At 39.1% G+C, this 128,004-nt stretch overlaps 10 protein-coding genes across 12 annotated transcripts; 5 read left to right on the forward strand and 5 right to left on the reverse strand.

Moving 5' to 3' along the window:
- The first annotated feature begins 300 nt into the window (after positions 1-300).
- LOC145472101 (uncharacterized) lies at positions 301-13,613 on the forward strand. The gene is made up of 12 exons (XM_081454920.1): positions 301-531; positions 1,558-1,734; positions 2,562-2,741; positions 3,082-3,186; positions 3,633-3,815; positions 8,687-8,709; positions 9,056-9,206; positions 9,326-9,496; positions 10,455-10,625; positions 11,083-11,277; positions 12,049-12,216; positions 12,661-13,613. The coding sequence occupies exons 1-12, from the start codon at positions 390-392 to the stop codon at positions 12,693-12,695; spliced, it is 1,701 nt and encodes a 566-aa protein (XP_081311046.1). The 5' UTR covers positions 301-389; the 3' UTR covers positions 12,696-13,613.
- A 746-nt stretch (positions 13,614-14,359) lies between these two features.
- LOC145478893 (uncharacterized) lies at positions 14,360-23,650 on the forward strand. Its single transcript, XM_081457084.1, has 2 exons — positions 14,360-18,184; positions 20,138-23,650. Exons 1-2 carry the CDS (start codon positions 17,972-17,974, stop codon positions 20,435-20,437), a joined length of 513 nt encoding a protein of 170 aa, XP_081313210.1. The 5' UTR covers positions 14,360-17,971; the 3' UTR covers positions 20,438-23,650.
- LOC145478880 (uncharacterized) lies at positions 21,483-31,618 on the reverse strand. The gene is made up of 6 exons (XM_081457068.1): positions 30,150-31,618; positions 28,078-28,316; positions 26,861-27,136; positions 25,861-25,992; positions 23,662-24,034; positions 21,483-22,365 (listed from the first exon to the last, which is right to left on the reverse strand). Exons 1-5 carry the CDS (start codon positions 30,406-30,408, stop codon positions 23,834-23,836), a joined length of 1,107 nt encoding a protein of 368 aa, XP_081313194.1. The 5' UTR covers positions 30,409-31,618; the 3' UTR covers positions 21,483-22,365; positions 23,662-23,833.
- A 2,246-nt stretch (positions 31,619-33,864) lies between these two features.
- Positions 33,865-43,167, reverse strand: LOC145478907 (cytochrome P450 4C1-like). Of its 2 annotated transcripts, none has more exons than XM_081457097.1 (6): positions 42,906-43,167; positions 41,165-41,403; positions 38,218-38,493; positions 37,520-37,651; positions 35,675-36,047; positions 33,865-35,098 (listed from the first exon to the last, which is right to left on the reverse strand). In XM_081457097.1, the coding sequence occupies exons 1-6, from the start codon at positions 43,162-43,164 to the stop codon at positions 34,869-34,871; spliced, it is 1,509 nt and encodes a 502-aa protein (XP_081313223.1). In that variant the 5' UTR covers positions 43,165-43,167; the 3' UTR covers positions 33,865-34,868. The 2 variants fall into 2 exon arrangements, with proteins under 2 accessions (XP_081313223.1, XP_081313224.1); XM_081457098.1 differs by having other exon boundaries at positions 41,165-41,423; positions 42,906-42,930.
- Positions 43,168-43,573: 406 nt separating this feature from the next.
- Positions 43,574-52,017, forward strand: LOC145478908 (uncharacterized). Its single transcript, XM_081457099.1, has 5 exons — positions 43,574-43,795; positions 47,573-47,814; positions 48,182-48,475; positions 50,021-50,525; positions 51,298-52,017. Exons 1-5 carry the CDS (start codon positions 43,576-43,578, stop codon positions 51,525-51,527), a joined length of 1,491 nt encoding a protein of 496 aa, XP_081313225.1. The 5' UTR covers positions 43,574-43,575; the 3' UTR covers positions 51,528-52,017.
- A 75-nt stretch (positions 52,018-52,092) lies between these two features.
- On the forward strand, positions 52,093-63,155 carry LOC145478906 (uncharacterized). Of its 2 annotated transcripts, XM_081457096.1 has the most exons (5): positions 52,093-53,445; positions 60,013-60,254; positions 60,604-60,897; positions 61,555-62,059; positions 62,914-63,155. In XM_081457096.1, exons 1-5 carry the CDS (start codon positions 53,226-53,228, stop codon positions 63,132-63,134), a joined length of 1,482 nt encoding a protein of 493 aa, XP_081313222.1. In that variant the 5' UTR covers positions 52,093-53,225; the 3' UTR covers positions 63,135-63,155. The 2 variants fall into 2 exon arrangements, with proteins under 2 accessions (XP_081313222.1, XP_081313221.1); XM_081457095.1 differs by lacking the exon at positions 52,093-53,445 and having other exon boundaries at positions 57,060-60,254.
- Positions 63,156-74,202: 11,047 nt separating this feature from the next.
- Positions 74,203-74,952, reverse strand: LOC145472117 (uncharacterized). Its single transcript, XM_081454922.1, has one exon. It carries the CDS (start codon positions 74,950-74,952, stop codon positions 74,203-74,205), a length of 750 nt encoding a protein of 249 aa, XP_081311048.1.
- A 984-nt stretch (positions 74,953-75,936) lies between these two features.
- On the forward strand, positions 75,937-97,416 carry LOC145478910 (uncharacterized). The gene is made up of 22 exons (XM_081457100.1): positions 75,937-76,427; positions 80,447-80,512; positions 80,940-81,071; positions 81,324-81,368; positions 83,418-83,509; positions 84,546-84,806; positions 85,238-85,316; positions 85,960-86,062; positions 86,491-86,573; positions 86,663-86,761; positions 86,941-87,013; positions 87,163-87,280; positions 87,883-87,945; positions 88,149-88,200; positions 88,583-88,654; positions 89,330-89,361; positions 89,764-89,845; positions 90,178-90,300; positions 91,068-91,166; positions 91,497-91,588; positions 91,845-91,952; positions 92,743-97,416. The coding sequence occupies exons 1-22, from the start codon at positions 76,326-76,328 to the stop codon at positions 92,867-92,869; spliced, it is 2,103 nt and encodes a 700-aa protein (XP_081313226.1). The 5' UTR covers positions 75,937-76,325; the 3' UTR covers positions 92,870-97,416.
- A 915-nt stretch (positions 97,417-98,331) lies between these two features.
- Positions 98,332-107,189, reverse strand: LOC145478911 (gamma-aminobutyric acid receptor subunit beta-3-like). The gene is made up of 10 exons (XM_081457101.1): positions 107,116-107,189; positions 106,219-106,287; positions 105,606-105,692; positions 104,872-105,020; positions 104,476-104,543; positions 102,268-102,488; positions 101,317-101,399; positions 100,890-101,027; positions 100,168-100,580; positions 98,332-99,417 (listed from the first exon to the last, which is right to left on the reverse strand). Exons 1-10 carry the CDS (start codon positions 107,187-107,189, stop codon positions 99,040-99,042), a joined length of 1,680 nt encoding a protein of 559 aa, XP_081313227.1. The 3' UTR covers positions 98,332-99,039.
- A 14,914-nt stretch (positions 107,190-122,103) lies between these two features.
- Positions 122,104-124,292, reverse strand: LOC145472132 (uncharacterized). Its single transcript, XM_081454925.1, has 4 exons — positions 124,278-124,292; positions 123,907-123,987; positions 122,785-123,127; positions 122,104-122,507 (listed from the first exon to the last, which is right to left on the reverse strand). Exons 1-4 carry the CDS (start codon positions 124,290-124,292, stop codon positions 122,104-122,106), a joined length of 843 nt encoding a protein of 280 aa, XP_081311051.1.
- Between the last annotated feature and the right edge of the window lie 3,712 nt (positions 124,293-128,004).

Consider the following 128,004-nt stretch of genomic DNA (forward strand, 5'->3'; position numbering starts at 1 on the left):
ACATGCATACCCTAAGGTTACTTGGTCTCAAATGAGACGGCTGAAAACTAAACCTGGTATATCACGCATGCCAGCCTTATGGTACCAGTAAGAGTTATTGTTCATGAAGTAAAAGAAACATATTTTCAGTTGTCGGTTTTCGACGTAAAAAGTGCCAAATATCACGTTGCATGATCGATTTGTTCGGTTCATATGCGTGAAAAACAAGCGGCAACGGATGTCACAAGTGCATGTTTCCTGCATTGGTTGACATAGTGTCAGTTTCAGACAGCCAGATGTCTATAAAACCGGTCTGACAGGTTTAGTCACTGCGGGATAAAATTAAGAAGGTACATCGAATCTAACTTTTAGTTCGGTGTTTGGAATTGGACAGAGCAAGAACCTTTGTCATGAAGAGCCTTTGGCTGATTTTGTTAGTTATAGCTGTCGTATTGGTCGTCACAGCGGAGTCTAGAAAAGACCGCAAGCCTGGGAAAAAGGCTGGAGTGGGAAAAGGTAAAGGAGGCCGCAACAACAAGCCAAATAAGAAAGGTGAGCATTATGTTTACTTAATCTGCAGAAACTAGTTACAGTGTAAAATTTCTACTGAAATTTCAAACGATAAACAATCATCACCATTAGAAAGAAATACTCGTAAGCTTTTAATTGAATTTGCAACATAATAGGATTCTCCCATGAGTCGTTACTCGAACGTGTGTTGCGTCGCAGTTTATCATTCTCTGACAAAAATTTTGCGAACTTGATTTTATTCCGATCTGTTATTGAATTTGTTGAATATCATATCATAGTTGCATGGACTTCACCTCATCCGCTGCATGCTTACTTTTTTATCTGGCTTACTTTTGTCATATTTTAGCCCAAAGAACGTAAATCTCTCTTACGAACGTGCTGGTTACAGGTCGGGGATTACCTGTTTCTTGGCCTTCATGTGTAACTGCGCGTTCGCGAATGAAGCTAGCCGGTGTTCGAGTATCGACAAAACAATTTTCTTTTGTTGGGTAACATCAGCAACAAATATTTATTAGGGTTCCTAACTTCCATTGACAACCTATAACTGTATAGATAACCCGAGTATCAGGTTCTCAGGTATATCTGTATGTTTCTTTCGGAAAAACCTGATCATCAGGCTACCGGAAAGATGGCGTATGAGCACTGAGCTAGAAAAAAATTATATGAAAGAGGTTAGCATGTAAAGGTTCTTGAAAAGATTCTCAGTCCGTGTAACGTCTTCATGTGTCAGGTTCATAGACTTCATATTTCTGTTCTTTGAAGAAGAATATTTTTGTGAGGTACATTTGAAGGTTTATGTACGCGAAGAGTTAATCCTTTGTCAAAGCACGCAGTCAATACTATTTAGTCTTCTTAAATTATTTATTGAGACAATTTCCCGGGTCAAAATGATCCGCAAGGTTTTCCATGCTTGCCTAGAAATGTTAAATGTTTTTATAGTGCAGATAAGGTGGTGATAAAGATTGCTCAGATTTCTCTTAGGAATGAGTGGATTTACATGTAAAAAAAAATATTTGTGTGTATGTTTGGCATATTATCTTCCACCAGAATGCCCTGTTAATTGCAGTAATTGTGGGCTGGCTGGAAGGTGCGTCGAGTGCGATGATGGATTCGTCAAAATAACTCTCCCTAAAAAACGATCGAAAGAAATCTGTGTACCATGCAGTCAACAGCTATCCAACAAAAGAAAGGGCCTGGACCGAGACACCTCTAAATGCCCGACTGGTGAGTGAGAACAGCAAGCGTTTGTCATCAATTCACTGTCTGATGGCTGATGGTCAAGTTATAAATTCCTCTTACTGCTTTCCAGTCATTTCTTGTCATTGAATTAGGGAGAATTGGAATACAATCTTCCCTTTGTTATCGTGACCTGATCACGCGTGGATCACGGACCATTTCCATTCCGATCAGAGGGACAAAGGACTAAAATTTGTGATGACAAGGAATTACGTACTGTAAGATTACCCAGATGCTTTATTGACAGCTAGCTGTCATCTTATCTCGGTGCCCAAATTAGACCTTTAAATCGTGGCACGCTTCATACGTACTAAAGCACAGGCCCCCAAGCGACCATAGCCTTCCGTAATAGCAGTCACGGCAAAATTATCGGACTTTGTATGGGAATATTTAAGATCGGTTTTAGGAGGTAGAAATACTAGATAGGTCTTGATTAAAATGCCTTGTCTTACTTCCACACTATGTTGCATGTTGTCTGTTATCTTTATCTGCTGTTTTGAAGCGATATTAGCCCGCGGGTTTACCGAGTTATCGCTTCCAAGGTTTCAAACTCTTAAGAGAAAAAACTTGGTCCGCCTGTGGTCAAAGGTGCATATCAGGATCAAAACATAAAGAAGAGAGCAAACACGTTTTCAGCGGTACCGATAGTACATAGCAGGCCTTCCACTACGAGAAAACAAAAACGCATCATATAAAGGCAGGGCTAAATACGCAACAATCATGATAAGCAATTTTAACTAGATGAAAAAAAAAAATTAAAAAATAAATAAATTAAATTAAAGAAATAAACGTTTCCTTGACTGGTTTGGTTTCAGAGCCTACAACGTCAGCCAAGCCTACCTGTCCCACAGACTGCTCCAGCTGTCAGGATGGTATCTGTCTTGTTTGTGACAGCGGATTTGCGTTAGTTTCTCGGCGTAAAAATAACACAATTTGCATTCCTTGTGGTTCAGGAAGGAACGGTAAAAAGGTGGATAAATCACAATGTGGCTCAGGTAATAGTAATTATTTACAAAGCCAAAACATTTTATTAAGGTTTCCATCAATGGAAAAGTCAAACTCAAGATAATGCTCCAGTAACATGATTTCTCTCCTTATGAATTAGGTTTTCAAAGATTTATTTCGCTGTAGTTATTTTCTAGTTTGCAAGAGTCACCGATGACGACCTCTTCCTGGCTGTAAATAAAAATATTTGAGCCAAGAATTCTCTTTTTTCCCTGGCTGACCTAGCTATAAATTTTGTTTTGCAACCTACCGCAATAATTGATTATAATTATGGGTCATAAATTTGCGAGAGCCTATTTTGTTTAAGGATTTCTTGTTGTCCCGTTTCAGACACTTGTGGAAAAGGCTGTCTAAAATGTACCAATGGCAGTTGCAGTGCGTGTAAAGATGGCTTTGAATTGAATCAAGAAAAGAGCAAGTGCAAAAAGAAGAAAGGTAAGTTCTATTACAAGGTACGATTTTAGAAGACCTAACTTAGAGCATTAACACTGTAGTCACCCACTATTCTGAATAATGGCAGAACTTCTGTTGAAAGATCTTGGTAATTCTAAGCTCACGGATGGTATAGCCTGCGAAAGCAAGGTATGCTTCGGTGGCTTCCCTGAGTGACACAGAAATCGGTGAGTGCATGATCATTTGCAGAGCGGCTAGTCTACAGGAAATCCAAAGGTCACCAGTTTTTCCAGAGGTGGTCCATGGCTCTCCTTGTGAAAGCAAGTTAAAGGTATAGATGATCTGGTCAGTCATGTCGAGCCAAATTGTGGTTGTCGTTTTCTCTGTGCTTTCTTAATCCATGCGATATTTCTTGGACACTATCGACTCCACTAGTGGGCGTGTCTTTGCATGCTTTCCTTACCTGTTGACTGCTTTAATATTCTCAGATTGTGCACGCGGCTGTCTTAACTGCACATCAGGGATTTGTTCCAGGTGCAAAGAAGGCCTCACTCTTAACCGGAAATCGAAAAAATGCGTTAAGCTATGTTCAGCAGCAGACCCTGATGTTAAAACTCGGCCAGGCTGTGAAGGAAAATCCAAGGGAAAAGAAGGAAAAAAGAAACGAAAAGGCAAGTTCTGTAAACTTAATCACTGGTTAGATAATTGCATGTTTGCCGGGATTCGACCAGCCTCGTCAAACAACTTGAAAGAATAAACTAAGCAGTGTCCTAACTTGTATGTTGTTTTCTTTTTGATTAACAGGGGGCAAAAGAAAATCAAACCGTAAGCCGACATCTTACCCAGAACAACCACAGTAACTGAACACAGCACAGGAACAACAAATTACCAACTGACAAACCTTCGCAGCTGAATAACCTGCCAAAGCCACGATCACGCAAAGCCAAGTACTTCGCATACTGTATTTGGCTGTAATCATGTACATACATTGTCTCCTCCGCAGCCGTTTTTTGGGATGTCACGCAACGCTCCCCCCAAAGAAACGGCTGCTCACATCCGAACCACATTCTTTTCCTTTTGTGTTTGTGGTTTGTTTGCGCTCCGTTGAACAGACCAATCACATAATAGCAAAGTGTGAATGACGTAAGCTTTCGCGCGGAAAGGTCTGCGGTGCGAACACGCGAGGGATTTCTGGCTTTTGTTTCACGCCGCACGTCGCCAAAAATAGGCGGTGTTCGCAGGTTACGATCATGACGGACGAAAAAAATTGTAAATGAAAGTCCTAAGTACAAGTGCTTCATGTGCTCATCGCTATGTTCAGCTATAAATGAGACAATATATATTTTCTCGAAATGTCAAATTGTAAGCGTCAATCAAGGGCCAAACGCTTCCTACAGATTGTAATCAGGCCGGAAAGAGCGGCATTCAGAACTCGATGTCAACAAATCGAACGAAGCTACTTGATTTCCTGGTTCCTTTATTAAGTTAAAATAGATATCTCCCTTCTCGACAGTAGTTTTTTGAGTTGAAAGCTTCTAATAATTAACTTGAACTTTGAAGAGTCTTCAGCTACATAGAAAGCTCGTTCATGCGTCGCCGGTATTTTTCGGCGTCCCTAAACAAAAGCCGGAAATCTGTATGTTTATTTGTGACATATCCCACGACGGGATACAAAGATAAAAAACATTCCTTGGTTGGACAAGTTTCAAAGGGCGAATTTGGCGCGAAAACGTTCTTGAAAATGGAATGGAAGCGGTGATTGGCTAATTTCGTGAAAGGAATGTTGTTCGGATGTGAGCAGCCGTTTCTTTGGGGGGAGCGTTGCGTGACATCCCAAAACACGGCTGCGGAGGAGACTAGTACATACAAAGCTGATATTGGCCAATAGTAATTTTTTCCCATGCTATCATGGCAGAGTTTAGTGCATTTTTGGTCAAAACCATTCTAAAAGTCCCTTCCCGCTCGCAGACGAAATTCTCCTAGGAAACCAAGAAGGAGATATTGATTGAATTGTTGAAGGGAGAACAAGTTAAAAATAGTTTTTAGCGCGTTTTCCAAAACGCGATTGACAGAATTGAAAACGTCAGCTGGACTTTTTAAATTCGACATCTGAATCTTGAGCATGGATAAAGCGTTTGAGCACTCTTATAGCTTCGATAAATTTTGACTTTAGGTTTCAATCAATGTAAAAGGTTGTTATGTTTTGTGTTGACTTTCCAAAGTCAAACTCATTAAACTTACAATAGCTACCTCGTTTTTACCAACATTAGCACTTGCCTTTCTGATCCATGAAACAAAATCAGGAGAGAAATGAAAAGGACTCGAAAGGTTATGGTGATGATTATATAATTCAGAGAAACCCTAGTTTATATTTTAATCCAGGAAATAAGAATTTGTTGTACGAGACGGATAGTAAGACTAGGTAGAAACCGTTATACCGCTAGCTAGTAAATTACTTTGAAGATCATAGCGCAAATAGATTTACAATTAGGTTCACATATTTTGCAATAAAGCTGTGCAGTTATTCCAGTCTGTTCATGTTTTGGCAAGTCTGAATATTCTGAGTGTATAAGGGAAACCTTTATTGTCCAATCACTCTGTGGTGAAACGAAAACAAACTAATTCTAACCTCAGTACAAGTAAGAAAACACCAGTCGTAGAGGAGAGGGCATCTCGTTTATTGATCAGACATAAATGCCGGGAGGAGGGCTTAATCCCTTTGGCTACAAAGGTATGTGCGGCCCCAAAGGGTAGGGTTTTTCAGTCGTTTTGGTCATAAATAGGGTATCCATTTTGGCCACTTTGGTCATAAATAGGGAATGGTTTTTGCACTCTAGCACTGAACTGGGTATGTTTTTCTTTAGAAGAAGCTACTTTTTCAGGTCATAATTAGGGTAAGGGTTTTGGAAAGTAGGCCGCACACCCCCACCCATTTTTCTGGGAGTACACCTCCGGGCATAAAAGGCCTTAGCATACTTTATTATAACAAACATAGACGGCCCTGGAATAGTTATTAATACAACAAATGTACTAAACAAAACACGGACATTTCACTAAACAAAACTTCCAGAATGAAGAGATCAAAAACGAAGATGCCGTCGAGTGGCAACTCCTAACGGACAAACTCCTTAAATATTCACTTCTTAAAATGATTACGTAGCGTGCATACCAACGAATCTATATGCCGACACACAACTATCTTATAATAACAACGTGAAAAAAATTATTTATCATGGCTGGGCGCTGAGTGACCATAAATGTATCCAAAGGTGAAAAGTCATCAACTTATTCTTAGATATCATATCCACAGAGGACGCACACCAATACAATACCATTTCCTAGCTCTACAAAGGCCTACAGGGTAACGTAAGTTTAACCCAATTCTCTAAACTAACTAGGAAGATCCTTGAATGGCCATCAATAACGAAATGGGCGTAAAACAGGGGAGAGAGGGAGGGAAAGAGAGCAAGAAAAGAAGGAGAGAGGACTTCTTCATCGTGTTTTTCGCCTCCCCTAACCATTCCCGTTGACGCCTGCAACGTAGGCTATGGCGAAATGAAATTATCATTGTGATATGGAATTTCCAAAACCCCACTGAACTAGTCCTTGCAACGTGTCACTTTGTAGTGTTCATTTTTGAGGCCCGGGAGACAGGGCTAAGGGAAAGAAAACGAAAGGTGCGAGCCCACTCTACATTTTCAAACTGCTTACCTATCTATATTAGTGCATGATTTTCGACCGCCTATGTGGTTCTTCACCTTTTTCACCTCTACAGCACTATAAGTATTTCCACGTTGCGTTGGAAGAAAAAATAGCGCGTTCTTGGAGTCAGAACAAAACGCCAACTTATTGCCCTTCTACTAATTAATGTACAGGCCGAGGTTTCCTTTTTTTGCCAGTGACTACAAACCACATATCAAGTACTTCTGTGTTGGCGTTTTTACTGATGATTCAATAACAATTCACGCAGGGCACTTCCTACAGGTTTTCCCACGTGCTTTCCGGTTCCATGATGGAACTACTTATCCATTGGCTAGTAAAAGCGCTACTCGTGATGTCTTACTAAGAAACTCAGTAACATCTGCCACGAGCAACAATGATGATGCAGTTTTATTGATCAGCTAATAGGTTTACTGATTACTCCTAAGTATGTCCAGGGAAGAAGTGATTGGGATCCAAGGTCTAAGGATTCTAATGAGTTAACTGTTGGCAGTATTCCTTATCGTTTTCCTCCTTTAATTCTTTCCCCGTGAAGAGCCTGCTTGCAGGGTAGTTCTGCTCGTTTGTGAAGAATTAAGTTCTGTGTTTCGCATATTAAAACAGGTACGTCAGCAATTCGAAACACCACGCTGTATTGTTTGTAGTTTCTGGTTTGGCTAGTTGTGTGCCCGGGGGAGCAGATTCCCCAACGTTTTTGGAGGGGGTGTGCGGCACATTTCTTACGCGCTACACACAAATTACTTGAGAACTTGAAACATGTAACCTATTTCAGACCAAATTCTGTGATCTCACACACCCTATTTCAGACCTGAGCCAAAAATCGATACCCCATTTCAGACCTCTGAAATTAGTGATGACTGCAGCTAACCAGAAATGGCTTCCATTTGCGTAAAATTTGAGAAGGGCTACAAATATGCAAATGTCGAAGCGCTAAAAAGTTAGTTCCTTGTAAACAAAATACCCAGTGCCAAGCTAGTGTGGAAAACATACCCCATGTCAGAGCAAAATGGTCAAAATCTATACCCTTTTTCAGACCAAAACCGCTCTAAAACCAGGCTTCAAGGCCACATATATCTATATAGCCCATATATACGGGAGTAGCCCCGGAATTTTGTGCCCTTTCATTGTTATTATCTCTGCCGGTGTACCAACTAACAGCTTATGCTTTATCGGAATTTCACTCGGGACACTTTTGTCAAAGCTTTTTTTGCATAGCAACACCGAAAACCGGCTGCGTAACAGGATTAGTCCCGAAGTATTGCACGATGATAGAACTAATCTGTTTAACAGCCGGGTCAGAGGGTGTAAAACACGCCTCCGTATCACGCCTGCACCACGTTTTGTAAATTAAGTGTATCAAAAATAGCTGAAAATAACATTAACAAAAATTCCTTCGGTTGATGAATCCTTTCATGGTCAAAGATTTGAAGAGTTTGATCGGCTGTAGCTCACACGTAAAAAGCATTTCGATCACTGGGGCTTAGAATTCCAATGATTGTACTCAGAGCAACAGGTAATATGCTTTTAATGAACAGTTTTTTAGGGAATCTCCTGGGGGTCTAGGAACGGCGCGTGCTGAAAAACGATATGCGATGACTCATTATTTTCCTATGTACGTGGAAAACAACTGTTGACGGACTCGTGACGACCTGTGTAACCTGTATTTTGATCTATTTTCGCTCAATCTGAAAGGAAAACAAAAACTTGTCTGACGCGAATGATTTAATCCGTAAGAGACAAACTGAGGCGACCAGCAAACATTACAACAACTTTATCCGTGCCACTATTTATTTTGCTGTCTTTCGTTTTGCATTGTCTCAAGGTGAAGCAAAAGAATTAGAAGAAGTATGTGCGCAGGCTATTTATTTCATCTCAAAAATCCCTTCCTTCCTGTGGTAGGAATTACATCGGAATGTAACAAAGAAACGTGCCAACATTTTCGAGTCTGAACGATCTAGCATAACATCAGCCAAGATCAGTTTTCAACAGTGCTCCACGTTCCCACGTTATGAGGCTTAAATAACGGATGTAACACGCGTTTGGGTCTGATATGATACAGTGAAAAAGGCAATTAATCGTATAACACCTACGTATCCCATTGTTTCTAGACAATTCTACAGGATATGACGATCTCAAGTAACAGTCATAAAAGAAATGATATAAAAAGGACGCTCGTACTTACGCAATTTAGTCTTGGAAGATCTTCGAAGGCAACACTATGAAAAGCGTCGTGATAGCTTTGTTGTTGGTCGCCATCTTGCTGTTCGTTGCAGCTGAAGCGAAAAAGCGAGGAGGTAAAGGAAAACCCGGAGGTCGGAGACCATGGCAAAAGAATGTCAAGGGTGAGTTTTGTAGCAGTGTTTAGAATCGCCAATCTGTTTTATTCGCAAGTCTTGCGGGGGTTTGAAGCTTTTACTTCATATAAATTATTCAAGAAAGCGATTTTTCTCGTTACGTTTAGAATGCCCAAGAAATTGTTCAGACTGTGAAGAAGGGATTTGCCGAGAGTGTGATGACGATTTTGCGCTGAAAACGTTCAGCTCTCGTCGTTTTAATAAAACCGTCTGCTTGCCTTGTGGACGGCGACTAAAGATGAAGTATCCTGCCCTTTTTCTTCAACAATGCGTCACTGGTAAGTATCAATCATCTTACATTAAGTGTGAAATTCTGATGGTCAATAATCAAGGCTGATCAATCGTCAAAACTCCCCAGAGTCACCAAAGGGTTGAAGTCCTCTTTCGTCTATCACGGACTCGCCTGCCACATATCACGTGTTCCATGCATCGAGACCAACAAATTGCACTCCCACCCCCCTGATGTAAAATTACAGTGCTTCGAGAGAAAGCTAAATCAAGCGGCAACCTGAGCCGGATTTCATGTGGGTCCTCTATCCTGGTCGAGTTAGAATTTGGAGTGTTAGTTTTTGTGGAGGCAGGAAATCCGAGAACCCAGAATTAAACCCTCGGAACAAGGCGAGAACCAACAACAAATTCATTCACTATTCAAATATGGCACTGGGCCGGAATCGAACCCGGGCCACACATATCAACTTATGTGACTGCATGGCTACCTCGTTACAACCCCACGGTACCCGTCCCACACCAGGCTGCAAAACACTCCTCCACCAGTCCTCGTCCCCTCTTTACCCCGCGGGCGGGGGAGGGGGCGGCACTGCCATATATGGGTTATATAGGTGCCGTTGTGAAGGGTATCGTTTTCAAGCAGTTTCCTCTAGGATAGGGTATACAAATCAGAGCGTTTGGGTCTAGAATAGGGTATCATTTTTCACAAAACTGACTGGTTGGTTGAAGATTTTATCTAGACTAAGGAACCCAGGAATTGCCACTCAAAAATATAAAAAAATCAAATCGGCAAGTTTAAATTTACGCAAATCAGCCTCAACAGTGTCGATAGATGGGAGGATTTGGGGAGTTTACTCTAGTATAGGTTAGCAAAATTCAGCTGAACTAGCTATAGTATAGGCTAAGGGTTCCATGGTCCCAGTGGCACATCCCTACCCAGAAATTCCCAAAGTACCCCCCCGGCTCTTTACCCGCTGCTCACTTTCTTTTAATTACGGTTCTCTTTAGAGTGTTCCAAAAACTGTTCGTCCTGCGGCGACAACGGAAGCTGTGAAAAATGCGATGATGGTTTCTTCAAAGTTCAAACTCGACTTCTACAAAGAACGATATGTGTTCCTTGCAGTGGGAAAATGAAAAAGAAGTGGCCGGAAGTTTACAAGACAGAGTGCAGACTAGATGGTAACAATCTATATATGTTTTGCTGCTTTTGTAATGAGCGGTTTTAAAACAACTTAGGACAAGATCTTGAATGCTTTACCTTCGCCTATCGGAGGCAGCGAAGCTTGGCTGCGCGGTTTTCTCAAGGTTAACGCTTTTAAGCCTTCCATCTGATGGCTCGCATAGAAAAGATAATCACATCACGCGAGTTTCTTTATTAATATAATAAAATAGATAACTTAATGAAATAATGAAATAATATCTATCTTGTTTAGAACATCCAGTGTTCCACAGTGTTATGACCCCGGTTCAACTGTAGAAAATGTCGCTTGAAAGAATTCAGTGTTATTTATCATCAGTCATTTAAATTAATATATCTGATTGAAATTTTAATCCGCCCAGACCAAGTTTTTTCACGTGAGTGGAAAGAGAACTGTCTCAGAACTGTATAAGAGCTTGTGTTCATGTCTTGTTGCAGCTTGTGGTCGAAACTGTACCAACTGTTCTATGGATGGCGTCTGCACCGAGTGTGAAGGAGATCTGAAGCTTTTTGCACCATCCGGCAGTCACTTCACCAAGTGTATAAAAAAATGTCCCCTATTTCATAAGCTCGAGAAGGGGTCGTCACCAGCAAGATGCGAGGTCAAGCAAGGAAAAAAACCCGCGAAAACCGGTAAGTACTGCTCTGATTCAACGCGGTAAGAAACTTGGGTAAATCAATATTGGGTCATCAAAGTTGTCGCGATGATATTAAATTATGCGCCAGCGATGCAGACGACTTATGACATTTTAAATTGCACTTTGGGCTTTGTTACAATGTGAACTGAACTGGAATACCTGCAAAAGATATTCAACGAAGCAGATTCGCACTAAAAGCAACCAACGCCAGGAGACTTAAAAAAGCTTTCCACAGGGGTCCACTGAAAAGTGTCTTAATATACCTTGCCCGGGTTTTTCGAAACACTGTACAGCGGATAGCGGAGTTTGTTTTGTTAACACTTTAGCAATCCTTTAACAAATTGACGTCAGTTTTTCATGCATCTGTCCTGTTATTGATCGTGAATTCAGTCACTGATAACATTGTCAAATCGCAGACTACTTTGTCAATGTTATGACGAAATTCAATGTTAATAAAAGGACAGACGCATTAAAAACTGACGTCAATTTGTTTTTTTACGATAACAAATTGTCAAATTGTCCGCTCTCGCTCGTTGACGCATCACATAAATTATACATTCACGTGTCCAACCGCTTATTGACAATGGAAATTAGCCAATGAGCGCGCGAGAATTTTTGCAGTTATCGTAAAATGTCCACTGGACCGCGATTTATCCGGTGCATTGCGTTATCCAGCCTTCGAACAACCGGGGCCTGGAATGTAAGTGGGTAGGCCAGTTTTGATTCTTGTTCAATGTTTTAATTTCAGCTCTTTCTTATCTTGCAGAATGTCAAAAAATGTGCGCTGAATGCACCGAAACAGGCGTTTGTATAAAATGCAAGGAGGGCCTAGTTCTAGTAAAACTGGGGAACCTCTCAGCCTGCAAGAACAGATGCCCATTTCCGTTAAAAAACGCCAAAATCTGTGAGAAGCGCAGTAGAAAATTGCGAAAAGGTCAGTTCTGTACTTAAAGTTTGTAATGCTTAACAAACTGCTGTTCATTACCCTAATACTGTTTAACTGTCACATGCAAGTGTGGGAACCCTCTGTATTTTTTCTTACAAGATGGCATAATTAAGGGGAAAAGGATTAGAAAGGAAGGAAAAGGCCACTGTTCCTTTCTTCTGTCCATCACTCCTGAGAGTGTTTGTGGGATGCTCAGTTCAAATGGGTAACCCAGCCTAGCCACTTTCTGGGTGAGTCTGTGACTATAGTTTCAAACAGGCGATCCCAAACTGGGCCAAATCCTTCAAGGAAATTTTCAAAGAAACCGATATTATCTTCATGGAATTGCACCGTTTGACGGATTACTAACGTGCTCTCTGTTGTGATATTAATTGTTAATTGATTTTTGTGATAACTTCAATTTACACTGTTCTTCTTCTTTTTAATCAACAGGAGGAAAGATGAATGTGTCCGCTGATCTGCCCTAAATGAAGAAGTTTTGGAAAGGGCTGTAACTGAAGATAGCACTTAATATAGGAAATCGTTTTTGGTGTATTTCGTCTCGTATTTCAGTGTTTCTTTATTATTATTATTATTATTATTATTATTATTATTATTAATATTATTATTATTATTATCATCATAATCATCATCATCATCATCATCATCATCTCTCATCTTTTTTTTATTTTCTTTTAGTCATTGATTCAGCCGGTTTAGAAATCAATTTTTCGTTAGAGTTGTGCTGATATTTTGTGCCTGGTAATACAAGTGCCTAAAATGCAGAAATAAGGAAATCAGTTAATGCTAAATCGATTCCGTGACTGCAATTGCAGTATAGTTAATTTAGAACAAGAGAGAAAAGAGAGAAGGACCGATGACTGTCTATTGTACTCTAAAGAAAACAAAAACGAATAATGGGGTCTTTGGCATATATTCTAGTAATACCATTAAGGTTAAACGGGCTCAGTCACGGTATTTTGAATTATTTTGGCCATGTACAAAATTACCTTTCAATGGTAGGAAACCTGAAAATAACAGTTTAATAAGATAGAAAAACACCAGAGAGATAATAATAAACCATAAAGGAACAATGATGGCTAAGGATGGAGAAGATTAAAAAATTGAGGCTAAACTTTTCAATATGTGCAAACCGTGACTGAGCCCCTTTAAGCCTCCAGCGGGCTTTTCAAAAAGCAAATTACAAGGGATACGTACTTTCTTGTTACTTCTAAATTTCAATCATTTATAGCGCTCTGTCAGCCAGATGAGCAAAGCTTATATATGAAAAAATAAACATTAAAATAAAAAAAAATGGGTGACCTGTCTTACACATATGTTGACTTGTGTTTGTTTAATGGTATGTGGATGTGTAAATCTTTTCAATAAATATTCTTAGACCTGAATTGTTTCATTGATGGTGGTATAAGATATTATTCTTAGACCTGAATTGTTTCATTAATGGTGATATAAGATATTATTCTTAGACCTGAATTGTTTCATTGATGGTGGTATAAGATATATACCTGGTATAAGTCCGAGTCTGAAAATTGGACATTGACAAAAAATGTACCAGTACCTACCAAATGATTAACACAGTGTTTTGAATAAGCCTTTTGAATAAGCTTGCTTACAACACAAGAAGTAATAACACCTCCAGTGATCTCTGTTGTTGCACAGTATTATTGTTCCTTGAAATTTCAACTTCAACTTCTTTATTATTGCACACTATTCAGAGTTAATTTACATCAGTATTATAAAATAAATAGAAAAAAAGAAATATTCGTTACATATGGCTATGGAGAGAATAAAAAAAATATGTGCAATATTCGTTACATATGGGTAGGGAGAGAATCAAAAAAAAAAAAATACATGCATTTAAAAAGAGAGAAGTCATTGTTTTCAAGCTGGTTACCACCATGTTAACAGGGGTTTAACTCGCTTAGGGCTGGCCACTGGGCAAATTGACCAGCTGTGAGGATGATTTTGCCTTCCTGGTTTGACCATGTAGACGAAAGTTTTCCTTATAAAGAAGTTCAGTTCAAAAAGTTTTGCCTGCCTGTTAAATCCAACTGTCCAATTTACATAGCTACAAATGACTACGAGTGAAAAGTCCATTCAGTTTGGATAAAGGTGTCACTTGTGACAAAAGGAACCAATAGCAATTTTGCGATGATGTGCTTTTGCGAGAGTCTTCGACAGACAAAGATCTCATGAGTTCATTCAAACTCAACTGGACTTTCGTAATGATTTAATTTTTAAAAAGAATGCCAAAACACCCACTGCGTTTATTGGGCAATCTGTGACGTTCCAGTTTAATCTGCTCATCAGCTTGAGTCCATGGAACATTTAATTTAGCCTGTGAAACTTGTAGACGCGCAGTAACTGCGAGAGGAACACTAAATATCGACGAGATACTTTCTGTAACAAAAGGGCGTGACAGATAAAGATTGCGTGATGAGTTCCCCCCATCAGCCATTGCAACTTATATACAGATCCTTTGAAGGAATCAAAATGCCAGCTCCTAAATTGAAAGGTTGCATCATCCTTCCACCGTTCGAATCTCATTTAGGTCCTATGCCCCTTCACTATCCAGCATCACAGCACCCTGGAGAAGAGGAATGCGTGACAGTTTTGTTGGGGGTAAATGCAGACTTGACACAACATCACCACGAAACGTCCCCTGAACGAGGTGAAAGATATAAAAATGAACAGTACTGAATCACTTGTAATGCATCCGTGATCACGTGCAGAGACGGGCAGTTCGGAATAGATTCATAAGATCTTTGGAAAATGCATATGCAAACCTCGGCACTTGGCACACAAGCATTAATCTAAGAACTAGCTAGAACTAGGGTCTCGACCTTGGCGAAATCCTTAAATTCATGTCTACTCGCCATAGCGCCTGAAAAACGATCCAATAGTTCGTCAAAGTTTAGTTCCAAAATTCTGAAACTTCCGATGTTCCAATAGTTAGAATTGCAACTTGCAAGGCATGAGGAGATGGACAAAATGGACATGATGACTGATGGAATTGCCTAATGCACTCCCTAATGCGGCTATCACTGTGGAAATACCATTCTGTGAACTTTCAGAAGATTCCTTCACGCCATTCGCTGAAGTCATAAGATTTTAACGGGATTCTTCTCTTCGAATAAACGAGGCCTGGTGTGATCGCTGTTCAGCACCCGATTAGGCGTTCGCTCCAGTGTTGTTTTGATGTCTTTAAGCGGCTGTCTTGTACAGATTATAGTGACGATCCACAATGTAACGAATAGGAAAAACAAAACGGCAGAGATATCAATCGCTGTGGCTAAATCGAGACCAGACATGATTCGTAAATTTCGCATACCGTAAGTTTACTGTACACACTCACAATAGGAGCGGTTGCAAAGTCGTTTCTTGATTACGTGACTTGATTAACCAATGTTGAATTATGGCAAACTGAGTTTTTGTTCGATATCTTTTCAGTCTTATTTTATTTTCATGCAGAAACGTGGGAAAAATGATAACACCTTTTTCATAAAAAAAAATTTAACGTTACATTTAAGAGTAATTTCGGGGAAAAACTATCAGCAAATATTGACATCAACATCAGCGAGGAAATGAGACTTGTCACGTACATAAATATTGCTATGTCATGTCAGCGGGTCAGTGATCAGGCCTTGAGCGCTTCGAATGTAGCCCTATGTGCTATATTTTACTAGTGAAATAAGCTGATGATCGTTATCCCGACCTAAGCTGCAGTATATGGACTGAATTTTTTCCAATTAAGATGGAATTCTGCCATGGAGGAACAAGAACAACCGAGATCTCTGCGAAGGAAATTAATGCGCAACAGTTTATTCATTTTCATTGGCTTTATTTTCATCATCGTGTGTTTCGTTTTCCTGGGAATCGCGCAACAACAACAACATGTAACTGAGGAGTACTGTGGGGATTGCCATGGATCGAATAAACCAAGAGTGTTTCGACTTCTCGCCGCGATATGTTTCGTATTTGGGTTTACTCTGATGACCGTGTTCTGGTGGCATGTGAAAGCCATAAGAAGTGCTTATGTACTGCGCCAAAGACGCTTGGAATTGGAAAGATTGATAGGGAACAACAATCACCACAGAGTTAGGAGAGCATATACAGTGTCACTTGGATTGAGAAATAGTGGTTGATATGGTATGGTTGACATCTGCCCCACTTCAAACTTGCCAATTCAAGACATTACTAGTTCGTGTAGTCTGTCAATCCGTGTGCATGGCCAGAGGAATTTTCAAACAAGGTTTCTGTGTGATATGTCTGAAATGATTTTTGAGTACTTCAGATAAAACGTTCCCGTCGGATCAGGCTTGGGTAAATGGTATTTTAGCTTATTTGGAGGATTGTTACATAAGCGCGAGCGTTGGAGGCTCTGACCTAAACCGTACTAGACCCTAATCTTTATATTCGAGGACGTCGCGCGAAAATCTTCTGATGTATAGATTTTTCAAACCTTTTCTGCAGTCATGATAATGTCATGAGCTTCTTGTGTGAGGAAGAACGCTAAATCAACGAAAATTTGACGCAATGATAGTCAAACACTTCCTTGGGAAGAGAGTGGACCCTGGGAACGAATCTGACAACAAGCAAAAGTGCTCATCGAGCGGAATGGAAAATGTTTTGATTGATTAGTTAAAAAAGGGCGAGATACTCGCAGATATAGATGGTCACTTTTTCCACCCTGAAGACCCCTGTCACCGACGATCATGCCCTCCTTCCCTCAATCAATGAGTTCTTATTTATGCCTCTTTCCGAAAAATATAAAACAAATTAACGCCCAACCTCATCCCCCGGGCGCATTTCCCTTCAATTTTGAAGGGAAAACCCGACCTCTCCCCCGCCCCTCCCCTTTTCAAGAAAATTAGGGCTTAAAAATTTCAAGTTCATCTTGTCAACATGTGTCTTGATTCGTAGGCCTTGCTGCCAGCCTTACGATCAATTCGCTCATTTAATTTACCTTTCAAGTGACCTGCATGGTGCAGGTGCATTTCGAAACAAGAGATCCGGCAACAACCAAGCGATGGTCAGCTGCTTTTCAAGTTTTACCTCGGTTATAATTACAGTCAAATAAAGAAGGTAAATCGCCCATTTTCAGAATTTCAAAAAGTAATTATTAACCACAACATGCTTTTAAATTAAAAGACTACTGCAAAGGACAACAGCAGCTTATACATTTAGGGGAAACAGGTGGAGGGGGGACTGGGGCCGGCGGAAGTATGTAGCTTACTTCTGCACCACACTCCAGGCCTTGGACTTCGAAGAACCTAGCCTGGATTATAGCATGCTAACCTGAGAAATTTTGAATTAATTTATTTTGTGTTCGTACAACTCGTGATAAAATAAAATCTTGACCTTACGGATCGCTAAAAATATACGGTACGGGCTGCTCACGCGAGCACGCGCGAATCTCGCGCGATTATCATGTTCACCGCCGGTCAAGCGAGAAATGAAATAAACACGTTTAAGATTTCACTCCGACACGCCAGACAGGCTTTTGATTATTACCACATTCTCGTGCTTTCCATAATTTGCCATCGCCTTTTGTGTGCTAAAGTTATCATTTTCTAGCGACCAGTTTTCAAGCTAACTGAATGGGATCGTTCCGATGATTTCCTAAAATACTTCTACAGACGATCAAAACATCTTTCGTGGATGTATGGAAATTCATGATCAGTGTAAATTATCAACGAGAAGCGATCGACCGCAGAAGTAGCGTGGACATTTCATCTTCAAAATGATTTTGGCGGATGACGCACTGGCCATCTATATTTCTGCCGGCTTGGCTGGATTTCTTGTAGTTTTGTGGTGCTGCGCTGTGATCGTATGTAAAGGGCCGTGCCGATCGTTTGGTGAACCAGTGAAATCGCCATTTGACATGTACATGGATCCAGCCTCGAGAAACACGGCTTTACGAAACAAGTACGATGTGTACCAGTATCATCTAATGGTGAGTCACGAATCTTGGTTATTTCCTCGCTTAATCATTACACCTTAAACATATACGACTTTTCAGCAAAGCACGTTCACCCACGGTCATATCAAAAAAAAAATTAGCCTGTGTCACAGCCGCCTCGTGTGATGTACATTTCACGCTAATAGACTCTCTGTCGATCTGATAACATTTCGCATTTTTCGTTCAACGTGTTATTTTAGACGGTATTTTCAGACAAGAAAATGCAAATTTTTGGTGATCAAGAGAAGGCGCTGTCAAATTTTTCCGCAAGAAACTCTGAAAGCAATAATCACAAAACGTTACCAAAAGAGGAAGAAAGACGTTTGAAAATGCAACCGTTAAAGTGTATATTATATCTAAGATGTTCCCGGAAACCGTTTACGTTTTTACAGACCATTCAGTTTATATTGCAACACAAGCGTAACATCGCTCGAAAGATTGTTGCCATTTGAATGCAAATTAGCTATATAGGGAGCAGAAGGGCTTGTCAACTGTTTGCTCAATGCAGTGGAGTTCAATAAGAAATGCCTTTAAAAAAAGCCAAGTTGATCCTGATTTTAGAAGTTACGTTCTTAATTTTGGAGCATTTTGTTACGTCTGTAAAAAGTCAACTCATAATATTATAATTAATAACTATATTTAAGATTGGCGTTTTTACTCCAAAAAACAATAAAACCTGAAGATTCATAAAATTCTAGCCTGTGAACACAGACGGATTTCCGGCTATCATGTTAGCAGGTTATAAATGGAAATCAGTATATCATCTCGTTTTCTTGCGTGATAATCATACATCTGGTCTGGGTGTCATAATGTAAATTTACTTGGAATACATGTTTACATTTTGTTACTCATGCAATGTTTTTCGCCGCTGATTAGCCCAGACCCCACCTTTTCACCCAATTTCCATCGATTTTCAAGAAACGGTATGTTTAATGTTCCCATTTTCGAACATTTTCAGTAATCGAACTACACTATATGTATGTCTGATCTCTGGACCCTTTGATCAGTTTTGCTTTCTATTTATGGAAAGAACACGTAAACAAGTAATGCTGTTTTACACGATAATTAGTAGGCTTTATGATAGAAACATGTAGATCCGTGAAGTGAAATGTATACAGACGCAATATTATAATATGACTCCTATTTCATGGGTCTCATGACATATGGGAAACACAGAAACAGTCTGCTTATTCTTTTTCTCTAACGACAGCGGGCCGGCGACATTAATATTGGGTCATAAAGCCCTACAAGTGCTGTGGCTTGAAAACCAAACAAACAAACAAACAAACAAACAATAAAACAAATAAACAATCAAACCCTAATTGGGTTATTAACTGTAATTCAGTCCCAGCGGGAGAGAAATCCTAGTGACTGATGTTCTTGAAATACCTTTGACACACACACATGGCAGATCAGAGTTTAAAGTTAAGAAATCCTTCACATCTCCGTGATTCTCGGTTATCCAACCAGGTGCATTTTCTGTTCGTCTGTGTTGTGGCATGGGGATTGCATGGGGAGTATCACGTGAGGAATTGTTATTCATTTATTTCTATCAAGATGTTTGGTCACGATCCTTTTCATACGTAATAGATGGGCAGGGAGGGAGGGAGGGGGGCATGTGATAATGTCTGACTTCTGCTTGGCTCAGGCGACAAGCGTACACTTTTTACAACGAAAATAAATTCGCCTTCGTCACGCAATGCGAGTGAGATGAAAAAGATGTTGGGACATGTTTAGTCTAGCGGCAGTCTGTGGTTTCCTCGGGAAGTCAGGGAATATAAGGGAGACACTTTAAACTTAAAAGGGATTGGGACGAGACGAGGGCGCGGCACCCACCTTTGGTCCATACCACTCTCCACGTAATTACTCGTTGGACCCTAAGAGAAAAGATCGGCTGCCAGCAGTCTATATTTAGCCAACTGTATGCCATGTCACTTTTCTCTTCAGACACCAAGAACACCAATTGAACGCCACAAAGTACAGGTGCCCACACCGCCGACAGCGCCAAGTGTACCAGCCACTCCATTCGACTTCGGAGCTGTGTTGAGAATGCAAGCCGAGGAGAGAGCACGATCTCAAGGAAGAGATCGTCTTGCTGAAGATCCTCTTTTAAAGAAAGAACAAGGAGATTCTTCAAGCGATACAACGAACGACGTGGAACCCAGGAGAGTGAACAGGATTACGGTGGATATAGAAAGCAGAGACGAACAAACTGACCAACCTCTAATACAAGACAGTAGTGTGTAGACATTAACACTGATCATCTAGGAGGGCATGACGCCGGCGACTGACCGTTGTAGGAGATTTTTTTGTTAGATGCTTGCAGTCAAGTATTAAAATTTGCGCCGGCAATGAAACTGAAATGAAAGGCAAAGTTTCGCGAGGAAAAGCAAGAGAGAGCAGACTGCTCAGTTTAAAATTGAATAATTTGGACGTGTTTCAACACTGAAAACGACCATTTGTTTCACAAACCTTTCGCTTCCCACTGTAGATGAATAAAACAAGGACTGAAAATTACCTAACACCAGCTAACAGCCTTTTGGATTCCTCAAGTTAATAAGAACTTTCATTCATACTGTGTACAAAGTAATAGGGTCAAAACTAGAATCACCATAACACTTTAGTATATGTTCCGTACTGCTTATTCAACCCCAGAACCTAGTCATAATAAAATACCGAGTGGAGACCAAAAGTTTATGTATTTGGTTGTATTTGGTTTGGAAAACGTGGACGGTGATGCAACAACTCTAGCCTTAATAAAACGCTAAGCATCAATGGTGTATTGCGAATGACTTAAACCCCTTGCAAAGTTCAGTAACACGTTGAAACAAGTTTCCACACACCGAGACATACAAAACGCGCTCTTTAACCAGGCAGGCGTTGACACGGTGACCAAAAGAACTATTAAAACAAGCCAGCAGTACAAACAAGGTGCAAAAGAGTTAGCATGTCAAAAGGTTGTCCACTTTGTTTCAGTGTATCTTAAGCCATACCTTTCCCCTCAAAAAAGTACAATGGGACAACGTTTATTTGGGGTGCCTTGCTCTCAAGCCAAACTTTGGAAAGATCTTAAAAACCTTGAGACAAACTCAACTATGGGTGTAGTGTATGCAAACATTGAAGATATCGGCGAAACACGGAAGAATCTTTTGGAAGGGGGATTTGAGGGAGAACGGCTAACTGGGCGGAAATCTAAATATATCACCTTCTTTCCACTCCGTTCTCAAGAGGAAAACCCTGGGCTTTCTTTACCCACAATGGTGTTGAGGGTGTTGGGCCAAACATGCAAGATATAGAATCCTAGCCCTTTAATACTAATACAATGTGTGACATGCTCGAAAAGATGCCTGGTCTGTCACTATATATAAGTGAGCTAAAACGTCTCAAGTCTATACTCTAAATTTACTGCACACTCTTTTCGCGAGAAACATTCAAGAAACTGAGTGATTTCAAACAGGTACGCTCCTCGTGTTTTTTAGCGGGAGCGCCTGGTTTATCGAAACATGCAATTAAGGCCTGCAGCAGTGGGTGCATTCGTTTGACATCCATTTATTGGTGGAACGGATTGTGAACCACGGGTTGGCGTTGCGTAGTTTTTAAAATTGGAATTTGCAATCGGCACACTTACGTCGCACACATTACGAGTAAGTCATATGTTATTCCGAGTTGAATTGTCGCGTTTCGTTAGGTTCGTGCTGCTGAAAGAATAATACGTGGCTTTTCTATCCTCGACGTGCCGATAGGTGACACTCGTGAACCATACTTTGAGTGTCAAGAGAGAAGTGAACCACACCCGTCCGAGGAAGTCGTAAATGTTTCAAATCCTGTTTTGTGATGTTTCGTCAACATAACCCGAACCTAGACCTTTCCGGACTGACAGCCTGTTTCGAAGTGTGCACGTCTCTGGTATAGTGTAAATACGGAGCCTGTCTAGCTATGAGCTCTTCAGTTATCAGGATCTGCGAGTCTTATAAGCAGTTCAAGTCCCTTTGGGCGGGCAGTAAGCAATGGAACTGCTTTAACTGTACACCCAGGAACCTCGCTGAAAGAGAAGGTCTTCAACAAATTTGCCAACATCACTTTCATTTCCATCTTAGCAAACTTATTACCGATACACATGCGCGGGCCAACCCCAAATGGAAAGTAGGAGTAAGGCTGTACACTTGATCGGCCATCTACAAAATGATGAGAAAGTAAAATAATTATTAGTTTTCGTGTTTGGAATGCATCTACATATCTAGGATCCATTGCGCATCGTTGGTCTCTGTTTCTGTTTAGTCTCCTGCCATATTACTCCCCTACCTCCAGATAACGGCTACCTCTCCACAAAGGCCACTTTCCACTGTCCGCAACTCAGGTAAGCAAGCAATTTATCAAACTCTACTGATGCCCACGTAAGTCTCTCTTAAGGCACCCTCGAACACTGTCTAATCAAGAAGTCTGTTTGGAACGGTATTATAAATCTGTAAGAGTTAGGCAAGTTCATGTGTCCTTAGAAACACTCCCTCCTACTTATAATACTTCATGACCTACAAGTAATTTCTGTAAATAGCTCCATTCATCCATACAACATACAACACACCTTCACTGGAACAAGCGCTGAAGTGTTCTAGCTCATCTCTATCCGGGGGGAGACTCCCATACAAAAAGGACGGCGGTGCTCGTTGGAAATTTTGAAAAGAACCCCTAAGAGGTGCCAAGATCCTGTTTTGTGGGCGTGGCTTGAAATTTTTGTCTCCGCTACGAAGTACCAATTCTTACATAAGACATTTTATTATATGGAGAAGAGTGTTTTACTGGGAACTAAACCACTCGTAGATTCCATACGCCACTTCATCCGGGACCCGAGTGGCGTATTTTCCGTATGTCACCTTTGTGAGTGTCGTATCGTTCAATGAAGTCACGATTCCCGCCTTTTGCTTTTGTTGAATTGGTTTCTCCATATAATAAAAAGAACATTACACGTTGGCTCGAAGATATGGATTTTATGTTCTCGTGGCAAGAACAATAACGATATTGTTCTTGCCACTCGAACATAAAATTCATATCTTCGAGCCACCGTGTAATATCCTCTATATCTCCTGTCATATTGTTTTCGGCTCAATACCCAAAAGGTTACCACAAAAGTTCCTGCTGAGGACCTTTTGAGGCTAAAAACCCTAAGAGGTAGCAAACCCGCTTTTTAACCCCTAAAAGGTATAATGAGCACCCCCATCTTTTTATATCAGAGTCCCCTCCGGATCTCTACGCCCTCGTTCAAATCTCTTATTATAAAAATGTATTAGACCATCGTACCATCCACATATAACCTAATCTAACTTGCTAGCTTTGTAATGAGGCGGTCTAATGTTATACGCCTATAAGTCTTGTTTATCTTCTTACATGTTTTCCTTTTTCTTTCACTTCACTGAGGCAAAAATGTGTACGTGTGGAAAAAGTAACCAAGCTTGCAAACTTACAAAAACTAATACCTTTCTCGTTGAATCTTTCAGGATAAAATTCATCAGGATTTTGCCAATGTTGAGACATATGCTGCAATGAATCGATGGGCAATAAAATATCTGCCCCCTTAGGGATAAGATATCCCCCAACAATTTCATCAGAGATCGGAATACGACCAGTAAGGTGGGCAGGGGGGTGGAGTCACAGAGATTCCTTGATGACATTTTCAAGGTACTTGAGCTCTTCGACTGTATCCCATGTCAACTCATCACCTTCACAGAGCACTGTGTTTATTTCAGCTCTCACTTTTTCCTGGATGAGGGGATTCTTTGCCAGTTCGTAGAGAGTCCAGGCAAGAGCCACACTAGTGGTCTCGTGGCCAGCCACCATGAAAGTAAACACCTAAAAGAAATAAGTCATGATTTAACCACATGCCTGCTACCTCCTGGACAACCATCATGGGCATCACATCAACAAAATGAGTAGTGATGCCTAGCAGAGGTCAAAAGTGTGTAAAGAAGAAAGTAAAGAAAGAAGGAAACTTAGAACTCTTTTTTCATTTCTAATTTGTGTCTTGGTTGGAATTAAGTCTCAATTCCAACCAACACACAAAGAAACAAGAAAGAGTTATAAGTTTCTTTCTTTCTTTACTTTCTTCTTTGTACACTTTTGACCTCTGATAAGCATCACTACTCATTTTGTTGATGTAATGCCCATAACGGTTGCATGTCCAGGAAGCAGCAGGCATATTCAGCAGGCATATTCTAAGACTTCTTAGAATTTAGGTGCTGTCAACTGAAAATGCACACAAGATCACCAGAAATTGAATGTGAAAACTTTTTTTTAAAGTGTATATGACACAAATTTTTTTTTAAAGTATTTTCCTTCCTTGATATATGTAATAAACGAATAATGTTTTGAAAATGCAAAAAAAAAAAAAAAAAAATGATTTGGATGACTTTTTTGTGGCCAAAATACAGCCAATTTCCCTGTAAAAGTGTCCCAAGAAACTGGGGAGGAGAATTGTGTTTGTGACGTCACAGTGTTTGATAACATTGCTGCTGCGGGAAGCCACCTTGTCATTTCTCTTGCACACGGCTTCAAATGTGCTAGTGATTTGCTAGCTAGTAACGCTAATTTTTGACCCAGGCCACTCTGTTTAATTTGGTGATGTTGAGCGACTTGTTTGTCTGTAAAAACACAATGATGTCACAAACGTAAATCATGTGACATTTTGGCCTGTGTGATCTCTGGGACAATTTCAACATGAAAGTAGCGTGTATTTTGAACGAAAAAAAGGGTTTCAAAATAGTCTCACGATCTAAAAACTTTACAACCGTTTTTCTAACATTATTAACAACCAGAATCAGCGGGAAAAAAATTATGTCATATACACTTTAAAGGTTTTTAGCAAAAGCATTTCTTGGGCAACAAGCCTGGAACACCCCTGGAGGTGGGCCAGCTGGCCAGGACTACATGTACAATGCATAAAAAAGCTGACTTTTCCCTGAGCAGTATACTGCTGGTAAATTTCAGACCAACCTTACAAAAAGCTTGAGGTCACCTGAGGTGGACTAGGAAGGAAATAGAACTAATCTTTCAATATAGATTGTATATACATTAATTTAGATGTAATTACAGTGGAGCCCCATTAATCTGGCTGTATTAATGGGTGGCAGTATTAGAGAGCTTCTTTAAATATAAAGAAAATAACTCACTGAGCTTTAATGTTTGGGCCAGAATAAAGCAGCCGTAATAACAAGGTGGCCATATTAATGAGGTGGCTGCAAACTAGGCTGAGCTCCACTGTATGTCAAATAACTCGAGATCCCACTTTGATTGGTTCTCACTTATTATCTATTGGAGGACAGAGGTATTGATGATATCATTAACAAGTTTCCTTACTGTATAAAACAAGTAGATTCCATGTTGTCATGTGCCCATTCACAGAAGGCGTGAAAATGTGGTAAGAATATTAGTGACATACCCATGAACCTTAAATGGTTTGTGTGCCACTTTTTTGTTCTTTTCATATTTTGACATCGTCTTTGTTCTAATATAAATTATATTACAACAACAGATGCACACCAGCATATAATCTATTTGTTAAATAGTCACTTAACATTATGGAAACTTTGTAGATGATACATGCACATGTAAGCTCTGCAAGTAAGGGTGACATTAGCCAGGATTCTGAGTCATTTATGTAAACTTACAAAATACATTACCTGAGCTCGTAATTCCTCATCTTCCATTTTTGTGCCTGTTTCCTCATCATACATGTCCATCAGGAAATCAAGAAGATCTTTCTTTTCTTTAACAATCCCAGTTTTCCTCTCTTTACGACGCTCTTGGATCACCTTAGGAAGAAATAATAATTAATAATGATAAAAATAACATTATAATTATGTATTCATAATAATCATGATAATTATGAATGTACATCTCCATGTACATTCTGGTGATTTAAACTCTTGGAAGCATGTTTGCTTGAGTAAGCAAAATTCAATCAGATCAAAATAACTTTAAAAGCAAATTCAAATGGGGAAAAAAGAACAGCATGATTAACTGAGGCAACATATGTGCATGACATATCAGTCATAGTAAACATGTGCTAAATGTCAAATATCTAAAAAAATATCAGAGTTTTCCATTATCACAAAGTCACTTTGCAAAACAATAATTTTGATCATCAGTGAGCTATCTGCTAGCTGTTATATTTGTGTTTAATTAGTTGGAACGTCTTACAATTAAATACTTGAATACTATTTTTGTGTTTACTTAGTTTGTGATCATTTGATTTTTTCTTTTGTTTTTCTTCTCTTTTATTTCAAAGTTTGTTTACACAATACTATTAACTAGTAGAGTTTTGTTATCTGCTGATTTGTTTTTGTTTTCCTAGTATTCAGTAATGTAATTTACTGTTGGTAGCTTTCTTGGAATTTGTAAACAAGCTTAATATTTGGTTTACAAAAGATGTAACATTCAATAGTTCCAGTTCTGTACAGACAACTGATGAAGGTCTTCAGGTTTTATAACTTTTATTTTCCAGCTCCAGAAGTTGTGTAACCATTGGGCCTTTTATACCTCTTCTTTACATACATGTAATTATATAATTATAAATATATTGTATACAATTGAATGTTAATTACTTCCCACGGTAAACCTTCTGCCAGAACTCAAATTTCAAGTGTATGCATCATGATGAAAACTGATTGTTTTACTTACTTCAAGCACTGTGTTGTCTGCTATTTCTCTAGCTTCTTTGATTCTTCTTGTCTCAGCAATTGGCAGTAACTCAAAAAAAGGAATCAAGCCCTTGCATACCATATATCTGAAACTCATTCCGCCAATAACAGCATTAACTGCTTCAGAGACTTTACTCTCTCCCGCCAGCACAGTGTTAAAGTTGCAACCAAATGCACATTGACCAATAACGTCTAGGGTTAGGTGCGATAAGTCATCGTGAACTGCAACAGGATCTTCAAGCTTGCTTGACCACAACTGTGGAGTAAGAGAAACCATAAAAATCAAAATTGCTTACAATGATTGCACATGTAAGGCTCAAATGGCTAAAGGTCAAATTCATCCATAGCTGGCCGCAACAATTTGTCATGCTGGAAAAGAGTATAATATCCGACTGCTGTTACATTGCACTTTTTCCATCCTCTAATAAATATTTCTATTATAAAAACAAATTAACTGGGAGCTACATCTAAAACCAAAACCCAGATTAGAGGGTTGAAGATGATGCCAACCTGTTCCAAGTGGAAATTTATTATCCCAAAGAAATAGCTGAAATGTACATTATATGCATGTATACAATGAAGTCCCACAAATATCAAAAACAAAATTCATTAACGTAGGCATTAATACGGTTGAGAACTATCATATTTAATTAACAAAGAATTGAATTTTTCTCCATGATATTCAACATTTTTTTATGATTTGCATGCGTACAATGAAGACAAACAAAATCTCATAAAAAGGGATAGGACGGTTTTGGGTTAACCAAGACTGTAGATCTGAACAAAAAGCACCAATTAAGTATTGCTTGGTGTTAGCTATCTTGATCTAGTAATGTAAATTAAGTCATTTCACTAATACAAGTGACAGCACAAACTATCCACAGCTTTGCAGGTGTATTAATTGTTTCATCAGTTATGCCACCACTTTCTTACTGTAATTTTGTTACTACTACAGTAATTACTTAATTCACTGACTGTATAGGCTAAACCAGCTGCTTTCTGGGAAGCCCACACTTCTTTCTTCTTGGGAATTCGAAGGACCTTAGGGGACTGAACCTGAGCACGCGACGGAAATCCAGCCTGAACACTGTGTACCTAGATAAGTTCTTTAGTCTTATTCAGCAGTCTCAGTTAATTTGAAACAGGACTATTATTCATTAACTGCTTTTTCAAAATTAACTTACATGTATAAATTACCTTAACAAGATTTTCAACATTCTCTTGAAAGATTCTTGAAAATCCTTTTAAGTTCTTTGTAGTAAATGCAGGACCAACCATCCTTTTCTGACGAGCATGTGCTTTACCATTTGATGAAAACAAACCATTGCCAATACTTGGAATCTGTTGTTTAACAAAGTCTGGTCTGTGAAATTTGTGTCCATTGACTGCCACATATCTGATTAACTCAGGGTCTGTCAGACATACTGTGTAACCACCTGCAAAAATAACAAGCAATAATTATTGCATGACTCAATCTTAAATTGTTTCCCTCGCCCAAAATTATATTAATTAAGTCAATACTGTCAAATTCAAGCTCATGCAAAACCTGGCAAAATGACAGGCAGTGATCAGCCATGATCAACTTAATATGTAGTCACTTTGTGTCGACAATGATTAAATGGATATGGCATACTCAGACCTCCCCCCTAATGGAGCCTCAACTTCCACTGTGTCCCAAGTATTGTTTATATAGCATTGTATTTTGAATTTCACAGGGGTTGACTCAATCTTGATTCATTTCTAGCTTCCTCACAGTTTAGTGGTAACTTGTTCAAATCTCCTTAACTCCTCATTCCTAGTGTTCTCCAAAAGTGTCAGCGTCCAGCGTTTTCACCGGTTACTCGCATTTCAAGTGCCGGCTACTTTTGTTAAACAAAATCAAAGAAAATGATTCAAGAATCTGCTTCTGCAAGACAATTTCAAGTGTAGCTTGAATTTGTGCTTAAAATGTCAAGTTAAAAAAGGCGAACATGTTATTATTTCTGAAGGAAACGATAAACAGTTATAGCTATCTAGTGTTATAGACAGATAAGAATGTAAAACGTTCTTGTAGTTGCTCAAAGACAGACATGTAGCATTGTTAAAAGTGCATTGGCCGAAAGCTGTCAATGTAGATTTCAACTTTTGCCGAGATTCTGTTTCGATTCTGTCTGCTGAAACTGATCAAAAATGACACATCTTTTCTTGTCTCTGAGTTCCCCCCAAAATGCATCAGATCGCATCTCCAGCCACATAATTTTTGACAATTTTCCAGGGGAGGGGCATGCCCCCATACCCCCCTAGAAGCTTGTGTCACTTTGCAAAGGCTGGCTACTTTAAATTTTTAGCTGACTACTTTAAAATTTGTGGAGTACACTGCATTCCCCATACACATTCCCCCTAAGCGGGGATTCAACTTGTATTTAGAACATAGTCCAGTACAGTGTGCAGTGGCAGATCCTGAGACGGGATCCACACGAACAGACAATGTAATAGGTGTGGTGTATCCGTGAGACTGTCGCAGATAACATTACTGGAATAATCGTATAGATCCATAACAAAATTCTCGATCATGATTGGTTCTCTGTGGGCCTATTTGTCACGTACAGTACAAGCGTGCCATCACTTGGATGCCCAATTACAGGTACCCAATTACAAGTTTATGTAATTGGATACCTATGCCATTTGCACATCAATTACTTACAGTTTAACGGCTTCCTTATTAATTTTTCCTACAGATTTTAAAACTTATGGAAAGCGCTTCTGACTTTTTTTTTTGCCCAACAGAAGCACTCAAAAAACTATGCTTAATTTCAAAATTTGTTTTAGATATAGTTAATTAGTAACTGGACCTTGTGTCGTACAATTTAGGGAGAAGTTTTGTTCATAAGGGCTCTCTTGATCCAAGCCTACCCATTCCCCCAGGCATTGGACAGGCATTTGAGTAAAGCAGGCTTTTACAAAGTAAGACTCAATTGTCAAATGCCCCACCCCCGGGCAGCCCTTTGTGAGCAAATGCCCCATGGTGGGGACCAACAACTGGTCAAATGCCCGTCCAATGTCCGAGGAGGGGCGGGGGTGGGCACTTAACAGAGCCATAATTTCTCCTCGCGCTGTGCGCTCGATTGTGAAGTTACTCGCCCGATTACTCCCTGAATTGTACTCTACTTGGTCCAATTACCCAGGAATTACCATATGTAAGCTGAAAGCTAGAGACCCGGGTAATTTGATCACAATTAAATAATCACGAAATTGAAACATTCTTCTGACGATGAAACTCTTCTTCTCACCTATTCCAGTCCTCAATCCTGGATGATAAACAAACATCGGTGAATACTGCTCACTCCACGAGCGTAACAATTCAAGAACATCCCCACGAAGAAAAGTGAAGAGATGGCCGACCAGAGGCCATTTGCCAGGTGGGCTGGGAATCTTCTGCAGCGGAGACAACTTTTCTTCTATGAATTTATACACCAACCACAGAATGACACATGCCAAAAACGACAGGAAAATGAACTTTGCATTGAAAATCTTGGAAAGAACGTCCATAATGAAAATGCTGAATCGTGATGCCGAAGGATTGCACGTCAGGGCACTGGGTTAGATAGGCCAGGATAATGTACTTACTAGGGTAGGGTAGGGCTAGACCAAATTTGCCGCTTGACGGCAGGTTTCTTTCACAGGTCACAGGTCACAGGTCACAGGTCACAGGTCACAGGTCACAATCAAAACACTCAGTAAATTTCGCGATGTAGCAATTTCTGAGATTCCCGAGAGGTTTATCGATGTTTCCATGCAACAAACCCTAACTAAAAATGTTTTATTCTATAATTTTAATGAAAAAATTTCTAGGGGTGGTATATGTACGAAATGGGTTGAAATGTAGCTTTCAGAGATGTAGCGTTAATATATTTTATCGTAATAAGATAATTCATTATGATAGTAAATTGAACTGTTTTATTTCTACATTTTTTTTGAAATCTTTACAACGAGTGTGTACTAAACAGAAACAAGAAGGTTCCCTATACCTACTCTGAAAACAATTTCACGCATTGTAATCGGCCTTTTCACGCATCACAAAAAATTCGAAAACAGCTTCACGTTAACAGAAAAAAAATCACTTTTCACGTAAAAATGCAAAGGCTAAATCATGTGTTACATAAAAATACAAATTCTATCCACGTTTCGCAAAACATACAGAACCCTGCATTTTGATGCATCGAAATGCTGTGTGCATGTGTGACACATCGTGACAGACTAGATTCTAGGTCCTCCTGGTTCACTGTCGCTGTGGTTAGTTCTCAGTCGCGTGGAATGGGCAGGTTTTACATCTAGTTTGGTGTAGTTTACGAGCTTTAATGACGATAAAATCTCCAAAAAAAGTGAATTATTCCCGCAAAAGTCATTGGTTCACAGATCACGCGTAAGTAAATGCATAATTCACGGAGCAGTGTAAGCCTCTTTCGTTTTCATATTATATTGAAAGGCTACAAACAATTTATATTTTCAACAGAAATAAGTCATAGCTTTCTTTGGATCAATTTTTTTTTATTTCAGTGCTACAACTGATTTCCCCTACGCGTTTTTTCGCACTTGGGACGCACTTGTATGCATCTGTTTTATGACGTTTTGGCGTATTTTTTGGTGACCTGTGACCTGTGACCTGTGACCTGTGAAAGAAACCTGCCGGCCGCTTGACAGGAAATCATAACGTGATGTGTGCTTTGCTATTTTCCAAACACGAGAAGTGTGATTTACCAATTAGATTTCCGTGATAAGTGAACGTTCTTTGAACTAGAAGGATATCATTCTTTTAAAGTAAATAGTAAATAGAGTAAAAAAAGACCAATAAATCGTGGCAGACACGACACCATTTTCTAGTCTTCTTCGCCCTTTTCTTGACCTCGGATGCCTTTGGGTCTTTATGGATCTTCCTGATATTATAGGTCCAAACAATTGTGACGCAAAAGGAATAAGTCAATTGAAAATGGTTATTTTTGTCCATTTCGTCGACCGATCATTTTTGGCAGTGCATCAACCCATATCCGAATCCGGTTATGGCATGAAAGATCTGAAAGAATGTCGACCTAAACGGCTGAAACAATAAGAGACGCTAGAGTTTGCTGTCATTTTATGGCGCTCGAGAAGACAGCCGTGTAAGTAGTGAGAGACTACATAAGTTTGTGTACTACTTAACGAAGGTCGTTGTATCATTCACAGGTCTACATGTACATAAAATCGTTGCCGTATAGAAAGGGATTTGCAGAGTTAAAGCTTTGACACAAATATTGCCTGTATATCACAACATGGCAAAGGTGGCGTATACGACTTCCGGCTTAATTCGCAAACAAGATCTCTGCCAACCGTAGCCTGTGAACAGGCTCCCGATTGTGTCATAGGGGAAAGAAAAAAAGCAGGTGGGAGGAGATAGCCGAGAGGGGTCTGGAAAGGGAAAAATCCCACCCCGGTAGGCTCGCTTCGCTCGCCCTATTTTATTTTTTTTCGTCAGGAGTCTGTTCACAGAAGGTGCCAAATCTCTCAGATTATCCAGGAGCCTCCTGGATACAGACTGAATCTCCTAGTCTTCCGTACGGGTCACCTCTTTATTTTGGCCAATAATTGTCATTTTCGGGGGTGAATGTTTGAAATATTTGCCGATGCACTTCTGTGGTTAAATCGGCAGAGTTCTGCTTTTAACGACGTTATTATATATTAGGGTCGAGAAAGTAAAATTGGCAATGTACTTACTTCTTTTTATGTGACACGTGATTGGTGAAAAAAATTCTCCGTGATGCGTGAATTAATTAAAAATTCAGCGTGATGTGTGATTGGTACCCCCCCCCCCCCGCCCCTTGTCACCCTCTTTCAATATCGGTTGCAGCTATAAATTAAAACTAATTTCGCCGGATTTTATCCAATGCTAGGACCAACTACGGGAAATTTAATATTCGTTTTAACGGTGTTTAACTCTGGAATTTTACTAAACAGAAGAAAATCTTAAATCCAAGCGTCGCACTTGCTTCAAAAATCTCGTCAAAAGAATATTGTTTTCCAGCTCAGGCTAAGTATTCTTATTTTTCTACCAATTTTAGGCTGAAAATGTTCCTCTGAATCATCTTAGATACAGGAATACAAAGTGGACAGTATGCCGACACAATGTCGATTGTCCGTTTCAAACTCTCAGCCTCGGATTTATTATTAAAATATTCTTAACATTTCGCAAATTTCGGCCTTGATATTCTTACAAAACGTATTAAATGATAAGAATAATATTAATTGAAACATCCAAAATGATCATTTCCTATTTCGAACTGTGTAAATGACCGGCAGCCAGTTTCTATTTTGCTATGGTTCGTGCCGTGACAAGAATCAAAGTTCTTTAAAAATTCTAATTCTAATTTACATCGTTGAGAAATATTCCAAAGCCCGACGGTTCTGTTCCTGTTTTTGGTCATGTGTGGAGTTTTCTGCGTGAGAGAAACCAATTGAAGTTGATGCAGTAAAGCACGGTCCAATCTGGCCTGCGTGGCAGGCGTTTAAAGGGGAAGGAAGGGGGGGGGGGGGGTTTGGGTAGGAATGCGATCGCACCGCGCCCTTCTCGTTTTCCCCTCTCCCTCCCCCGTTGAATGCCTCCTACGCAGGTTAAGTCCAATGTTCTGTTACAATCGTGTGTTTAGGTGTTTTAATTTGCGAGCCGGCCGAGCCTGAGACACTTTTAAACCTTTCAAATTGCGGGACCGAGACTGCAAAGTGTTGTAAACGCAAGCGCGAGACTTTCTATAAACCATGGGACTGGCTTCTCCTTGTTTTGTTGTCATTTGCAGTTTTGAGAATGTCGAAATCACTGGTTACAAATGAGTCATGGCAAGTTGTTTTTGCAGGATATAAAATGCTAAATTAGTCTCCTTTTTCTTTCTGTTGAAGGAATAATAAGTGGCTTTTCCATCCTCGACATGCGGAGAGGTAATACTCTTTAGCCACACAACAACAACAACAACAACAACAACAACAACAACAACCACAATCCTTCATTTACACACGATTTCTTTTAAAGCAACAGGTTTACCTGGATACAGCGTTCCAAAGGAGAGCGTCCCACTAACGTACTTATCGAGTTTTTCATATTGTACGAACAAAATCGCCGAGTTACGATCTTGATACCTCTAAGGTGATACTTTGTGCTCTAGTATGTGACCATGTTCCAAAGCAGTGCCCGAGTCCTTACACTAACTACGTTACAGAAAAACTTAATTTGGGTCAGTTTGTAAATGTGAAAAACTGATTCACATCTTGCGATTTGCAGCACTACATCTGATGGTGTATCCCTATGGAGCTTAAATATCAGTCTCCCTGCTCTGCGATGTAAGACTTATAAAGATTTTATGTGATCCATGTCATTACAGCTTCCCCAGGTAAGAATGCCGTACGTCACGGATGGGAGAATAATTTTGCAGTACAGATCGGGGACCACAGTTTTACCGAGAAATAAACTCTTTTTCAACACATTCAGTGTCAAGGCAAAGTTTTTTCCTCATTCTGTAATATGTCTACTCCAAGTGAGTTTATTATCTATGTTAACTCCTAATAACCTGGTATGGTACACCCAGTTCATTGTCTCTCCGCCGATGGTTATTATAGATTGGCGCCCAATAAAGAAACCTCTATATATGGAATAACATAGCATCCGCATTTCGTGGAGCGAGGTGTCAGGGAGTTAGACGTGCACTAATTATTTAACTCCTCGAGTGCTCCGTTAAGCGAAAGGCACGCCTCATCTACAGTTTAGCCGGTACAGTATATACTTTGAGTGCCAGGAGAGAGCTGAACCACCAACAAGGAAGTCATAAATGTTTTGACACCCGTTATGTGATATTCGGTCAACATAACCCGAAACTCGTCCTTTTTGGACAGACAGCCCGTTTTGATGCATGTATTTGTGTACGTATCTGGTATAGAGCTATGGTATAGAGCTATCATGGTATATATATCTGGTATGACTAATGAATTCTTTAATTAACAGGACCAGCAGGTCTTATAAGCAGTTGAAGTCCTTCTGGCTGGACAGTAAGCAATGGAACTGCTTTAACTGTACACCCAGGAACTTCGCTGAAAGAGAAGGTCTTCAACAAAGTTGCCAACATCACTTTCATTTCCATCGTAGCAAACTTGTTACCGATACACATGCGCGGGCCAGCCCCAAATGGAAAGTATGAGTAGGGCTGTACACTTGATCGGCCATCTACAAAAATTAATGATGAGAAAGTAAAATTAGTTTTTTAAGTTGTCTAGACATTGTTAACGTTTAAGATGTTAAAGGCGTCTGGTATAAAAACGAGACGCATTTAAGTACACAGCCTAACAAAAAAAAAAAAATTCATAAACAGGGTAGGAAATATCGCAGATTTTGGTCATAAATAGGGTAAGGGTTTTGGGAAGCGGGCCGCACACCCCCACCCAATTTTTCTGGGAGTATCCCCCCAGGGTTCAGACGCTCTTAAAAGAAGACGTTAAAGTAGACTGATGTTAAAAGCGTCTTCCTTATTTTCCGTTTTTATACTAAACGTTAAAGTCGTCTCGAGACAGCTTTAACGTCCGAGACGACATTAACGTCCCCAGCATAAAAACGGCCATTGTAATGAGGGAAGCCTCACAGTTTCTACCTAGGCCCCTTGCCACTTGCTCGAATGCATTTTTTTAAACATGAATACATTTTTTTTTTCTTAAATGTGTGACAAAAAAATGAGTAGCAAATGCATCAGCATTGCCTTTTGATAACAACAATCAGCAAGCAAACTAACAAATTATAACTAAATACCTTTTTCATTGAATCTTTCAGGCTCAAATTCATCTGGATTTGACCAATGTTGAGAAACATGCTGCAATGAATCAATGGGCAATATAATAATTGCCCCCTTAGGGATAAGATATCCCCCAACAACTTCATCAGAGATCGGAATACGACCAGTAAGGTGGGCAGGGGGGTGGAGTCGCAGAGATTCCTTGATGACATTTTCAAGGTACTTGAGCTCTTCGACTGTATCCCATGTCAACTCATCACCTTCAAAGAGCACTGTGTTTATTTCAGCTCTCACTTTTTCCTGGATGAGGGGATTCTTTGCCAGTTCGTAGAGAGTCCAGGCAAGAGCCACACTAGTGGTCTCGTGGCCAGCCAACATGAAAGTAAACACCTAAAAGATATCAGTCATGATAATTAACCATATGCCTGCTGCTTCCTGGACAACCATATTACTCAAACAGATGCAAGTGACCTCACCACGAATTGGGAAATTCCAGTTATGTGGTACATGCCCTCAAAACACATCATTTCCTCAATATTTAATTAACCCTGTTTTCAATTTGACTCACAGAAAAATCACTTTTACTACTCAAAAGAGGCCGTGATAACATAGCCATACCAGGTTATCAATGACTCGATATTGCTGGATAACAGGACACTGCACTTAGACACAGCTTCTGAGTGACTAAATTTTAAAATTTGAATACAATAACCAGAGAAAAATCACCATATGATTATAATATAGGGGATAACGGATGGGTGCACATAGATATGGAATACCCTTTGAGTGTTCAACAAGTTCAACAAGTGTTCAAGTTGAACACTTGAAGAGATATTCCATATCTACAAGCAACCATGTATGATTTTGTTTACTATGTATTAGACATACTGATAAGACGTTTTTGATGATTTTCTAAAGATTTCTGAACAACTTTCCAAAGATTTCCAAAGATTCTCCAAAAATTGTCCAAAGGCCACACAAATGTTTCCGAAAAATTTCCAAACTTTTCCAAAGATTAGCGAAGATTTCCAAAGATAACTGAAGATTTCTGAAGATTTTCGAGGAAGATCCAATCTGAAGATATTTCGATCATATATCAACAAATTTAAGCACAGTTTAAGGGTAAAACATGATATCAGTGATGAAGTAATCAATATCTTCACTAGTGAGGATATGGAAAATATGCCACCCGAATCCCGGATGTGGTTTTGTATGAATTTTGCAGGTGGTGTATTTTCCAGTTAAACACTCGTGTCGATGTAATAAAATGATATACATCATCAGATGTGGATTGAGGTCTAGAGGTCCAGGCACATAACACTAGCTCGGTAACTGCCTTAACAGTGCTAATTCTTTTCAGCCAGAAGCACAAACCCATCCATTATTATACATTAAATAATAGAGAGCTTAAGCACAGACGTTTTTGAGCCATGGATGTCAACCAGAAGTCGAAACTTCTCCCCTTTGATGCCTATTACTCAGATCCCTTTTTGTTGAAAATGTCAAGTTGTAAATGCTAAAATGAGAGCTTTGTAACTCATTGGTCGGGCATGAAAATGTGCTTAAAAAGCAAGAGCATAAACTTCCGGTTGTGGTCCGTGGCTCAAAATGTCTTTGCTTTAAAGCTGTCTAATCAGTATTGGCAAACTGTTACAATTTAGCTAAGGACAAGCAGTGTACTGCTCAGTCAGGGTACCCTGCAATGGTTTAGCAAGGAAATACATGTACATGTAGTACCACAGGCTCCTTCAATTTTATAGAAACTGGGATAGATAAGCCAAGCGAAGGATTATACTGGCCTGCAGAGTTCAGACTTCACTGAGCTTGAGACAAGAGGGCTTTTAACTAACAGAATACATTACCTGGGCTCTTAATTCCTCATCTTCCATTTTTGTGCCTGTTTCCTCATCACACATGTCCATCAGGAGATCAAGAAGATCTTTCTTTTCTTTAACAATCCCAGTTTTCCTCTCTTTACGACGCTCTTGGATTACCTTTGAAAGAAATTATATGACTTTCAACATCCATGTACATGGATATGCTCTGGACCAACATGATTTTTATTACAGTTTGACATGTATTAATGCATGCATTTTCACACTGGACAAACAGTTAATGATGTAAGAGTTATATTGTTTCCCCCTGTAAGCCCTCTGATGATAATTTTATTGTAAGGCAATATTAATTTTATTTCTTAAAGAAATATAAGAATTTTTAATTGTGCTGTAATGAAAATATAGATTAGTATTACATAATTGTACGAATACAAGCGCAATTGATGATTTACACTACAAGTAATGGTTGAAAATTCTCTCAAAATGGCATGAGCCTTTATGCGAGTGCAATTTGAAAGAATTTTAAAATATCACAAGTGATGTAAATCCTTAATTGCTCAAGCTTTCATACAATTACTCATTTATTATATGACTGAGAAAACTGCGAATTCACGCACATTAATTTGCACTGCAGTGCAAATTGAGAATTAATGCTAAAGTGGCCTGCTCTCAGCCAATCACAATGAAGCAATTTTTTCAGTCATATAATAAAGTGTGTTGCTTACTTGTAGCACTGTGTTGTCTGCTATTTCTCTAGCTTCTTTGATTCTTCTTGTCTCACTAATTGGCAGCAACTCAAAAAATGGAATCACTGACTTTAACATTACATATCTGACACTCATTCCGCCAGTGACAACACTGACTGCTTCAGAGACTTTACTCTCTCCTGCCAGCACAGTGTTAAAGTTGTAACCAAATGCAGCTTGACCAATGACGTCTAGGGTTAGGTGTGTCAAGTCATCATGAACTGGAACAGGATCTTGAACCTTGCTTGACCACAGCTGCAATGTAAGAGCAAATTAACGATTAACCAACGATTAACTCCTTATGACAGTGAGTGTGTTCTCAATATACTCTTTCTTGTTGTTTAAATTATTACCCGTAATTAGCTTATTATATACAATGATCATAAGTTTTATCTACATGTGTAGTTGTCTCAGTCTAACTAGCACTTTAATTTGTTTGCTTTAGCTGTTCTATTATATTGTTGTTCAAAAACAGCGAAATGTTGATTTCATGAGGACGTGTAAGCTCAAAGATGCTGATTTCACTTCAAAAACAGCAAAATGTTGACTTCACAAGAACGCGTAAGTTCAAAGATGACTTGATTTCACTCCAAACGCAGCGAAATGTGGAAATGAGAATGCGTAGGCTCAAAGATGTTGATTTCACTTCTCAAAAACACTAACGCGTGACCACAGGGATTCTTATTTCACTTAAGGTTACCGTATACCTTCAGGGCTGTCTCACGTCCAAGCGATGTAGCGCGTCCGGTTTAAGCTGTAGATACCTAAACCCCTATATCAAATTAAAGCTTATAGAGCTGGCTATCAAACCATACCAAAAATTTTGAAATAAAATGAAGTGCCGATTTTTTCACGGCCACTAAATGCGAGCGTCCTAATCACCTTTTGGAAGCTACAAGTCAAAGCGAATTTTGTTTTTCGCCAATTTATTTTTTCCCTCGGTTTCAGGACAAAAAGCGCTAAAAAAGCGTGTCTGCGTTTTGCCATATTCAATTGCAGTAAAAAGGTACAGAACATTTTCAAAATAGGATTTAAAAAGTGTGAAGTGATCGTACAAAAATTGCGCTCGGAGAAAAAATATTTCGAAATAAACAATTCGCAGACACGTTTTTGGTTTTTATATGTTAATCTAGCTACTGTCCAAATTTGAGGGCAATCAAACAAATCCCCTTTGAGTTGTAACTCTTTAAAGTGTCTGCTTCAAGCGAAAAAATTTATTCGAGAAAACAGCGCTAAGAAAAATCTCTTGCTTCGCAAACAAACTCCGCCCACAAACGCCTTCAACTGGGTTCTCAGATCACTGAGCCAATCAGCACTTGGAAAATTTACTACTATTAACTCGCGGTGAAATTTACGCGTGAATCTCGAAAAAACCCTTGTGTTTCGCAATGCGCTCAAGGCGGAGAGATAATTTTTCTGTAGCTCGGTTTTTCTTGAAGCTGGTCTGGCAAAATGGGGAAGACGAAAAAGGATACGAACGCTAGAGTGGCTGGGCGACGAGAACAAACTGAACAAAAGAAAGCGCGGCGGAGCAAATGTGCATGGATAATATTCCAATGGATCTCAATGAGTTGGGCGATTCATCGGTATCGGACTCAACAAAAGAGTCAATGTACACGTCGCTGTTATAGCTGTCGAGTTCCCAAACTTTTACAGAATCTTTCTCTACTCTTGACTCGATCTTTTTGCCCGCTTGATACGATAGCTATAGCTTCATCCGTGAGGCCAACTTTCGCTTCTTCACTCATTGATGTGTTTTCATTCGTTCTTCGCCTTTTCGAACTGGTAAACAGAGTTTTCCGTGGTCCATGTTTACTTATAACTTAATAGAATTACATCTAATACGAAAAATGCTTGGATCTGAGTAGCCAACCAATTCGTGGTATCCATATATTCCCGCGAAAGTAGTCTCGGTTGATTGCGTACACGTTATAGGGCTGTCAATCAAGAGGGAACTTTTACTTCCGGCCGTAACGTAAAACCTCCATTTCTCCGCCAATATTGAGTTTTTTTCAATTTTGTTTTCAGAAATTAGAGATTGCTCTTCGACCATTACTTTGAACCAAAAATCCAAATTTGAAGAAAATTGCCGATCTGAAGGTATACTGTAACCTTAAAGTAAACAGTTATATGTTGATTTCACGTCAACGGGAAAGCTCGGAGATGTTGATTTCACTGTAAGAAAATACACATACATGTTGATTTCACATCAAACGGCGACCTCAAAGATGCTTTTCTTTAAATGAAATGAACATCTCTGTGGTCACGCATTCTCATGAGAATGCATGACCACAGAGATGCTCATTTCACTTAAAGAAGCCAGTCAAATGTTGGCACACAAAAACTGAGAGAGGTTGATTTCACTTAAAAAAAACACATGTTGATTTCATGTCAACGGCCGACCTCAAAGACACTTTTTTCACCGAAGAAACAGTTAAATGTTGATTTCACAAGATTGCATGACTACAGAGATGCTCATTTGACTTATGAAAGAGCGAAATGTTGATTTCTCAAGGCTATCAAGGTGTCGGTTCTGTCCCCTGATCCCATAAGTTCGCAACACTACAAATAATACCGATTTGAAATAAAATTGCTGTTATAATCGATCACTACTTGTTGACCATTATCAGTTAGGTACTCCATGTCAAACAACTTGAGTCGTACTGCAAGTTGTTGGTCTTTGTTTATGTTTAGTTACTGGTTTATTGCATGATAAATTTCAATTGTGCTAAGTCTTCATATGCTTAACAGCAAGCATTTTATAAAATAAAAATGTTGCATCCCCTACAAAACAGGTGTCATATTCACCCCAACCCCCTCCCCCCCCCCAAAAAAAAAAGGTCACCTCTCTATGATGACCACTTTTCTATGTCCATGTGTGTTAAGGTGATCGTTGTGGAAAGGTTCGACTGTATAATAAAATTACCTTTACTAGATTTTCAACATTCTCTTTAAAGATTTCTGAAAATCCCTTTAAGTTCTTTGTGGCAAATGCAGGACCAATCATCCTTTTCTGACGAGCATGTGCTTTACCATTTGATGAAAACAAACCATTGCCAATACTTGGAATCTGTTGTTTAACAAAGTCTGGCCTGTGAAATTTGTGTCCATTGACTGCCACATATCTGATTAACTCAGGGTCTGTCAAACACACTCTATAACCACCTGCAAAAATAACAAACATTCTTTGGAAAAAATATGTAAGATATTAGGAAGTCTACATAATTTGAAAATCATTTCTCAAACTCATTAATAATTCATCAAGTTTAAACAAAGGAAATCATGACCGTGACGGTGTTTGGATATCTGATCTTAATTAGCATTGATTTTTACGATTTTAATTCTCCGTTTTCTCCTTAGTTTTAGTCTCGATTGAGAAGATATATCAAACACTCGACAGTGTTTGACCACATTTCCAAACACCTCGAAGTTCGTCAAAAATACTCCGCTGCACGTCGTATTTTCAACTCTCTTCTCGGAGTTTGGAAATGTGGTCAAACACGGTCTTTCGTGTTTGATATATTACGTCAAGGCTCAATCAGCAAGCCTTAAATGGATTATTATTAGTACACAGTAGTGCATGAGCACAAACTCCAAAACAAAGCCAGGTCCAGATTTCTTCAAGCCATGGCAGCTGGCATCACTTGTAATAAGTGTCATAATTATGCTCTAATGAGGCAAGACACTTGACTCTTAAGTGCCTCTAGCTTGTTAGGTTCGTATTAAACATTGACTATTGCTCTCATTCTTATTAACTGCAAGATTATGGACCTAATGCCTGTGGCTCAGTCCATAAACCTGCAGTGAAAAAGAACGTGACCAAATGCAATGTTTCTCCAATACAGACCTTACACTACAGTGCAATAACATACTGTATTATTAACATATAATTCTTTCGAAAAACACACATGCAAAGAACAAAGAAGAACGGTGTTGACTTTTGATGGCTAGCTTAACCATGATTTAGAGGCAACTTGTCCAAATCCCACTAACTCCCCCACCCTCCTCATAGTGTCAAATATCTACCACTAAGATCAAATTCTCCTTCCCACAGGACTGCCAGGATGGGGGGTGGGGGGCTGTTTGCTATTAAGTCCGTTTTCAAATGTCTCTTCTGAGTGACGAAGTAGCAATGGCAGATATCCTGAAGCGGGATGCACAGAAGCAGAGGTTTCCTATTCCAATCTATGCATGCATGTGGTAGCCTGTGTACAGCCGCCCCTCCCCTCAAAAAACTCCGGGAGAGAGACGACTGTGCAGCGGCGTCGTCCATGATCGTGTTTCATAAATTAAAATTAGTGTCAAACTGTGGGGTTGACAGGTTCATGGCATTTGTGCATTTGCCTTTCACTTTCGATTTTCGATTTCTCGACCTTTCTATGTGTCGCACGTGTTCCCGAAGAGCACTTTACGCCGCTTTGTTAGAGAGTGGAGCCGTTTGACTGTGCTTTAGTATTTTTTCTTAAAAGGTCATGGGTCTCCATGATTTCCGCTGTTATCTGCATGTCGCTTCGGACACCGAATCGATTATCGGCTTTCATCGATTGGGCACGGGGTGAGAGTGATATTGGCAGTAACTCAAACAGCTTAATTAGATCACGAAAGATCACGAAAGGTTAATAAATCATTTTAAAAAATTCTTCTGACGATGAAACTCTTCTACTCACCTAATCCTACTCCAAATCCCGGATGATAAGCAAACATCGGTGAATACTGCTCACTCCAAGAGCGTAACAGCTCAAGAGAATCACCACGAAGAAAAGTGAACAGGTGGCCGATCAGAGGCCATTTGCCAGGTGGGCTGGGAATCTTCTGCAGCGGAGACAACTTTTCTTCTATGAATTTATACACCAACCACAGAATGACACATACTAAAAACGACAAGAAAATGAACTTTGCATTGAAAATCTTGAAAAGAACGTCCATAATGACCCCTGAGGAGCTCAAAATGCTGAATCAGGCCGAAGGGTTGTACGTCAGGGCACTGGGTAAGATAGGACAGTTGAGGTACTTACTAGGGTGGAGCTAGTAAAAAATTATCTACACAATTAAATCGGTCTTAACATAAGTCTACAAATTAAAACTAATTTCGATATCCTGAACTTCTTAATAGGGTTGAAAATGCACAAGACCTCATGACTTTAGTTTCAATTAAGTTTTTTTTTTAACTCATATCCTAATAATAAAATGGAAACCTCACCCCACCCCCAAGAAAGAAAAAGGTGCCTTGTCATGGCGGCCGGGTGGACTAAGTGTGCGTGACTGTTTTCTTCGCTAAGAAGAAATCAAATATTCACAGGGTTTGTGTGTTTCTAAAATCTAGGTTAAAAATACAAAATGATCATATTTATTCTAACGATTCCCATTTTGCTATGGTTCATGTACACGTTCTTGAAAGACGAATTTACATCGCCGTTGAGAAAAATTCCAAGGCCCGATGGTTCTGTTCCTGTCTTTGGTCATTTGTGGACATTTCTTCGTGAGAAAAACCATTTGAAATTGGTGCAGGACTGGAGTGAAAAGTACGGTCCAATCTTCCGGTACAGTCGTGGTTTTGGTAGGTGGAACACAAGTTTATGCATTGCGTTTTGCTAACTGTTAAAAGCTCTCAAAGTGTGCCGTACCCACGCACAAGTTACACGTAAGCTTTGATTTCCTTTAGTTCGCAAATATTAGCTATTACATGTTCTAGGTAGACGTTTTTGTAAGCTTATGTATGTTGATATAACTTTACCTCTATTGAAATAACAAATGACCATTCAAAATTCACATTGCAGCTATTTAAAGCGTGATCTGAAATGTTTAAAGAAGCTTTCCTGTAGAAATTAAATGGACTAGTTATCATTTTTGTGACAAAGTTATTCTTAGTTCAAAAAACAGGAGTCAAACACGTAATGTAAGGGTTAAAAGAGGCAGTATGACCATTTTGCAGTAAAATCTGAAGAGTTTTAACTCTCATGCTTGAAGAACGAGGGCATTATTTTGATAATCTCTGGTTGAGTTAAAACGGGATGGTATTCACTGTACTGATGAATATCATTTAGCATTACCTGTCTACCAGAGTGGAGCAAGCCCCTTTCCCCTCTTTGTTTTTTACATACTTTGATTTGTGATGGTCTAATATTTACTGGTCATCATGCTGTGTTCTTGCTCATGTCTCTGCTGTCTCTGCTTTAATAAATGCCTTCAAGCCAGACCTTAGAACAGTCGAAGGGAATTTACTACCAAATTGGAAATGAAACTGGATGTCCAGCCTATTAGTTCTGTAAGCCACACCCAGTCCTGTACGCTCTCCAAGAAGCTCTAGAGGCTGAATACTGTCAATTAAAAGCCAATTATTTTTGAAAAAGGTTGAATTTAGTGAGTGGGCAACTCCAGAGGTTGATGTACCTAAGTCAGACAGCATCACAAGATCTTGTGGATATACAGTCACTGGGCTGTCATCATCAATCTGCAGCTCGATGTCCCTCAGTATCCAATCCCTCTGCATCAGGATGTCTTTATCAAACTGCAAGGTGGACATAGATTCACTAAGTCTGATCTGACAAGCACCTATCAGCAGCTTCCCTTGGACCCAGACAGCCAAACATTTGTCACCATTAATACTCACTGAGGACTTAACTGCTACAAGAGACTACCTAAGTTTGGTGATTGCTTTGTCACCTGCTATATTCCAGCATACCAAAATTGGACATCACTCTTCAAGGTCTAGACCACGTGGAAAGCATCCAGGTTGATATCCTTATCACAGGCAGAGATGCTCATTAAATGTAAGTTCATACAGAAATCTATGATACATGGGTAGTGTTATTTCTGCTGATGGAACCTCCCCCACAGAGGAGAAGGTGGAGGCCATCAACTTAAGCGCCATGCCCTGAGAAATCCACTTGGTTAAGAGACTTTGGAAAGATCAATTACCATTCAATTCATTCACAATCTAAGCTCTATTCTCCAACCACTTAATCAACTCCTGCAGAACAACTAGGAATTTAAGTGGTCCCCCCAGTGCGGGCAAGCCTTCACAAAAGCCAAGGACTCACTCTCATCTTCCCTCATGGTAGTCCACTATGATCCAAGCCTTCCAGTCATCCTTGAAACTGACACAAGTCAGTTACCAGCATTGGAGCCATCATCCTGCACCGCTTCTGTAACAGTAATGAAAGATCCATAGCTAATTATGCTTCCAGGTCGTTAAACTCATCCGAGAAAAACTACAGTCACATTGTGAAAGAGGGTCTTATCATCATTTTGTGAATCACTAAATACTACATTGCATCTTCTTGGGCAAAAGTTCATGCTCCAAAGTGGCCACAAACTTCCACAAGACTCCACCACTCCAGTTGTGGCAGCAGCTAGACTACAGTACTGGTTCCTCCTTCTATCCTTGTACCACTACAAAATTGTCAAGTCAAGTCAAGTCGCCTCCTGAAGTAGCCAGCTCAGATGTCTTGTTTTGGATCCTTCTCCAGTACAAGAAAGATGGAAGCATTAAAGAGGAGATATTCTTGAAATCTTCCTGGTCAGTCAACAGCTGAACTGACACCCTGTCTCTGTCACAGAGATTGCCAAGGGAACTTCCAGGAACCCTACATTTGCACAGGCACTATTACTCACCCTCGATGGTTGGCCTTTCCACTTCTGTAATGATCCTCAACTCAAGCTATTCTACACTAGCAAGATCAAGCTTTTCATGTAGCAAGACTGCCTCATGTGAGGTTTGCATACTGCCAATCCTGAAAATACTTCATGAAGCCCATCCTGGTATGGCTCGTTTGAAAGCTATGGCATGCAGTCATGTCTGGTTGTCAGGAATTGACAGTGACATTGAGAATACCGTGCGTGGATCCCAGGAATGCCTCAAAACCAGAGAGGAATTCCCCAGCCTTGCACTGCTCCCCACCACTCCATGGTGACACTTACAATCCAACACTTGACAATCCAACCACTACCTTCTCATAGTCAACATCAACTCCAAGTGGCCAGAAGTCATTGGTCCAATGAAGATCAAGATAACAACCACAGAAGTAAACTGCAATGCTTTGCACAGTTTCTTTGCAAGATACAGCCTCCCAGCCCAAATAGTGACAACAGACCACCTTTCCAGTCTCTTGAGTATAAAGAAATCTGCAGCAAAACAGCATTCATAGAATATTGGTGCCCCCCTCCATCCATCACCTGATGGTTTAGCAGAAAGGTTTGTCCAGACCTTTTCATATGCCTCTGAGTCTTCTTTAATCTTTAATCTTTGATACAAATTCCAAATTACATTACACTGAACAAGTCAATCCAATGATCCTGCCAGCACTCTGCAACAGAAGATTACTAGATTTCTCCTATCTTACAGAAGTACACCACATGCCACTACAGGGATGTCACTTGCCCCGTTCTTCCCTGGAAGAGAACTTCATGCGCGTCTCTCTCTGACATGACCTGATCTTGCTAGTCGTGTGGCTTCTCAGCAAGGCAAAATTAAGTCTAATGATAACAAGGATGCCAAGTTCCAAGATGGAGTTGTCTGGCAAACCCTGGACCATGTTCATCTGAACATGTTCTAGTTCACGAACCGTTACAGCAGAGACAGCAACCACTGATGGAGATCCTCTAGATTCTCCTGGAGCAGCAAACAGTTCCATTCCAGATGATTGTGGACCAAAAGAACCACCCCCTACCACTACCCCTTCTAGTCTTGAATTGTACTGCTGAATTGTAGTGCGGTTCAAAACCACCTCAGAGGTTGATTGAAATAATCTGAGCTAACATTCTTTTGCAGCATTGGACATTGTTGTAGGACATCAAACATAACTGAAAGACACTGATTATTTCCTGTATTATTTTTATTACTAGATACATGTACATTAGAGTTGCAGGTGCATCACCTTGTTTGATTAGTTTTGTTGCATGACAGTACATCTTCTGCGGGCAGGTTTTATAGTGTAAGAGTGATTGCTATCAGTTTGTGAGCCCACTGTGTCAGTGGCTACTTGTATGAAACATGTGCTCAGTACAGTTGAGTGTGACCCCGCATCTTGTGTTGAGTTTTTCATTCCCTTCTTTCCCTAGGAGAACATAACAAAGTACTGGTCACCAGCAAATTGTTGGGGTAACCTGACTAAATGCTGGGGAGTAACCTGCAGTTGACTAACATTCCATCTAGCCTAGATTCTAGGCAATTCTCTAAGCCACTTGATGCCACAGAAACCACAGATAAGCCAGCTGGGCTCAAAGGCTTTATTTGTTACTTGCTGCCCTCACCATCAAGTCTAGATAGTATTTGTATGGAGACATGATAGAGTGTTCATAAATTTTTAAATGCCCTAATTATGACCTTTTTTAGGTGAAAAAAGAGTCTTCTTGTCAGGTCCTGATCTGATCAAACATGTTGCTGTAACAAATTCGAAGAACTATGTTCGCACTGAATTTGTACGGACTTTTATACCCAGCATTGGTAATGGCGTATTCTCCTCCAATGGAAAGGAACATGCTCGTCAACGTAAAATGATCAATCCTGCATTTAATTACAATAATTTGACTGGGATGGTAGATGACTTTAAAGAAGTTACAAGCAATCTTGTGAAGGTGAGCTATAAGTATTATACAGTAATTGTTTATATTTTTAAATACTCATGATATTTCTTCAGTTAACTAATAACTACATGTAATTATTTATATGGCATGATATACACTACAGTAGCTGATGCACACCACTTGAGCATGTCATTGTGCAGCAAATTTAAAGCTTGGCTACTCAGTGAAAGTTCTGATTCCCTCAATGTTTTGGTTGCACAAATCAATGGCCTTTTGGATTTATTTGGCAAGATATCTTTGCAGGTAGTGTGTGATATTTAATGATAAGAAAATGCTTGAGCTTATAACACCTCTGTTGTTTCAACTCGGAAATTGTTCAAATTTTGATTACATGGTTTCATTTTTTTTCTGTAAACAGCTCTGGACAGAACAATTGACCAATTCAACTGAAGGATTCGTGGAGGTGCTGGTCTCCACAGACTTGGCTCGTCTGACATTAGATGTCATTGGGAGGTGTGCTTTTGGTTATCACTTCAACACAGTGCTCTCAGGAGAAACTGAAATTTCAAGTGCATTTTCTGCTGTTATCAAAGGTGTTGGTTTTGGCCGAGTCATGCGAAAGAAACTCATTCCACTGTATGACTACCTTCCACTGGCTGAGAATAAAAGGGCAAAGAAAGCACTTGAAATAACAGATGGAACTGTTCTTGAGGTGAGTTTGTAACCAATTCAATACACTGTAAGTTTTATTTAAAAATATTTTCTTTGATAGTTTTCTTTTTAGTTTAAATAGTTCCTATCAGTAAATGCAGTTAGTTAGCTTATGGCATCCCTAAGGGCCACTGTGGCTGCTGTAAGCAACTCAAGGACTAATTTTAGTAGCCTGGAAACATTACAAAGCTTGCTTCTGGCAAATAATTTTGCCATTGAGCAATAAATTTAAGATGATGTTAGAAAAAGCTTTATTTACACTTTAATCCCAAAGATCAGTGTTAAATCAGTTTTCCCGATGACCCTAAGCCTGTTAACTATGACTTAAAGATTGTATTATTACATTACTATTCAGTTATTTTTATTATTTAATTTTTAAAGTGCAAATCGATTCAGTTCTCTTTAAAAACTACATATTAAAGAAGCTCTATTAAAATCACTGATGAAAAACATAATGGCACGAGAGGCCTGAGAGGCATGGTGACCGAAAAAAATGGCCGAAGTAGTAGGGTTCGTACGTGTCATGGAAATCCAGGAAAGTCATGGAATTTATAATTTCAATTTTCAGGCCTGGAAAGTCATGGAATTTTAAAGGCTCAAATGAGTACAAACCCTGAGTAGTGGAATAGAATCTTTGTTGAACTGTCCAGATTCAAGTGCTGGCTGGGATAACTTCTTTCATGTTTTTGGACAACTCTTTTTGCTCTCAAAGTGCCTCAGATCTCCACAAAAGGAGCACAAAATCAGTACTGCCAAGTTGCTCAAAGTGCTAAGGGTACTGATGTACTTTCGCATCTAAGGAGAGTAGATGAAGGAGCATTAATCCTAGCTACTTCATGTTATAAAAATTTTCAGTGTAATTGTGAGCCACTTAAAGGCCTGGGCTTAATTTCCTGAAAATTACAGCAGAATGTGAATACTATGATCATTGTATCATATTAAACTATGATTTCTTAATCAAGTGTACAGAGTATTCATATGGATGTCCTTTGTAACTTCTTTTTCAGTAATTTGAGACCAGTCCAATTCCAGTCACCCTATGAGGGTAATACCTCAGTCTTCCTGGCTGAACAAAAGGGCATTAAATCTATTAGTAACAAAAAATAACAGTTCTCTTTCAAACCTGGATATAAGCAGGGTGATAGGGGTTACAGACAAATTTTTTTACGCTGGGGAGATCCAAGCCTGTGTCACAGATAGTCTATGCCACTGGTATACATACTATATTGTGAATTTTGTGACACATCTGACTGCACTGCAGGTTTTAAAAACTCTTAGCCTGTTGTGAATCAGCTTTGACAGAAGAGTGCACCCCTCTCACATGCTCTTTTAAATTTTTTCCATGACAATTTTGCATACTCTTTACTGTACAATGTATGCTTGTGCTCATGAAATCTCTTACCTTTGCACAGATCAGGACCTCTCCATATATCCTATTGTAGAGAGTACCCCCAAGGAGGGGGCATTCAACCCCAGAGGGCACGCACTGTGTACATGTAGTTAAGTTGAATCCAAATAGTCAAGTTTAATCCATTTTTTTCTAAAGGTTATCAAAGCAAAACGTGAGAAAAGGGAGGAAGGAATTGTGTCTTCTAAAAGAGACTTGTTAAGCTTGCTTATGGACCAACATGACGAAGAAACAGGAGCGACCATGGATGATGAACTTCTCAGAGCCCAGGTGTTTACCTTCATGTTAGCTGGTCATGAAACTACCAGTGTGTCAATGATGTGGACCCTGTATGAACTTGCGAGACACCCAGACATAGCTAAACAGGTCCAACAAGAGATTCAGTCGGTTATGAAGGACTCATCGGAAATGACGTGGGCAAAACTGGCCGAGTTGAAGTTTCTTGGAAATGTGATAAAGGAATCTCTGCGGTTCCACTCTCCAGCAACTATGGCAGTACGTACTGCAAAGGAAAATGATGTGATTGGTGGATATGAAATTCCCAAGGGTACTTCTGTGGTTCTAGGAATTGACGCTGTACACCATTCAACAAAGTTCTGGAAGGATCCACATGCTTTTGATCCACAAAGATTTGACGAAAATGGTATGCTCTTATAGTATTCGTTCTTATGTAGCATGTGAGAACATCAAGTATTAGATGAGACATATCTAAACTGGCTAACCAATCTCAGAGAGAGATCTGGCAGTCTTATTAAAATGATTCGATTAAGGGTACCAACACCAGGACTCCATTAATAACGTTGCTTCAATCAATGGATTGTAGGCCAAATCGTTGGGGCGGACTGCACTGGGACCTGGAGAAAGAAATAATGTTTGTTATGCCTAGCATCAGATCCCATCCAAAATCCAACAAAGTGTAGTCGTTAACAATCCCTTGGCACAGAAAAGGGAATAAAGTGCTGGTTGTTCTTGAATTGTGGAGATGCCGTGGTCTCATGAATTGTGCGCTTTACTCCAGATCATACTCCAGCCCTGGCTGGGGACACCGTCATTACCTGTGAATTTAATGCTGGGAGAGGGGGGGACCCTGTGATGGATTATCATTCCACTTAGGGGGACTAGAAACACTCCTAATCATTTCATGCTGCAGAAACCAGAAATAATCACCGGCCGGATCGACCACTTGGCTCGTATGCTGACTTTATACCTTTAACGTAGTGTTCTTGAATAGAACCTTAAATGCGTGCAAATTAATATTCATTCTTAAAAGGCTTGTTTGTTTCCCTACAGATGACAGTCATCCCCCACTTGACTCGTATGCTGACTTTATACCTTTAACGTAATGCTCTTGAATAAAACCTTAAATGCGTGCAAATTAATATTCATTCTTAAAAAGCTTGTTTGTTTTCCTACAGATGACAGTCATCCCCCAGTTCATCCTTATGCCTTTTTACCATTTTCTGCTGGTCCTCGTTCGTGCATAGGGAATAAGTTTGCCATGGTGGAGATGAAAGCTGTATTATCCATTCTTCTACAAGAGTTTGTCTTTGAAGAGATTCCTGGATTCACTGTGATGCCAATTATTCGACTGACAGCAAAGCCAGATCCCCCTTTACGTTTGAGGATAAGGCAATTGACCAGTTGACTACTAAAATGATTTTAGTTTGGCCTGTCTAAAATTTTGTTTAACTTGAGGCGACAATGCACATACTAAAACTAGCCAGTGAAGCTATTTATTTGATGTGTCTTTTTATTATACTATATAATTATACATCAGCACTTTGTAAAAACGCAAGCCTGTTTTATTAAACATCAAGGGGATTACGCTTACGTAAAGAACGTAGTTGTAAATTCTGTTCATTTAACCCACTGGAAGCTAGCTCGTGACTCACTACCACCGCCATAAATTCATGTTCCACGTGTCGGAGAAAATCGAGTTGAGAAGCGATGGCGAACACGATAGATGACAAAAATATGTCAACGTATAAGCTTAATATATAACAATAACAGGGATAAGCCTTCTTTCAACGAGTTTTCTCTGCAAACAGCGTCTTTGGAGGTTTGTTTTTGTCTTTGCGGAGATCGCTGTGCGCTACTTCTGACCATGTTTGAATCAATTTCAGTACGCTTTACGTGTATGTAAAAGAGTTGATTACACATGAATAACAGTCATGATCAAACTACAAGATTTTAATACCAAATTATTAAAGTGCCACTGACTATGATCAAATTCTCGATACCCATTTTTTACATTTTTGGACACAATACTGAGATCTTTCCTAGATAGTTGGCAAATTTCAATCTATCACGAATATTAGAACTCATGTTTTTTTGGACCTTTATTTCCGAGAATTTGCGGCCGCCATTAATTTTCCTTGTTCCAAGTCTTGGTTGAGAATTGGAGAAAATGACATTTTCCCAAAAATAACACACGGGTTGAAATTATAATAACAATTACTACAGCAATTCGCATAAAGAATAACAAAAACTTTGGCTCATATATTTGTGCAATTTTCTACATTAATTGTTATTATAATTTCAACCAGTGCGGTATTTTGAGAAAATGACATCATTTTCTCCAGTTCTCAACCAAGACTTGAAACGAGGAAAATTAATGGCGGCCGTAAATTCTCGGAAATAAAGGTCTAAAAACCGCGAGTTCTAATGTTCGTAACAGATGGAAATTTGGCAAGCTATCTAGGAAAGACCTATTGCCTACGAAAATGTAAAAAAATGGATATCGAGAATTTCATCATAGTGGCACTTTAGCAGAAGATCCTTTTTTACGTAGAAGTGTTGAGCTTTAACTTTTATTATGGGGCATTTGCGCTGTTCTCACGGCCCACCGTGTGGGTTATGGCTGGGGAGTGATGGGCGGGCTTTGAAATGACAGAACCATTATCATAATTCTACGTCTTTTTTGTGCTTTTTCAATAACCAGTATAAATTAGTGTTCCCATATTAGTATGGACTGTTAAAATTTCCAAAATAATACGGTTGCAACACTCAAATACCAGTCATGGGAAAAACTAGGGGAAGGTAAAGGGGTGAAAATTGAAGGAGAAATGCATCAGTCAATTCAAGTAGTACCCTTCACCCACCTCCCCGTCGACCGCGCGGTATTAGCAAGTGTTGAATCATGATGTGACGTGCGTGACGGTCAAATTACCCGTGACGAGGACCGTCACGAAACCGTCTCGAGCGGGGGTCAGTTTGGGTTACTTACAGGAGTAGGGCGAGTTGGAGTGTCATGGCCAAGTGTGCGTGACTGTTTCCTTCGCTAAGAAGAGATCAAATATTCACAGGGTTTTTGTATTTCTAAAGTCTAAGTTAAACATCCAAAATGATCATGTTTATTCTGACCGTTTCTATTTTGCTATGGTTCATGTACACGTTCTGTAAAGAGGAATTTACATCGCCGTTGAGAAAAATTCCAAAGCCCGATAGTTCTGTTCCTGTTTTTGGTCATTTGTGGACTTTTCTTCGTGAGAAAAACCATTTGAAGTTGATGCGGGATTGGAGTGAAAAGTACGGTCCAATATTTCGTTTCAATCTTGGTTTTGGTAAGTGGAACACAAGCTCAAGAAAAGTAAGCCATAATTAAAGAAATTGTCTTTAGGTACATGTAACTATAAAATGCTCTCAGTAGCTGACACCCCGAGTTGTATCGTACGGTGATCGTAGTCAAGTTGGAGTCACGCTGAGTCACGGGTCAAGTTAAATTCGCTTGTTTGGTCTTTAGACTCATAAATCCTTGTCCAATCGGCCCTCACTATCGTGGAGTTGCAAAGCTTACATGGCCTGTCACTTTCGCAGATGTATGGTTGAGTTCTAGAAAGCTCGCCGGTTGAGTTGCTTTTGGGAAGTTTCAGGTCTCGCTGGTGAGTTTTCATTCCCTTGCCAGCGAGTTTACAATTTCTTGCAAGCGGCCTCTCATATTCTTGCTGGCTCCCGCTGGCGAGTTTTCAATTTCTCACTAGCGAGTTTTCATATAAAAAGTTCAGGTAAATAAATGCAAGGCCTAGAACTGAAGTCGGTAAATCGTCGAGGGAAAATTGACAAAAAATGTTCAGAAAGTGAAAGGCTAACAACACCGGATACTCCCAACCAAGTACTAATCCTGCCAGACAGGGCTTTTAAAACTTCGGTGATAAGACGAGGCAGAGCTTTTCTTCGAAAGAGTCGTCAGGATCCGGATACGCTTAGCTTGATATGATCATCTGTGGTGTTTGTTATTCTTGTTGTTTTGTCTCGTTTGGAATTTTTCGGTTCTGGTTAATGAGCTATTACATACGCGCCCCCTATGTTGTGTATAAACGTCTGTTAGATCCGTTAAAGAAAGTTTTCCACAGTTACAGCTGATATATTCATCATCTGCAGTCAGCTACGCAAAACCCCCAGTTTGGTGATGAGAACAAGCTTAACCTTCGCTAATTTCTCGCATATCTTTCCATAATCAGTCGACCATAAAGCGTCTATGAGGGTGGCAAAAGGGGGCGGGCGGGGGTACCAATCACGCATCACGCTAAATTTTTCTATTAAATCACGTATCACAGAGAATGTTTTTCACAAATCACGTGTCACGTAAAATGAAGTAAGTACATCACCAATTTTACTTTCTCGACCCTAAACGGGTCGATAAAAGGAGTATGAAATGTTTAAGGAAGCAACCGGAACGATGATCCTGATGGTACACGTTGGATCAATAGTAATCTAATCGGCTTCACATATAAAATAAAGATTATTATATGGCAAGCTCCGCGAGCGGGCAAGATGAATCAAATCCTGCGCTGTGATTGGCTACCCGAGCGGGCAAGATGGGGCTATCTTGCCCGCTCGGGACTACCCGCCGTGTCCCGCAAGAAAAATTTCTCCGAAAGCCATATAATAAATCCTTTGATAAGTTAATAAAGATGGTGAATTTTAAGCTCGGAAATGAAATGTGAAGGTGAATTAATCAACATGACACGAGCGTGGGACAAAGAAAAATTCTGAGTCCCCGACAGGAATCGAACCCATGACCTCCCGAACACCGGGCGGGCGCTCTATCCACTGAGCTACGAAAATTCATCGAGAGCAAGGTCATTTAACTGAGTTCATATATGATAGGTGTCCTGCATACTGCTAGGATCAACGCTATCGAATTCATCGTGATTAGTGATAAGTTAATAAAGATGGCGAATTTTAAAATTCACCATCTTTATTAAATTTAAAATTCACTAAATTAAAATTCACCATCTTTATTAACTTATCAAAAGATTTATTATATGGCTTTCGGGGAAATTTTTCTTGCGGGACACGGCGGGTAGTCCCGAGTGGGCAAGATAACCCCATCTTGCCCGCTCGGGTAGCCAATCACAGCGCAGGATTTGATTCATCTTGCCCGCTCGCGGAGCTTGCCATATAATAATCTTTATTTTATATGTGAAGCCGATTAGAGGAGGTCATGGGTTCGATTCCTGTCGGGGACTCAGAATTTTTCTTTGTCCCACGCTCGTGTCATGTTGATTAATTCACCTTCACAATAAATCCTTTATTGACCAAGCTTGTTCGGTCAAGATGGCTGGATATTGGCCTCGTTCTTTTTTTGCGAGTTTATGGACCTCGACTCCGCCTCGGTCCATAAACTCGCAAAAAAAGAACTTGGCCAATATCCAGCCATGTTGACCGAACAAGCTTGGTCAATAACCCGTATATATAAAAGCAGAAACCGACACAACGTAGGACGATTTTTTTAAAGGGGCACTATATTTCGGCTGGCCAAACCAGCCTTCTCACCCGAAGAAGGCTGGTTTGGCCAGCCGAAATATGGTATAAAATGAACCTTCAAAGAATCATCCTACGTTGTGTCGGTTTCTACTTTTATATTCTTCATGATAAAAGGAGAACTCTGCCGATTCAACCACAAAAATGCATCGGCAAATATTCCAAACATTTTCCCCCGAAAATGAAAGTGGTGGTCCGTACGGGAGACCGGGAGACTCGGTCTGTATTCATGAGGCTCCTGGATAATCCGGGAGAGTTTTCACCGCGTCTGTGAACAGACTCGCGACGAACGCGAAAAAATAAAATGAGACAAGCGAAGCAAACCTGGTGTGGTAGGATTTTTCCCTCTCCAGACCACTCTTGGCTATCTCTGCCCGCCTGTTTTTTGCCTTCCCCTATAACACAATCGGGAGCCTGTTCACGGGCTAACTGTGCAAAGATCTTGCGTACGGATTGAGAAGAAGTCTATGCCACCTCTGCCATGCATCAATTATACAGGAAATATTTGTACCAATGCTTTACCCCTGTAATCTCTCTTCTGTGCGGCGACGTTTTTATGTCTGTGAATGACATAATGCATCAGTCAATTCCAGCAGTGCCCATCCCCCCCCCGGGCAACCGTGGGGCATTTGCTCACGTTGTCAGTCCCGGGGGTGGGGCATCCGCAATTTTATCGCGGCCCGGGGGCTGGGCATTTGCATACCCCGGGGCGACCCCCGGGCATTCGACACAAGTGTTTTGGAAAGTGCCATGAATGAGTTCATCGGGAAAGACGAGGCATTTGTTGAACAATGGCTTGTTCGTCAGGGACTAGAGAAACTTGCAGATGTTTTAAAGGGCATGTTTTCTCAATTTTAGATATTTCTTCATTACTTGTAAGCATACAACTATAAGCATTAAGGTGAACTATATTTTGTTTTATATCACAAAACAATCACTGACGTGAACACGACTATTTTGCATTTCGCATTCAAAACTAGACTAGCATTTTTTAAATTCATGAAAGTAGAGTTAAAATACTTAAGGTTTGCGAATTCAAATGATACGATCTTCAAGACAGATCTTACGAGCTTAAAATGCAATGCATCATCGTTTAAAATGTCTTGATTCTTCACAGAGAAAGTAGCCTGCGAATACAGGCGCCTATCATCGCTCGCGGCTGGGGGCACGTCCACCGCAATCCCAGCTATCCTCTAGCAAGCTGTTAAAAACAAATATAACGAAATAAATATAATCAGAATGAACTAACACGTACTGTTGTCCTTGAAGTCTTACCGTTTTATTCACTGATTAATTAAAAAACTGCAGAGGTGTTGGAAGGTGACGATCCCGGGGGCGGGGCATTTGCCCTCTTTCTTTGTCCCCACCCCGGGGTATTTAGACAGATTATGTGTCCCCACCCCGGGGAATTGACTGATGCATAACGTCTTTATGATAACTCTGCTAATTTTGGACGGAAAATTTTATAATGGTCTCTGCTAATTTTGGGGCGATCACGCGTCACGCAAAAACCCTTTGCCACCCTCATCTATTTTCTCCCCCTCTGACTGCAAAGTTAGAGGTGGTATTCCTTCAGTAGCCCGAAAACTGAAACCGAAACAATGATGTACCGAAAACTCTGCCGAAAACTGAAATAGGTCAGGGACACCTGACGGATATCGTTTCGGTAGGAAAACCCAAATACAAAGAAATTTGGACACAAAATCAGCTATACCAACATGAAGCAGAATCGACTCTAAAAAAGTGATTTTTTGTGAACTGTGACTCTCAAGACACGAAAAGACGTTCTCCGAAAACTTTGCGAAAACAAACCAGAAATGGCCGCGTTAAGAGTGGAAACGAATATGCATGTAGGTATTTGTGACGTCATATGTGGTGAGGTTATGTTCAAGACCAAATGATTTCCTTGTAGTAATTGAGTTTGTTTCAAGTATTTTCTGGAGTTAATTGACGAGCCGACGTGTGAATGGATTACGATTTTGATATCTGATTTGAGAGTGTCCATTAAATACAACAATGTCAGCTCGAACCACTGGAATTAGGAAACGACGATTCTTGAGTGGATCAGACTCGTCGAGTGAACAAGATGGCGTGGCGAGTGAACATCATCTTTACACTTTACAGTGCCAGGAAGAAATTAACAACGAAAAGAATCCACCGAATGGATTTGTGAGCCTGTCTGGAATCTGGATGTGTTTAAAACTGCTGTTAATTGACTCTTAATCGATTACTGAATAAAGGTTATCACTTCGAGTCTTTGCCTCGTTTTAAATAAACTCACCTGGTACAAATAGCAGTTTTTGGCCATCGACATTTTCTTCTCTTGTTTTTGTCGTTTTACATGACATGTAGGTTTCCCTTTTTGTCGTGAGAATGGTAAGGGTTGCAGGATTTCCACTAGAACCTGATAGTAGGCACAAGTGCAGCTGTCCACGTCCAGAGGCTCGGCGGTCGAGGCCATGAGGCCACCCCTCGACCTCGTTGTTGGTCCGTACGGCTTGCGTGAAGACGGTCCAGTCTGAAGGTCCCCAGGTGGTGTAGTTTCTGGATACGTACTCTGTGAACGGCTGCAGCGTAACGGGAGCTTGGCGCTGGAGATGGTAAAACATTGGTCTGATCTCGTTTTTAGGCAGGAAGGGCGGCGCCATTATCTTCCTTATGAAGGAGTAGGCACCGCAATCATGTTTGTACGCCGACGGTAAGTCGAATTCCTGCACCTGGGGAAAAACGGAATAAAATAAAAAATTGAATTTAGAGCTGATTTGCTTTTTCAGTAACATCAATTTCAAATTCGATAAAAAAAAAAAAACTCGTAGTACGTACGATTCCGTTTATTTGACTGGGTTGATTTCCAATCTCGTTCCCAGAGTCTTCGTTCCCCTTGACCAGCGGTCGGAAAACGAGAGCTCTGGGAGCAACCATTTCAGGCATGCGCCGTAGATGCAGATTGCGCAGTGAAACCGGATAGGCAGAATCACCAGAATTCGGTTATTTCAAAATGGTTGCTCCCAGAGCTCTCGTTTTCCGACCGCTGGTCAAGGGGGACGAAGACTCTGGAACGAGATTGGGTTGATTTCCCATTGAGAAATTCACCCTGCGTCCAATGAAACACGCATCCCTGCAGTTTGGTATGCGGGATCACCCTTCTCAAGGCTGCTCAGACTGCTCTCTCAAAGTCTAAGGTGAAGGTCAAAGTCGATCGGGGAAGCTGCTTAAGGACTTGTAATAGTCATTCTTCTTCCTTCCCGACGTAACAACGGACACAGGCCAGGAACTGGCATGGGTTGACCTTGAGGAGAATCAATTAACTAGTTAATCGAGTTTTAGAAACCATAATGATAAAATAAGCAACTGAGATAACTTAGCAATAGGTACCTCTGGCCTGACTGGGCATTGCCAGTCAGTCACATTGGCTCTGTGACGTTTGATGTTGAAGCAGCAGCCTCTGTTGTCTACAAGCTTCGGTCTACCTTTCATAGTGGAGTCTTCAAGGATTTGGAAGGCAACAGCAAAGGAAGAGCTCTTCTCTATGGCTGCAGGTAGATAGTGGATCAAGGATAAATGCTGGACTAATCAAGAGCAGGATCGGCAAGTGGGTCGTAGATGGTGGAGAGAGACTAAGTGAAGTCAACTACGTACTCTCAGCGACTGGCGTACTCTCAAGAACACTTTCAGATACGGACATGGACAGATAGGTAACACAGCGACAGTCGATGGAAGCAGCAGTTTGCACAGCAAAACGGCAATTACACCGGGAGATTCCCGTTTGTTACCAACGGAGACAACTATTGTCCCGGAGGCCTTGCTGACTCCCTCTGACTGAATTTTCACGAGCAATACACTCTGTGTAGGCATGTTAACGATGACGAAAATTTTGACTGTTTTGATTTCGTAGCGATTGAAACTCAAAGCTGTTATGATACCTTAAAAAGTCTCCCACCTTTTATACAGATCCCTCGTAATCAGCAGTTAAAAAAGAGACTAATAAAACACACGAAAAGACCAATGAAACAATCAAACACACAAAAAACAGATCTACCTTGACGCGAACTTGACTTATTACTCACAATGGGGCTCTAATTTGACTCGTACTATGGTACTAGTAACTCTGACAACCTGGGACAACCTGGCTGAATATTGGGGAGTAGCCTGCAACAGACAAGAATTCCATGTAGCCTGGGTTTTATTGTCATTTAATATTCCCAGCCACTTCATGCCACAGAAACCTGAGATAAGCCAGCTGAGCTTGTTAAAGGCTATATTCTTTATATTTTGCTGCCCACTCCATTTTGTATGGAGACATGCATATGATAGAATGTACATTTATTTTGTAATATATGCCTTTGTGACTGTTCTGTACTTAGGGGAACCAAGAGTCGTCTTGTCCGATCCTGATCTGATCAAGCATGTGGCTGTAACAAATTCCAAGAACTATGATCGCGCTCCAATTTTGCAGTTTCTTATACCCAGCATTGGTAACGGTTTATTCTCCTCTGTTGGGAAAGATCATGCTCATCAACGTAAAATGATCAATCCTACATTTAATTATAATAATTTGACTGGGATGGTAGATGATTTTGAAGATGTTACCAGCAATCTTGTGAAGGTGAGCTATAAATAACAAATCGTGCGAGTGTATGGTTTCAAATACATATAATATTTCTTCAATATATAAACAAATAAATATATTTAAAAAAAAAAATGGCATGACGTAACTGATCACACCTAACTTGTGCATGCGCAGCAAATTATTTTTAATAAAATATACTAGCTTGGTTCAGTCAATGGTTTTGATTGCACAAATCAGTAGCCTTTTTGATTTATTTGGAAAGATATCTGCTGTTAGTGTCCAGTATTTGAAAATTGAAAGCATACTTGGGTTACAACTCCAAGTTGTTCAAATTTGGAACTTGCTTTTATTTTGATCATAAGGATCATTTGTTTTTTGTAAACAGCTCTGGACAGAACAATTGACCAATACAACTGAAGGATTCTTGGAGGTGCCTGTCTACTCAGACTTGGCTCATCTGACGTTAGACATCATTGGGAGGTTTGCCTTTGGTTATCATTTCAACACTGTGCTGTCAGGAGAAACTGAAATTTCAAGTGCATTTTCTGCTGCTATCAAAGGCACTGCTTATGGCCGAGTCTTGCGAAGGAAATTCATTCCACTATATGACTACCTTCCACTGGCCGAGAATAAAAGGGCAAAGAAAGCACTTGAAATAACAAATGGGACTGTTCTTAAGGTGAATTTATATGAATTCATACACTTACATGTACCTGGGTAATGGCATCCTTATCATTGTAAGCCACTAACGCCTGGCTTAACTCCCTGCAAACTATAGCAGCATGTGGATACTTAGATCCCTCCATTACATTATGCAATGAGTCCATAATCCCCTTTGCAGAACATTATCCTTTTCAACTTCTCTTTTTCAATATTTTGAAAACTGTCTTTATCAAGTAAGCTCAGTAAGTTCCAATCAGTTTCCCCAGCTGAATTAAAGGGCATTAGTTCTCCAAAGAACAATAAAAACAGTTGCCTTGCAAGACTAGGTGGTGTGAGTGGGGAGGTTATGAACTAGGTTTTTTGGGCTGAGGAGGTCCAAACCCTTGCCCCTTTAGATACCATTTCTGACACAGAAAAGGTGTGCCCCTTCCCACACTTCTTTAATATCCTGTCCGTGACAGTTTGGCCTACTCTTTACTATACTTAAGCTCTTGAAATCCCTAAACCCAGCGTAAAAACACTCAGAATCCCTTTGCACAGATCAGAGCCTCTCCATATAATCTACTGTAGGGAGTACCTTCAGGGAGAGGGCATTCAGTCCCAGAGGTCTCAAAACTGTGGTACAGCTAAGCTGACTCCAAATAGTAAAGTAATCCATATTTCTTTACTAAAGATAATCAAATCAAAACGTAAGAAAAAGGAAGAAGGAATTGAGTCTTCTAAGAGAGACTTGTTAAGCTTGCTTATGGACCAACACGACGAGGAAACAGGGGCCACCATGGATGATGAACTTCTCAGAGCCCAGGTGTTTACCTTCATGTTAGCTGGTCATGAAACTACCAGTGTGTCCATGATGTGGACCTTGTATGAACTTGCGAGACACCCAGACATAGCTGAACAGGTCCGAGAAGAGATCCAGTTGGTTATGAAGGACTCATCAGAATTGACGTGGGCAAAACTGGCCGAGTTGAAGTTTCTTGGAAATGTAATAAAGGAATCTCTGCGGCTGCACGCCCCAGCAATTATGGCAGTGCGCGTTGCAAAAGAAAATGATGTGATTGGTGGATATGAAATTCCCAAGGGTACTACTGTGTTTCTAGGAATTGACGCTGTACACCATTCAACAAAGTTCTGGAAGGATCCTCGTGTTTTTGATCCAGAGAGATTTGACGAAAATGGTAAGCTCTTATGTACCACATGAGAACATTAAAACATTAGATGACACATGTTCATTTGATAGCAAATCTCAGAGAGTGATCGGACAGTCTTATTGACCTAATTTGACCAACAACAGGACCCCATTAATAACATTGCTTCAGTGGATTGCAGGCCTCGTTTGGTCACCCAGGAGTGCAGTTGCATAACAGCGAACTGAAGGGACGACCTGCACTGAAGAGGGGGCGGAAGTAATTTGATGGCCCAGCATCATCCCATCCAGGAGCCAATAAGTGTAGTTGTTACCAATTCAAACCATAATGCGTGCAAGTTACGCTCGCTTTCAGTGTTACGTGCACAGGGACCCATAGGTGACATCTTTCGACATGCTATGTAACCTGGTCTACGTCAAACATGTAAGCAGAAACTGACTTCTTCACGGTCGAACTCGAATTTTAGTGATGAAAGATGGATTTATTTGACATCAAACCAGAGTTAGGAGTATGAGGAAGTCATTCCGGGAGAAATGAATCGACTGTTTTAAATGTTTACACCTTGCGAATATCAAAAGCGGCAGTGGCCCAGTCACTATTGGGAACCGATCGATTACACTAAAATCGTTTGAATTATCCCGTAAATCGGGAAACACGCAAAGTCCGCAATCTCCTTCAGCCATTTGAGGTCAGTAATTATCATTTATTTGCCGTTTCTCCTGCTAATAACCGGAAAAATTGCCAGTTTCACAGTTTAACGGTCTTTCAGCCGTTTACATAGCATGTCGAAAGATGGCATGTCGAAAGGTGTCGCCTATGCACCCAACACTAGTGAAAGCGGGTGCAATATTCCTTGTTAATAAAGCTTGTCTGTTTTCCTACAGATGACAGTCATCTCCCAGTTCATCCTTATGCCTTTTTGCCATTTTCTACGGGTACTTATTCGTGCATAGGCAACAAGTTTGCCATGGTGGAGATGAAAGCTGTGTTATCCACTCTCATACAACAGTTTGTCTTTGAAGAGATTCCTGGATTCACTGTGACGCCAATTATTCGACTGACAGCAAAGCCAGATCCACCATTACGTTTGAGGATAAAAAATTGACAAGTTGAATATTAAAATAATTTTGCCTGTGTTACAATTTTGCTAAACATGAGGTCGGAGTCGATAATAAGACAATATACATACTAAAACTAGCCAGTGAAGCTATGTTTTTTACGATAATTTATAACTATAATTTGCAATAATTAATTATAAATTAATTATAAACTAATAAATTAATTAACTAATTGTTAATAAATTATTATCTATTAATTATAAATTTGTAACGTATATTTCTTCGTTGAATTGATTTTTACATAGGACTTTGCATTTATTAACGACCATTTCACGCAACGCCCTGCACTTATCATAATTCTATATCTTTTTTGTACTTTTTCAATAACTAGTATTAATTGGTGTCCACACATTAGCATTGGACTATTAATGATAATTTACAAGTTATACGGTCATGACACTTAAATAAAGTCACAGGAAAAACTAGAGGTGAAAATTGAAGAAGAAATGCATCCGTCAATAGGTCATTTTACAGTTGTGTGCTTAGATACCTGGGCTATGACTACAAGCGAGGCTGAAGGTGACCTTGCCTTGATAAAGATCTCTCTGCTTTTCTCATGCAAATGCCAACTAATTAGCATACGAACAACTTGATTTACACAGAAAAAACAGTGAGGTCTTTGTCAAAACAAGGTCACCTCCACCCTCGTTGCCATTCAAGACCAGGTCACTGAACAGACAACTGTAAAATGGTGGATTCTAGTAGTACCCTTCTCCCACTTCTCCCGTGACGAGGACCGTCACGAGACCGTCTCTATGGGGGTCAGGTCAGATGACCTGCACCTCTTTAAAATTTCAATTTTAATTCGTTCCTCCTTTTGGCCATGTGTGGACATTTCTGCGTGCGAAAAACCATTTGAAGTTGATGCTGGAGTGAAAAGTACGGTCCAATCTTTCGTTTCAATCGTGGTTTTGGTTAGTGGAACTCAAGTTTATAAAGACTAACTACATGTGCTCTCAGAGTACTGTGTAACTGGCAGCGCGAATTGTATCGTAGCACGTTAGTTAAGTTCGAGGCCGAGTCAAGTTGGAGTCGCGAATCAAGCAAAATTTGCTTGTTTCCTGGTGAAGGGGTCGTCAAGACTTGTAAATGCTGGTCCAACCGGCCTTCAGTATCGTGGACTTGCAAAGCTTACGTGATCAGTTTCGAAGATGTATGGTTAATTGAGTTCTAGAAAGTCTAGAAAGCTACGGTTGAGTTGCTTTTGAGAAGCTTCACTTCACGCTGGCGAGATTTCATTTTCTTGTCAGCGAGTTTAAAATTTCTCGCAAGTGAGTTGTCATATTCTTGCTGGCAAGTTTACAATTTCCCACTAGCTAGTTTTCAAATTCTCGCTTAGTGAGTTTGTGAGTTAGTGAGTTTATCGCTAACGAATCTACCGTGAGGTTAAAATAAATGCAAGGCCTGGAACAAAAGTCGGTGAATCGTCGCGAAAAATTGACAAAAATGTTAAGAAAGAGAAAAGCCAACAACACCGGGTAATTTCCCCGTAGGTCACCCACCCAAATACCAACCCTGCCAGACAGGGCTTTTGAAACTTCGGTGATCGGACGAGAGTCGCTGCTTTCCTTCAATTGAATCGACAGGATACGCTTTAAGCTTAACATAGTCAACTGTGGTGTTTGTTATTCTTCTTGTTGTTTTGGTTCGTTATGTATTTTTCGGTTCTGCGTAAAAACAATTACATATGCATCCCGATATCGTCATGTGATACTGGTCAGTGGATACCTCGTTTTGACAGCTGTCAATTAACCATAACATGGATGTCCAATATGTACCTATGGTAATAGTGTTAATGTCTTATTTTTCAAGGTATTGGGCTTGACGTACGGACGGACGTACGTACGGACAGTCACGTGACAACCAAAATTTTTTAGATCGATGGGTTACCAAATTTTCTAAGGCATGGGGCTCCGTTCGCGCGACTTCGGCGCGCAGGAGTTCCGCTAATATTTGAACATTAAAAGATATTTAGGCTTATAATACCTCAGTTGTTAACATTTGGAACTTCGTTTTATTTTGAATATATGGTTCATTTGTTTTATTGTTTTGAAAACAGCTCTGGACAGGGCAATTGACCAGTTCAACTGAAGGAGTCTTGGAGGTGCCTGTCTTCACAGACTTGGCTCATCTGACGCTAGACATCATTAGGAGGTATGCTTTTGGTTATCACTTCAACAGATTGCTCTCAGGAGAAACTGAAATTTCAAGTGCATTTTCTGCTGTTTTCGAAGGTGCTGCTTTCGGCCGAATCATGAGAAAGAGATTCATTCCACTGTATGACTAACTTCCAGTGACTGAAAATAAAAGGGCAAAGGTAGCACGTGAAATAACAGATGGAACTGTTCTTGAGGTGAATTCATATAGACTCATATTCCAATTTAATCTAGCAATATACTATAAGTTTTGTTTAGAATAGCTGTCATTTAGTTTTAATTTAAAACTTTAATAGTTTTCATTTCAATTTAAATATTTTCTATCAATAAATGTACTATCATGTACTTATAGTTACTGGCATTAAGGTCTGAGCTCAACTTCCCGTATATTATAGCAGCATGTAGATACTTAGATACTTCTATTACGTTATGAGTCCATAATCCAGTTTGCAGAGCATATATATCCTTTTCAAGTTTTTTTTTCACATTTTGAGAAGTCTAATTTCAGTAAGCTCATGGAGACAATAACAGTCAGTCTCCCCAGCTGAACAAAAGGGCATTAGTTCTGTAAAGAACAATAAAAACATTTGCCAAGACTAGGTGGTGGGAATGGGGAGGTTACCAAGAGCGTTTTACTGGCCTAGGAGGTCCAAACCCTTGCCCTTTTATATACCATATCTCCCACGCCCTTTAATATCCTGTCCATGACAGTTTTTTCTACTCTTTACTATACTTGACCTCTTGCAATCTCTAAACCCAGCGTAAAGACACTAAGAATCCCTTTGCACAGCTCAGGGCCTCTCCATATAATCTGTTGTAGGGAGTATTCCCGGTGACGGACATTCAATCCCAAAGGTTTCAAAACTGTGGTACATGTAGTTATGTTGACTCCAAATAGTAAAGTTTAATCCATATTTCTTTACTAAAGATTTTCAAATCAAGACGTAAGAAAATACGTGTTGCAAAAGAAAATGATGTGATTGGTGGATATGAAATTCCCAAGGGTACTACTGTGTTTCTAAGAATTGACACTGTACACCATTCAACCAAGTTCTGGAAGGATCCTCATGCTTTTGATCCACAAAGATTTGACGAAAATGGTAAGCTCTTATGCACCACATGAGAACATTAAAACATTAGATGACACAGGTAAATTTGATAGCAAATCTCAGAGAGTGTTCGGACAATCTTATTGACCTGATTTGACCAACAGGACCCCATTGATAACATTGCTTCAGTGGATTGCAGGCCTCGTTTGGTCACCCAGAAGTGCAGATGCATAACAGGGAATTGTTGGCACAGCCTGCACTGGGAGAAACAGGCGGTGGAAGTAATTTGTGATGGCCTTGCATCATATCCCATCTTATAGCTAATAAGTGTAGTCGTTGTCAATTCTATAATGCAGAAAAGCCAACCATAATGCGTGCAAATCAGGAGCAAATTAATCTTCATTCTTAATAAAGCTTGATTGTTTTCCTACAGATGACAGTCATCCCCCAGTCCATCCTTATGCCTTTTTGCCGTTTTCTACTGGTCCTTATTCGTGTATAGGCAATAAGTTTGCCATGGTGGAGATGAAAGCTGTGTTATCCACTGTCATACAACAGTTTGTCTTTGAAGAGATTCCTGGATTCACCATGACGCCAATTATTGAACTGACAACGAAGCCAGATCCCCTTTTACGTTTGAGAATAAGAACATTGAACAGTTGACTTTAAAAACTGATTTTAGTCTTAAATTCGAGGCGTCTTAAATTTTGTTAATAGCGACGCCGCTCTAAAGAGGCTTAAGCCAGCCAGAGAAGCTATTACTCGAAAACAGAGGCCGAGAATCGCTAATGTGACTCACTTTCCAAGTAGATAGATCCAATTTGAGGAATCATGAGCATAATTTTTCAGACATAGTGGTCGAGCTGCAGTTGAAGTTTCCACGCTGGGGGAGGCAGTTTTTCCTCGATCTTCACAGCAAATGCTCGATTTCGGCGCCCGTAGAGAGGTTGGCAAGTGCCGTCGCCTCGCGAAGTCCATTCTTGAAAGCGCGCGTTTCGATAGGCGTACTGGGAAGATGACTAACTCACTCAAAGCTATAACGGCTCTGGACCTCCTTAATTGTACTTACATGACTTATTAATGGCTCATTGGACCAAGAAAATTGATCCCCTTGGAGATACTCTGCGGAGGAACGCACCCGCCGTTTTCACATGATGAAAAATGCTTTTTTTAGAGCCATTGATAAGGACAATGTGTTCAGTGAGAGGCTAATGAAGTTTCTGAAGACTGTTGTTTCTGAAGAACGAAACTTGCCTTCCATGATGACCATTGATAATTAAAGATTGACTTTAGGGTTTTTTTACAATGCCAAACAAATGTATGTTTATTGTTGTTTGTTGTTGCGTAATTGTTTATTTTCTGTTGGAGTTTATGTCTATAAATATTTTTTTTTTTTGTTCCTCACTTAACACGAATGACATTAACAACTACTGTAACTGTTTAACAGAATAGACCATATTCGCATTCTCGGTATTGGACTGGAACTAGCTTGCAATGGAGGCTCATGCGGGGAATATCATTAAAAAGGAGATTAATGTCATTTGCATTTGAAATGATTCCCAGCATTAACCTCAGTTGCAAGCTAGTTCCAATCCAATACCGAGAGTACGAATATGGTCTATTCCAACAAGGTGAAAAAAACACTGTATCTCCCTGTACTACCGTTTCGTAAGTAACAAAACAACTAATGTAGTTGTTCAAATTCAAAAACAAATTCGTTATTAAATAAGTCTTTATGGATGAGAAACAATCTAGTTATAAATGATTTCTAATCTTATTTACATGTTTATCCCGAACTATAAGAATAATTGTACACATTACGAGCGCTTTTATTTCCCTTTGCACAGCCCTGTACATGAACCACTCGGTCACGATGTTGGGAACATAAGTCTAACACCAAAGCGCTCAAAATGATATCAAGGTTTAAAAACTATATCGGTGCGCTGTATAAAAAATATTGCATTTTCCTTTTCTTTCTTCTGGCTTTCTCAGTAAACAATACATCAGTTGACGGGCGTTTCCTGAATATTAGAAATATGTAAATTTGTTTTGTGCTGCTTCACGGCAACCTGTGTTTTATTTTTCAATTAACAATGAACCTGACTGACTCTCACCCATTCCTTCTGTTGCTTCAAAACTCACGTATTTATTGCAGTTTTTTTTAATGTGCGTACTATTAGGCAATGAAGACGTACGGCTAAAAAGCTAACTGAAACAGTTTCTACAGATTCACGCAGTACTACATTAGAAGGTCGCCGGATCGCACTTTCCATATGTTGCTTTGGAGAGTCAAATAAATACGTAACAATGAAATGTTTACGTTTTCCAAGGCTCCAAAATCCAGTGTCCTCTTTGATTCACTTTCGAATCGTTTAGTTTCTCTTGTGTACAGTCTGTCCAATACAGAATTCTGAAATTTTCATTCATCCTTCTCGCACGGTCTCGTGTTTGCTTAGCTCATGTCTCCTCGTTGTTGTTGTAGTTTAGCGTAATATTCCATCTCGGACTCTCTGTATCCGCAACATCTGAGACAAAACGCACGTATTCTCGTGTACGGACAAACAACTGCAAACATCAAGCACAGAACGAACAATGCCACGAACGCCATACAACCAGCAAGGAAATAAAGCGGAACCTCACGAGTACCCATTCTGAAAATACGAACAAACGATCCAACCAAAAATTGTATAATTTGAAAGTTTCCGCTCGATCTCGCAATATCCTAACGACAGTTTCAATATAAGAGATCTCTGTATATTATTCTGCCTTGTGTGCGTTGATTTGAATTGTCTCCCTGTGAAATAAAACAAAAATCGACTAATCATTAAGGGTACACCGCAAAAGATACAATAAAATAAATGAATGTTCCGACAAATTACTGCTTAAACTCACGTTGTAAATTTGATAAGAAAGACTTTCTTCGGCAATTTTTGCGTTTTACTCTTTTCACTTGCAAGCTGCTTATTGTGTTTGCGAAGACTTCAATAATATATTTTCCACCATCATTGAAACCTCCATCTTATATACCAGGGACAGCTGAATTAACATTTCTTGAAATAAACGTCATTTGCGCTTAGGCCTTCCGTAGAGCATTTGACAGAAAGGAATCTCCAGTAATTAACGCAGAATTTAGCGTAGCCCTCAACGACTGCTTCTTAATTATGTCGAGAAGAATACAAAACCGCACGCACGTCATAAAAAATAATCATGATTTGACGTCAAGAAGCACTCGGCCACGAAACCGTTGTGAAGAAGCAGTCATCGGTGAAGAAGTCATGTATCTGGAAACAATCTCGGCGCTTTTTGTTTCAGGTTGTCAAGCAACATGGCTTATTTATAATAACATTTCATTTTTCCACTGAATGAAGAGAAATAAGCTAAGCACAATTAATGCACCAAAGTTTACATGTATTTGAATTACATGTGTTTTGTCGCCTTTCCCGAAGAGGAGATTCAAACCAACTTTAATTCTCAGTATATGTCCTTTTTTGTACATTACTCGATACTGTTTGCAGACGTAACTGTCTGTTACGCAGAATAGGATAAAATGTGTCTGATTTCACATCAAAGGTACCCTTTCAATCGGCGTAAATTTACATTATAGTTCGGCCGCGAAGCGGAAACAGCATCGCGATGATTCCATGACAGGAGATGACGAATCACAGGTTTCACTGATCGTAAAACTAAAACCTGATAACAAATAACCCACCAGTAAAAAAATATTAAATCAACCAATCACAACTCAAGGCCTTTGTCAATTTGTTCATATGGCCGACGTAATGAATGCAGGTTAAAAATTGGTGGAAGTTGATCTTTGTTTCTTTTTTTTCGGTGCGATTTTGTGACAATCTGCATTAAAGAAATGAAACTCAAACTACCGTAGAATAATAGCCGGCTTCCGCACAAATTTACTCAAAATATTCAAACTCAGGAAAATTAAGGCATGGGTCAGCAATTATTTTCCTCAAAACAGTTAGGGGGTGGTCTACGTTCTGAGGCTTGGTTCATGACAACATAAACTTTTGGGAGACAAATACATCTTCTAAAGTGATTGTTTTTGACTTATCAAACTTATGCAAATTAGGACACGTGACTTGATACGGCCAAAAAAACGTGGAAAATCTTTAAGCAAAAATGGGAACAGTTTGCAAAAAGAAGGCTTCAACAGAACTGGTACGGGATAAGTCCTAATGACAACAGCAAAGGAACTGTGCTTGGCAATTGTTGAATAGTTCATTATTTCTGGAAATAAACGGTTTCTTCTACTAGTACCCAGTCCCCCAATAAAAGTGATTTGTCTTTTTAAAAGTTCCTATTTACGTATCTTAACTTTTCCAAGCGCAGAAACGATGTATCTAATGACCCTAAACTCATGAAACTAACATCAAAGTTTAAGGACATAAGAAAAGTGTTCCCATTTAACAAAAGAGATTATTTGGCTTGAAGACACCACGTGACCCAATTTGCATATTTTCGACATTCCAAATTGACACAAACTGTCAACCTTTTGACCTGGCAAAATTTCATGCTGCTACAACTAAAGCTTCAAAAGATACACTACCCCCTAACTTTCCGGGTGAATAACTGGAGGCCCTTGCCTTAATTTACTTGAGAATCTGTGGCTTGAAGTGGTTGTTTCAGGTTTTACTTGACTCGACATGAATATCAATGACAGTGAAATTTCAACATTTTCTTAATTTCTGTCTTGTTTTACATATTTCCTGAGAAACGCAAATAAAAAAAATAGCTTCATGTAGAAAACGAGTCATCCAAATCGCAAATATTCGATCCCACCAACACAAAAAATCTTCAGACCTCAAAACTAAACTACCGCCAAATTCAAACGTAGAAGTAAGTGACAGTAAGTGGTTTTAAAAAACATGATTCCGGATACAAAGTTGCGGAGACTTGAATATCAATTTGTCCTCAGCCGATTGCTATTGGGTTTTGGGGGTGCAAAAATGCTTGAATCTGGTCACTTAATTCAATATGATCAAACTCTAATAAATTCTTAGTTTGTTAATTGGTATTAGCCACCTTAAGCAGAAGGCGGTGCAAAACATTCTCAGCCCGAGTTTTGCTTCTTTCGCGTGGCCAGTTTCTTTTCACTCTACTTAGCACTATGTTTTCTTTTCGCCCTGTACCATACGATTGGAAGCATAACCTCTTTATAACTTTCTTCAGCAACTGAAATTAGTAAAACCAGAAATATAAAAAAAATGTTAGGTTAAAAAAAAAACTGTTGTCGTACAGCGAGCCACTTCCAGACCCTTCAGACCTGAACAAATTCTCGTTTTGCTAGGCTAACGCTCGATTGCAAAGCAATTGAATAACAATTGTATTGCAGTGGGGTTCAAAAGTCAACTGAAAAGTGTTTAAAATCGATTTATCCCTTACAATATCACTGAATTCCCACTGTCCTGACGCCGAGATTTGTGAAGATTGCCACGGAGTCCTCACCGTAAGAGAACCTTCGACGTCTTCAGTTGTATACTCTTTCTAGAAGAACTGATAATTCAACTTTAGAATGTGGTTCAGTTGATTGTTTTGAGATGATAAACACCGAGATGTGTGTGTTGCCTGATTACAAAGCTTCATCGTGCACATGTTCAATACAACCTCTTCTATTGTCTCATTCAAAATTAAATCCTCTAGTTTCATTTATTTACAAAACTTATTCTTGAATGGAAATGCTTTTGTCTCCAAGCTCTTTGCGCATTATCTTGGGGCATCTTGATGTTTGCCACCTTTGGTTGTCATCTTGTGGATTAAAACCCTTCCATGATGTTTCACTCCGTAAATTCAACGTTACTCAATCCTGTAATTGATTATTGGAAAATAAACATGACTTTGTGGTCCCTTCTTTTGTGTTATTACTGCCTGTGCGAATACAGCAATGCAATATCATCTCCGAGTATTGGATCAGTGAAATAGAAAGTGAATAACTGTTATGCTGGTTAATATTATGGCACTTTATAGGCACAGTGCTAGCATTTAACTTTCGTTGCGGACAAGTATTATTCTTGGTTTCCATCAGCGTTAAATCAACTGGAATTCAAGAGTAATAGAGGAGTAAAATAGGAACGCATTTTAAGGATCGTGTCAACTCCTCGCGTAGATTTTGTCTGGCTGACTAATTTCCGAGTCATTTCCATCCATAATTTCTAAAGAGCAGTTTGTGAACTCTTTCTTCGGTCCGACATTCCTAGTCGCTGTTCTAAGTTTGTAGTTCCTGGAAATGACATGAAGAGGCCAAGGCAGCTCACGCCGGCTCAGTAACTTCGATTTGTAACCCTCAAATGGTGCCAATATGGTCAAAATGCTTCCTTTAGAGCCAGAGTCTGTTGTCATCTCGTCAAGATTTCCTCCAAATTCACAGAAGTAAAGTAACAATACCAATAAACAAACCAAGAACAACACCAAACAGTATGCAGCGCTCGCCGAGGTAATCTCTGTCATCCGCGAGGGAAACTATTTTCACCGGTCAATCTGGTCACGATGAGATTCAAGTACAGCCTTGTTACAACTGCATCGTCAGTTGGGTAACGTGATGAGTCAACTCTCTTGCAAGCTGCAAATTACGCATGCCTGTTACAATGTACGTCTCACTTGTAGTTTTACCGACTGGCTCATTAAACTGATGCAAATTAAGTCTGCATAGATGTCGGGTTTACAATGTTAGTTGAATTCTCTCGAGGTTAAACCCAGTTGAACACGCTTTGTCTCATGATGTAGAGAGTAGAAGCCCCCCGCATTGCCAAGCAACAGAAATCGATTCTTAAAACACCTCCTGAACTGTGTTAAAAGGCTCGACAAACAATTATCAGTCTTTTTAACTGGAAAAGAAAGGTACTAATTGATCGGCAATTTTGACCTTTCTGACCCTTGTACAATTGTAAAGAGTGCTTTGCATTAAAGATTGCATTAGCAAGTGATCCAAGTCATTTTTAGTTGCCATCATTTGTAAGAAATTCAAGGTGTTTAGTCAAGTGACTGTATTTTGGCACTTCGTTGTTCCCATTCCTGATCTCATTCTTTTCTAACGTTGTCGCAACTTTCAGCTTAATAAATGGAAAGGAAAGAGGAAATTTCAGCAATGAAAAGGAAGGGAAAGGAAAAGAAAAAGACGGGACGGGACGGGACGGGATCGTAAGGGAGAGAGGACTGAGGGATGTGCACAGGAGCGGATTTAGTGGGAGGTGGATTGGAAGGCTAGCCATCGCCCCCACCCCGCTTCCCTCTTTGGGGAAGCAAAAATAAGACATTGAAAAAGATTGTGAATATTTGAATGTTTTGGCAGAAATCAATTAAGCGAACAGTCTGACAGGTACCTTAATTGTGCCGATTGCTGGTGTAACAATTTTCAGTTAGGTTACAATTCTCAATTTACAGCATTTTGGGGGAAACTTCAAGGAACTAGCCAACCGGTCAACTGTAAATGCATGCTTTATCAAAGTAAAAACACGAAACATCGTTTCGGCTTCTAAGTACTGTAATTCAACAAAGAAAACACTCTCCTACGCCAGAGTTCCCATGTTTTTTTTCCTAAAATCCTTTCGTGTTCTCAAATGCCAGTACAGAATAAATAGCTGCGGCTTCTTTGTTTGAAAGCAAGATAAGTCTATGTTTTATTTGAGACAATCTCTATAAATTATTAAACACATCCATTAAAACAGTAGTGCCATTCCGTCTAATTTACTACACAGGGATAAAACTACTTAAACAAAAATCTTCACAACTATTTCTTTTTTTTCGCCGAAGATAATTTGAATAACGTGAGTGAAATTCCAGGTAGCAGAGAAAGCATGGCAAACTGTATTACCAAATTTTTTTTCAATGTACATATTGCACTAAATATCATCTTGTCTCGAGGTGCTGTCGTCGTTTCCATGTTCTATTACCAGAATGTCGTAACATGGTGAAGAAGTATTCAGAGTTTCTTCCCTTCCGACATGCCTACGCTGTTCTTCAAATGTCACCGTACCAATACTGCTCTTCTTGCCTTGTACCTGAGAATTGCTCTTGATGCCTCTCAAACCTTGAGAACTCTTGTAGTAGTTGATTAGATTTTCAGTTAAATTACTTCTGTTTAACGCTGGTGTCAGGTTCATTTCGCTTTTATCGTAGTGTCGATTACTGTCCTGTCCCCTAAGGAGACGACGCTTATTGAACGTCCTATTTCGCGATAATTCATGTTCACTTTGGTATAATTCTGTTGCATCTTTATCTCCAAACCCTGAAGCATTGATCGCTGGTAAAAACACTGAAACTTTCTGTTGTGTTAAGTTTTCTTTCACCTTGGCAGCCCTCAACTCAGACATTTCGTTTTTTCTCACCGGAGGCATTCTGTGCTGTGCATAACGCTTGCTGATTTCCTTCTCCTTTTCTTTGATTTCTTTTAACTTGTTTTTGAAGACTCGATTTGTTTCCATTTCTTCTCGCCGTTGCTTAGCCATGGCGTGTCTTTGTCGTTCCTTTAATTTGAAGGATTCGTTTTTATAGCTGTTGTACAACGCCTTCCGAATTGAGAGAACACTTGCATCCATATCCATTCGTCTTCGATAATTTTCCAGCAGACTAGCGAAATAGCAGTGATTCATCATGGAAAGAATTTCCCAGCTTACTTCAGGTAACAACGGCACCTCTCAATTAACAATTTAATGAATAGATCCATCCTACACTCGCTGATTAGATCAGCAATGACATCAGAGGTTAACATTCGTATAGCTTCGTATCCAAAATAAATTCGATCTTTTTGTAGACTCTGGCAATACAATGTTAGCAATAGCAGCTGGGGAAATATTCAACACTCGTGTTCATCAGCCGATACGCTGGATTTGATGATCACATATCTGTGTATCAAGCCGCTATGATGATATTGGGTGACCTGTTTCACTAAATAAAACTTATCGAATGAAAACACTTGCCGTAGGGTTTACTAGATAAAGAATATGAAGTATGAATTGTAATTGAAGCGTGCGAGAATAGATCAATTAAGATACTGTTGTCACTGTTGGCTACATAACCTTATAGTAGAACCACTGAGGGTATAACAAAGTGATGTCTGACAGTGACAAGCCTATTGAATCATGCATTGTGTTGTCTTTGTTATGCACCTGCTCGACTGAAGTCCTCTCAATTATCTGCTTGAAATATTCATCACCTCTCGTTTCCGATTACCGAAATTGCCCTTCCTATGTTATTTCTCTTGCGTCCGGTTGGAATTCATCTCCTCTCCCCAGTTAACGATTTTCGCTTCCCTTTTCATCTGAGTACTTGATATTGTATCGGTATATATAACGTCTGTACCAGGCTAAGTAGACTCATCCCAGCTTCCTTAGATCGACTTGATTAGCTTTTGCCTATTTTTGAAATGCATGAGGTTTCGGGCAAACTGATCACTGAATCGATCGTTTTATAAGCATATAAACAAGCTTCATAAGCTTCATTTTGAAAAGGAGGCAAACTGCCGGGAAAGGTAATTTGGTATTTCATTTTGAAAAGCAACTTTCGGTAATGAAAGATTTGAATGAAACAAAGTTAAATCATCATTTGAAATCACCAGTGTGCTAGTTTTTTTTTCGCACTCGACAGACTAGACGCTCTCTCGAGTGCGGTCTCACCAGCGCTCCTTTCCCGAACGGCGGCTAGCTGGTAAACGAGCGCGAGCTCAGCCGGCCATAGTGTAAAAATACTTCCGCCGGAAATCGAACCGCTTTCGAATACATTAAAATAATTATTAGGCCTGAATAGCAACAAATGCGGTTGCCAACCAGTACAGCAGTGGATCTCTTCGCAGTGGGAAGATAATCGGCGGAAGAAAATTAGCGTTCTTTACCACATTCCTGAGCGAATATGGCATAGTCAATCAGTTTTCCACGCAAGAAAGGGGATTGTTCTCCGGCGAAATGAACCAAGAGAGTGAAATGGATCACGAGCGCCCGACTGCCGACGCTTCGTGGAATTATTAACCATGTTGAACGGTTTTGCGAAGCATAGACCACTCAGCACAATTGAGTATGAACAACAGTTAGATTATCTGTGCCAGTGGATAGAAAAATGGAGCAATCAAGTGGTAAGATAAGATTAATGTACAAGATATCTCAACTTTTTGATAGTAACTGAACCACGCGCCGATTATTCATGCATGCATACGGAAAATGAGTGTCTCTGTTTACAATAACTTACGCTTTCATTGACTTTTACGTTTGCGTTAATACTTAAGTTTAAGCGGCTTTTCTTGTCCACAAAGAACACTTCGACATTTTCTTATTCGAATTTTTGCATCCTTAAAGTTTAGGTTATCTTTCAGTAAGCGCTCTTTGTGGAAAGGAAAGATTGGATTCACGCCTTGTGATGTGGTGTTAACTAACGAGATTGTGTTGCCGGCGCGATCTGCAAGATTGTAAATAGTTTTCGGCTCAAACTTTACATGTATAAGCTCAAGTTTTGAGAAAAGCTCCTATACCCATGATACGAAAATTTCGAGCGTTTGTGCTAATCTTTACGACTGATTTTTCGTGTCCCCTGGTACGGTGTCGAACCCCAGTTCCTAATTGAATAATATATTTACCTTTTTAATAATTAAAAATTCTTTTGAATCATGCCTCTTCGATTTGCAACGCATTTCCAAGTATATGAAGCCTTGTATATCCTCTTCCAGTAGAATACGGTTGAGCCTTCAGAAATTACGGTTAATTTTCCTTCAGGACAAAATGAAACCAAATAAAAAATTGTTAGCTAATTAATATGTTCTGTAACCTGTTTTTGAAAACAAGGATTATTTGAATAATACCTCAACAATAGTGAAAAATTATGTTTGCACAATGATATTTTTATTCCTGTTTTGTTCCAAACAGGGACTACTTTACCTGTTAAGATCCACTCTGATCTTCATAGCCTTCGTCACCCATAAAGTACACAATTTTACATGCTAACAACAGTCGATATTATATATTATGTTTTTACACCATGCTTCAGAAAATTACACCAAAATTATCAGAGTATACATGTAGGGAAGTTGAAATTTACTCGATGGTATTACACCAAACCTTTCAATAATAATTATTATTAAGCACTGCAAGTATGTCACATCAAGTGTGTTGCCACTGTATTTTCTGTGACATGGTATAAAATAGTTATGCAATACTTTCTCATGGTATACCATGGAATATTCCACTTGTCATGAGCATTTTCTAATGGTACATGTACAGTATACACACTTCCCTAAAAGCTCCTGTGTATTGTTGGTTTTTACTGCCATGCCATCAAAAATAAAAATTGTAATCATTCAATAAATTAAACAGGAATCTGGGATAGCCAGTCAAGACCTCCTGCACAAGGTTGGTTGGGCTTTAGTCAATGATCTTCACCACCACCATCCATTGTGCTGGTCAATTCTCAGTGCTTGAATGAGTCAATAATCACTTCCTTGGGATTGAACACGACCAAAACTATACATCCTTTGTTGTCTCAGCACTCTTCCATTAAATGGGGGGATTAGAGGGGGTGCTTATTCGAGGGGAGGGGCTCATTTTAAAGTTTGGCCAATAGCAGGGGCGCTCATTCAAAGGGGACACTTATTTGAGTGGAGGCACTAATCTGAGGATTTACGGTGTATAAACAACCTCACTAAGATTAGGTCTGTGCGGTATTTAATGCCCACATTATTCAGAGAAGTGTTTCACGATGGTCGTACAGGGTGGGGGGGGGGGGGGGGATCCTCTGGGATGGTTCACAAACAGAAAAAATAGCAAATCACAGATATCAAAATTTCATTTTCCCAAATCATGAAAATAAACAAGTAGGGTACTGTTTTTAATAACCTGCTCTGACTCTCGAAAAAGCATTTGAAGAAAGCAGAATTGTCAGAAGGGCTAAGTAATGGCTCCATAATGCACATCGCATACCTAAATCACTCTTGATAGAAAAATAAATCCTCCTGAGGACTTGCGTCTCAAAATCACCTGGAATAGCATGGTGAAATCACGAATATCAGTGAATAATTCAAGTTTTTCATGACTTGCATCTCAAAATCACCTGGAATAGCATGGTGAAATCATGAATATCAGTTAATAATCAAGTTTTTCATGGGTCATTCAGAACCTTCAGGTCACGGATCACGAAGAATAATTTCTTAAATAATTTCACGTTTCCTGGAAAATAAAATCAGCTAATCACACATCACGAGAATACCCCTAGCCTGCGAATGCAGACATATTTTCGGCTGTCACTTGGTTCCGCCAAAAAATAACATCTGCGGACCCGAGCCAGGAAACGATTTCTGTTACGTAATGACTTTTGTTTCTCCTTGACCAATCAGATTCCATGATAGAATGAAACTCGAGTGCTCCTCACAGCGAATACCTCGTGCAGTAGTTCTGGGGTTATTTGAGCTAAACTGTGATTGGCTTAGAATTCCTACGTCACAGAAATCCTTTTCTGGCTCAGGTTCGTAGACGTTATTTTTCGGCAGAACCAAGTGACAGCCGGAAATACGTCTGTGTTCGCAGGCTAGAATACCCCTGGACTACCCTCTTTCATCCATATTTATAGAGCTTTGTATGGAGATGCCATGTTGGTGCCAGATGGGCACCAACATGGCAGCTGTAAAGTAACAGAAACATCTTTTCTTGAGTTTTGCTATAGAAATGAAATATTATGACTCTAGAACTCTGAAACGTTGAAATTACTACTTCTTCTAGTGAAAGAACTGTTCAGTTAGCAAAAACTAACGTGATAACTCATCTTTTGACCTACGTGAGAGCCTTCTTGGACCCCAATTTTAATATCACGCAACGTATAAACTTGGAATTCAAACATCTTCTGTTACAAATCGAAGTACCTTGTCAAGCTTAAATGTTGTAAAATGTCAAGTTCTCAGTGGGTCTTATATCTGATGAAACTAAAACTTCGGTTCTAAAGATTAGTAATTTTTATTTTTGGTAAGTGATGAAATCACATGAAAACCAGCAATAACGAGAAAACACAAGTGACTTGAGGGCAACTCCATGACGTACCACTTGAAATTGTTGCATAATAATTGTTGCATAATAATTGTGTTGTTCCAGGAAATATCCTGTTTTCTAACGAAACTGTCGTGCTCAGTCAGAAGGTAAATGAAACACTTAGCTATTTCTCAAAAAACTATATGAGGATAAACTACCTGCAGTAGTGAGTTTATCAGGAAAAAAAAAAACGTTTTAGGTTATTGTTGTTATCATTTTTAAAGAACTCATACTGACACTTTTTGATGTCTTTAAAAGGTTACTTTTACATGTGTTGTAAGGTCAGCATTGAACAAATTACATCAACATATACATGTACATGTACATGTTCATGCATGATTCACCATTTGCTGAAGGGGCTCTACATGCCATGTTGATAGACCCAGCTATGAAAATAATAATTATAATAGTTATACCTGCTATTGAAATAATAAATGTACCATGAGAATTTCACACTTCACAAATAGTTTGAGAACATATGTATATACAATGTAAACACTTGTAAGCAAATAGAAAGTTAAGTTTTCAAAGAATTATGGACATGATTGATTTAGTTTACAACTTACGGCCTTCTTTTGAAGCAAAGTATCATTGAAATAGAATTAGTTTACACAAAAATGAAATTAAAGTTCTTTCAAATTCTGACTACATGTACATTCTACTACATTCTTTAACACTTGCTTAAGAGCTTGTAATAAAATTGAGGAAAATTAAAAAAAGTGTCAGAGATGTGGCTTGAATCTTAGTAGATTTTTATAGTGTACACAACAATTGAGGCAAAGCTTATGTAGGGCAACTCACGGAGCCCAGAATAGGCTTTCAGCTTTCAGCTGTTGCTTCAGTCAGTTTACTGGTCAACATTTATTTTGATGAAGTTAAGGATAAAAAGTACATGTTAAGTCTGTGCATAAGCCTAGCCCACCAGAAGTAAAATTATTCGGTATTATAATTTTTTCATCTATCTGACCAAGGGAAGATCACTTATTTACAGCTGATGAAAATTTAAGGTATGATCTGGAAAAAACTGTATCAAGACACCTTTTTAAATAGCTGTTAACATACAGTACACGTATTTTCTCTGTTATAGAGGCGCAATGTGATTGATCTTCTTCTTCCACGCTGTGATCAAGAGCAAATCACGTTTCTGTGGACGGTAGGTTTTTACTACTTCTGTATATATACATGTGTCATGAGTGAAAGAATGTGGCATAGACGCAGCAATCCTTTAACTAAAGTCAGGGTTAAGCTTAGTTATTATTGAAATTACTAAATAATAATGCCATCCTGCTGAAAATGTTAAAAATTTCACCTCCATTAAGAAACAACTTCCTTTTACAAGATAGTTGGGTGGTATTTAGTTAATATTTAACACATAATGATAACAAAATACACAAGTGACTTAACCCCATTTTGACACCCTCTTTTGAAATGCATTTGTTTGACTGACTAGAGACAAGATACAGGTCATTAACTGTACATATTGTAGTGCATTTACTGTAAGTCACCATATACATGTCCTATGGATTGTTGTTTTCTTGGACGTGAAATCAATCAAAATGTAAATTCACTTCTTCCTAAAGGTGGTTGAACCAACATTGCATAGAGATTTCATGTACAGTTCACTGAATGCCTTTCCAAGGAGTTCATTCAGTCCTGTTTCAATACCACTCTGCAGAGAAGTTCACAAAAAGCTGGGAAAGCCAAGATACAGGGTGAGAGTTTTTATTTCAATTTTTACCTTTTAGCAAATTAAGATTATAAGCTTAGCTCAATTGATCTTTTACTGTAATACTCACAGTATTGCGAGAGATTGAAAAATTAGGCTTATTATTTTTACTGCAGGTTTTTTACTGAAATTTCTTTGACCAGTTTTCCAGTTCCTGCAAAATTAGAGGGTCCACTCAAGCTTATCCTTTAATTATTTGACCTCTATCACCTTTCTGTCATTACAATTTACATTTCAGGCCTGGAAGCTACACAGGGTGGAGAGTGCCATCCTCCATGATGAGGTGAGTGAGGTGCACTTTATGGTAATAAAAGATTCTTAGTTTTTAAAGCTAAATAAACAATTAGTTTAACAATATATATTGCAAGTTTAAACTTAACCTAAAATGAGAAGTTGTTCAGATTTGAAAACAGTCACGCATGAACCTCCAGCATGGCGACAGCTGACTAACCTGTACCAGGATGTAACATGTCGATTATTTCAATAGTCAATAAAAATCGATCATTGTCGATCGTTGTCGATACTAATCAATCGACAAATATCGGAAATCGGTAAAAGTCGATCACACAATTTATTGTGATTATCGACTTAGTTCGATTATGATTGATTTTGATCGATTTTGATCGATTTTGATCGATTTCAATCGACAAGTATCGGAAATATAAAAAGCGATGTATGGTGTAGACATACGTAAGTTGCGGACTTGTACAACAGTCACAGGTGCAAGGAGAAGCAAGGGGCATACAAACCCGGCGAACTTATCCAACCTAGCGGAGAGGGAGTAGAGTCGTAGCAGCTTGTAATTTTCAAATGTTGAACTAAGTAAAAACACTGATGAATAAAATGTTAATTTACTTTACTTTACTTCTTAATTACTTTATTGGCATATTGGAATAAGAACGTTCTCTGTTAAAAATATATGAAAAACATATAAAAAATCGATCAATATGTTTTTAATATATTTTTAACCAGAGAATGTTCTTATTCCAATATGTCTTATCCTGGTTACAGTTCTATTTTTACTTTATTGGCCTCGATTTTTTCCCGCATCCAGTCTAAATTTTGACTCGTTCTGTCACCCCGAAGAAGCACGACTTCGAATTCCCAGGATCTCTCATCTCTCCGCCTAGAGAGACCCTGGGAACTAGTTTGGTTCGAGTTATGTAAAAGATCGCGATTTAGTTCAGCTGAAACTGTTAATCGATCATTTCTCGAGGTAATTTAAACATTTTATTCTGTAATGAATAACAGACCACTTCGCTGTTCAGGTTTTCATTTAAGTTTGTTGCCACACACATTTACTTAAGAGCTGTTTACACTCGGCATAAAAAAAAGTCACTGGAGGTATTATTGGTTTGGTTACTTGAATTTCGCAGCTGATTGAAACATTTGTCTGCATTTTTGTCGATAAAATCGATAATCAGTTGTAAATCTTGTGATTATCGACTTTTATCGACAAATTTAACTTGTCGATTGACAATTATCGACAAACATCGAGTACTATCGACTTATCGACTACGTTTTCGATGATCGACTTTGATCGACATGTTACGTCCTGCCTGTACATGTGCATGTGGCTCATAAGCTCATGTTCAGTATTTCACAGATTTGTCACACTGTATTCATACATTTTTCTTACCTTAAAGTAGACCTCTTTATAATTGTGTTTGACAGTATTTCAAAAAAACCGGAAACAAATTGGAAATTCCTTGGTTTTTCTCTCTTGGTTTGAACACTGCTTAAAAGCCGCAACGCTGTCTGGCTAGCCGCACACGTGTACCACAAATGTACCTCGTATATGGTGGTTTCAAGTGTCCTGTTAAATTTAAACTGGAAAAGATTACACATGGCGAGGTACTCAGCAATTAGTCCAGATGAGTACGGTATAGGATGAGAGCTTGAAAACTAAGCAAGAGGCTGAAACAAAGACGCAACAAAAGATAAATAGGGCCTTGTTACACTTGGTAGTTTTCCTAGGAACGTGTCTGACTATTTTGTTACACACCAGCTGCACGAAAAATTGCCTGGTGTAAAAAATCTCGCACCGTTTTCGTTGCAGCAAGCGTGGCACAAATTAAAGTAGAACTGATCAAGTTCTCCATGTATACTTTTCCGCAAGGACTATGGCAACGAAAATAACAAGGCAAAGTCTCGTGCGTCTCGTCTCGCAGCGGCCCAATTAAATTTCAAGACATGTTTTGCGTAACAGGTCCTATGCATTCAATGCAACTTGTTTCAACTTAATTTGACTTTTTGGCCTGAAAAGTCGCCTTTGCTCAGTCGGATTTGACAGCAGTAACAATTTGTCTTTTTCTTTTGTTAAATCGAACAGGAGGAAGTGAAGGCTTGGACATCTGCTACCGTGCTGCCAATAGTTAAATCTCCCTCCCGCGCGTCACCATCAAAACAGACTAAAAGAACACCGTGAGTACTTTATAAAATTAACAAACCTTCCGACTAACTCAGACCATGACTGTATCAAAAATATGCGCATTACCATCATGGCAATAAATCAACACCGTCATACACGGATGTACATTAATTATTTTACAGGGCTCTTGAATAAAAGGGAAGAATTTAATTAAAGCTAAGAGGTCTACAGAGCTCCGGTAACCTGCGTTGTAGGCATAAACAGGGAAGGGGTAGGGAGGCAAAAAACGCCCTGCTCCGTTTAACGCCTGCTACTAAGCTCCGCTAACAGGATTAGGATAAACTCTTAATAAGTAATTGTGTCATTTGAAGCAACAGAAGAAACTTGGTTAACTTTAAATTCTGGGTGATCGGAATCGCCTATCGAACCACCTTCACAGCTAGAGTCTTCGCTATTCGACTGATGGTACTCTAAAAGGTATTAGTAGAATTCTACTAGTATACTAATGCAAATGCTGTAATCTGATTGGCCGAGCCATTGAACACTATCAGCCATTAGTGTGCAGTGGCTGGAGGTCATCTAGGAAATGGCGACGTTTTTTCGTTTTTCCAAAGCTTTGAAGGAACATTTTGATGCCAATGGATAATTAAATTCCTGAGAAGTCAAAATTAAGGACATTATTGAAAAAACTTATGCGCGCGCGCACACAACTTCAATTTTAAATGACTATTCAATCCGAGCGACCTTTCTCAGGCGCAAAGCTTAATAATACGTCTCGAAATAACTGGAAACCGTTATTTGAAGTAAATTTTAGTAAGAATTCTAATAAAACAATTAGATTATTAGCTCTCTATTTCTATGAGGTAATAGTTGATGAGGTCGAAGGCCGAAATCTCGAGCTCATAATCTAATTGTTAATTAGAATTTACAGTGGAAATTCCAATCATTGCTACATGGCTCTTGAAGGGTTGGGGGATTTAAACTTTCGAACAACGTGGCAGAATCGCACAAGATTTAAATCCCAGCCCACCATTTTATCATGATCAATTCCATTCTGTCGCTAGAACTGTTTCTTCTATTTGGTCACAGTTCTCCTGAGAGGGTGGACTCTAGAGGTTCTTGGAAATCACAAACGACTTATTTCGGAGTGAAGTTACCCGGGATTTCAAGTGTTGGTGCTCAAAAGAGAACCTTGTCAAGATTTGCAGGAAGTCGTTCGGCCCCACCTGGTGGGGCAACAAAAACTTCTTCCCAGCATGCCGTAAGACGCCACATGCAGAATGAATACAAGAAAGATGTGCTTAATAGTGACGCGTTGAATGGCGCGAAACCTGAGGATGTGACGTCATGGTATGTGAAAGTTAAGAAAAATTCGTGCATCTGAAACCAGACTAGTCTGTGCAGTACGCTGATTGGCTTAAAAATAACTCGCGCCACTTTGTCATACTATCCTGTCTATCTGAATTAAAACCAAAACCAATCGTGACTCGCTTACACGCTTCCAGTAGCGCTTCGCTTCAGCTACATGTATTTGGTTCGGGTTTTGATTGGTTCAATGGATTGTCTGTGTTGTTTGTGATTGGCACGAGAGATTACCTTGGTTTTGGTTTTACGACACTCATTTGAAATCTGCTCACGGACATTGCATTTGACTAAATGTAATCTCCTCCATTATGACGAGACGGGTGCGTCTTGGTGTCTGAATATAAACCTTGGAGTATAACGTTTGCTTATGTACAATTCATGGGTTAAACTGACTTACCGCTTGTTCTTTCTCACAGGCAAAGACTGTACAAGTCAAAGTCATGCCCCAATGTGTCTTACACGAACTCAGTATACAGTCAACGGCGACAAGTACATGTAAGCTTAACTAAAAACTATATTTTTTAATGCATTTTTTTCTTCATCAAATACAGTGTGACTTCATTCTATTATCCAGAAAGGATGTTATTCCTCCACACAGTTAGTTTTATTGGGAATTTAGCTTCGCTAAGTCATATACTTCATTTTTGGTTTAACGTAGAGTTGCCAGGGGCCTGTTTCTCGAAGGTCCCGAAATGTTTTCGCACCCGGAAAGCCGTAGCAAAATCTCAAACCTTATGATTACAGAGCTGTTTTATTCACATATTCTTAATATGAACAGAGGTTCTCTTCATAAAAGAAGTTTCAGGCGTATACACCTCCCTGTTTTTAGATACAGATTAATTAAAAAATAGCTCTGCGGGCCCGAAAAGTTTCCGGGGCTTTCGAGAAACGTGCCCCAGGTCTTAACCAAGATTAGTCTAAGTTAGTCTGAGTTAGTTTCTTTAGTTCTAGTTATAGCGAGGTACTTCAGGCGCATGTTCTATAGCACAATGAGTTCATCACACGTGAAGGAAAAAAAAAAAAAAAATGCGAGGGACTGTTCTTGATCTTTCAACGGTATGGCACATTCTATGCACTGAATAAATATTTAACGTGCGAGAACGTCCTTATTTAGTAGTTGTTGTTTATTTCACCTTAGCACCGTACTAAAACTGAGCAGTATCACAGCTCGTCATGGTGTTCGGATTCATTACCAGAGAATGCCCAATGTCTTGTTCAGTGGTTTGAACAGCAGTGGAGTGGTAAGAACCTTTCAGTAATTACGAATTTATTGATCGGTTGATCAGTTCCTGACAGTTCGGACAGCTGCCTCATGCTATATTATGGATGGGCTTGAACTTTGGCGCTCCATTGACAATAAGAAAAATTGCCGCGGGAAATCGAAAAGTGCAATCAATTATCCAACGCTACGAAGTACTTTTTCTGAGAAAAAAATACCGAGCTGGAACAAAAAACAGTGTAACGTTCATTGTCCTTCATAGATTTTGGGACTGATTCAAAATGGCTGCTTGTCTGCACGTTACACGGATATTTAGTTAGTAATTTGTGCTAGGAAGTCTTAGAAGGAAAGAAATCAAACACAGAAATAAAACCTACAAGTAAAATAAGTATACGTCCTATATCGTTTAAACTCACATTAGTTTTACTGTTTAATCATTTCTTCCTGTAGGTTGGCAAAAGAACGAATTTCTTCAGTTGTTCTTACGAGTCCTTGCACCAAGTGAACTCTACTTTCTTTCTGGACTTCTTGCTGTAAGTTACTAACGAGAACTTCAACCTTCGTTGTTTCCTTCTCTCGTCTCGCTGCGTTTTTTTAAAAGAGCATGTTTCTTTTGTTTCAGGTTAAACAGTATCGAGATTTTATCGCCATGCTCCCAGAGCAGTTGGCGATTCGCATTTTTTCGTTCCTGGTTCCTAAAGAACTCCTTGTTGTATGTCAGGTAAGGAGAAAATTAAATTCAAGCGACACTGTTTGTTGACATTGTTGTTGTTGTTGTTGTACAGACTAATTTTTTATATCACTTTTCCAGGCACTCAAGTAACTAAAGATTTCATCTGCTATGACAAGGGCAACGTCTTTTTACGTTCTTAAACCTTCCTTTTACATTTTCGTTTTTAGGTCAGTAAAACATGGCGCCTTCTTGCATCAAAGGATGAACTATGGAAAGCAAAATGTCAAGAAACATATGTTGGTAAGTATGTAACTTCTTTTCAAAGGATAATTTCCTTCTTGTTCTTCTCTACTAGACGGGTCATCAGAATGTGTGAACAATGTCTTACGGTGTACGTGGATGTCAACTGAAAAAATGAATTTTTTTTATTTGTCTCCATCACGTCCCAGGTGTGCCACTCAGTACGCCAGCAGTGTGGAAAGAGATCTTCAGAGATAATGTTAACCTAAAACATAATTGGGCAAAAGGCCGCTTCAAAGTGACCGACATGGTTGGCCACACCCACAAGTAAGTGTTAGTTTTTTTTTGTTTCTTGGGCAAGAGTGCACCAGACTCGATAACCTCCGTTTCATGATATGTGTACGCTTATGCTCTTTGCTTTAGTAGTCTACAGCGCATATAAGGATGTCCCTGCCTGTACGATGTATAAATGAGGTCTGGGCAGATTTAGCCTCGTCTTTCCTGCTTCACTATAGCCATTCTGAAGTAAAGCAACCTCACCCATGGGCACAGTTTTCGATTCAAATCTCGACAATATTAGCAACAAAAATAGTAAATGCTTGGTAAAGCTGAGTTGTTTCATACAACCGCACACGTGTTTCACTTAGCACAGCTTAGTAAGATCAAGTGGTACGAAATGTTCTGCTAGCTAGGAGATCCGGGTGCTGAATGTCAGTGGACTCGGTTTTAAATGGATGAGCCTTAACATATGACGGTAGCGTCTCCATTTTCATGACGTAAAATAAATACATAAAATAAGCAACTGAATTAACTCTCTGTTAGTGGGCAACGAATTGTGTGACTGATTAGTCGATAATTACGGTCAGCTAAGCCTAGACATGATTTTCTAAATACTTGAGTAACTTTGTCGTTTTACTGTTCTCTGGCAGTGTACTTTCTGTCTGTGCTTACAAGAACTACATAGCTACTGGTAGCCTGGACAGAACAATAAAGTAAGTGAATCGATAACGCACACTGTTTCCATGCATGAGTTTCCTGCTGACCTCACTTCCTACAAAATTCCATAGTTTGCGCTAATTGCGCCATCTCTGATAATTTTTAGTCTGTACCAAATTGGCGTATATGTTCGCAGTCCCAGTGCCGTGTGGAGGATACACTTTCTTTAGTTAAGACTGAATGCTTCATTTTTCTACAGAATCTGGGACGCCAATAGTGGAGCATTACTTCAGACGTTCCAGGGACACACGGTACAGATGATGTTGCACCATATAGTTTACATCATAGGGAAGCATCTTGCTTATTCAACTATGTAGAGGAAAGATAACTGGGCACTTTTTCATGTTTCAGAACCAATCAGAACATGTTTTGTCAAGTGCGATGATAATGGAATCGCATTTACGTTTGCATTTGTTGGCCAGGTTGAAGGGCCTTGCGTGTCTCAATTAAGTCAATAAAATTAATCGTATCTCTGATCCGGATCACTCTCACTGAATCGTATTACACATCACTGGAGTTTATTTTTGTACTATTGCTCTTCTGTAGCTTCACTGAAACAAAATGTTACCAAACGCCCTATAGACTGTTTACATGTTACTCGCTTATGACGGATTTTGTGCCATTTGTTTGCAGCGCGGTGTTTGGAGTTTGCGTTTCCTTTCAAGTTCCATTGTAATAAGTGGATCGTATGACAAAACTATCAGGGTAAGTATTCCGAGTTCTAGATATCCGTCCTGAAAATAAGTTTGTCCAGAAGTTGCTCATTGTTCACAGGGCGCATTGACAGGCCACTGATAATTATCGTTAGGAAAGCAAACCTTTAATATGATGAGAGCCGAGCTGGTTGTTAACCGCACCTTTTTTGGCATTTAAAGTCTTGATGACCACACCACAAACACTGTAGTCTATTTGATGTCACTAAGAACCCGGCGACGTTTCGTCAATTTTCTGCTGTTCTTCGTCCGGCAATGGGTTCTACTGGTTTGTGCATAACCATATTTTTAGTACTATGGTTTGTGTAGAAGCCATGAGGATCGAAGTCCTTTTACTCAGTCTCCAATAACCGTACTGCTGCAATAGTGATACAGATGCAACCAGTCGTCCCTGATCACCTGCTTGTCACAACGAATTCAAGAAGTCGTAAGAGCACAGAGGCTGATAATCTCACGATCACTATTAACGACTATTCTTCCAAAAATGCCTGCATATAAACATGAACGTAAGGAACGTAGAAGAATACCCAGTTCTCTGTGTAACAGAATTAGGCGAAACAAAATCGAGCGAAACAAATCTGTAAGATAACGTTCTTTTTGCGTGCGATGAGATGAACAAAAGATGAAATGTCTGTCTCATAATTCTTTGCTTTGTTTTCGATTTTAGCTCTGGAGTCTTCGAACAAGTATGTGCGTAAGGTAAGAAACTTAAATATTACAGATGTACACTAATTGTAATGCGTTTACCATCACAGACAAATTTCGAAGGTCTTAAAACTGGTACATGTAGATAACGTAAACGACCTTAACTAAAAGTGAAGCCATCAACTATAGAATTTTATTATCTAGCAATACAGGTTACGGTCTGTTCCAGTTCTTGGGATTGACTGTGCTTGGTAGAAGTCATTTCGGAATCACTTCAGGCAAAACACTCCTTTCCCACTGCCTCTCTCACCCAGGGGTGTCAAGAGGTATGGCGATATTTTGGGACAATTTGACAAAACAAGTACTTCTCCTTGCCACGCCATGCAGAAATCAAGTGGTAGTCACTGCAGCCCATTGAAAAGAAGGAACACTTAACTGCTGAATTTCTATTTGTAGAATATTGATAAGTCACGAAGGTCCCGTATGGGCAATCGAACGTAAAGGAGATTTCCTTGTGAGCGGATCTAGCGACAAAACGGTCAGTAAATGTTCTTTTGCTCTAATTTTGTTTGTTTCGCTAAACACCGTCAATGCAGAGTCAAGCTAAATAAATTACTATTTTCATAATCGCTGGGGCAATACCAAAACGTTGTCTACGGAATGATTTAAGGCTATCGAGTTTCCTCTTGGAATCCTTCCTCCCTTATCCTTTCATGATTTGTTTTGACGCTTTAAGCCGGCTTTCGTCAAGAAGCAAGCTTTCGTACTTATAAGGTCTTGACAGATCCAGGCATTGAATTGAACGGGTGTTCTTGTGATTGCTGTTGTTGTTGCTTCTTGTTCTGATTACAACAGAAATTTCTCTTGCAGGCTAAAGTATGGAACATTCGTCAGTGTAAGCTTCTCTTCTCGCTGGTCGGTCACAATGGTTGTGTTTTCTGCGTTGATTTGGACGACGAGTGTAAAAAAGCGTTTACTGGGTCAGGAGACAGAGTAAGTAAAATTGCACATGTGCTGATATAGGAGTGATAGCTGATGTTCATGCCGGAAAATAAATTTCCCTTGCTGGTTTGTCTCTAGCTATAATGCGGGACTGAAAATGAACATTGACACAACGAGGCGATGGTACTTGATTTTCTTGGATGAAAACGCCATGAAAATATAACGACAGGAACCAACAACAACCAACCATTTTATTTTGTCAGATTTATAAAAAGAATTAACAGCATAAAAAAATTAACTTAATTAGGCACAAAACTACTCAGAATAGTAAGAAAACCAAACAAGCTGATTCGATAGAAAATCTTACATAAACTGGCAAATGGCAGAAAAAAAGCGACAGAGGTATCCGCCAGATGCATATTGATGCCAAAACAATTAGAGACGCTCATATAGTTTCCTTTATAGCAACTTTGTAGACCAAAATTCGAAATATTTGAAATGTTCCAAACCAAAAGGACTATGCCGAACACCAACAATTGCTTGGTGACTCGCGAGGTGAAAGTGATTAGCACACTTGTAATTCTCTCTGGTAAGACATCTTGAGAACAAAACTACATCGCCCTAATTTTAAAAAGGGATCTTGCATGTAAACTGGTAAAATGCGCATAGGTGATGCGCAGTTTAAAATTTGATCGACGTGTAAGGTTGAAACTGAGAGAATAAAAATGTTAAACTGTGTAGTTTTGTATCTTAAACAGGTTACCTTAGTTGGTGAAAGCCACTGTTTGAGTGTTGATTGAATGACTTATTTCTCGCAGACTGTACGAGTGTGGGAAGTATCTTCGGGAGTTTGTCTATCGTCTTTCAATATCGGACAGTTGTCCCCCTCTACAGTAACCGCTGTCAGCTCTGATCAGGTAACTGGTGGATCGAAAGCCAAGTAGCTTTTTCTACCCTCACATAGCAAGATGGTCAATCATTAGCTGCAGGAGTCGTGTTTTAGAAGAACGGATCCTGGAGAATTGTTTTACAGTCGATCCTTTGTAGTTGGCCCACTGCTCGCAGTCTTGGTTCACATATAAGACACCTCTTTTTTCGGGCGTATCTTTTACAGAACATTCGTACTGTATGTACATATCGAGCACATAAAGTTAACGAGTGGATTAAACCAATTACATAGGCCTTTGTCAGGTTTTTAAGAAATATGACGGTTTGATCAATACTTTGTTTGCTTATTCTTCTCATAGGGCCATCTGGCGGTGGGGTCAGGACAGCTAGTCTCGTTATGGAACCTCGAAACGGGGGCTTTTGTGAATGAGTTCAAAGGACACAAAGGAAGGTACTTCATATGCAGATAGGTTGAAAGTTGTCTTGCAAAAAAGAGATCTGTCATAGTTGTGTATTGCTCAGATACAGTCTTCTAAAAATCAAAGCCTTTGAAGAATGGCGTTAAAAAGAACTTTGGCTTTTACTGACAGGTTTATTACGATGACCCATTAAAGAATCTAGAACTGCTTTTGATATCAGTTCATGCAACCTACGTTGATGCAAGCACCAGTATTGACACACAGATCATCATCTGACTTATCTTTTAGGATTGAATCTATTAAACTAAAATTCATGATGGTGAATGGAAAAAAAGAGGCTGGCCTTATAGTGAGCGCTGGTAAAGACGGCCTTATAAAATACTGGGACATTGAGCAGTAAGTATCAAAATATCACATACAAACATTCTTCGCACTATCAAGCCGAAAACAGGGAAGGTTCCTCCGCCATACAGTTACAATGATGCCAGGTGAAAGGTGACCTGACATTTGTCCGCAAGCCACGAGAAGAACTGACTTTTCTTTTGTGTCAGGAAACATTGCTAAGTTACAGGATGGGTAATAGAGAGAATGTTTAAGAAGCCCGGTAAACATCGAAGACGCAAACAAACACAGACTCGTACCCAGTCGCTGTTTACGGGTCAAATTGGATTGTTTCAAAGAGAAAGCGATCTGGATCAAGTGGAGCGCGCGGGGAGTTGATGCCTGCTCTAATCCACCCTAGTATCCAATCTTCTCTCCCCAAAAAGACGCGTAAATAGCTACCGGGTACGAGTCTGAAACAAACAGGCTAAGATTTACATTGGAGGGTCCTTGATCCTGCAAATCGTTTGTTTTATGCTCATTGACTATACATGAACTACATAAGCGCAATGCTTCTATTGATTTGTTGTTTGAGCACACATAGCCACCTTTTGTATTTTGCCAGGTTTTGTGCAGGGTCAACCTCCAAAATAGCCAACAAAAATATACAAAAAAGACCTTTGTCAGGTTTCATAAGCACTTCCCTTTATTAACTATGTCTATGGTAACAGCATCGACTGACTGGCTGTCCAGATTTGTTTGTTTGTTTGATTGATTGATTGATTGATTGATTGATTGATTGATTGATTGATTGATTGATTGACTGATTGATTGATTGACTGATTTGTATTTGTTCCTCACCCAGGGGCTCATGTATTCAGACTCTAAGAGGACACAAGGATAATGTCAACTGCATCCATGTTGATTCCACCAGAATAATCAGTGTTTCCTATGATCACAGAGTGCGGGTCTGGGATTTTAACTCTATCTAAATTTTGCATTATAAACGAACTACGACTAGCTATAGGAGCAATAGTGCTTAAACAGATTGAAGAAACTTAGGCCCCGTCCACATTACGCCGGAGAAATTTCAAAACGCAACAATCAGTGGTCATTTTGGATTTTTGTTTGAGGAAAACTCGGACAGAGAAATCACATGATCATCGTGACGTTATCGTTTACGAGAAGCTCCTTTTTCAAAACGTTTTCCGTCCACACTAACACGGCCTGTTCCAGGCTCTCGGTAGTTGGGGACGAGCGAGAAAAAAAGGGCGAGCGAGAGAAACAACGAGGGCCTGGAACATGCTACACTAACAAGCAAAGCTGGCGTTTTTAAATTCCTCCGTCTTAAACAGGGTTCTCGAAAAGCTCCGTTTTCGTAAAGAGTTAGGGTGGATGGGAGCTAGGCCTTGCCGTGAAAATAAAGCTGCGTTTTCAAATTTATTCTGCCTCGCAGTGAACGTGGCCTTACATCAAATGTCACCGTCTTATTAATAGGAGATTTTAAACATGTCCAGTGTGACAATGGATTCAGTGCAATAGTCTTTACTGAGCTTTTGGCCCAGGGGACAGATGGCGAAAGGTTTAAGGTTGAATCCACTTGTCGTCGCAGAGTGTAAATCACCCGTGTTATGTTGGTTACATTTGAGTGCAACTAGAATTTTTGACAGACCCACTTTTTGTCTGAAATTGTTTTACAACAAAAGATCAATTTATTTTATCTGTAAATAGGATATTTAATTTGTAACAACTTTAGACAGTAGATCTGCAAAAAAAATTATGACTTTGCATGTAGTAACAAGTTTGTATTTATAAGAGAAGAAAGTGCTCACGGAAGATTTCACTATTTGATATTTTAAAAATTTGTGAAATTATTTCATTTTATTGTCACCTCCTTGTTATGAACACCTTAGTCATTGTAACGGAGCCTCCTAATGCGGACACCCTGTATTGAGACACCTTAGTACGGACACCTCTCTGTTACTAACACCTTGCAACGGATAACTCTCTTCGTACCCTCTTCTGTACTTCAGTGGAACCCCCGCCTTACGATCACCCCGTTAACACGACCTCCTCGTTATTACGGCCACTTTATTCTAGCCCCCCAAAAAGTTCAGTCAGTCATTTTCTCATTTAAAGAACCCCTTTAATACGACCATCCCGTTAATGCGACCAATTTTCCATGGCCCGAAGGTGGTCGTATTAACGGGGTTTTACTGTATACCTAAAACAGGCTGGATCGAGCTCTCTGATATTAAGTCACTGCGCGAAGACGGCACAATAAAATGCTCCGCGTATCCATGACGCTGGCTCAAGGACCTGAATTGAAGCGAGATGGCCGTGAGCGATGTAAGGCGAGGTGAACGTGTTGCGTGACACGTACTGTGTACACATACGTAACCAATCGCTCAATCGTTAGTCCCTCGTGACAGACGCTTTCGTTTCGCAGTGTTAGACGAATCATTTCCAATATCTTACGGCGCCAGACAACACTCGCCACTATAACATCATATAAAGTTGATTGTATTGGATAAAGGGAGTAGGAACAGTCTAGGATTGATCGACTGTTCTGTTGACTCCTACTATGGAAAAGTCTATGGGGTAGAAGAAAATCATCTACATGTTGTGACTACGCAAGAGGAGATATAGCTTTGATTTACGAGGAAACACAGAAAAATCCGGAAGGAATTAATCATCAAACAGCATACAATGAAACCTAAAACTGAAGATGGAAATCGGATGGTTTTTAACCAGCGAAATGGATTAATTTCGACGATGTCGAGAATCTTTGTCGGGGTCTTCCTTGCTACTCTATTCATCCTCAAAGATTTGTCCGGTGTTATTGTCTTGGGAATTGCACGGCTTTTTAAGGAGTCCTTACGATGGCTTATAAAAATAACTGTCAAACTTGCCGAAGAATTTACAGTCACTTTAACACGAGTAATTCTCCGTGGTGTTGAAGAATTATTGATCATCGTAATTGGCATCATCGTACAAGTGTTAGACAGTGGAAGCCACGTAATCATTCGAGGATTGCGTCAGATGGTTAGTCTACTCTGTTATTTAGTCGTGGTGATCGTGTTTTCCCTCGGCTACGCTGCTCTTCGAATAATCTCCATCTTTTCTCCAGGGAGATAAAGTTCTGAAAAGGTTACAAAATCGTATAATATGCTAATATGATCAGTGGTGCAGATATGCTGATAGTGACAAACACATGTAATGCAACTTCTCTTTCTCCGTAGTAATCCTATTCGCAGGCCGACATAATTTCCTTAACAGTAACTGGATTTATTTAATTTTCGTTTGAAACAAAAAAAAAAATGTGTAATAATGAAGCATAAATGAGCACTCGACGCTCGATTACTTACTTCTTGGACTGATTGCGTTTGCGTGAGTAACAGGATTTCATAATTAACATATCTGCATTGTCACGCAATCAACGCATGATTGTTTCCGTTTATCGACATGGGTTTCATGTGTGTTACAACTGTCGCTGGAGCTTCATGGCTCTCAACCAAAATGCAGAGGAGACCTTTGGAAACTACAAGAGCAACAAGAGTTACCCAAGTCTGGGTTTCGTATTAATTTGAACTGATTTGAAGCAAAGATGAGTCTCTGTATTGGTACATTCAGATTTCGATTTTGTCCCGCTTTTTTGAATACATCAGAACGGTCGATAAACAATCGAACATGAATGCGAATGCCGGCAATTCGCAGAATATTTGCTAAATTACTGGAACCTTTATCTTCATACTCATCCTAAAGCGTGAGGACAAACCAGCGAACATTTGAAAGCTCCGGCGTGTGTCATCTTAAAGAAACGAACATCTACAGCGAAATTGACATGGCGCCAAAGAAAGCGAAAGAAACTGACACATCTCTTGCTCGTTTCATATTCCGAAACTTTATCCATGAACTAGGTCGTCTGGTTCTATATGTTATCTGCAATTTCTACCTATTCTTGGTGTGTTATACGGGGGAAGGAATATACACACTACTTCAAGTATTCTTTGGACTGATTCGCGAGGTCTTGAAAATTCTGCTCGTGTTGGCAGCTCGAATAGTGTCGGAGATCTGTTTTGGGACAGCTCTCATTATAGAAAAGATCATTGGTGCAATTTTACATTTGCTTCTTCTATTAGTTGTAAAAGCAGGAAGTTTAATCAACCAAGCAACGCGAGAACTTGTTGAACTGGCGGGATATGGTGTTTCATCCGCTGTCTTCATTACCATAACCGTGTTTATTCTATGGTTTCTCGTTCCTATGCTTGAGGAAACTGGTCACGCAATCCTGCGCTTATATACTGTAACGTGACAGGACGTGGAGTAATAATGTAATAACGTGAAGAGGGTTCTTTTTAGTTTTGAAAACAAATATAATTCATGACCTCCATGTGTGCATTCTCAAGGTCTAGCAGTAACAGTAGCGGTTGTTGTCGTGAGGTTTTTTTCCGTTTGTTTTGCCCACATGGATATGCTGTATGCAATCTGGGCGATGATGTTGAACTCAACCAATGGAGGACTTTTTTCCTTAGTCTCGAGAGAGTTATGCCAAGACGCAGTAAAATGCTAGTAAAAACTGATCCTGCAGGTTGTTAAAACTCTAACACTAGTGTTAGAGACAGGCATCTTTTTTCAACCCATCAGGAGCCAAAGTGCTTTACATTACTAGTCGGAGAAAAAGCAAAAAAAGATCAATTTTGTTGGTATACGTAAATACAAACATTACGCCTTTGGGACAAAATAGTTAAAGAAAACCGGTGGGCCAGAATTACAACGAAATAAGCTTTGCATGGGAATTATTTCAGGCTTTGAGTAACAGTACCACCAATTTCGTCACTGCAATATGTTGAATATTATTCTAATTTAATCTATATGTCTTTCGAAATGTAGTTTGAAACCAAAATGCGGGAGCTGGTATGCAAATAATATGATGCGCTAAAATGACCTCCATAATACTATGGGACAAGAAGAAAAGAGATATGTTATGACAGAAACTATAAATAAATTGTTGTCGTGGAATACTTAGATACTTTCATCTCATAAAAAGAATAGCAAAATGGCTGATCATCAAGGATAGTTATTTCTACATGGAGTCAGTAAAATATTAGTTTGCAGTTTATTAAAAGATTTCAAGATACCTTAACTTATATAAAGGGAATGCAGATTATTCAGTCTCTATCCAACAAAACTAACTTATTCTCACCAATTTTCGTGCGTTCTAAATTTCGCAAATTTCGCGTTTTGGAAAAAGTCGCAAAAATTATTACTCGCGAAAAAAAAAGAGAGCGCGAAAATTAACAAGCGAAATTTAACAACAGATTATGTCGGAAAACAAAACATGCACGGATTTTAAAAGTTCTGAGTCACGGTCTTGTTGGTACATGTAACTGTTCAATTTCTGTCCTTGAAAATATAGTCTTTGGGTCTTGTATTCAACTATTTAGCACTCTTTCTTCGATTCACTGTGATCTTCAGCTTGTAATTCTGCCAAAATATATTTAGTAAAGTCATCAAATTTTCCATTTGTGGGCACCTGGTAGTGAAACGGGGTCCACAGATCAAGATTTGGGAGATTAAAGCAATGGGGAAACCGCGAAATTAAATCTACTTGTTTACAGTTTTTTTTCCCCTGGAATCGCGAAATGTAATACTCGCGAGACTCCGCTTCCGAATTTTCGCGAAATTAAGTACCTGCGAAAATTAGTAAGAATAAGTATTATATTTAAAAAAAAAAATACAAATTATTTAGTTATATCTGGTTACATCTAAGTACGCTTGTTTTGTACAAGTTTAAATTTCCACATAGAAATACATTGTGGTCTTTTCCCCTTTTTTTAACAGTGTTTGGGTAACTAAAATATCGTATCTTTTATTTTCTACCTGTTAACCAACACCAGAGTATGTCCAGCTCATTAACACGGCTGTTTAAAAGTAAGCTCATTGTAGGATATTTTTTCTATCTTAAACAACGACAAAGCAATCAGCATTTCAACAGTGCTGTCAGTTGACTTTCTATGCCAACGTGATTTCATTGGATGAAATTAAGAAAAAAAAAAAAAACATTCAACGCCCAGTACTTTTAAATTTGGGAATGGACATGGAACCCTAAATTTGTTTTAAATAAAAGTGCGGAGTCCATGTCACAAGCCGGCGACTTCTTAATGGACCATATTCGTATTCTCGGTATTGGACTGGAACTAGCTTGCAACTGAGGCTAACGCGGGGAGTCTTGTCAAATGCAAATGACATTTTTCTCTTTTTAATGATATTTCCCCACATGAGACTCCATTGCAAGTTAGTTCCAGTTCAATACCGAGAAAACGAATACGACCTATTTTGCCGCACATAAAATCCTACCCCTTACCCCTTGGATATGAGAAATCGGAAAAGCTAGCCAGCAAAAATATGTGCCGTGTCAGTTGAAAATCCGGTTACACATATAGTCGAACCTCTCTACAGCGCCCACCTTGGGGACAGAGGAAAGTGGCCTGTATAGAGAGGTAACAGTTATAAGGAGGTGAGGGTGTAATATGATACTTGAATTTTTTCGGGGGTGCAACATACTTATCTTTACAAAATGCCTATTGTAGCATGTAAATATGTAAAACAATCAAAACGTATTGATGAAACAGAACCCAGACAGAAACTGAGACCAACGATGAGCGGTGTGGATCCATTTTCTTCACCTTAGCTTTTACAACAAAAAAATGGGGTTTTGCCTATACTGTTCGTCAGTCGTTGATTAACTGGCCGTTGTAGAGAGGTTACTTTGGCACTTGAGGCACGCTTTAGTGGTCGTTGCCGTTGTGGAGAGGTGGCCCCTAGTGGAGGTTCGACTATATCTTTTGTGGTCAACTGCATTGATGTTAATACTCTAATAACGATGCAAGCTAATTAACGCTTTAAAATAGATATCTGTTATCATAATAACGAGAAGCGGCTCCCGCAACATGTGTCAGCCAATTCAACGATGAGACTACTCATTAGCTTTCTTTATAATCGGATCTCACTGATTATCTCCTCCTCTCAAGTAAACACCTCTTGCATCAGTAAACAATTGCATTGTGAATCATAGTGGACTGTGTTTCGCTCAAGACTTGGAAAAGTAACAGAACAAGGGCATCTTTAACCAGATAAAAATAAGTGATCTATTAAGGTTCTACGACATTTGTTCGCCCTGTACGATATTTTCCCACCGCACAGTGTAGATACCAAAGTATATTCCCAGAAAGATAGTGTACGAAAGAGGAAAGAAGATCCTGGAGTATTTATCCAAGTAGCAGATTTCCTCTTCGCCTTCTTCAATAGTCTTTCTAATCATCTGAATCATGGAGGGCCTTCTATGAAGCTTTTTCAGCTGCGCGCGGTTTGGCGGCTTCCGTTTAGTCTTTGGCATATTGCTCCGCGGATCTACAATTCTGACGTTTCTTCCGCCACCATTATGCGTGTTGCAGTTGGCCTCCGAATTATCCTCCGTTTTTATTCTACCGTTTTTAAAGTCGTATGTTTTACTACCAACTGACACTGTAACACACACCTAAGAAAGCGATTGATAAAAGTTCAGATTAGTTCCGCTCTCACTTCTACACGCTATAGCCGTCACGTGATGATCTCTCCAACAACGCCAAAGTGATTATTCCTCAATTCGTAACGTTCAGTACGATCAAACCCTTCAAGATATAACGCTTATGTTTTAAAGTATAACCGTGCAGAAAGTGGTTAAAAAAGGGAATTCGACATGCAAGTTTTCTGTTACATCTATTTCCTGGTGAAAAACTCGGCGGTTTTTTATCCAGTGTTTTACCCAACGACAAACCATTTGCTATGGAAATTTAACTCAATTTCATCTGAACAGTTTTACATTTTTTTTTTAGGACTAGCTTAGATGCCAAACAAAACCAGGCGATAAATGGCTCATAATTGACTTAAGCATCCAATAAAAAGATTTACTGGTTTATAACCAGCAAGCTAGGTGTGCAGTTCCAATTTTATATTCGTCATCTTAAACAGACAGTGCTCTTGTATTGGCACAATACGTAGCTTCTGATATGAGTTAGTGACAAAGCGTGAGCTCAAGATGGCTGGATATTGGCCAAGTTCTTTTAGCCAATATCTAGACATCTTGACTGAACAAGCTTATATGAAAAAAGGACACTACTTTCTTGCGGGACACAGCTGGTAATCCCGAGCGGGCAAGATAGCGCCATCTCGCCTACTCGCGTAGCCAATCACAGCGCAGGATTCGATTCATCTTGCCCATTCACGGAGCTACCAGATAATAACTTACCTTCTCGTCCTCTGATTCGGGGAACAGCAACTCAGCCTCGCGCTGCCGATCTCGCGCAATCGTTTCTTTATTTTTCTCATTCTTCTTTTTCTTTTCCTTTCTAGTCTGTTTCAAGACTAACACGTACTCAATCAGCGTCATGAACACGAATACAAAGGAACCCAACAAAAAATAATCCACAGACTTGAGATAAGATACGCGAGGCACGCTGTCATTCATTGAGCCCCGCATGAAGCTGATGGTTAGTACCGTGGCTATCCCCAGTCCAACGCGATCAGATCCGTCCGTCTCGTCAATCCAGAAACTCACCCACGACAGAATGACAACGCAGATACATGGAATGTACATTTGGAAGATATAGTACATTGTTCGACGCCTGAAACGTATCGTGGCTGTAAGACCAGCAAATGTCTCTGATGAATAAGAGGAGAAATGCTAGTTCAAAAACGTGGTATAACTTACAAATGTAATTGTTCTTCTTCGTATATGTGCAGTAAGGTTCCAAATGTAAGGCCCGACCCATTTCCCAATAACTCTACCCCCGCCCCTTCACACCTCTTTCCGCTAACAAAAAAATTGTAATAATAATTCCGTTTATAAGCCTTCTCGCCACCAAAGAACATTGTTCTTTAAATAGAAATAGACAATGAATACATTTTTCAGCCAATTAATGCTCGGCAGACCTAAACGCCTAACCAGATTGGCTCTGACAATCTACTCACCAGAATGATAAACATTGTGTTTCCCAGCTCTTCTTGCTGTTAAAATATCAAACTGTGCCATTTCATTGTCATAAATGTAAATGTCGGTTCCTATTGCTTGCTTCCAAGTCAGATTCAGATCCGTGTTTTCGAACGAAACTAGAAAAGTAATCATGTTAAAAAAAAAAAAAATTGTATAGTATTTTTAGGATCTCGGTGGACTAAACATGACGTAAAAGGAAATAGATGACCACGAAAGGCCTAAATACCAACTTAATTAAGTGTTGAGCATGTAGGTCGCTTTCAAGCAGCCGTCAATTGCCAGTTTCAAAACAATGGCTTTTCTTAAGAGAGACATTTTTCAGGTAGTACTGAGGAGTTATAATGAATACAGAAAATGTGTTGATTGTGTGTGATCTTTGCGTCAATGTAAACTTTAACAACTTACAGCTTTCAAAGGCCAGGTGACAAATCTGATCATCCAAAGGATAATCTCTCAGGTCCACCCTACAAGAACTTCGAGCGGTATATCTGTGAAACGCGAGAATAGGTCGATGAGGAAAAACAAGCCAACTTTTTGTATCTTACTTCAAATTTGTCCTCGAGACTGGGTTTTCTAGGGAGATCAAATTATGCTTAAAGATGATTTCCAGTCCGTACTGCGCACTCTCGGGAGTTTGTTTACGTTTTTCTGTTTTGAATTGAATAATGCAGCATGTTGCAGCTACTTACATGAGGTAAATTCAAAGTTTCGTGTCAACTGCCATCATGATTACGAAGTAATATATCAAATACGAACGACCGTGTTTGACCACATTTCCAAACACCGAGAGGAGAGTTGAACGTACGAGGCGTAACGGAGTATTTCTGACGAACTTCGAGGTGTTGGGAAAAGTGGTCAAACACTGTCTTGAGTGTTTGATATATCTTCTCAATCGAAACTAAAACTAAGGAGAAAATGAAGAAATAAAATCGTAGAAATCTATGCTAATTGGATCAGATTTCCAAACACTGTCACAGTCATGATTTTCTTTGATTAAACTTGGTGAATTATTAATGAGTTTGAGAAGCGTTATACCTCGTTCGTTCCGATATCACCAAGTGAAACAACTTTGTAGCTGTTCAAGTCAAAGAAACTGTTGGAAAAAGAATTTAAAATGCCTCAAAGAGAAGGTAAGCAGTTCATAACGAATAACATCGATTCGCATTCCATCGAATGAGACTCTCAAACTTTGGGGTGCTGAGACTGCGCAGTACGGTGGACTGTTTTAAAAGGTAACGACCGCAAATCATGCCGAATTCTCTTCTGCAAGTGTTACTCAGGGGCATTAGAGAAAACAAACCTGTTTATCTTGGCATTTCGTTGTTCAATTATTATCGTATTTTGTATCTCACGTACCTCAAAACCAACATTATCGTTCCATTGCCTAGATGCACCCAAGCCTTCTTGTTAACAGCTACCAGCTGATGGATTTTCGTGTCGATTGAATTTATAATGAATGTGTCCGGGAGCCAGAGCTTGTTTGTTGCGTCTCCGCTAAGTATTATAGTTTTGTTAAGACCGAATCCTAGTCGAGGATCTCGCCAGAACTGCCCCATGTATAAGTCAACTGAAAATTCCTAGTGAGAGATTGAACGGTATGACTTTTAAGAATGGATCGAGAAGTGGTCAGTAGCTTAAGTGAGTGAATCTATCAAAAGCTTTGGCTTCTGTCCATGGCAATGTTTTTTAAGACATTGAATTAATATTCTAGTTGCATTTAGTCTGGAAGTCAAATTAGAATCCAAACAACACTAGAACATGGGCAGTTAACCTTGTTAAGACGGCAAATGAGATTACGATACAAAGGGAATCGAATCCACATAATCATGCTTCGAAGCAATTAAAAAAAAAATCACAGTTAATGCGTCATTCATACTTTCGACTTGATCATACATCCCTTGATAATGTAAGAACTTTTTAAGAGAAGTGTTGATATATCGAGTCAGTTACATTCAAAGCAAAGTAAAATAAACAAAAATATCTCAAGCATGTTAAGGCAGCCAATGGCTCCTCCACTGGCAATTTTAGGATTTTAAGAAATATTTAAACGTTGCTTTGCTCTAACAACCACCAAAACTTCAGGAAAAATGCATTTTAGGGTGCTTAAATCTGTGAAAGTTTAACTATTATTGGTCACGTGATTTTTGGGCAAGATTTGCAAACTCAAACTAAAAGCAAACCATCGAATCTTGTTTGACTTACCGCGTAGCAACTCCTTCTGTCCTGTATGGAATGACATCTATTATTATTAAGAAGCTTTTAAGTAATAAGGCATGTCACGTGACCTACTTTGTATAATATCCTTTTAAATCAAGATCGAGATAATATCCTTTTAAATCAAGATCGTAGTAGGTACTTGATAAGTACCTCGGCGTGCATCTGGACCCGACACTTAATTTTGAAACTCATTTTCAAAAAATTTACAAGAAGGCAGCAGGAAGAGTGAACCTCTTACGGCGCATCCGTTCCAGTATTGATACTTTTACTGCCCAACGAATTTACCAATCGATGATTATGCCAATATTTACGTATTGCGGCTATACTAGTCTTGGATGGTCAGAGTCCCGCAAACGCATGATCCGCTCCATTGAGACCCGAAGCCTCGAAATCATTTCCCCAAAATGCAGTTCGCAGAACTGTGATCTTCGATTTTTAACTGTTGATAACTTTTTACAAAAAAGAGCGTGCTGCTTTGTATTTGACTGCCTTAATGGAACTGCATGCTTTCCATTTAAAGACTATTTTCACCGATTACATCATAATGCTTTAAACACTCGCAACAATGGGAAAACTGCAAAACTACCAACTGTCAGACTGGATTTTTAGGTGCCTCGATTTTTAATTTATTGCCTTTAAGTTTAAGAAACATTAATTCTAGAGTTTTATTTAGGAAAGCCTTAGACGATTATTACTTGTAATTTCTATTGTATTTTTAACGGTTTTTAATATGTATCTTATTTTATATATCTTAATAATTCTTGTTTATTAGTTTTTAATTGTCAGCAGGACCCCGTTGATAACAGTACTTTGTACTGAAGGGTTATCCTGAGGAAATATTCGATTATTATTATTATTATTATTATTATTAGTCAACCATACGGAGCACATTTATAAAAAGGCTTGTCCTATAATGACAGACACACTGCGTTTGATATTCATAATTCATCCTCTTGACAGCCCATTTTTAACTTTCTTTTTGTTGGGACAAAAAGAAAAAAAACAGACAACAGGTCATATGACCAAAATTATTTTACACCGTAAGCCATAAATCAGTTAAGGTTAACAGGGCTTATGAAGCTGCAAAGTTTCAAAGTTCTTTTGCTACATTTTCGCACAGCTTTGAGCGCTTTGAGAATTTATGCAAATTAGGTCTTGAGCCATACCTTAACATGCTTTAGAATAACGTAAATGAGTGGAAAAACATCAAAGAAGCAATGACTAACATAAAAAAAAAAAAACCGACAAATAAATAAATAGATAGAAGAGTTTCACCGTGAACGTTAATTCTCTAGGCTTATTTTTCCGAAAATGTAGCTTGTCTAAAGCCTATGGGTCGATCCTTACCATATTGGTTTCACTTAGTTCTCCAAAGGACAGGATAAGTAAATCCATTTGGACATCTAGTGTCTTAACTACAATAAAACATCGTAAGTTGTGTTATTAGGATATCGTCGTCTCAAGTCGGGCGGGTTTCATTGAATATAATATTATTTACTTTCCACCTTCAGTTTTCATTCCCATCTTTAGTAGGCATTTTTCCTTTTTCATGTCCTTTTATTATGTTGTTGTGCCCTGGTGAAAGGACAAAATGCCTTCTTCCCTGTTTTAGCTAGTTCTTACCACACACAATTTCTTAAAAGGTGCCTCGAACGATCGCACGGGACAACACTGTTATAAATTGTCAGAAATATTGTACAATTACGGAGGTTTCAAGCTCAGTGTTGAAGATTTATGACCTACCGTCATAAAAGGGTCTAATTCGCTTATCATAGGTTTTGAACACGGCATCTAACAGGCGTGACATGTCTTTCCCCGCCAAAGTCTCGTTCATGTAATTGTTTTTAAGAACTGGCAAATCGGATTCTTTATTAGACGACGTCTTCACATCCCTGGAAAGAAGCAAGAAAAAGAAAACATGGATCGTCTGATTATCGGTACAAGTGACGTAAACTCTGACCTGCTAACAATTGGAATGCTTCAGGTAATGACTGAGAATGACGGATCGGATCATCTCAGGAAAACGCCTCAACGCAAGACGCAAGACAGTTGCTAGGAGAATTGCAGACTATCTGGGAGACGTGTACACCTCAGTTATTTCTCCCCAAGACCGTGTTTAAATCAGCTTGTCTAATCAGAGTTTTTTGGGGTGGAAACCCTTGCACATTGGTAAAAGGAAAGAGAGAAAAAAATAGTCGCCTTTGGAACCTCGAGGCGGGTTCCTTTGGTTGCTGTTTGAAAGTTAATCTTTCGCACACTTCCATTATTGTCTACTCTTGGGTTTCCCAGGAGTGAAGACAAACTCAGTGGATTAATTCTGATAATATAATTTCCTCGGTTCTCAACAAATCTTAAGCTGTTAGGGTCACATGCAAAGCACAGACCTGCCAGCAATGGAGGGGCGAGATTTATAATTGTGAACATGTTATAGAGAAATTAAAAATACAAATCAAGGGAACAAATGAGCATATACATACGAGATTTCCACAGCATCTGCCACAGACACGTTCCCAAGAATCATTCGAGTCAGGTTAGAGTACGGGTGGATACTTCGAACAGTTTTCCTACAAGAAGGATTGTATTCAACATTATTTGCCGACGTACCGATGCAAGATGGTTAGGAGATAATTATTCTTTATTTTCGTTTTGTTGCTGTTGCTGTGGTTGTTAAGGTTATGGTGGTGGTGGTGATATGTTGTTGCACTCACACTTTTGAGAACAATTATCACTGTCATATTGTCATTATATTCTACATCTTCATACTTTAATTTGGAACACGACCTTTCCATTGTTAATACAGCAAAGGCACGACTTAACTGTAAGGTTTCATTTAATTGGCTGATGGTTTGTTACACAGAATTGTTTTAGCAAACTGTAGTAATGGAACGCCTTCGCAAATTCTAGTTACTCATGAAGAGACTGGAGTGTGCTTATATGTATATGGTTGCCGGATTTGATTTGGAGCAAGTTATTATAGCTCTCAGGTTTTCTTCATTGAGTTAAATTTAAAGCTACACTTACAAATTGTATACAAATTGCAACCTGGAAAGTGTATTAGGTGTTAGGTTTGAATTGAAAAATTCGTCTTACCTGTGCATAAAATGTACATCATGTTTGGCGGGTTTGGTTTCGTTCTTCCTCTTGGTATCCGTTAAGGACCTGAAGAAATTTTAAGACGTGTTATACTGACTGCGAGCAGTTGGCAGAACACGCCATCTGCTGTCAATCTATCTTGCCTCCCAAATTCCTAAGAGGACCCATTTTGTTTGGTCCATTGCAATAATTAGTAGTATTCTTGTTCAAAACTGGATCATCGCATGGATAATACAATTCAAGAGTTTTCATTGGCTTAAGCATCATGATACATGAGCAATTATACCATGTCCTACAGATATGGTAAGCGTGCGCGTTTTTATTTTTATTCCACTGGGGCTTATAGTCATCTCGCCGTCTTGCTGACTATCTATCATCTCATATCCAACACGCGCTCGTGGAATAATTGTTAAACATCCTAGCTTTTGTATAACACCGATTAAGTGGTACGTTTGGTCAAAAATGACAGTGAATCTTACACAAAAAAAAATCATTTGTGATTTCGTACTTTCTTGTCAGGTTGCTGTATCGGCTGAAGGCGTTACTGTCACGGTGCTGTCAGTCAGTTACAACAAACAAAGGCTTTCAGAAGTGCACGAGTGAAAGAATAAAAATGCAAAGTCGTCAAGGTTTTGTTCAACTTGAAATAGTTTTCACTTGTTCACAGTACAACAACATCTTGCCTAAATCAACACACGGCCATATTTCTGCGAAGAATTTTGCTTAATTGGAGAATTAACAAGCACACCGATGGAAAATTACTCGAGCATGTTACAAAGATAGAACCGTTTTAGAATGAAAATATTTTTGCCATCAACAATGCTATTTTCTCTCTAACATTATCCTGAAAAATAGATGCTTAAAAGTGGCACTCGATGAAATCATAGTATTTACCTGCTCTCTGAAATAGATTTCCACAAGTGGATCTGGCAAAGAATTAAGACAATGATTTGCTGACTGTACCACATCTTGGAAGGTTGTAAATTAATTCTAAGGCTATAGCCGGTGCAGCTAAATTGGATACAAAAGAAATAAACACCGTTAATGAGGCTATAAAGATCCCTTTTTACACTTCATAACTTTCGAGACCCAAAAATGATCTTAATCTACTTTCTCCTCACAATTTCAATGCAAAGTGCAGCACAGAAGTGAAAAGAGTTGAGGATTTTATCACCAAAGACAAATGGTGTTGATCGGTGAATCATTTCTGGTATTAATTATGAATAAATATATGCTAAATTTAAACAGGGCCCCTATGGATACCAGCCTTTAAGCTGAACGGGCTACCCTGTTTAAAAAAAGTTTACTTTACTACAGAGAAGAGTGGTTAAATGTTGATGGTGCAGTGATAACCAAAATAACTTGAAAGCTAGGTCTTGTAAAGCTGTCAGTTCTGCATCATCATACGTCTTGTAAAGTTTAAAAGCCTGACTAGACCCAAAGGCACCACGGCCGCTAACAATTACGCCCTCTCTTAGAGCTATCTTCTTTTCGAAACACAGATCAGCTTTGTTTTAATGTGTGACTGGTAATTTGTTTTGCACAACTGAGACCAAAAACATAGGCCAACAAAGAAACCTATGGCGGCATGTGTTTATAATAAAGAACTTATTTTTCTCTAGAGCGAAGCACAAGCACAGCACCTACGCTTGAAAAACATTCGAATGACAGATGTTCAAACTCCAAAGTATCGGCTTCTTTCTAAAGCGTATCAAGAAAACCGGCTCAACATTGATAACAATAGGTATTGTTGTAAGACCTAAAATTGGTCTTATATGGTCATTTTGAACAATGGCGGTATAAGCTTCTAAATGCCCGCGGGAGTTTTTGAAATTTCCGATTACCGTACGAGCGCGGAATTTAAACGATCGGAAAGACTGAACGGAAGACAAATTCTCCTGAGGGGAAATGGTATTGGTATAATCCTGTCGGTGCAAATAGTTGCGCTGGGGTGGCTGGTGGGGTGGCGGTTGTACACATGTATTTAAAAGTGAAAGTAAAAGCTGCCGACAAGTAAGGCATCTTTTTGCTTTAAAATTGCTCTAACCTGGTAGACTCACCACGCGTGGAAGTGAAAGTGAAGTTCGCATTTGGCTAGATTGCGAACAGGCTCTCTTTCGCTCGTAAACCCATAAGATCAGTGTAGGATGAACGCGAAAAGAGCGAGCGTGATAATCGAGCGGCAAAGCCGCTCGCTTCGTGCTCCCGCTGTTTCCGCGTTCGACCCACGGATTGAAAAGCAGGAGGAGAGACTGCTTTCAGTCGAGCATTCGGCCAGAGATTAATAGCTCTTAACAGCGCTTCGAAGCTCGCGCGTCTTTCCTCCCCGACCGATTGATGTCCACAGCGATTTCTAGCGGAAAGAAATCAGGGAAAAAATAATTAAAATTACAGACGCGATGTTTTGGGTAGCGTTTCTCTGCTCTTTAATAATTTTCCCTTTACTCTCAACGTATTTTTTTGTGAATCATGACTCCGCCGTTCTAGATTTGTTTACTAAAATTGAGTTCATTCAAATGCCGCGCTTCATTCATCAGGTTAAGTGTTCTTGTGCTGTTTCCGAAATAAGAAATAATGTTTATGAGCTGTTATTTTTCTCACATCTAATGATCAGAAACCAATATAATTACGGACAAAATACAACACCCTGCTCGGGTGTAGGTGTGTGTCAGTTCTTTTTATGTAAATGTGCGATTTTCCAGTTACGCACTGAATTCATGATGAATGTGGTCAGTAATTAAATGAGTTTGACATGTCGTGTCTTCCTCGGATAAGGTCTCAGAAATGAGTGGTTAACTCAAACAAGCCTTTCCTCATTAAGTGCTAATTAGCAAAGTGCACACTGAAAGTGTGCCAATGGGGTAGAGTTAGATTATGCACAATGATTCTTATTTTCCTTAACCACTTGTCAGCGTTTTTATAAAACAGCTCGTGCTAACCAGTATCAAAGCTTTAATTATCAAAATGTGTGTGTTGAAATTGCACATAGTACACATTGCCATCATGCCAGTGACGGTAGACAATGACACTGTTATTTCCCTGACCGCTTATCAGGGTTCAGTTTATAACACTGGTCTTGCAGATCCTATAATGTTTTATAATATACGATAAATAAATATTCACTTTAGAAAATGCATGCTATAAGTAAAAGGTTCTTATTGGCAAACGATAAAATGAGACAAAAGAATTTGGTAAGGTGTAAAGGTCAATAAAGGAAGACTTATCTGGATTGAACCGGTCTGTTTAAAGATGGGAAGAGAGACATTCGATAAAATGCGTTCCAAACTCAATTATGTTCAATTTCAATAAATTAAAGTAAAATGCTCTTTGCTGTTTTGTTTGTTCGTTTCTTGTTTTGTCACAAAACCTTAATTTGTCATCGCCAATTAACAATGGTACATTGATACCTGCTATTACAAATATGCTATTTATGATACTTTTGTTAGGTTAGTACATGTGTTCACTATTGTATAAAACTCTCACGTTAATTTGGGTTAGTATATTTTTATCCCTTTTAAGCTCCTGCCATACCACTTCACTCTCTCTTGATAGGCATCATCACGGCCTTTCCAGGTCTTTCCAGAATAGTGCATGTTGTTGTAACTGTAAGTTCATTTAAGAGCTTAGATAAATTACTCCTTATGATGAAAGAATTAATTCACAAGCTTGGAAGTGACATTCATGAGACGAATTCCCGCGTATTTATGCTTTTTGATTATCTATGAGCTGCCTCAACATAGTGCCTGTAAGATCTCTGATTACGGTGAAAGAAGTTTCGGGGCAGCAAAGTTCAATTCGAATCCCCCTCCCCCTGACACTGCTCATGTTGCCCTTTCTGGGATATCGTGGAATAACCACTTGAACTTGCACAAATAAAGTCATATAATCCGACGTTGCAAAGCTGCATACCACAGGTATGACACTTTCAGTTCGCGAGTCTTTTGCACGACTTACACTAAAGTGCTCGCCGCATGCCTGCAGAGTCTCTTTTAAACAGCGCGATTTATCTTGCGTAACATCCGCGCGCTAACAAGGAACAATTACTTACGGTTTTGTTGTACCTCACCACAAACAGCATAAAGAATATATTACTGGCACAAGACAATCAAGGACAGACCGTTCTATTGGGTTTATGATCAAGCACAACGTCTGAGATAGTTCAGAGACTCGCCTTGTCGCATCATTCGTAGCACTTAAGAAAACATGTCTTTCAAATTTGTGCCCCTCCCCAGTACCAAGCATGCTTTTTTCTTTATCACTGTTTACATTACACCATACGTGTTACGTACAGCCGCCGTATCGCGGAAACAATCGTTTCGAAAAAGCCGATATTCAAAATGATGACCTGTCTTATCGCTCAGACAATCAACCAAGAACGCACCTTTATCTTCACTTTCGCGATCTGTTTTTTCAAGGCATACAGGAATCTGGCAAATGCCTTCGACAAACTCACAGTACGAGGTTCTTGTTGTCTCATACGTACTGCTGGCAACTATTTCCTCTGTATAAAAACATGATGTTTAACTAGAAGAAACATTAGGTAAACTGCACTAAGATAAAACTACAATGTACATCAGACGACCCGTGTACAGGCAAATGCACAAACAACACACCTTCTCTAGATTAGGAGAACAATCATCTTCTGATGACTTTTGCAAACGGATGTCTTTGGCTGATTGCTTAGGCCAGGTGACAAGAAAAGCAATCAAACGAAAAAACGATAGTTACAGGGTGCCATGATGCCATTACCGCGGGTTTACACGTGAAAATACTACTCCCTCCATAGAGGACCGAGCACAAAAATATCTTCCTCCATTGAGTACGTACCACAATACAACTGCTGTTTTTCTGAACAAACCCCATCTATGACTACTCTAAAAACAAAATAAAAATAAAAATAAATAAACACTTTCTGTCGAGTTGCCGTTGCCGTTGCCGTTGAGCTGCGTTTCACGTAAATTTTCTCTGTTCTAAGTCGGCATTTTGGTGTTTTTGACAGGAAATAGACGACAAAATATTGATGCGTCGCAAAAGAAAACCGGTTATTAAAAATATATAATTTATCTTGCTGTTGCACTGATATTTCATGAAATGTGGTGTAGACTCCAACTCAAGATCAAAGCAAGTGTTTATTCTTCACTATTGAGCTTGAGAGGACAGCCTAGCCAGAGTCAACAGGAAGTTAATTCACTGTTTACACAAAACACTGTGCCAGTGTCTTCATTTCATTCGGTCAGCGGATTCCTAAAAGACGCGAATGCGCGAAGAGTCACTCACTCGAGCTTAGGGAAATTTATAAGCGAACAAACCATTAAACAGTGATTAAACGGAGTACAACTTGAGTAATAGTAATCACAAAAGCCACGTAAAATTATGTGAATGGCATGCAAAACGGGCAGTGCGTCAACATACTAGGAGAATGACTCGTGTATGGCGAAAGACCAGCTGGTAGTCATTTCTTCCAGAGATATCTATGTATATCTATGATTCGTTTTCATTGCATTTTGCCTGTTCTAAATGCGTGAGTATCCCACGTGCATTATAACCATGCCAATAAAATCCTCAAAACTCAAACTTACTGGGTCAGTAAACTACAAATGTCTACAGTCATAAAAAATCGAGTTTAAATGTTTTAATCTCCTGATTATTGCATTTTAACCGAAGTGTTACGATGTTATTGAGCGCATACGGCCCGAAGAATTACATCTCGTTGTCTTTTAGGACGTGGCTTTCGGCATTATTATTACATCAAGTGAGTCCCGATCATTTCCGTCGGTAATTGGCGCAACAGATTAATCATGCAATGTAATCGTCGTTTGCGGCGGGCAAATCCATTTCCATGATCTTAAAGTTGGCATTTCTTATATCTTGGCGTTGAACAGGATTTTATTTAATGCTTTGAGGCAATCTGGTATTCCATAGAATGCGAATAAGCTGACACATGATGTAACTTTAAAGACCAAGTTTTAAATGTTAGTTAGAAATGCTAAATTCACTCTTGGGTCTCTTGTCGCCAAGACTAACATTTTGTATCCACTGTTTTAGTCCAAGCCCACTGCATACGTCATGTCGTAGCATTTTTAATATCTACTTCATTACGTTGAAGAAGAAAGGCTGGTTAATAAATTGATGTCAATCAAAGTCTCATTTTGTTGGTTTCTGTGGCTTCAACACCTTAACCTAAGTTTCTTTCAAAAATCCTTTGAAAAGATTCGAGTGAAAAACACAAAGCAAATGAAGCGATGCTGATTTAAAACCAAGACATCTTAACCGATTTCACTATGCAGGGCTGGATATTTACACAATTCATTGCTTAGTAGCGTACCAAACAAAACACAAAATATGAAGTGATTCCTTCTATGCAAATGTAATGGAATATATTATGATTGTAGGATGGTAAATAGAAAGTTCATGATGATATTACTGCTTTTATTTGTATCTGAATTCAAACAGGCTTCCGAGGAGAATACAAAGAAAACCTTTTTCCTGTCTATGGACGTGGTGTACTAGTGAGCTTGCAGTGATCTATGGATTCTCTTTGTCGTGTTTGCTAAAATCGCCAACGGCCGAATTCACCACAAGGAATGACAACTTACCCAAATACTTTTTTTCATATCTGAAAACGCAGACTACAATTTTAAGAACCAAATTAAAGAAATATGATTAACTTACCACCAAAGAGGCAAAGCACTTTTCGAAAATACGCTCAAGTTAAATTGTATGGTTCTAGTTTGCGTCTTTAACCTTTCAGATGCAGCAGAAATAGAAACTTGCAGTTTTTGGCCTTCGGCAAAATTGCTCCGAAATTAAGTTAAAAATTGTGTTTATATGCGTTTAATTAGATTATACTTAATTATAGGGAGCGTGATTTAATTAAATCGTCTGAAAAACGCGAGATTAACACGAATTTTCGATAACTTCAAATTTGATCATCTGTGGGTCGTTAACTTACCATAGGTTTAGTAAGAAGGAAAATAATTATTCAGTTAACAGAAAAAATGGAATTCAGGGAGATATGAGTTAGAGATAACGGCCTCTTTTGATTGAATGCAGTACTGTTTTCTGTAAAATATTTGATCCGTGAAATATCATTTCCGTAGTTTCAACAACAGTTCATCGAAACGACTGTAATATTATAAATGACCTTGTCAGCGATTCGGATAAGTTTGGAATTAAGGCAACCAACTGGTGCTTTACATAATATGAGGCGTAAAGCCATACTTCACGGCTATAGAATTTAGAAATTAAAGTCTTCGCAACGAAGTTAAAATAAACCTATAATAGGTTTAACGTTTTTCCGTAGCAATTTAGCTTGAGGCATGAATTGCAATTTAAGAGTTGGAAACGCGACGCAAGCATTGTTTTGAAGAATGGCGATAGTATTTTCAAAGACACCGCAAAGCTCAGGCATGGTCAAAATTTTGTTTTGAAATACTTGCTATAAAAACAAACTAAGATTATTCTCGCAAATATTGAGCTATAATGATCATCTCAGAGCGGCAAAAAGGGCTGTTAAGGTACCATAAGACTTCAATAACAGCAACAGGTATTTTGGGTCAGATGCGACATAACCTTCATAAACTTGGCAGGCATTGCTCTTTGTCATAACATTTGATTCAAGTCATTTGTATCAATAAAGACTTCAAATAGCACATATCTCCTTACTGAGATAAAATGGTCTTTCTAGCATGAGCTCAGCGCCTAAAATATTGATCACTGTTTTGCAAAAGCAATAGATTTCAACCCTGGCTCTAAATTGCAGTTATTTTTATTTATTTATAATTTTTTTTTTATAATTTCTACCGCTATCAATTTATCAATGCTGGAGAAAAGACCCAATAAACAATTTGTGGAAGGATGTGTCCTCGTTAGTTGTTAATAAAGTTTATTTCGTTTTAAATTTTGGTAATTCTACTTTCAAAAAGTGTTTCTTTCAGAGCAAAGGCGGAGAGGAACATATGTTAAATAAACTGGAGAAACAATAACATCCTGCATAAAGGATGTGAAATATTTACCTCAATGCATAATAATGAATGTCAAAATACCGCAATAAGGATTTGATGACTTCTCATTACATGGTTGTTCTGTTAGTTGGGGGACAGAATTCATTCTCGCACCTGTTTGACTTTTTACATTGATATTGTCAAAAAAAAGTTATGCGTTAATCATACTTTAGAAATGTTAAGGGTCATGCATTTCCGATGTTGGTTTGTAGAGTCATAAATATACGGGTGGAAGTTTGGGAGAACGAGGAACAATGTCGAAACACGTGCCGCAGGGGAATGTTTCATTCCACTGTTTTTCCAAGTTTTCTCAAACTTTGCCAGTGTTACTATAGAGAAAGGAAAATCACTCGTTTATTTCGATTATCAAGAGATGTACTAGTTCTGTGTCTCTATGGTTGTCAGTGGAATTTTACTAGTAAACTAGTGATGCAAATGCTGTAATAGGATTGCCTTTGCAATCGTACACTATTCGAAATTAGGTGGGCAGTGGCAGCAAGTCTTCCACATATTAAATGGCGACGTTTTCAGGTTCCCCGATGTTTGGGAGGAAGATTTAGAGATATTACTGCATAATTAAAATTCTCAAGAAGGCCAAGAACACCCAAGGAAATGGACCGTCATGCGACTTTAAAGCCTCAACACTGTCTAGTGAACTGATGAGCAGATGTAAACAGCCGCAAGTTTCAAACGATTCAGTTCACATAACTAAGAGTTCGCTAAATGATTTGAAGTCTTTTTAACTTGACTTTTTTCAATGGTGTATATAAGTTTTTCTTTCATTCGGTTTAGTTCGTTACCGATTGTGAATTAAACTCGTTGATAGAAGTCTGCCAGGGTGAAATACGACAGAAATAAAATGTCATGAGCCCACGGCTGATAAATATGGATATCGTAACAGAAAAACATATCCAAATATAACACTCTATGTAATTCATTGTCTTGTTATACTGATACATTTGTAGGCATTTCTCATTTAAAGAAAGATTTCCAGGCGATGCCAACAAAAAAAAGGGTATACTAAGTAACTTATTTTCTGGAGCTTTGCACATTTCATTCGCACTTTGAAAAAGCTACTGAAGTCCATCGTACACTGTTCCACTTGTTACCTCAAAAGAAAGAAAGGGAAGAAAAAATTCTAAATATTTCTACAGAGTAAACTTCACTTTCAATGAATTAAAGTGACTTTTTGATGTCTGATAAACACCAATAGAACCCAAACAGGATGAATTTTTTTCTCTCTCCTGGCGTAAGCCTTGATGTTACCCAGAATTAAGGGTTGGTATCTTTTACTGTCACCTAAAAATAGCTTGAATTATATTTGAATGAAAGGCCAAGTTTTCGATCCGTTGAACTGATAATGGAAAACTGAACACAATCAACAGAATAGAGTTTGTCAAATATCAATAAACATAAGGTTTTTTTCCTGGTTTTCGCGACGGTTTTATTTTCCACGTCTTTTATTTGGCTAGTCTCTTCAACTAAAGGATGGACAAGTAAAAACTTCATCATGTTCCTGAAAACTGTGAGCTGTAGAATATTACACGTTTTCGGAGTGAAATATTGAATTGAGTGATAAGAGAATTGACGGAATACTTGGAGAAGACATTGAAGAGATTGAAGAGACTTGCATTAACTCAATTCCAACAACACGATGGATAATGGAGCAATGAAAACTGTCCAGACTGAAAAAATGATCACTCCATAACGTAGAACGCCTGCCTATAAATCAAATTTGTCGAAACAAAACCAAGTTAGCCGATACAAGACAAAAAACAGAGTCATTTCATAAGAAATACAAAACAACAATATTTGATTGTTTGAACGAACTTTTTGCGATTGAATCGACACTGGGTTGGTTAACTTGCGCGAAACAATGAAAGGATTTTTTTCTGTTGTACACTCGGTTCTTTTAGGCGAGAAAGTCATGGACGCGCTTCATTCAAGAGAACAACAAAATTTTTCTGACTATCTGTTTGCCCCTTGTTTGAGTATCTTCAGGAGTCATCTGATCACACACCCTACTGAGTCTAGTAATCAAAATTGTAAACAATAAAGGCCTCAATGCAATGTTTACAAGGATTAGCTAATTGAGGATGAAGGACAATATTTACCATCTTGGAATTGCTGGCAGTATTTTTGCCTCCTTATTTGCAAACTAATAAAAAGATGCTTTGGCAGAATTACTTAAATCTATGGTTGAATTTTTTTGGTAGCTTTATTTCCCTTTCACTTCGTTCTTTCTTTTCCTGATACCTGCATCATACAACTTATTGTAATCATCGACTGTTAAAAATACTCATACCACTTGATGGTCGCCGATCCATCGTTCAACAGATGAAAAAATTCTAATTTACATAACCTCTTCCAAAATGCAACTTTTGATGAAAGAAAAAGGAGGACTCGACAAAGATCTCGCCAAACAAAGCACCCTTTCAGTGTTTTCTTTTGTTGAATTGCCTTTCAAGTGCTGCCAATTTGAAGGCAGGTGAACGAATGATCAGGCGATGGTTGACTAGTGTCTGTAGTTAAACTTTCTAATTGAGTTTTCGTGTCTGCCGTATTTTGCCAAGCCAGTGGATTCTGAATTGTTTTGCAGAGTCTTGGAAGTAACCAGCGGGGGAAGTGCATTGTAAATGCTTTAGTTTACAAAACTGTGACAGCAGTTGGTCTATGCTGTTTTAAACACTTGCGAAGTTTCCAGCGAAATGTACTTATGACGAACTTGAAAACAATCACCATAATAGAATCTATCGATCTTTCCATTTACGCGCCGTAAATATAAAGATAATATAGCGTTTCTGTCAAAACAAACTGAAAATATCAACTCAAACAATTCACAATAATCGATGCTTTTCCATGGGAATTACAATGAGCGTGAATTTTACTAAGCTAATTTTTTTTTACTTGAATATTAAAATCACTAGTCACCTCACATAAAGGAGGTCAACAATGGTATAAACACACTACTTCTGTCAGAATATAATACAATGAATCGAAGTTGATTATGTGTGATCAAGAAAGCCGTCGCAAGATTGAGTTAAAAGATGTCTTTGGCGACTTGAGCTTAAAAACAGTTCAGTAAAGGCGCTTGGACACTTTGACGTATTCATTTTCTTTTGTGATCTAAAATTTAAATAATGAGTCTTACTGACGTATTTCTTATTCTAAACTCGATAATGTGGTAATTTTCAGTTGATCAGTCTCCTAGCTAACAAGGGATGATAGAATACAGTAAGTAAATCATAATTTCTTTACCGGCTTTCAGCGTTTGCCTGGCCAGTGACAAATGTGTAGAATTTCACTAAGTCTCACGAGCATGTATCAGCATTTTCTAGCAGCAGCTTATGGTACAGTTTATAGATCGCAATTTTTCCAAGAGTGTCACCTTATCAAAGCCACGTTTGAAAACCGAAACTCCATGAAGCCACGGCGATATTAAAAAGTCTCGCTTTCTTTGAATTATCCGCTTACGTACCTCAGAAGCTCAATGAGCCTCAATTTGCATTCAAAATGAAAAACAAAACGATATAAGGGCTAGCTTATGTGTCTGGCCTTGAATGTTGTGCGTGCAAAAAAATGGCTAAGGCGACAAATCGTGTTGTGAACTCGCCTAATGGTTCCCTGTTTAGCCAGAATATAAGTGATCAAAACTACTTAATAAATGTTCTTGTGTAAGCACGCTAATTTACAACGTGAACCTTCCTTCTGTTTGCTACCAAGATTAAGCTTTCTTAGCAATGGAGCTGTAGGTACTTTTAAGAACTGATTATTATAATAGAATTATTGTTCGCATTACCTCGATTCTCGTTGTCCACTAGATCCCTGGCTGGCAGATGAACAACGAAGAGAGTTGAACTTCTCTGAATAAAGTCGGAGAAATAAACAAAGCCAGGTTTGCTCTCCGGGGAGGGAACCCTTGTTGACAAAGAACAAAGAATTTAAGACATGTTTGGTGGATAAACTTTATCAGTAGCATGCTGAGCCAGAACTTTAAAATTCGAAAGTAATCTGTCATAACAATATTACGCAGCACCACCCAGTACCATTGCTGAATGAAAATCTGTTTTTTTATTATAACAATCAGTGGGAATTGTCTTGATAGCACCAGGTTGGTAAGATGGACTATTAAAAACAGATTGATTATGTTCTCTGGGTTAAGAGTTCAACGAAACATCTTAAACAGTCGCTATACGTATGTCAGAAATCCGTGGCACCGTTGACTGACCCTGAATTCTATATATATCACTGATTATGCATGCAGTTTCCGGCTGATCCCGTGTACCATGTTGCTGTCTACACATAACAAGGAGTCATAACCAGGTGTAAGGGAAAAAGAGGGAGAGGGAGGGTCAGTATGACAACCGAAAGTTGGAAAATGTTTGTTAGTTTAGTCTTAGTATTGTTTATAATTATTGAGCATACAGTATTTTGCTAGTGACAATTAAGATAATAATGACCATTAAACATTTGAATAATGCAACTCATATTTTCCCTACTGTATCAAAGTTCACTTTGTTAGAACCAAAGGTGTATCAAGTTTTTGTATTGGAATAAAATAACCAATGAAATAATAATGCAAGGCTTGTAAAACGGGAATAGCGGCAGACGTGTGGAAAACGAAAGGAAATATGTGAAAAACTAGTTAGCATTCAAGTGTTTAAAATTAAAGTAGACAGCTCGTGCGTGAAGCATTTGAGCCATAAACTACACAGCAATAAACTTTTGCTGTAATTTCCCATTGACCCGGTAAAAATAAGAAAAGGATCCCTACAAACGAGTCAGCCTTAAAGTTCATCAAATAGCACGAATGAAATCTGCGCACCCTGTAATCAGTGGATCTAAAGTGTCCATAGGGAGTGTTCTGAGCTGAATGAAAAGCGCCCATAGAAATTCATCCAAAGATGAAAAGGTATTATTTTTCGTATGGAAATATGCAGGTTTGTAAGCAAAAAGGTATTTTCAGGTACCTTTCGTGTGTCATAAATATCTCAGATAGTGTTGAGAAGTTGCCAGGTCAAGCGACGAAGATTGATGAGGACAGCTGCGCATGAGTGCCTGACGTCAATTCATTGTTCAGAATCAACGATATCCAGATGTTTTGACCAAGTTATCAAGTGTGGATGTGAATGAATGAATTAATAAATGAATTAATTGATAAATGAATAATGAAAATGCGAATACGTTTATCGGTTATTACAAACATATTATGAAATTACTTTTTCTTATTTAATTTTGTCTTCCTACAGCGCCGATCAGGCGTTAAACTGGCGAATTTCCTTCCAGGTTAACGCTTTGTGTTTTTCAAAAGTGGAGTAAACGTAGTTGTTATTCATGGGAAGCCCAGATTATTTAACTAATAAGCTATACATGAGAGACAAAAAAAAAAAAAAAAAAAAAAACAGTAAACAACTTATAGCATTGGTTTCGTGCCCTCTTGACCGTCCCCAATAAAAAAAAAAAAAATAAAAAAAAAGAGAATTGGTTCTTTTTATTAGAGTATATAATGAAATTACCTTACATGATGTTTGTTAGAACGTATTAGGGAAAACGTTCAAGGAAATCAGCTTATCTTTACTTACGAAGTAGCCAGCCATAGTTACGATTTCATCGCGTTACTTTTTGACACTCCAATTGTGCTTTCAATTACAGGTAAACTCTCAAGTTTAAAGCTCAGATAACAAAGGCCTTTCTTTGCGGGTGCCAATGAATACTTTGCAGGCTTCTGAAGTTTAAAAATCTCTTACGGCAAATGAATTTTCGAGTTCTCGTTGGAACAAACGTACTAGACCATTTTGAAGTAAATGCACTCTTAATGTTTCCGAGAAACTAACCTCCAGTTTAGATATTTTGCAATGCACTAGGGGCATCTGTACACGGTATGAAAGAAAACGATGTACTAACACAAAATTTATTCCGAAAAATATAACTGGAGTAATTAATGGATTTCACTTTTAGTTCACGTTTTTTTTTTTTTTGAAATTTTAGTTTTAACCAGTCCTATCTATTTTTGCCGCTTTTAGTAGCTGACCCAAGATCCAACTGCATGTTACATTATTTGTTTTCTATGAAATTTGGTGCGTGACGAAAGGACCCATGAATACGACACTTATCAAATGCTATTCTTTTCAACATCGACAAAAACATTTAACACGACTAAATTATCGATGTTTATTATTACCGAAGAAAGATGGAAATTGAAATTTGGCGCCAAACAATCTGGCGGCGGCTTGTTAGGATATATTTTCTCGACGGTTTGGTAATTCGCACACTTCACCCTGACACTTTCACTCCGCTATAAAATAAGCATGTGTAAAATTGAAGTTTGAGGTTCTCTGTACGCCCGTTGTCGGGCTTCATACGTCCATCACCAGTTCAACTTTAGGAGGCTCGGTGAGGCGAAAATGGCGAAGCCCACGCAGATTTGATTGACGGCAGCAAAAAACACAAAACCGTCGGTCGAGAATTGAATTTTTGAGTTCGCGTAAAGTGAGAAGTGCAGTTAAGTCTGGCTGGTTCTTGCGTTCACCTCGATACCAAATTTATTTACTCAGTCGTAGTCTGATATACTGAAAATAACAAGCTCGTGAATGAAAATGGTGCGTATCGTTCCTGCTACGCAATGCTAACACGATTTTGGTTTGCAATTACAGCCAGCCGCACTAAACAAAACTGTATTACAAAACTGGGCCAAACGTACATCAGGATCTATGGTAAAGTGGATGACTGATGGCCCAAGTAGTTGGTAATCATTTCGGTGGATAAAGCAAAAACCGAACACAGATTCATAGGTGATAGCATGGAGATATTTTGTTCAAAACATCCGATCTCCTGTCAGCGTTCAGTGAAAAATAATGAAACAACAAATTGTCGTGTAAACTGAATTATCTTACCTTTCAATGTTGCATTTTCCCTCAGATTCTTGGAATTTCCATGAAAAATTAAAATGAAAACAGCAACACAGACACTGCTTGTTTCTGTCAATCTGAGCGCGGTAAAAAGTATTGTCAAAATTAAACTTGTGAAAAGACTTTTGCACTTCGGTACCACGGCTGCAGAGAGAATTTTCTGTAAACAATAGGCTAAGTGCTAAATAATACAAGTAACTGATGAGTTACGGTGATTGCTTAAAACGTTGTCAACTTGTGCTCTTCTGGCTCTCCTTAGTTCCCGTTTTCTCTACTCCCTTCGCTTTCCCCTATGGTGTAACTAACTGATGACAGCGCTCTCCCAAGTAAAAAAGTTACGAGGGGAGGCGGGGATTTAATAACGTTAATTAATTGTCATTAGATATGCTACTTTTAAAGTGTAATTAACGTTTGAACAGCCCTGATTGCATTGCTTTCAAAGGTTCAAATGCGAATCTACCACTGATAAACAACGTCATGCTGTACAGGTTAACTTCAAGAAAAAGAGAAAAAAACAATTAAGTGGAGTAAAGTGATTCAACACAAAAAGTAACGAGGTCAATCAGCACTGTCACGGTATATTTTGGTGTTGTGGCTGATCATGAGCTTCTAAACCTACTGTGCATGATTAAATTCATCGCCTTTCTACCTTGTATTTAGTCTCTTATGCAAGATGGCAGGACATTTACACATGAATGGGCGTAATATTCATGGTGCTATTCGCTTTTCGTTACCATGGATGTGCTTGGAAGTCAGTCACTCTGAGACAGATACAAAGCAGCAATAAGTCCGAAAACTTCTAACTCGATTGAAGCACCGTTTTGATACAAACTAAAAGATCTGGATAAATCTATTACTCTGAATCCCGTAAACCCTCACAACTAGTTAGGTGTGCTTGTAAATCTACAGTGACAGAAAAGTAAGTAAGCGAGATCTGAAGCCAGATCGAATTGCTTTATTTCACTTGAATTTTAAACATGCTGGATTGCAATATTTTCCACATTTAATTCTTGACTTGCAGTGCACGGAATAGGACGAATCTGAAGCGAGTCCTGAAGTCGCTTGCCTCCATCATCAAACAAAACGTGGTACACAGCTTTCTTATAGCACTTATTGTTGTGAGAAATCCTCTTGTGCGTGACTACACTAGGGTAATACCTGGTTCTTCCAGGCCAGAAACCAATTACACGTTGACCAGCGTGGACCTTACTGTAACATGCAGGGTGATCGAGTATTACTGCTGTCGAGTCAATCTTAGGTAAAGTGATGGTGTCTCCATCATCATAACTGATGAATACGGTCGTGTAGGTGGCACTTGTAACGAATCCGCGATAGTATAGACCGTTTTTCCAGCGGGCAAACACTCTGGCGCCCACTGGAAGTGAAAAAAATGGGATATTAGTTGATGCTGGTCGTTGCAAATGGCAAGCAAAATTTTTCAGGTCACGTTTGACTGGTAACTAAAACAGGTAAATTTTGGGAAAAACATTTTGTAAAAGAAATAAAAACATTTATCGCTAAATTTGCTTTGGACGAGTTTAGAATGCCAAATGGCTAAATTGGATATTTATCGATACAGTTTTCGCAGATACCCTTGTGTTATCGTATGTATGCATGGTTCCTGTGAATCATGGACGTGGGTCTATACTGACCTTCATGAGCTGAGAAGTGATCAGGAAAAATCCTTAGCTGACTGACAGCATAATAGTCCTCGTCGTTGTTATCAAAAGTGACTTTGAAACGGTTACCAGAATGTTTATCAGACACGTAACCAATGAAGAACGTGTTGCCTCCTTCCCATGTTGCTACCACGTGGTGTCCAATGTCTACGTCATGAGGTACCTTATCGGGAATTACCGCTGAAATGTCTGAGACTCTGTGAATGATCGTGTCACTGTCGTCAAACAAAACTTTCACCTGGCCAATTCCAATTGATAACACTTTCCCAGGGTAATAAAGGTTGTTCGTCCAACGGGCAATAATCCGATCATCAACTGTAAAGTAAAGAACGATGACAACTATAACATAGCGGAAAAGTTAAGACCCCGGCTTGGAGGGAGGGGGGGGGGTGCTTGTCGTACCTTATTGGGGTTAAAAGAGCGTTTTGAGGGTCAGGATACCTCTTAGGGGGTTCAGCCTCGAAAGGTCTACAGCGGAGCTTTTGCGGTACCTTTTAGGGTATTTGGCCGATAAAATATGGCAGGAGATAATGGGCCTGTGTCGTTTTAGAATTGATACCTCTTAGCGGTGAAAAAAAAAAAAAAAAAAAAAACTAAAAGCCACGCCAAAAACTAGGATCTTGGTATCTCTTAGAGGTTCATTTCAAAATTTCGCACGAGCACCCTCTTCCTTTTTTTTCTTGAAACCTCAGATACGCTCGATGAACTCAAGCGGCGAGGTCATTTTGTTCGATTAGTATACCTTTTAAGTTCGCGTAGTCACAATTTCCTATATAATTCTTCCAAAGCAAATACCAAAGTCGCCAGCCTAAGAAGCGTCAGACGGAAACCACTCTAAGACGGACAACGGACACTTTGAAACCGTCAAAGAACACTTGAGAAGTGCTTTTTCTAGTGAAAAATACTTCAGAACGGAAAGGTAGATACTGAATGGTACAGCAGATTACAATTTGAAGAGCCAAATGCGTTTCCTAAAACAAAAAGATGGCATATGAGTTATCCAGTTTTCAATTGGTTATCTTTTCATATACTGAAAAGGCTGCACGTAACAAGCAAATACCTAAAATAACAATTAAAAAATACCATGCACTTTCCATTAAACGGATTCGAAAGTGCAAAGACGATTGAAACAAAGTAAAGGACCAACAGAACTTGTTTCATGGTTGCAAATGTTGCCTGTGTAAAGGAACAAAAAGCTAAGACGCATCAGAGCAGAATTCATACAGGAAAATGTAAAACTAAATAGGGGAAAGGTGCCAAACATGTCATATGAGATCGAAAAGATGACATATGGGTTATCCAATTTTCAATTTTGCTGCCTGCATGCAGTCTCCTATTTCTGCCCTGATATCAGGTTATCTGTTTGCCGTTCCCAGACCCCACTGCGTAGAAAGTCTGGGATTGGTGAATTTATTATGGACAGACTTGAATCTGCGACCTCGCACACAAAAGCTTGTATACCACACCCGCACGGAGCCCATGAGGGATAGGATCTTTCACACCAAAAATGTTGCCGATTTTAAAGGATGAGAAAACTAACTTAATATCAATGCTGTTACAATAACGTTTAGCAAAGTGGCGAATCTTTTTTTGCGCGATAACAGAGAAAGGACGAATGTAGGGTAATTTGAAGTAAAAGGTCCGTGTAGTGTCAGAGACGGAAGCCGGGCCGGATTACAGTCATGACGAGTAAATATGAGATAACGATTAATAATATTTTCAACTAGATGGACTGGAAAAAGATTCTTTTAAAGGATATCGGTAAGTTTCGTGATGTTCTCGTGAAAACCCAACCAAGTTTTGTTGATCTTGTAGGCTCTATCAACAAACGTGCGAATGAGACCCAGTTTGCAGGAATGCGATGTAAAACTAAAGTAATTGGTCAATAGGCCCGTGAAGGTCTTCTTACGGTAAACACTAGTGACAGGAGAATGAGTGTCGTTGTTGATCAGAACATCTAAGAAAGGTATTTTGTAATCTATTTCTTTTTCCATAGTGAATCTGATGTTAGGGTGCCTAGAGTCGAAAAATAGTAGCGCTTGATTCTCCGAATGAAAAAAGCAAAATGTATCATCATCATAACGTCGGTAAAATAATATCTCCGAGCCCTGAAAATTTTCCAACCATAATTTTTCGTGATGCTCCATAAATAAATTAGAAAGAACAGGGGCGAGGGGAGAACCCATAGCTGTTTGCTAAACGTTATTGTAACAGCATTTATATTAAGTTAGTTTTCTCATCCTTTAAAATCGGCAACATGTTTGGTGTGAAAGATCCTATCCCTCGTGGTTTCCGTGCGGGTGTGGTATACAAGTTTTTGTGTGCGGGCTGTAATGCCTGCTATGTCGACGAAACCACCCGACATTTTTCCACGCGCGTACGTTAGCACATGTTCAGTGATAGGACCTCTAACATTTTCAAAAACCTGCAAAATTCCCAGCAATGCCGCACTTCATGCTCCAATGACTGTTTCAGTATCCTAGATCACGCTTCCACCATATCTAGTCTCCTCCGCAGCCGTTGTTTGGGGGTGGAGCGTTGCGTGACATCCCAAAAAACGGCTGCGGAGGAGACTAACCACCTTCCAGCTTAAGATAAAAGAAGCTATTCATATTCAATGGGAAAAACCTACACTAAATCATCAACTTTATCATGTTAATTTAGAACTTTCTCTGTAATATTTTACATTGTTATGTTTCCTTATATTCAATTACCATTTTGCGCACACTATATATTCAACTCTGTACTTTGTAATTTAAACTGAAGATGACAGAAGATTCTGTTGAAACATGTTTTTAAAAAGCGTTTTGTTTCTTAAAATTTCAACATGTCTGCTACCATCCAGACCTTTTCACTATGTTCCTGAAAACTGTGAGCTGTAGAATATTACACGTCTTAGGAGTGAAATATTGAATTGAGAGAGTTGTTTGAGTGTATGCTTGGATAGGATATTGGAGAGAATTGCGAGAATTCAATGCTAACAACACGATGGATAATCACGTAGGGGCCAAACCACCCCCCAAATGTTTCTTCAGTTCTTGGGTATTTCACATTATTTCGCATTACTTAAAAAGTATTGACTCTTTCTACACTAAACTTGGCAGATGAGCAGGAGACCTATTGCCAATTACATTTACGTGAAAAATGTCGGTAAATGTCAAAGTTGTGACGTCACAGTGATGACGTCATGTTTTTGCCACTTTTGAAGTTTTTAATATGCATATTTTTTTACAATGTGTTCGAAAGAGCACATCAAAGGGAGTTGAAACCTGAAAAAATTTTGTCCATATCACAAAAATTAAATGAAATATGGCATTTTTAAATATGAAAAATAACTCTGCAAAATATGGGGTCCCCCCCTTGAGAAAAATCCTCAAATTGGAGCTGTATTTTTGTTCCAGCAAATGCAGCTATGTTGCACATGTGATGTGCCAGATGACTAAAGCAAAAATAAAGAAGAAAATCGGAATAAAAAATTATCCCTCTAGTGTTATTGCGTTAAAACTAGTTTTGTTACGTCATAACTTGTGACGTCACCCGTTTTTTTTCTGTTAATACCATCATAAGAAAGCTGAAAATCAAATTTCTAAAACCATACGATTTTTGACAACATTAAGCTTTCTATTTTGCTAGATTATTAGCCTTCCTAGAATAAAACTGAAAAAAATAAACCAGAGAGATTGACTTAAGAAGGACAGTATGGTTAAGCAAATTCCGGGGGGGGACAACCAAAAAATATTTAACTTCCCATATCTCAAAAAATAATCATCATAGCAAAAAACGGTTTCCGGCATTTTACTCCTCAAGTCAGGACCTTTCTAATGACATAATCTTTACATAAGATTTTACAAAAAATTATAACACGTTTTGGTGACGTCATCAATTATGACGTCATAATCTGACATTTTGTCACAACTTCCAAATTAAAATAAACTGGAGAACAAAGAAAGCTCATCTGCCAAACTTGGTTCAGAAATATATAAACCAAGCAAATATAGCCTTCATGAAACATTAGGCGGGTGGTATGGCCCCTACGTGAATGGAGCAATGAAAACTGTCTAGACTGAAAAATTATCACTCCATAATGTAGAACACCTGCCTATAAATCAAATTTGTCGAGCAAGTTACCTGATACAAGACAAAAAACAGAGTCATTTCATAACAAATACAAAACGACAGTATTTGACTGTTTGGACGAACTTTTTGCGATTGAATTGACACTGAAAAGGTTTGTTTGCAGAAAGCAATGCAAGGATTTTTTTCTGTTATGCACACGGCACTTTTTGGCGAGAAAATCATGGACGCGCTTCATTCAAGAGAACAACAAAATTTTTCTGACTATCTGTTTGCCTTTTGTTTGAATATCTTCAGGAGTCATCTGATCACACACCCTACTGAGTCTAGTAATCAAAATTGTAAACAAGAAAGACCTCAACGCAAAGTTTACAAGGACTAGCTAATTGAGGATGAAGGACAATATTTACCATCTTGGAATTGCTGGCAGTAATTTTGCTTCCTTATTTGCAAACTAATAAAGAGATGCTTTGACACAATTACTTAAATCTATGGTTGAATTTTTTTTTTGGTAGCTTTATTTCGTTCCCTTTCACTTCGTTCTTTCTTTTCCTGATACCTGCATCATACAACTTATTGTAATCATTGACCGTTAAAAGTACTCTTATCACTTGATGGTCGCCGATCCATCGTTCAACAGATGAAAAAATTCTAATTTACATAACCTCTTCCAAAATGCAACTTTTGATGAAAGAAAAAGGAGGACTCGAAAAAGATCTCGCCAAACAAAGCACCCTTTCAGTGTTTTCTTTTGTTGAATTGCCTTTCAAGTGCTGCCAATTTGAAGGCAGGTGAACGAATGATCAGTCGATGGTTGACTAGTGTCTGCAGTTAAACTTTCTAATTGAGTTTCGTGTCTGCATTTTGCCAAGCCAATGGATTCAGAATTGTTTCGCAGAGTCTTGGAAGTAACCAGCGGGGGAACTGCATTATAAATGCTTTAGTTTACAAAACAGTGACAGCAGTTGGTCTATGCTGTTTTAAACACTTGCGAAGTTTCCACCGAAATGTACTTATGACGAACTTGAAAACAATCACTATAATAGAATCTATCAATCTTCTCATTCACGCGCCGTAAATCAGATAAAGATAATATAGCGTTTTTTTTAGACACAATTC

This window comes from Orbicella franksi, chromosome 2 (assembly GCF_964199315.1).
Source record: "Orbicella franksi chromosome 2, jaOrbFran1.1, whole genome shotgun sequence".
Lineage (NCBI taxonomy): Eukaryota > Metazoa > Cnidaria > Anthozoa > Scleractinia > Merulinidae > Orbicella > Orbicella franksi.

Bases quoted from the DNA above. Each gene is read 5' to 3' on its own strand.
- LOC145478908 (XM_081457099.1), top strand. From the start codon at position 43,576: ATGATCATATTTATTCTAACGATTCCCATTTTGCTATGGTTCATGTAC. The intron at 48,476-50,020 runs GTGAGTTTGTAA...TTTTTTCTAAAG, and splicing joins CAGATGGAACTGTTCTTGAG to GTTATCAAAGCAAAACGTGA. The intron at 50,526-51,297 runs GTATGCTCTTAT...GTTTTCCTACAG, and splicing joins ACAAAGATTTGACGAAAATG to ATGACAGTCATCCCCCAGTT.
- LOC145478907 (XM_081457097.1), bottom strand. From the start codon at position 43,164: ATGGACGTTCTTTTCAAGATTTTCAATGCAAAGTTCATTTTCTTGTCG. The intron at 41,404-42,905 runs GTGAGTAGAAGA...TTATTTTTGCAG, and splicing joins GGGATTTGGAGTAGGATTAG to GTGGTTATAGAGTGTGTTTG. The intron at 36,048-37,519 runs GTAATGTATTCT...GATATCTTTTAG, and splicing joins ATGAGGAATTAAGAGCCCAG to GTGTTTACTTTCATGTTGGC.
- LOC145478880 (XM_081457068.1), bottom strand. From the start codon at position 30,408: ATGGACGTTCTTTCCAAGATTTTCAATGCAAAGTTCATTTTCCTGTCG. The intron at 28,317-30,149 runs GTGAGAAGAAGA...TTATTTTTGCAG, and splicing joins AGGATTGAGGACTGGAATAG to GTGGTTACACAGTATGTCTG. The intron at 24,035-25,860 runs GTAATGTATTTT...TATTTCTTTTAG, and splicing joins ATGAGGAATTACGAGCTCAG to GTGTTTACTTTCATGGTGGC.
- LOC145472132 (XM_081454925.1), bottom strand. The intron at 123,128-123,906 runs GGAAAGTGCATG...CTTTACTTTACA, and splicing joins CACTTTCGAATCCGTTTAAT to GTTGATGATCGGATTATTGC. The intron at 122,508-122,784 runs GTCAGTATAGAC...TTTCACTTCCAG, and splicing joins TCACTTCTCAGCTCATGAAG to TGGGCGCCAGAGTGTTTGCC.
- LOC145472101 (XM_081454920.1), top strand. From the start codon at position 390: ATGAAGAGCCTTTGGCTGATTTTGTTAGTTATAGCTGTCGTATTGGTC. The intron at 8,710-9,055 runs GTATGTGCGCAG...TACGCAATTTAG, and splicing joins AAGCAAAAGAATTAGAAGAA to TCTTGGAAGATCTTCGAAGG. The intron at 11,278-12,048 runs GTAAGTACTGCT...CTTATCTTGCAG, and splicing joins AAAAAAACCCGCGAAAACCG to AATGTCAAAAAATGTGCGCT.
- LOC145478893 (XM_081457084.1), top strand. From the start codon at position 17,972: ATGATTTTGGCGGATGACGCACTGGCCATCTATATTTCTGCCGGCTTG. The intron at 18,185-20,137 runs GTGAGTCACGAA...TTTTCTCTTCAG, and splicing joins TGTACCAGTATCATCTAATG to ACACCAAGAACACCAATTGA.
- LOC145478911 (XM_081457101.1), bottom strand. From the start codon at position 107,189: ATGTGGTACAGTCAGCAAATCATTGTCTTAATTCTTTGCCAGATCCAC. The intron at 106,288-107,115 runs GTAAATACTATG...AAATTTCTTCAG, and splicing joins AAATCTATTTCAGAGAGCAG to GTCCTTAACGGATACCAAGA. The intron at 100,581-100,889 runs GTGAGTAGATTG...CTTATTCATCAG, and splicing joins ACACAATGTTTATCATTCTG to AGACATTTGCTGGTCTTACA.
- LOC145478910 (XM_081457100.1), top strand. From the start codon at position 76,326: ATGTTGAACGGTTTTGCGAAGCATAGACCACTCAGCACAATTGAGTAT. The intron at 84,807-85,237 runs GTATGTGAAAGT...TCTTTCTCACAG, and splicing joins CCTGAGGATGTGACGTCATG to GCAAAGACTGTACAAGTCAA. The intron at 86,762-86,940 runs GTAAGGAGAAAA...TTTCGTTTTTAG, and splicing joins AACTCCTTGTTGTATGTCAG to GTCAGTAAAACATGGCGCCT.
- LOC145472117 (XM_081454922.1), bottom strand. From the start codon at position 74,952: ATGAATCACTGCTATTTCGCTAGTCTGCTGGAAAATTATCGAAGACGA.
- LOC145478906 (XM_081457095.1), top strand. From the start codon at position 59,742: ATGGTACTAGTAACTCTGACAACCTGGGACAACCTGGCTGAATATTGG. The intron at 60,255-60,603 runs GTGAGCTATAAA...TTTTGTAAACAG, and splicing joins TTACCAGCAATCTTGTGAAG to CTCTGGACAGAACAATTGAC. The intron at 60,898-61,554 runs GTGAATTTATAT...TCTTTACTAAAG, and splicing joins CAAATGGGACTGTTCTTAAG to ATAATCAAATCAAAACGTAA.